The sequence below is a fragment of the Pogona vitticeps genome, chromosome 13 (assembly GCF_051106095.1).
Source record: "Pogona vitticeps strain Pit_001003342236 chromosome 13, PviZW2.1, whole genome shotgun sequence".
NCBI classification, from domain to species: domain Eukaryota; kingdom Metazoa; phylum Chordata; class Lepidosauria; order Squamata; family Agamidae; genus Pogona; species Pogona vitticeps.
Genome location: NC_135795.1, coordinates 5,276,330 through 5,419,557, shown reverse-complemented (window position 1 = coordinate 5,419,557; position 143,228 = coordinate 5,276,330). Strand labels below are relative to the sequence as shown.

Genomic DNA, 143,228 nt, shown 5'->3' with positions numbered 1-143,228 from the left:
TTGCAAAAAGATGTAAATGTAAGGGAGAGTTTGGAGGACTGTAGATGATAACGAGGGTGCTGGGATTGAATAAGACTATCAATGTACAGTTACCGGACTGCCTATGGCAGGGAAGGCTGGCCTGTGCTTATACCTGACTGATGAATGAAAGCTGGGAAGAGGGCTAGCGAGACCTGCACGGACTCCTGCAGCGACTGGTAGCAGATCTGGCGCGACTTGGTGGCTTCCCCAGAGATGCTCTCCACAATGTCTTCCAACACGCTCAGTGTCTGATGGATAAGCACCTTCGCTGCAAAACCAGGAGTGAACATTCAGACAAGCAAACCGCCTCTAGGGCACCAGAAGTGAAATTCAGAAGTGAAAGAAACAGAGGTGGACGACGAAGCTCCCAAAGTGTTTGCCACGAGAGACTGGCTAATGCCCCACATAGAAGATAAAGAAAGGTTCTCGTGACTCTAAAACAACCAGTTAGACGTCAAATTTGCCCAGTGATTTACAGCAGGACCCCTGTATCCACAGGATCAGCATCTATGATTTCACTTATCCATGATCTGAAAATATTAAAAATATTAAAAGGAAAAAAAAACTGGAAATACATATTTTCACGAGGTATTTACAAGAGCTGGCCTTCATCAGCCGGATGAAGTCTTCAATAAGCAGCGAATTGGCTACCTGGAAATTTATACTGTTTGAACATCTGGGTTTTTTTTTTTTTTTTGGTCTTGGAAAAGTTAATTATTTAGTCTACCTTTACCAGTTCTGTGGTTACAACCTCGTGAGCAGCCGCTTGGCAGTCGCTAGAGAGACTGAAGGCCTCTCTGTTGGGGAGACTTACTATCGTCCTGCTGTATCTTCCTCTGGGGCAAGATGGCATTGGATTTCAGGCTGCGGTAATCCCTGGTGAGGGCGGCGATTAGGCTGGCGTGGTTAGTCGAGCGCATGGCCCACTGTTGTTCACTCTCGGGCAAATTTGGCCACGGCAGCAGCAGGATATTGGAGAGGGCTCTGCACACGAGTATCTGAGCCTGCAGAGAACAAGACAGACCAAGCAAACTAAACACTCCAGTGCAAAATTAAGAAAAAAAAAGGACCAAGGAAGCTCAACCACCACAACAAGACAGCTTTGTAAGCTGGTAGAACAACGCCATCATCATACAGTTTGGGTGGATTTGCCTTCCCACCTGGGGAACGTGTGCCCTGCAGATTCCGTTCAACTACCATTATCCCTGCTCATCAAGCAGGTGGACTGGGACCCATGGGAGTTGGAGTCCGTCACCCCCTAAAAGGGCTCGATTTTCCCGACGCTGATAGAAGACGTACCAACCAGCAGGGCCAAAGTGCTTTGGACAGAAGTGTTAGCGTTGCTGCACTTAGTGGAAGGTTGCATCAAATCTAACCAGCAACTACGACCCACGTGGAGGAATACAGGCTGCCCCACGAAGGTAAAAGGAGAAAGGTGGGCAGTTTCCCTAGCAGGAAAGGCCTTCTCCCAAACAATTTAATCTAGTGAATATGACCTTCGTGTCTCTGAGCCGAGGTGGGAGAAACAGCGGGGGCGACGGGGGTGGGAAGTGCAGGCATTAAGGGTCAGGCAGAGGAAGAACTCCGCTTCCTCTCTGCCCAAGAAATCCACCCCAACCTCTTCCTTTGACCTCCACTCGCTAGCCACCTACGTTCTGGCACATACATCATTTTGCTACTGCTGAATTTGGTCAGATCCAGATCCTTAGGGCCTACAGGCTGTTTCAGATCAGGTCGACGAGACACAATACCCTTCTATATTCAGCTGGTTTAATTTAAAAGAACAACCAAAAACCCAAGATATTTTAAGTCAAGCATGGGGCTGCCATTCTGAATTGGGTTAGCAATAGAGATTATGAAACCAAGAAGGTTCAGTGAGCGGAAGGAGCGACTCCGTTTTAATCCATTTAGACCAATAATCTCGTACATGTGCCTTCAGTTTTCAAAAATATTAAAATGTTGGCAAAGTCACAAGCGGCACACACAGAAGCCGTGTTCCTTCGAGTGGAGCAATTTATCCCCCAGAATCACGGGATTTTATAGACGGGATGGATTTTACTCTGCGCTAAAGTCACTATTCTACTGGAAGAATAAATAAGAAGAGATTCTGAGGATTATTCTGTTCCTTATTGGCAGGGCGGCCATCAGCTCTGCAGGTATTTGTTCAAATGCATTAGAGCTCAACTGAGAAGAATATCTGGGTCTCTGAATTCATGGAGAAGCTGGCCCAAGGCCACACAGGCTGGTTTTACTCTCAGGAGACACAGTCAACTCTCAACCTATATCTAACTCACTGAGCTATCCAGCCAGCCTATACAATACTAGGAAACTACTACACAACTATACTGTAGGGAGAACGTCTGGCACCTTGGAAAGTTGACAGGACAAGATGCGGATTTTGGAATGGATCTCAAGTATAATCAAATCCGACCCACCACTCAGGCAGGAAATCCACATATGAACAGATGGCACTTTAACCTCTCCTTCTAACAAGTCCCGACACTTTCTAAGGTATTTACTGTCTTTCTATTCTCAAAACTATGGTCAACTAAGGGTACTGCTGCTCTTTCCTATCTGAACCAAGAGAAGGATAGGCTGCCGGCAGAAGTCATATTTTACCTTATCAGGAAGGCGTTGAGCAGAGGTGTCAGTGATGCGGTTGAACATCTTCTGCACGGCTGCGATGCTAATCAGAAAGACAGGCCGTACTGTGGTGGCTAAGGAGACAAGCAGGTGGCAAGCTGACAACAGGAGCTTCTCTTGTACCTGGGAGAAGTCGATAAAGACACCATCACCAAACAAGGAGGCATCAGTCCTTTGAGAAGGTACTCTACAAGGAACAGTTTGTTTATCTATTTTTGGCCAAAAACTAAAGATACAGTAGCACCATCTGCCGAGGATTGGTTCCAAGCACTCCCGTGGATACTAGCAAAAGCAGTCTCTCTAGCATGGTAAAAAGAACGAACAAACAAAACAAAAACAAAAAAGAGAAAAATATATTTTCACATGCATTACCAGAACAGGCCACTAGAGGGTGCGGGAGACCATACACTAACAAAAAAATACATAGCAGGTCTCTGGCTCCTCTTAGTGGCCAGTTTTGGTAATACATGTGAAAATATTTTTCCTGGATTTAAAAAAAAATTTAAAAAATATCTTCAGACCATGGATAAGTGAACCAGTGGATACTGATCCCTTGGATAAGGTGATCCTGCTGCATATAAAAATAAATAAGACAAAGTTGTTGTGGCACTTTAAAGATTATCTGCTATATTTTAATGTGAGCTTTTGTGGAAAAGTCCACTTCCTCAGACTTGTTTCTCTATTTTGTGACTGCCTTTAGTGCCCCATGGATTGGCGTCTGAAGAATATTATGCAACCTCGTTACTAATCAGTTGATAAGTCCTTTCTCCCTTCAGTTACGGGGAGGAGCAATTCTTGCTCATAACCTCTTCAATTCATGACAAGCGGAAGCCCCTGTGAACCAGAAGTCCTTAAACTCCAAGAAAACTGCACGCCAGCCACATATCCAAAGAGGAGAGGATGGTCCAAGAAGCTGGGTAGAGGATAAAGTCCATGGAGGTTCTTGGACTACAACTCCCAGAAATCCTAGCCAGCACAGCTAGTGGCAAAGGCTTCTGGGAGTTTGGTTCTGGGAACATTTAAGTACCCAAGGTTTGGAACCATGGTCCTACAAGAAACTGAGACTCTGGTTTCAGTTTTGATGGGTGGCCACTTGTCCTCTTTCTAAAGACAGTACTGTGACATTTGTTTGAAGATCGAGTAACAAATGACAGAACTTCATTTTCACTCAATCCAGGATGAATTTCCTTGAAGTTTTCCGCTACACGTGCCGAGCCGCAGAGCCGATGTGACCATCTGCTGGAGACAATACCAACCGGCTGCAAATGGATCAAAGCATGTCTGCCAAACAAGAAGTCATTTCAGGTCGTCGTTTTTGGTGCTGGGGGCAGATGCCTCTCAGACGTGACAATACCTTGGAGCTGATGAGTGGCGTAATCGCTTCCAGAGCGGTAGAGACCAGCGAGATGAATTGCTCTGGATTGTGTCGATGCACTTCGCCGTAGAACTGGGCGAGCCAGTGACAGTAGGCCTGCAGAGCTGCCAGGGACTGTGCATGCCTGGGGAAAGAAAGGTGAGACATAAGCAATGGGGTGTGCGTGTGTGTGTGTGCATACATGTGTGCAAGAGCCAGGCCATGGGAGGTGGAGAATAAGACTGATCATCCTTTCCCGAGATTAATATCTAAATCCTCGCCATTTAGTAACCAGAAAGGAAGAAGCCACGTCAAGAACAAGGACATAAGACTTGGACATGGGAATGATGACAGATCATCAGAGTCTGTGCTTCTTAACATTTGGCCTTTCAGACCTTTCAGAGTTCAGCTCCCAGAATCCCTGATCGCTGGCCATGCTGGCACGGTCTCCAGGGAGCCGAAGTCCAAAACATCTGGAGAAGCAAAGGTTGTGGACCACGGCTCTAGACTACTTTTCCTGCAACCTCCGGCTCCTGGACGGGAAAGTCAAGACACTCTTGCGCCTATAGCACAGGACTTCAGTGGATCTGTGAGGCCCACTTTCTGTCCACCCGGCGCTGCACATACAGCCAAAAACTGTCCCACATGCAGAGCACCTGGTAATAGCTAAACGTTCATTTCCCGTTTTGAAAATGTAGTATTTTTGAGGATTAAATGGAATTGGGGGGGGGGGAGGTAGAAATCTTCAAATCTCCCATCACAACAGTTTGGTAAAAGCACTCTAGCCAGCTCCTCCAATGCAGCGGAAGAAGCATTTCTCGTATTGATGGAGGAATCAGGTTCTACGTGAGCTCTTCTGTGATGTGTTGATCACCCAGCTTGGAAATGTTACTGCTTGTATTCCGGCTCCCAGAATTGTAGTTGGAAAAAAAGTAACATTTCCAAGCGGTAGTTCGTGGTGTCATACTCACACGTCGATAAGGTCAGGTTTCAGCACGGACGGCACCGCCGTCTCAATGTTGTAGAGCTTGATCTGGGATCCGTACAAAGTCACCTTGACCAGCCTATGGGGGAAGAGTCAGTCAGAGAAGAGAGGATAAGGATCATTCCGGAAGAGGATGAATTCTGAAGACACAGGGACCACTGCTAAAGCGAACAGCTTTAACATAAACCCGACTGCACAACGGAGACTCTCGTGCACAGATTTCTACTGATTTATAACTAAGCCAAGCCAACTCAAGATGTTTCGCTGCCTAAGGCAGAGCCCAGCCCCTCTGCCTCCGGTTAGGAAAGCACTCCTCAGATACCAGTTCCTGCTTTCATCTCATGCCACTGCGCAGGCTGGACTAAGCATCCTTACATATTTTTGCTGCTGTTAATCCTGCTGGTTTTTAATGTTTTCAGACTTACAGTTATGAACTGGTGCTTTTTTAAAAGGAACGTTAATGTTTTAAGCCGAGGTCTAAATCGGCTTCCTGGATCTAGCCACGGCCTCTGCCTGTACGCCTGCTGCCCAGCTCATATAGGCGGGCACATGGGGCAGAGGCCGTGGGCTCAGCTCCCAGAAGGGAAGCCAGGGCCTGCTGCCTTGGAGGATGGGAACGACAACCGTGGCAGAGGAGGTGGCGATGGCAGCAGTGGCAGGAGGAGAGGCCACGGGGCCTAGTGGGGAGGGAGTAGGAGAGCATCCTGTTTCACCCAAGCAAAATGAAGCACCGAGGGGCAAAACGGGATCCCTGGACCGAGTCGTGAACCGAACCAAAAACCAGCCCGGTCCGTTGGTTTTTCCTGGTTCGCTATTTGGTTCGTGCCCATCTCTACTCGATACCACGCAGAAAGGCAGCGGCAAGGGTTAGGGCAGGGACAGCCGCTGCTAGCCGCAGAAGAGCCTCCTGGTCCCACAACAGACTTGCGCGGCAGGAGCGTTAGGCTGCTCACCTCTCCACGACAGTCAGAGCATCGCTGAATCGAGCTGCAAACATGTCCCCGGTGAAGTATTCGGCTAACCGTCCGACCGCCTGGAGCAAGGAGCTCAGGTCTCGTAAAGAGCAATGCAAGCGCCGGCAGTCGTTCTCTGCCGTGATGTTCAGCCGGTGACCTGAAAGGACAGTAGGGACAGCCCCAAATGACAAAACATAAAGGGAAAGACTGGAATGCAAAAGGGCTTCTGTAATAGCACTGTTTTAACACTGCTATAGTTAAAATAACGTGAACGGCTGGGTTTTCATTTCTCCGCTGCAAGCCCACTGAAAAGAGTTTAACACAAAACTTGTACGTAGCCGTCCTCTTGGAACACACAAAGCACTCAGATGGGAAATCTAATTAGGGCGCGAGCTGATCAGGAAATGAAACGTTTACTGTAATTATATTACATGCATTTGCTCTGCGCCGGCTGCCTTGTAGGTCACCGTTCCAGCGTGGATCGCCGGCAGACGGTTAAACGGGTCCAATTTAAGAAAGGGGCGCTGTGTTCAATGAGACGTGGCTGTTCTCATTTCAACTCATTTGCAGCTCCTCGCCCATCATCCCAAGGCTCAAACCAGGTCCAGAATCAAGAGGAGACTCTCTTTACGGCAAGGTATAAGAATAATTCAAACCCGTAGGGCTAAACGGGCTGAATCATACTGGTACCCACAACCTTGGCTATCAGAAACAAGTCAAGATGCTGCTAGAATGATCTGTGCATGCTTCCACCCCAGCCATCATTCATGGGCGCTTGTCCTTGGCTGCCCTGACCGGGCAGTCATTGTTACAAATCCTTGTTTCCAAGAGACAACGAGGTACAATTCAGCTGCACCTCACAGCAGCTTAGACTGTTGATTCTCCACCTCTGGACTTCAACGTCCAGAATCCCCGACCGCTGGCCAGGCTGGCTGCGGCTTTTGGGAGTTAATGTCCAAAATATCCGGAGGACCAAATGCCGAGAACCACTAGCCTAAGTAGCCTGTTCGGCTTCATACAGGGCAACCAGCTATGCTAATAGCTTGATGTGCAAGTAGGGTCCATTTGGAAGGAGAGGTGTGGTGGATAAAACCCAGATGGAAATTACATCTTACTTTAAAGACCCCCTAAGAAAGCATATTTGAAGAGAGAGCTTGTAGCTGTTGTAGTGAGAGCATTATGCTCCCTACACCATCATTTCTTTCAGAGTCACATGCCCAACAGCAGGCCTGTGATTCATTCTAGCTCAAAAACGGGAGCCGAAACTAACTGAAGGACACATGGGATCAAGATGGCATTCTAACAATGCTGCGAACAGCACAGGCGGCTAAGATTTCAGTCGCACCTTACCTGTCCCTGAGGTGACTACAAACTGTTGGAGTCCCAGATATACATCCAGATTTTCTTGGAGAACTGGAAACTGTGGAGGGGGGGGGGAACAGAAGAGAACACCAATGACAAAGGCTTCTTCCACAGTGCAAACGTAAGGGCCTGTTCGGACGTTGCCCAAGCTTGGTTTCTTTAACTTCTGTTGCTTCCTGGCTTCCTAGACTTTGGATGCAGAACTAATGAGGCAACCCCATTGGCTAAAAAACAAATAAAGCAACCAACCCCCCCCTTCCCGCAAACAAACAATTCTATTTTATTATTTTTGTATGTTGTTAGCCGCCCAGAGAGTAGACTTCAGTCTAGATGGGTGGGATATAAAACAAACAAACAAACAAACAAACAAACAAACAAACAAACAAACAAATAAATAACAACAATACCAGGAGATGCTATGAGATCGGGATAGGCTTATTCACATTTTTCCCCATTGACCACATGATGCAAAATGAACTGGGAATCAGGAATCAGCGCAGAGTCCGCCTGTCCCTAAATCTGTAATTTTCCCCTCCGGTGCTGGGGCTTCTACTTTTTTTAAAAAACGGATCTATTCACATTAGCTCAAGCAGTGGGATCATTTGAACCGATGATGTCATATGGTGGCCAAGAGTGTGGGTGGGTCGGGTCCGCAATGACTTTTCAACCTCCAATGACTTTTTCTTTCTTTCTTTTAAAAAGTTTGGGGCCAGTGCTATTGCACTAGGGCACCTTTAAATCAGCAAACCCCCCTCCCCGCAAGATATAGGAAACGAGAGGAGGAAACGAGACAGGGAAATCATTAAGTAACCCTTGTGTGCAGTTATTAGTTAGTTGCCTTGCAACTATGCCTCCTGCAGGGCTACAAGATAGGCTGCAAACTAACAAGCTGCAAACAAGGCTATCCATCAATTTCCTCCTCTCTCCTTGTATGGACAGTAAATGGGAACAGACCAAGGGAAACCTGAATATTCTGGTGTGACTTCACAGTAAGTGAAATTTACATTTCTCTCACTGTGTAACTGCACCCTGAGTATGAGGGGTTAACAATGGTTCAATACTACAAATTAATGACAAAGACTAATTACAACAGCATACTATATAAAAGCAAGGTTTCCATGGGAACATGCCTCTCTGAATAATTGTGCTCAATCACTCATGGCTTAGAATGCTCTTATACAGAACACCAGTACTTGGGCATGGGTTTTGATGGCTGGCAATAATAGCTGCCACTGCTTTCTGCGTGCCTTTCAAGTGCTTCACAGAAGCCACTGAGATGATTTAAAGAGAAGTGATACCTTTTAAAGACAGGCTAGTGTTTCATGTACGCAACATAGAGAAGACACCACGCCTTTTCACCAAAAAGCTTCAGTCTGCCTTACACGCAATATTAAAATACAGCAAAACAATAAACAAAAGAGACCAACAACTTAAGAATATAAGAAGTAAACAAAAGAGCAGTGGCATCTCAGAGACTAACAAATTTATTTCAATGTGACCTTCCATGGATTACCTTTCACTCCCGGAGACATAACACGCATGTGTCTGAGGAAGTGGACTGCTCGCCATGAAAATGAATCAGACTATATAATAATATATTAATAACCTCTGAACTGCAATGCTGGAAGGGACCCTATAGATCATCAAGTCCACCATCCCCTCTTGAGGAGGCACAATGGGGAATTGAACACTCAGCCTTTGGCTCCCCAGCCAGAGACCTCAGCCCCTGAGCAATCCAGCAGTTCTCATATCAACACTATTAGCACTGGCTATGGGGAAAAACAATGAGAAGCTCTGTTGGTGGGTCCTAGCAGAACTCGCTGGGTGAGGCAGCACTCCTGCAGTCAATTCTAGACCTCTGGCTGGGTCTACCCATTCTTTCTCCAGGGACCCAGAGTTAACCTAGACTGGGAGAAAATTAAAGCATAGCCAGATTCAGCCACAATGCCAAGCTGAAAAAAAAAACCTGAGTGTGCACGTGTGTATTGAGAGGGCAAGAAGAGGAGAAAGGTTAGAAGAGAGGTCTACAAAGGATAAAATGCAAAGAGAATTCCAAAGAGGGCACTGTCCTGTTTGAACATAAACTTTCCTATTTCCATACGCTCCACACTTGCTCTCTTCAAGTACGCACCAGAACGAGAGAGTTATTTTGAACAGCAACAGCCCGAATCCCTCCCAGCCAGGATGGGAAATGGTTCCTTAAGTTGCTCTTGAAAGAAGGGTGTACAGTGGACCCTCTACTTAAGGAATTAATCCGTATTGGAATGGTGGCTGCAAGTCGAAAAGTCTGTAAGTTGAATCTCCATTGACCTACAATGCACTGAAAACCGATTAATCCCATAACTGGCAGTTTTTATTCTATTTTTGTTCCATTTTGGTTTTTTTCTGGTCTGTAAGTCGATTCTCTGGCTGCAAGTCGAATCTAAATTTTGCAGCCAGAGAAGTCTGTAACTCGAAAAGTCTGTAAGTCGAGCCGTCTGTAAGTCAAGGGTCCACTGTATTGTTTACTAGGCAGCCTCCACGTGGCTGACAGAGCAATGTTCCCTCTGTATGACTCTGACACTGACGGAGAGCCAAGAGTACTTCTGCCACGAATGCCAATGAAATCCCGGGAACACTGCTCTCTCTCATTCTCTCTCTCTCTCTCTCTCTCTCTCTCACTCACACACACACACACACACACACACACACACACACAAACCTGTCATGGGTGAGCATGGATGATGCATTAAGGTCCACAACCCATTGCGCCATGACTGGAGAGGGGCAGGGATCCCAGTTTGGCACTTTAGGTACACAGCTGTTCCGCAGGTGCCCCGGCTTCCCAGCCCTGCCTCCTCCAGAGGCGCCCACCCAGAGATGGTGTGAAGCTGCCTCTAAATGGGTGCCCACCGGAGAAGCCGGGGCTGGGAAGCTGCACTGCTGCCTCTGAGTAGACACCCACCACAGATCCACCTGAAGCGCTGAAATGGCGCAAAGTGACAAAACACGGCTTGTGCCCATCTCTAGCCATGACCAATGCTCACCTCTAGAGGGAGAGCATTTAAGGGTAGGACAGAGATGATCAAGGAATACATGAGTTTGCTTCTCCCCAAGAAAACATCGCATTTGCACCGTTCAAGAAAACGAGGCATATATTGCCTCGGAAAGCTGTACATTCCTGAGGTTACACTACTTTTTGGGAAAAGATTTATACAGCATTATCTGTACGTTTGAAAAATGGGCATGGCACATGTATTTGAAAAATGTACATCAACACACTTTAGTCAACAGGAAAATGTATACCAAGAGTTAGATAGGTAAAAATAGGGACATTTTGAAAAATAAATTGGCACTAAACCATTCACATTTTTCCAAGCAGGAAGGAAGAAAATGAACGTGTAACCTAACAGGAAAGTGGGGTAAATAGGGAATGCTAACAGTATTTGGAGGAAAACAAGTTGACAGATTTTCACACTTCAAGATCAGAAAGAACGGTGCGTCTCACCCGTTGCTTCTCAATGTCTTCTGTGTCTCTGATATCCTGCAACCGGGCTGAGAACCCAACCACCTTGTTTTTCCCTTCTCATGATCCCCGGTGGGGCTGTAGAGGCTCTGTGGGACCGCTCTCACGAGCTACACCTTACATCACAAAGCAAAGTCTCTGAAGGAGCAAAGAAGTCGATCTCAAACTCTCAAAGACATGCAAAGTAAAACTCGAGGCACCCGCTGGCTTACCAGGGTAGAGAAGGCGTGGGTTGGCAGGAGCTCCATCACTTTGGCCACGACTTCCAAACTCTGGCGTAAGTACCGCTGCCATTCCGTCTGCTGCTGTACCAAAAGGAATACCTGGATTTTAACACTTTCACATCACACGACCGCAGGCGACAAAACAAGGAGACAGAATGCCGAGGTGGTAGAGCCGATTTACTCAACTCCATTTCGTGGGGAGAGATTTTTTTTTTTTTTTAAAAGAGTTCTTACTCTAAAGAAACAAAACACCAGTTCTTTAAAAAAAAAAATTAGCAAGTCTAGGAAAATGTTGCACATCTACCTTCTGCTAAGTTTCTGCTTTCAATGATTTCTCCCCCCCCAAAAAAAACAGAGGAATAAAAATGATTTCACCCACGTGCGGTCTAATCTGGCCCAGTCCATTTAACCACTTTGTTTTGCTTGCGAGAAAAACTTTAAACACCTGTATTTTGAGAATCTATTACAGAATCTGGCTCTTTCATGCTTTCCTAAAACTCCAAACTGAACATGGTTGGAGTTGTTAAAAAATATTGTGCCAGCATTTACCAAAGGATCTGGTGCTTAGCGTAGCAGCCACGCACGGACATTATACAGTGGTGCCTCGCAAGACGATGTTAATTCGTTCCACAAAAAATGCTGTCTTGTGAAAAAATCATCTTGCAAAACGTGGTTCCCCATTGGAATGCAATGAAATCTATTTAATGCGTTCCAATGGAAAAGTCGTCCATAGAAAACATCGTCCTGCGAAGCGCAACAGCGATCACAAAAACCAATTGTCTTGCGGATTAATCGTCTTCCGAGGCACCACTGTAATCTTAAAACCTTGCAGCACAGCAGAATATAATTAAGAGGACTACATCCAAAATCTGTTCGTTTGCAGTATTTCAGTTTCGTGACGGTTCTCTTGTTCCCACAGGAACTTCAAAGCTGCACCGTAGTACAAAATTCTGCAGTGTGGTTTTCCAGAGCTACAGAAGACCAGGGACCGGCCACTGAACTGGCCTCAAGGGGTCATTTCCCATTTCATTAGGTCTCTGTAGGTCTCACCTGTTCCTCCAATTAGAAGTTTTCCAGAAAAGCCTTTTCTCCACTAAAACAAAATGTCAGGCAGAGCAAGAGAGGGGGAACACTTGTTTCCTAAAACTGTACCCCCAGAGGCTTCTGGAGGTGTGATTATTCTCTCTCTGTCTCTCTTTTTTTAAACCAATATTTTGAGCACAGAATCAGCTCTGGGGAAATACATACGACTCCCACCAAGTTCTAGACTGACATTCGCAACGATCAGTTCTCAAATCTGTAAGTTTCTGCTTCTTACATCGTCATCCAGTGTTTCATCGTCCAGTTCTTCCAGCTGGGCCTGGTTGTACCTGAACTGTATTCGATTCAACACCTCGGTCAGCAGGAGAACCAGAGCGTCTTCGTACCTGGGAAAAGGTGAATACAGAAATAAATCAAAACACAAGAGGAAAAATAGGAAAGAGGAGAACGAAACATCTAGTTTTAATTAAACTAGAATATGACCCAATCCACTTTGACCCACTAGTCTGTAGGTCATCTCTCAATTCAAACATCTGTTCTTAAGTAACAACTTGGGTCGCCGGCATCAGCCAACATGCCCCTCTGACAAATCTAGCCTTCTGGTTTCTTTCGAAAGACAAAACAAGATAGCAGTATGTATCCTCTTGGGTTTAATCTAGTTGCTTAGTTAGTGACAGAACTAATCATATTTACCCATGCTCTTCCCCAGTAATTGGCGGAGTGCCTTCTAATCTGGGAGTCTCATCTTCCAGCACTATCTCTAGTTTCTTTCTGGATTTTCTCATAATAAACTTGTGAAAATATTAAACATCCAGAAAAATTTTTCTCATTGCCTTTTTCTATGCAGAATTAACAATACTGTCACTGCTGTTGTCCATAAGTGACCGTGAAAGACCTTTTTCATGGATGTCATCTTAACACTACTGTTGATGCCCAGCAGCTGCCTTCTAAAACTTCTCAACATTTTGCCCCCATCACCAGTGGAAATATCAGTTTTCTTCTTTTAATGTGACCTTCCGGTGGGTATATTTTTAAAAATTACAGTCCTCTGAGGGTAGCCGTTGAGAAAGGGTAGTCAACAAACTTTGCTCACCCCATGCTAACAACTCTCTTGTTTTCCTGTACAGTCTTATTCCTTTTTATGGCAAAAAAAGGAATTTTTTGACCTATAAACCACAATTTGCTATTTGAATGCTATCTCAGTTTTTCTCTTTCTGTGTGTTTATAGAATACCCTTACTCCTAATGTGACTATCGTCTTGTCTGTTGTTATTTTAAACAATTCCTAAAAAATGTATTTTTTAAAGACATTCTTCTGGACTCCAATCTTCCTGCTCTTTTTACAATCCAATCGCATTATTAGATCACAAACTTTCAAATAAACAAGGCTTGTGTGCTTTTAACTTCCTTTTTCTTTAAATCACCCTTTAAAAAAAAAAGCTCTATAGAAATAACTTCTAAAATCATTTGCTGCTCCAGGATCAACATCACAGAGAGAGAACATACATTTGTTCTGGATTCGAAGTCCACCAGCCCTACCCAGCATAACAAATGATGAGAGGTGATGGGAGACGCAGCCCTGTCAAGCAGGGCATATTAAAATGGCCCTGTGACTGAGTTACAATGTGACGTCATTCAACAATGAATTTCATTTCTCAAGAGGAGCAAAGAGCTATTTAGGTAAAGGTAAAGGTTCCCCTTGACATTTAGTCCAGTTGTGTCCGACCCTAGGGCATGGTGCTCATCCCTGTTTCCAAGCCGTAGAGCCAGCGTTCCTCCTAAGACAGTTTCCGTGGTCATGTGGCCAGCGCACCTAGACACGGAACGTTGTGACCTTCCCACCGTGGTGGTACCTATTTATCCACTCGCATTTACATGCTTTCAAACTTGGTTGGCAGGAGCTGGGACAAAGCGACGGGAGCTCACTCCGTCGCATGGATTCGATCTTACCACTGCTGGTCTTCTGACCTTGCAGCACAGAGGCTTCTGCGGTTTAACCTGCAGCACCACCACATCTCTCAAACTGCTATTTAGCAACTGCAAATGCGGAAGTTAAACTATTTTCTCATGAGCCTTCCTAGTTGCTCAAAGAAAAACAAAAACGTAACACCCACAGAGTTCAGAGACTGACATCAACGGGCAGTGACATAGCAAGTTGCTGGGAGTACTTACTGTCCCCGTATTCTTTTCTTTCATAAGAGGGAGTAGTAAACAAAGCCAGAGAGACATTCACCTTCCTTTGCTCCCCTCCTCCGCTCAGTATAATAAAAAACAGACTGCTGCAAGGTGATCCTGTGGTTTTTCTGAATCTCCCTACACGTGAAAGACTCAACTTGAGCAACTATGTCCAAGGACCCACGAGATCAATGATTCCCCTCTCCATGCAACAAGGAGAGCAAAAGTGGAAATTCTGCACTCATATCTCAAGGAGTGCAGAAGGAGTCAAATGATCTGGGAGGTCAGGATCCGCCATCTGAATGGGACAATTTCTACTTTGTGCTTTTCTGAATAAAATAGGCTTACTCTAAAGTGGACGGGAAGTCTCAAACACTGTTCCTGTGGTGTAACCACACTTGCATGTAAACACCCGCTTTACAACATCCTGTTCACATGATTGCTGTAAGAGCTGCCTTTAAAAAGCTTCTCCCACAAAGAATGGCACAACTTTCTTTTTCTTTTACTCTCACAAATAGCAAAGTCAAGGTTTAGTTGGTGCACAGTGTATATTTCTGGCTCTGGAGTGACCGGGCAGAATGAATTAAGACTTCTATTTCCCACTATCCTGGATCTGGTCTGTGCAATCAGTAGAATGAGATGGCAGAAATGACGTTTAAGGCAGAATCGCCTTTAAAACACAAAATACCACCTAAAAATATGTCTGAAAGAACATTTGCAGTGCAGATAATAGACTAAGCTAAACTTGTCTTTCTAATAGGCATTTTTTTAGCTTGCTTGATTTAATTTATTTTAATGGTCTGGATCCAGTGGAATATTTTTATTGGCATCTGATGCTTCTGCCAGAATTGCCAATTAAGGTACACTTTAAACATCTGCTACAGAGGGCTGAGAAACCCTACAGACCATGTTATTCTATCTCTTTTTTTGGCACAATGATTACAGCACGAGGGGAAAGTGTCAGTTCTGCTAACCCTGCGTTGCGGCCAATCTGAGGATCATTCAAAAGCATGTCTACGTGCTGTCTAAATGGCCTGTATGTTAAGGATGTTGTCCTTTTCAGCTGAAATCCTAAAAATGTGGATGGACAGCGAAAACAAAGAGGATCACACTGCACGGCTGGCAAACTCATTTCAGTCTCTAAAGATTCACATGAGAACACCTGGTAGGAGAAAGTACACTTCACATGACCAAGGGATTTATCACTTCGTTACCTTATTGGCAAGCCATGTCGCTCACCTGTTGAGGACAGCTTCTTTATCTGCCAGACGACTCTTTATTTTGCTGGTCAAGTAGTCCAGGAAAAGAGTCCAGATGTCTAAGCAGGAGAAGTAACCTTCGTGGCTAGGCTGTTAATATAGGTGTGAATATCTCAAGTTATCAACACAAATTTAGTCACCGAGTTGTCATCATCATTTCACAACAAGCTTAAGCTTTCTTCTCCTTATCTGGCAAAATAACCCTTCCTCCAAATATACATCCAGTTTGCTCCCAGGGAGCTTGGCTATCTTTTTTTTTTACTCCCACCTCTTGCTGATTTTCCTTTGGCATTTGGTGCTGATCCGAAGAGGTTCAGTTCTAACAAACAGGAATCAGAGTTTTCTAACTGGACCGAGACACGCTTAAGTAACATAACCGAGCTGATAGGAGACTGCACGAAGCTGCATGGTGCAAGGATGGTGTAAACAAATTCTAATGGAGAGTCTGGACAGTCATTGAGAACAAGTGTGTTTTTGGATGCCCCAAATTAGAGGCATTTATCTTTGAAAGCCCACTGTGAGAGAACAAAAGTTAACAGGTTTTCGACAGGCAACAAGCTGGCCTTTGTGGGAAGCAACATGCCAGATTACAAAGGCCCTTGGTCTTCTTAACCCCCCCTCCCAACACTCTTATGACCTTATTCAAAGGCGCATCTTATTTTTGAAATGTATTTGCCCCTCAATGGCCAAGCAGCATTGCCTAAGGGATGCTGGCAAACATCCACCATGTCTATCATCTCAACCTCTCACAACCTGACATGGTCTAACAAGACACGTCTCCCGGACCTGACCTGTCTTTAGAGGCTGAGCCAGTGATAATCTGAGAGACACTGCATTTCTGTTGGTGACACCTCACTTTCAGAACTGCCTCTTCAGAAAGTCTCATATGATGCCCTTCCTGGGACTTGTTTTAAAAACCCTTACGCTTCTCTCTTGATTCACAGATGTTATATTCCTGTCTGGCCCTAGTTTTTGTCTGGCTCCATTTCTACCTTGTTTTAACCTCTTATTTCTTATGACTCCGTATTTTAACATCTTAACATGAAATAACTTTAAATTTGGTCTGTTTTAATTATTGTTTTTATAATATAATAACATCACAACAGATAGTCCTGCCCGCATTGCCAGCTTTTAGCCTAGTTTATTTGGTCCTACATTTCTCCCTCTGCCATGGAGGTAAAAAATACAGACACAGAATGAGGCAAGCAAAGACATCACAATGGCCCAATTATATCCCTCTCTCCTCCTCCTCCTCACCAATTCTCTTTGAAAAAATCTGAGAGATTCCATGCAACTCAAACACTATGTCTTGCATTTCAAATATTGGCTGGCTGAGAGAAGAAGATACTAGGCTATGCACTGGGCAGGTTTAAAGAACTTTGTAAAAAAACGCTGTCAGGTGATCTTATTTGCTCTGTACTTTCTCTTCTGCTTGCAGCAAAACAGCTACTGAAAGGCTTTGTTCTTAGCCAAGACCTCTGTGTTGCCCGAGACAATATGTAACTTCCAGAGCTGCCTGATTCCTAAAATGAGCACAGGACTTTCAGTGGCAGCCGCTAGAAAATGCAACTTTCAAACAATAAATGCAAGCCTAGGATCCTCATATGGAAGCTCTGAAGCAAAGGCTTACAGGAGATACACACCTTTACGCACTGCAGTTAATAATTAAACATTTTTTTTCAGTTTAAGGAAAAGTTGAATTCTAGCACCGTACCTGATGGAAAGTGTACTTGAACAGCAGCGCAAGGAATTCAACCACAGGGAACTGGGAATAGGATTCAATCCTCCTCAAGTGGACGCTTACAAAGAGGCGCAGAAAATCAGTAAACTTCTCTATATAACTGCAATGGACAAATGAGAGAAAGTCCAAGTCAATGTATGTGGATATTTTCAAAATCATTAGAGAAATACTGAAGCCCGTTTAGCCTCTCTCATGAAACAGTAAATGTGAAAGTCAACTGAAGCCCCACAACCGTCACCTACATAGCGGCCAACCCTTCGTTCCACCGTTACCTAAAACACAGCAGAAACAGACTCGTCAAACGTGGCTGCAACTCCTTAAAATATCTCCTAAGAGCCTCCCCTTCTGAGTGTCTTCCCAAAGAGGCTTTGTACTCCCGTCCCCATTAGAAGGCTGACCTGTCTCACCGTCAGACCTCATTTTGAAAACCTGGTTGTTGGAAACGTAGGTAACACAAACAGAATTCTGATTCCTTTATCCTAGCCTTTGTAACGTAAGCATCTCTGAAAGCAAGAGACTTATTTATTTATTTATTTATTTATTTAACTTATATGCCGCCCACACTACCCGAAGGTCTCTGGGCGGCTTACAGCATTTAAAATACAATAAAAAGGCAAAATAAAAGGGCAAAATAATTAAAATGCAATTAAAATATATATTTTAAAAATTGCCATCAGGTAAGCTCACATTCGACTGAGGTTTTAAACCAATCACTCATGGTTTTGTTAGCTATGATGTCCCAGCTACTGATGCCAACATTTGCTGAAGCACCACCTGCTTCTACTGCGTAGGAAACAAGACGATGCTTCTTGTGGTGGTGGTGGTGGTATGGAAGAACGAGCAGATAGGACTTTGCTAACTGAAGGAGGAAAGGGCAGAACAGATACCCACAAAGGTCTGCCCATGGGAGGGAGCATTAAGAGGTCTGCTTGTATCCCAATTCTCAGCTCTGAATCTCATGTTCGGTTCTGCTAATGCAACATCGACAAAGCAGTTGCTACAGCAACGGACCAGTCTTAGCAGACATTTTACACAACATCCCCTCTCTCCCTTGTAGTAGGGAGAAGTAACAGAAGGGAAGCGAGCAAGGAAGGAAGATCATACCCGGGGCAAGACATCAAGAGAGATGAGTGAAATGCATGACTGGGGAGCAGGCAAAAGGTTCACTGTCCTCAAGCCGAAGAAAATGTCACCGAGGAGTGCGCTAGCTTACTTTAAAAACCATGTCAGCCTTTCAGGACATACACCCCCCCCAAAAAACAAACTTTACTGTCAGAGAGTGCTGATGGATCCCTTGAATCCTGACCCCACAGAAGAATGAGCAATAATATGACACACAAAACATTGCTGTGCCTTACAACATATTGTGCATCTGCCACTGTTTAAAAATATTCAAGAGATCTCCTACAGAGCCACAGTTTCTCTCTTTGCTTTCTTTCCTTGTGAAACGACTCAGACAAAAGCCACTTCGAAGGTTTCTTAGTACATTTTTTGAGGGAAAACAGATTAGCTGAGAATCTATCCTTTTCCCCCTAAAATAAGACCTAACCTGAAAATGAGCCCTAGTATGATTTTTCAGGAGGCTCGTAATATAAGCCCTACCCGAAAAATAAGCCCCAGTGAAGTGAAACCCCACCCTCCACTCTTGTGCAGCAGCCAGAAGAAGGTGACAGGACTGTATATGAATAAACATGAAAAAAAATAAAACATCCCCTAAAAATAAGCCTTAATATGTTTTTTTGGAGCAAAAATTAACATAAGACCCTGTCTTATTTTCGGGGAAACAGGGTAGTCCACACTTTAAACCCCCTTCCACATTTTTTAAAAAAGATAATCCAATTTTGAAAAATAATGAAAGACAGGATTTGCTTGGAATCCATTTGCATAGGCGGACAGTACGTAATTCAAAATAGAACAAGCCCTCTCAGGTGTCTCAAACGGTTCAAGGCACATTTTAAAGAACACTGCAGTTTCCTAGTTGCAGCCTTCCTCACCTAATGCCCACCAGCTACTCCCTATCCCCATGGCTGGGGATGATGGGATCTGTAGTCCAACGTATCTCGAAGGCACGCGATTCGGAAAGTGTGCCTGGTGCATTTCATCTGTACCCAATATTCCTTTCCCTCCAGTCTTCTACCCACGTGACACAGTGTGCTAACTAGAAAGGGAAACACTCCTTTACCTCCAGGTGGGGCTCTTTTGACTGCCTTTGCCAAACGAAGGCAAACTCAGATCTCGTACAACCTCTTGACCTGCAGTCAAACTGTAATGAATGGGGAGGAAAAAGAGACACACGCCTACAGCATCGCACCTACTTTGCAAAGTCAGCTTCCCGCAGCCAACATACCTGCTCACACCTACCTCCCCACCTTTTCTTCTTCACCACAGGACTCTGAAAAATGGTGATTAGACACAGCACAAATAATAAGAAACCAATAACGACAACCCTGCAGTTAGCACAAAAGGTGGAGCATCGCAAAGCTGCTGGTGAGGTCTTCCTTACCTCTCGTCCAGTTCCTCCAGCCGACTCTTCACTGTATGGGCGTTGTTCTCCTTGGTGATCTTCTGCAGGAGGTAGAAGGTCTGCTGGAACATCCTCAGCAAGTACTCCTCAAACTCCACAGGCACACAGTTCTTTGACATCAGTTCGTTGATGCAAGACATGGCAAGAACCCCTAGCTGGCCACGCTCTTGATTCAAGACAGAGTTCTGGCTGCTGCCGTTGATGGAGGACATCTTCCTGGCTCGGGTGTCGCAGCCAAAGCGTGCAAAGTGAAAGACGGTGGTCAGGAGGGACGGGGTGATGCTTGTTGACAAAGGGATCCAGCTGAAGAGATGGGCGAGGCACTCCAGCGCCAAGGAACAGATGTACTCGCTCTCCGTATCCAGAACGGGGATTGGCTGGTTCAGTACCTTGACTGCACTGGGGCTCTGCAACAGGCTACTTAAGAGGTCACCTAGGGAAGGAAAGAGAACCCATCAGCCCACAATGCGCACAGATCACATAACTAAGCTCGCCTGATTGCAAAGTTTGTTGTAATGCTCAAGCAACTGTCCACGAAGCAGAACGTCCTGCGGCTTGGTGAGGTTCATTCCAAGAATAAGGTGTGTGTGGGGGGTGCACTCTTGAGAAGACACACTTTAGGGGTGTGTGGATGAGCAATCCTGCAAGACATGAGGTGGTTGAAAGTCTTTGGATCCATTTCTTCTTCTTCTTTTTTTAAAGAACTTTTAAACGGCAAAAGGGAGCTGATGTATCAAGTAGCTAGGCAACGCAGCTTCTTCTGCGTGCTTCCAAAACGCAGTCAGAAAATGCAGCCACTGCAAATGACCCTATTTAATGGTTCAGCATTTATTGATTTGATTTCTATATTCTCCACCTGACCAAGGGCCACTCTGGGTGGCTCACAACAATAATAACAACATTAGCGGCCTGTCTTTCTGATGTTTAATAGACTGTGCAAAAGACGACGACTTTTTGGGTTTCTTCAGTTTCGGCTGCTGTTTTGGTACCGAGGGAGATTTTGGTACCGGTGATTTCAGGTGTCGAACCACCAGACTTAGTCTTGGCAGGCAGTTTCGCCTTGGATTTGTACTTTACTGAGAAGGCCACAGAAGCGTCCGGAGACGGTAACAGAGGTGGTGGCATCTGTACGGATTCCACATTCGGTGAAGGGCGAAGAGAACATTCCCACAAGTAAGAACAGAGTGCTGTCTTAATTTAAGGGCCAGTTTAGTAAAAGTCTTGCAAATAGGGCAAAAAACCTCACCATTTGAGATCCTTACTACAACAGTTAAGGTGACTCAAATTTCCATGACCACTCGCAGAAAGGTCCAGTATTTAGAGACAATGGCTTGAGTGAAGTCCACAGAGTCTGTTTCAAGCCGAAGCAGCTTTCGAACAGGGGGGCAACCTCCTTCTCAGCTTGCGTTCCTAACTACTGCCTTTACTAGGCCTCGCTCTCTGGCTGTGTTTGTACGGTTTACAGTGGATTGCTTCTAAGCACACACAACGGAGGAGGTTGGGTTGTGGTTCCCAACCATCTCAGCTGTCAAAATGTTTGGGGAGCAGAATGAAATTTAATGGCCCAGTCTTGCAGGACATACTGCCCCAATGAAGCCTTTTCTGGATATAAATTCTGGAAGTCACTTACCTTGTTTTCCTTTGAAAGCTAAGCTGGGATTTAATTGGCTACACAGGGAAAGTCTTGTCGAGCCAAAACCATTTACTAAAACCCTGGACGGAATTTGTTCAGCAAAATTAAGTCTTCTGGTATGTCAGCTATATCTCATGCTTCGTGGACTGAACTTAATGTGTCCTTTAATTAAAACAGCGCCGCAGATGTCAGACAGAAACACTTTGCATGTAATTTACAGCCTGCCCTGGCTTTTAAGTGTTAGGCATCTTGTATGCTAAAGAGATAGGGAGTCTTCCTAAATGGTTCAGGACTGTTCCAGCAGATATAAATTACTAGAGTTCGGCATGCGCTCCTTTGCATCATGAACATCCTGCCTGCCAGGATAAGATGAATTAATGCATGTTATTAGAAGGTGAATTCAGACACAACTGGTGCAGTCCAACTGCATCTGCGATGCGGTTTCTTGCCAAGTGGCTGAGATAGATGTCAAAGGAATCTCAGGCCACAAAGCAGGAGTCAATAACAAGGTGCCAGCTCAGCTGGCATCTCTCCTTTGGAAAACAGAGCACGGCTGGCATGTTATGGGCACCTTCTGTGTGATCCTTGGGCACAAAAAAGAGTTGGCCTTCCTGCAGTTCCCATAGAGCTGAAGTGTCCTTTCCCCGTATGTCCACCCCTTTGTGTTTCTTCCTTATAAAACTGAGGTCTAGTTTATCAGCGAAACACACAGCTCACCAAAACTTTTTTTGGCATAAACGGCATAATGCATAAGTGCATTATAAACAAAACAAACAAACAAACAAGCATGATTCAAGCCTTACCACTTTCTCCTGAGGTTGGAGACGGTGGCGGAGTGGCAGCAGTAACACTGTATTTATCCCAGATGCTTTCCAAAATACCTATGAAGGAAGAAGAAAAGCCTTAGCAATGGCAGACAAGTTGCTACCCACCCCTACACCTTAAAACATGTTCTACAGTCTTTCCAACTTTGGGTCCCCAGAGGTGAGACTGAAACCATCACTCATGGAGGTAACAAGTATTATATAGGAATGGGCCGGCCTGTTTTTGTCTAGAGGAAGACTGTTAGAATGCTTTAGTTGTAGATGCTTGTTCTTAACCCAGATGTTCTGATTAATTATAGACAAGTCTTATGTTTATCATTTCCAATCAAAGCATGCAAGAAGTTGGTGGCAGTGGCCCTTCAGACACTCCTGGATGACACGAGTCATCTGAACCCATGATATCCGGGCCTTTGGCCAAGATAAAGAATGCAGACTCTTTGGGTTGCCTACACCAGAGAACAAAGAGGGTACGGGACCTTTTGTTGGTGCCAGAAGCTGGCCAAGAGATGCTTGCTTAAACCTTCAAAGCCCTCAACAGCTAGCTTGGGACCTGGCTATCTAAGGGATCACCTGCTTAGTTATGAACTTGTTCAGATGTTAAGATTTTTGGGAGAGGCCTTCTTTAGAATACCACTAGCTGCAGAGACCCCGTGTGACGGGTATGCGAGAGGACTTTCTCCCATGTATCCTCCAGATCGCGAAGCCCACTCCTTTCAAAGCTGTGAACAGTTTTCACTCTTGCTGCTTTTAGGAAGGGTGTGAAACTGTATCATTTAAACTGGAGATTAATCCTGTCTTTATGTGCTGAAATTATTTTAATTCTTTCGAGATGCATTGATTCAAGTGTCTGCCATGGTCTTGTTTTATTTGGTTTTAATGGATACACGTTTGACTCTATTTTTACAGCTCTTTTTATTATGTTTTGCGATTGCAAGCTGCTTTAGTCATGGGAAGGCAGAGTAATGTATATATGTAATTAACAACAGCAACAGTATAAAACCCGGGCTGTCATTCTCTGCTGTTCCCGCTCACCTGTGAGGAGCCCAAGGACAGTTTGAACCTGGTCAAGAAGCAGCTTCCTCAGCTCTTCTTTCCGAGCAATGCTGAGGTCCTCCCGTGGGCAGGCCAGTTCTTCGGATGTTGTCTTCAGCATGATCAACCCAAGAGGTGTCGTCACCGGGGACTGGATCAACTGTTGAAAGAACTAGGCATAAGTACTACCCAGCTAACAGTTTTTCCAATTTGAAAAGAAACGAGAAGTCCTAAAAACGATGTGTTGATTTTAACTCAGCCAGGTCTCTGAACAGGGTTACAAGATGGAACTGGCAGAGCAGAATATACTGCAGTAACAGCAGGGCAATGTATAGCCAGGATGTTGAACGGCTCAGAGATAGCAAAAAAGAGCATCATAAAGAAATAATCACCCAGAGATACATAAAGTACAGCCTTCAAAGGTAAGCCTGTATTATTTTCTAACTGTAATGCAGATTCTCTACATTAGAGGTAGGATGCTGAGACAGAGCGAGAGGCAGTGGCATTTCTCATATGAATTCATAATGGAATGGAAATTTGAGCTAAAGCACTAGCCTGTGTTCTTCACCAAGCGACACTACTATCTACCCACTTGCATTACTGAAGACGGTAGATTTGTACACTTTCAGGACAGGAACTGATTCTTTCCATGGTTGTTTGTTTTCTCTAATAAAATTCAAATAGCATCTAACACATAGCATTAGGTATCCTGAACAGCTGTCTTTAGAGTCCATATACTAAGATCTCACTTGGGGTTCCTTCTCGGGTGTTCACCCTTAAGATCAGCGAGGCTAGCTTGCCGCAGATACAGGGCCTCTTCAGTGGTGGTTCCAAAGGTTTGGAACTCAGTTCTAACATGACTTTCCCCTTCCAATGTAACATTATAGAGTACAGGTCTTGAAGAATTTCCAGCTCAAGATGCCTTCAACTGATAGATTACTTAAGTTAGTAGATATGTTTTTTAAAAATAAATTCACATATCTGTTTTAATCTGATAGCCTTTAAATTGGACACTGCTTCTCTCTCCCTCTATTTTTGCATCTCCTATGGAGGACGTAGTACTTAAAAGCAGGTGAAAAGCACCTGAAATCAACACATTAGACTCCTCTTCTCCATATTAAAAAAAAACATTTGATTGAGACACATTCACAAAATCCAGCTTCACTAAAGGATCTTCTAGGAACCATCGTACCTGTAAAATATTGGTAAAGAAATCATGGTAGAACATCGGCCAGTCTTGCCGACCAATATCCACAATGACTTTGCAAAGCTTGTTCCTGATGAAGTAGGGCAGAGTTTTGTGGTGAGCCAAAAGAAGCTTGGGCAGGCAGCTGCGAATCTCCATTTTATCTTGAGACGGGACCCCCAGCCACATTTTGTTAATCAGGTTCTGAAAAAAGAGACATCACAGGGTATCAACCTTGGGGTCTCTAAAGAGTGGACTTCTTTATGCTCAAGGCTACAGCTAAAGGCTGACAAGAAAAGATAATAAACTGAGAGGTAAAGATACCAACGACAGTCTAGAAAAACGTTCCATTATTTGGGCATTTGCCAGAGAGAAAGGTTACTTGGCAACCATGAAATACTGACTCAGAATTGAAGAGGAACCGTTTTTAATCCGCAGAGAATCATAACCTTGTAAAAGTAAACATTGTGCTCAAGATATGAAATGAGATCCTACTAGTTCGCGGAACAAAAAAATCAGCAAATTTGCGGTTAATTGGATGTTACAAAATCTACTGACCCATCTTTGTAAAAAGGGTGCAGCTGTTACACTAGCACCATGCAAACCGCCACTAGGACTGCTATTAGGTACTCAGAATTAAATCAGACAAGGGGAGCAAATTTAGAATATTTTTCTAAATAAAAAGAAACCACATTTAAAAAAAACGCCACCACCAACACATGGGAAGCAACTGATCTCTCTAAGTAGTGATAGGTATAAAACAGAAAAAGCTGATCTACCCGATTTTGCAACTCTTACCACAAATTCAGACACCCATAAAAAGAAGAAAGAGTGACTCTTCCTCATGAAAGCCTTTCTGTATTATCAGACCCAAATCTATGACTGCGACTACAATTTTCTGTGTTCTCAATCGTACACGAGCCACTGTTGGAGACAACAGTGTAAGGTATTTAATTGTGCAGGGCAGCAAACCCAAACAGGAATGTTTTGAATGGTTCTTCCCAGAACTCAAGTCATAATGACGTTTTTAGCAAGCATCTCCTAATCTGCAGGAAATATATAAAAAAATAAAAATAAAATCCTTCTTCAGTGGAAGGAACACAAATTTGTCTTTGTCTGAAATCAACCCATCCAAAAAAGAGCAAAACAGATTGAACAAGGTTGACAGAGGGACGGCTGTGGGAGACAGCAGGGGGCTCCAGAACCAAACACGGGTGAAGGTTGTAGCATCGCATAGTGATCTGGGCAGAACCCTGCTCCTTCGACACGCCGAAAAGAGGAGGAAACAATTCCCAGGAAGGTCGTCTGTAGCAGAAGTCCCCAACCTTGGGCCCCCAGATGTTCTTGGACTTCAACTCCCAGAAATACTGGCCAGCAGAGGTGGTGGTGAAGGCTTCGGGGAGTTGTAGTCCAAGAACATCTGGAGGCCCAAGGTTGGGGGCCACTGGCTCTATACAGCACAAGCCAGCTTGTGGAATTTTGAGAGCTCGTAATGGCAAGGAGTAGGTTCTCCACCTCAGGTTCAGAACCCGGGCACCAAAAGGACGGATTTAAAAGAAAAAGCCACCTTGGTCTGTCTCAGCGTGTATAACGATATATTGAAAACCAAAAGGATTGTGGCACCTCGAAGACCAGAAGGCTCACAATCCCTGAAACCTCACAGAGAAATAAATCTGCTGGTTTTTAACAGGTCATGGTACGTTTGCTTTCCATTTTCTTCCTTTTTTTCTTTTTTCGGATTATACAAATGTGTGTGCATACGGGTAATCCTCTGTGTTCTCCCTGGAGTGGGAAAAGGTCTCAGCCCCGGCTTTCAGGGAATTCCTGCCCCAGTGAAACAGAACATCCAGAAGAGGCGTGTTTTCAGTGTGTTTGCTCTTGCCTGGTACCTCACCTCAAACACTGTCAAACTGTACATCATCACATAGTCATTTCTTGTGCTTGACAGGAAGTAGAGGCAGAATCTCCAGGCGCCGATCTGCTGAGCGAAGTTATTCAGGAGCTCCTCTGGGGGGGAAAAATGTTCATCAAAAATATGTGTTAAAACTGTTAACAGTAGAGAACATCAAGCAATTCAACGGCATCTCATAAATTTACTTCCAGATCTTGAACAGAATGGGCTTTCGCACAGATTCAAACATAATCAGTGCTTCTTGTGCAAAGAAACCAGTGTTGTACCCAGAATAAAAGCAGACCACAGGTGGTTATACAGAAATGCTTTTTTTTCTCTTTGTTTTCCAGCTAACTAACTTTACACCCCATTATACCCATGGAACTCAAAGTGAACATAATAAACAAACTACAATCTGTTAACAGGATGAAATACAAATACCTACAACATGTTTGCAACACAAATTCATTCCTGGATTGCTTTAGCTTAAAATGGGCAACATAAGCCCATCATCTGCTTATTTCCCATGTTAATACTGGCTCAGGGCCATTCCTGGATATTCTTCAGTCACTCCCACTTGGGAGAGACAATTTGTTCAACTAAAAAAACAAAAAAACAAACTTGCAGCTCCCACATGACTCCAGGAGGGCCGATTTCCTTTTTTTTTTTTAAAGAAATGGATTAAGTTCTGCTTTAGCTAAGAGCAACATTTGGCCCAGGTTGTGTAAAGGAGAAGCCAACTTCTACTTTACACCGTCTCCAACCATTGCTCCATCTATCTCAACACTATCAAATCCCGCCTGGCAGCAGCTCTCCAGATTTGCAGGATGAGGTCTTTCACAGCCTGACCTGGAAAGACCAAGGAGGTATTCTGAAAGAATCTGGCTTCAGAATAGAGCTAAGAAAGAGGAAATTCAGGCAACGGCAGATGTGACTACATGCAAGTTTGCTTCAAGCACTTATCGAGCAAGGAGGAGTGGGTTGAATATTAGGAAGGCATGGATGGAGGGGAATGCTCATTCTCATTGCTTACCTCCTTTCAGAGCCACTGGCCAGTGATGTGGACACCAAGGCCAGTGGCACCCCCTGCCACCCACTCCATCCTGAAGTCCACGCACAAGATCCCATGAAAAAATGAAGAAGAGAAGGAGTATCACCCCCCCACCCAAAGAAAGGAAAGGTTTACACGTTCAGAAAAAAGAAACGTGAAGAGGGACAAGAGATGCTGTCATTTATCTTCCTACCATGGACCAAGGGATTCCCCGCTTGATTTTGGTGCCCTGGAGCAAAGCTCCAGTCACTCCACCCTGGTTTACAGCCCTGCCTCCTACCATTTCAGCCTCATTTCTCATAATCTGGGGGAAAAGACTACGGGAGGAGCTATGTTGCCAGCCTGCACACGTTTCCATCTCGCTCTTGAAAAGAAAACAAACAAAAAACATAACAAGCCCAACTTCACTCAGTGGAGAACAAGCTGTGTGTAAAGAGAAGGATCTCGCATCCCCTCTCACTTGACTCTTAAATCAGAAGTGGGAAGGTTTTAACCCTCTCGGATTTACTTAGCATTTTTGCTACAACCCCGAGACATTCCCGAGCTACAGCCAAGCACAACACTGTGGTGACAAGGAGGAGTTAGGTACAACCCACTGGTTAGTCAAGTGCAGTCAATTATGAACTGGTTAAGCTCGTGGAGCCAATTAATTGCCTCTGCTCATGAACCAACACACCTAGAGAGACTGCCTATACAAATCTGCATATGAGTTGTTTGTTATGTGTTATCAAGTCGGAACTGACTGATAGTGACCCTAATAGGGCTTTCAAGGTATGTAAGATACTTAAGGCGTGACTTTACCAGTTCCACCCCCCCTTCCAGTGAGTTTGCATGGCTGAGCGGGGATTCGAACTCATTCCTCCTCAGTCCTAGTCCATTACTCTATCCACTTCATCACAATGCTATCACAAATGAGTTACTATAGAGGAAAAATTCAAAATTAAATAAAAGCAAAAATGCTTTCTAAAAAAAAAAAGCAGAGAGAATTATAGTGGTTCACTTGACGTCAAGTCTGATCACCCTTAGAGCTACTGGATGTCTAAAGATAATGGCTGGATAGCTAATCCATGCTTCCTGGCACAGAGAGATTCTTTTGAAACAGTTTGCTGGGAGCTTATTCTGGAATTCAGATTATTCCTGCATTCAAATGGATGTGAGGCAGTGAGTGGGAGAAAGAAAGAATTTCATAAACAGGGAGGACTGCAGTCTCACAGAAAACTATGTAATTCATCGAATCTTTCTCCATTCCATCTCTGCTATGAAAATATATATTGTGCTTTCGCATGCAAGAAGAGAAACAAGGCGCAGGGACTCTCCAACAAACCTGCCATGGAAGACAATCTGTCTTGGTCTTATCCTTTTGCTTACAGAAAGTATCAATTCCTTTGGGGTTAGTTTGTTAATCAACAGCACAAACTACCGCAGAGGAGATGCATTCGCTTAAGCAGGAGGGCTTCTATACAATCCTTGTACAGAAAAGCCTATATCAAAACCCTAGAAAAAGATATGACTATTTTGCTTATTCAAATATAAGGGGCCACCATTCATAAGGGGATACTTTAGATGCAAGCTTGACTGTCCAGCTCGGATCTGAAGTGTTGCCCCCCCCCCGAATAAAAACACCTGAGATACTATAGAAATATGCAATTAACTGCTCTGGTTGTAGTCAGTGGATTTTATGAATGCAACAAAATGCGAAGTTACTGTATATATATACAACAAGACACAATTCAAACTATGAAATGTCTTTTGAGTATTTATAATAAACAAACAAACAAATCTGGAGAAACTGAAACCGTAAATGAGTTTACCAATCTCTCGCTTCCTTTCGTTAGTAGTGCAATTGTGGAAAAACTCTGTCATTAGGCTCTCCAAAGCTCGCAGGGAGGCCTCTTCCGATGCCTGTTAAAGATGTTCAAGAGAAAATGTTAGATCTGAGCAAATTGAGTGTCTGCGGTTTACGAAATCTGCCCTCATTTTTCACCAGTACCTTACACTTGCCTCCTGTACTGAATGCCCACTTTTATCTTCATTCTCATTTCTCCTCCCTCCTGTCTTCTTTCGCCCTTGTTTTGCCCCATTTTACCGTCTTTAACCTTGTGAGCAAAACTATGCAGAACAGATCTGTTCACATCTACACGCCAAGGCCTTTGCTCAGATATGGAACATTTGGAGGCACATCATGCAGAACCTTCGGCCAAACCAAGGTTCAGTTAAGACCCATACTTGGAACTCGGCATTTATACATCAAGACAGAGCATAACTGAGTACAAGAGGGCAGCAGAATTGGGCATAAGATAATGGAGAGAAAGGAAGACCCTCTTCCTATTGAAAGCTTATTTTATTAACTATTATGAATAAAACAAAGCAACTGGAAGTATTGGGCAAGCTGTAAGGACTTGCTTTTTCAAATGGCACGCACACAGAAGTTTTAAATCCAATGTTAGTCTCAATTACATTAGACCCATGAGTAGAGATGGGCACGAATCGTGATTCGGAGGTTCGTGCTGCTGGTTCCCTTCCTCTGCCTCCACGGTTGGATCCCCCATTCACCAGTTGGCACATGCTCCTCTCCTCCTCCTCTTTGGCTGTTCAACCAGTCTCCAGCAGGAGCATGGGCTTCCCTGTCCTGCTTCCTTGGTTGATCGCCCACTCAGACAAGGAGGCAGGACAGGCAAACCTACGCTCCTACCGGGGACTGGTTGAAGAGCTGAAGAGGCGGAGAAAAAGAGCGTGCTCCAACTAGTGAGTCATTGGCCAGAGAGATGGGGGAAGTGAACCATATGTACTGGTACGAACCTCCAAAGTGAAGTTCATGCCCATCTCTATCCAGGAGACCCTGTTTTGGCTGTAAGAGACCAACATGGTTGCCCCATGGAAACTTCTATAGTGGGGCTATGTTACGATTCACTAAAAAGTCTTGTTCATTTCAATAGGTCTTCTCCAGGTGGTGCTTAAATTGGGTTTAACCCACCAAGCTTCAACAGTGATTCGTTTTTTCAACATTAAACAAGAAAAGCAATCAGGTAGTCAGTGTACAATAACATTAGAACTACGACCGGTAACTCTATGAGAGCTTTCTGCCTGAAACACATCACTTACTCGCTTACAAAATGCAAGACTAAAGGGTTGGCTACATCACAGTCCCATTTCCTCAGTTTCCGCCGGATAGAATAAAGTATAGTAGAAAGCTAGCATGCATTGAGCAGTTCAACTGAAATCAGAAATTTCTTTAGGGGAGATGAATTTAAGCTGGCTTACACTTTGCAACCTGTATCTTAGCAACAGAATATTGCCTTTTCATTTTCTCTATGGGGCTTAAAATAGAGTGCACATTCTATAAGGATGACTGTTCAGAGGTCATTCCACTCATTATACAGAATCGAAGACCGTCAGAGCAATTTAACATTTACGTGTTAACATTATAAGGACGGGTGATTATTATTATTTGACCACTTCTCCCGACTAATACAAATACTGCACTCTGAAGTTGAGCTATCATACTTTTCCTTCTCCTAATTTTATTTTTTTTACATTATTATCTCTTCATATTTTTGAGAAGGTTGGTGTTTTAAATTCTTTCCTGGTATTCAGACTAAGCGTAACCAAGACCAGCCATTCTTTATCATTTTTTCCTGGTACACAGACTTGCATTCCAGTGCAAACAATAGACTGCACGCAAAAAGCAAAGGTGGGCTTGTCAGCTCTGCTTTAATGTTTTTTAAAAAAAACACCCAGCTCTACCTGCCCAGAGCCAGTCTAGGTTCAGAACTGAGCAGTCTGCTGGAAGACACCATTAGCGGATTTATACCCTCCGTGTGGAATTCTCCTCCCTCATATTAGACGGGTTTTAGCAATTCTTTTTAAGTACACATTAAAGACACACCTATATCCAAAAGCCTCTTTGGTCTAGTTTAGTTTGCCATTATGCATGGGGATTTTTTGCACTACAAATCCCATCATTTTCCATTCTGGCAGTTCTAACTCAAAGACACATACATGTAGTTCGCCTGGGAGAAGGACCTCCAATGGAAGGCTCTCAGGCTTCGAGCGATCTAGCTCTACCAAGAATGTGCGAAACTTTGCCAACAGAATGGATTGTCAAACATTTAGAAAAGATGTGTGTATTACATGCCGTCAAGTTGGAACCAACATATAGCAACACTAATAGGGAAGTGAGATGTGTATTTAACAAGGGGTCTTTTACCAGTTCCACCCCCCGCCCACATACTGAGTTTCTATGGCCAACCAGAGAGTTGAATCCAGTTCTCCTGAGCCCTAGTCCATCAGTCTATCCACCGAATTGGATACATTAGAAATGACAGGCGTCCATAATTCACAGGTGAAAAGGGGGTCTTTGGAAGAGGAAATTAGGAGGCTATGCAATTTATCCCCTGCATATCTGCATTCAGCACTTATACTGTATATGTTTTCATTCCCAACCCTCAAACACTGTGAAGATCTAATCACACCTGCATTGTGGTATGTATATGTGCGTTTAATATTCAGCTACAGCTGAGTATTTCTTCAGCTTGTAAACCATTTACGTACACTGAAAACATGAGGTGAGAGTGCCATATAACACCACTATATTTTGTTCCAGCATTCTCCCATCTGGTGCCCTCCAAAACACACTCTTTCCATTAATTCTTGTAATTCAACAAAGTGGGCCCCAGCCAGCTTTTAAGGACTTAAATAAATAAAACACCATTTTTTGTCTGTATTTCAAAATCTACTCCTCATCTCTAGTAATACCCTTTATTGGCATTCTTCCCCACTGGGACTAGTGAATTCAAGCTCAAGCAGTATTTGGGAAGTGGATATGTTTAAAAGCTGTCCTCTAATGATTTCCCATGTTAACTCAACCTCGCTGCCTCCAATTAGTAGTTCAGAACAGGATATTGATTGGAACAACAGCTATGGTGTAAATATAGTAAACCTGGCCTGAGGCTTAAAACCACAGACGTTGTTAATGCCAAGGGAAATAAACATTATTTGCTGCTGCTCGAATGCACGTACATATGGAGATATGAGAGCCAGCATAGTGCAGTGGACAGGGTGGCAGATTAGGACTCAGGAGACCTGTGTTCAAATCCCTTCTCAACCATGGAAACTCACTGTGTGTGTGGGGGGGCAATGGTAAACTACTCGTTAGATATACTGTGTACCCTGAAAACCACACTAAGGTTGCCAAAAGCCAGAAGCAACACAATCAGAATGGGAAAGGTACCTGCTCCTTGGTGGAGTTCAGAACCCTGAACTCGTGAACACTCTTTTATTATATCAGAACAGTTCTCCAAATGGAACAGTCTAAGGTCCCATCGACACTAGTTTTAAAAATGTGAAATAAAAAGTATATATCACTATTCAACCCTCTCAACACAGATTAAAATCACACCTCTTCATTTCATTCAATTCATGCTTGCAAAAGTGCCTGAAAAATTCTCTGAATACTGTATTACAGTGGTCTCCAACCTTGGGCCTCCAGATGTTCTTGGACTACGGCTCCCAGAAGCCTTCACCACTGCCTCAGCTGGCCAGGATTTCTGGGAGTTGAAGTCCAAGAACACCTGGAGGCCCAAGGTTGGGGACCACTGCTGTATTAGATACGTTTCTGAATACAGTGGACCCTCTACTTAAGGAATTAATCCGTATTGGAATGGTGGCTGCAAGTCGAAAAGTCTGTAAGTCGAATCTCCATTGACCTACAATGCACTGAAAACCGATTAATCCCATAACCAGTGGTTTTTATTCTATTTTTATTCCATTTTGTTTTTTTTCTGGTCTGTAAGTCGATTCTCTGGCTGCAAGTCGAATCTAAATTTTGCAGCCAGAGAAGTCTGTAAGTCGAAAAGTCTGTAAGTCGAGCCGTCTGTAAGTCGAGGGTCCACTGTACCTTCAAAGATCTCAGCAAGAAGAATTCTCTTCTTTCTGGGCTCAGTAAAGTATAACAATTTCTAATAACTTGACCACCATCTGTTTAACTATTGCTGGCCTGAAAATAAACCCTTAACTTTTCCTTTGGTGCTTTTAGAATCCTGGCTTCTATTCACATGTTCCTCATGTTTTGTTCCAATTTCTTACGAATAATGCAAAGCTTTTACTGATAGGTCCACTTGATGTCTTATCTCTGACATTTTTAAACCTCTCAAGGATTTGTACCAGGAAAATGCCATTATATATGTAACATATCCTCTCTTATAGCCCCATGGCAGAGCCTGCAAACATTACTTTTTCATAAGACAGCTCCCTGTATCTACAGCCAGCACCGATAGTGATAGGGTAGATAAAAATTAATGATTAAGAAAAACAATTTAAATCATGATTTAAGTAAAATAATCCAATTTTTAAATTTAAATCGTTTTTTAAAAATCCAATTAAAAAAAATTTAAATTAAATCCGTTCTGGCGAGTGGATCTGCTGTCTGGGGGATTCCAGGAGCAGTTGTCCAGAAAGGTAACTTTTCCAAGCTCTGATTCACATTACCATCACGCTGTCTTAAGTGTAGTAAGTAACTCTCAGAAGTAGAGACGTTGGGGTATTCGTATACAAATATGAATATCCCCCCACAGCTGCAATTAATAAGGGTCTGGCCCCCTCGGCCCGGACCGTCCACTCGCGCATCCAGCGGGCGGCCCCTCTCTTCCTTCCAATCGCTCCTGAGCGCCACTCGGCTAGCCACTCAGCAGCCTTGCAGGGAGACTTGTCCTCCTTCCTTCGGTCAGGAGTGGCTAGCTGACTGGGAAGAGAACAGCCCTTGGGTGTCATTGGAAGGATGAGTGGGAGTGCCACCAGCAGATGTGTAAGTGGATGGTCTGGCCGGACCCTCGTTAACTCCCGCTGCGCAGGGACTTTTGAATTCGTATACGAAAACCCCCATCTCTACGCGGAAGTTATAGAAACTCAGAACTCTAAGACGCTTTCCAGACCCATATGGCAACACCAACTTGCAGTGAGTTTAATTTACTTTATTTGGACAAGGTAATCATTAACATCATAATCTAAACACGATTCTCCACCTCGTCTTGCTATAATCCTTCCCAGATCGTGAAATGAGTTTGACACCTGTTTTCAACACAGGGTGGCTCACAACTATTTAGTTGCCAGAGGGACTCTGCAGTGTAGGAAATCTCTCACACACATTCTCTGTTGTTGAAAACCCTCACAGAGAAAGAAGCACTTGTCCAAATCCACGATTCTAGCCATTATACTTCTCAAGTTCTCACCTTAAACCATGTCGACAGATAACAGGGAATTCCGTAAGCTTTAGAAACCTCTCAGCCACATCTTAACTTGGCTTGAACTTAAACAAAAAGTTCTGAATAAATTAGTAATCTAAAAAAATAATGGTGACCGAACTGTGAAGCAAATAAAGATGAGAACATGTATGGAAGACTTGCATTTTTGTTTCCAACCACAAACACAAGAATCCATTTTGTAAGCAACAAAATGATTCTTTTCAAAGAGAGAAACAGGATTCTTAATAGCAAAGATGAAGTTCCACCTTGCAAAATAAAACATGGTTTGAATATCTAAAAACAAACAAAACAAAAAACCAGTCACTCTTCTACAAACTCTGTTATCATATTCTGTATTATGGCCAAGAAACAGGACTAAGGAAGAACTTCTGCTTGTGCCTTTAAAGCTGTTTGCAGAAGAGTGCTACTCTACACCCAGGTCAAATCTAGCCCTTACTCTAACAGGAAACTCTTTTAGATTCCTCAATTAAGATACTGTTTACTTCTTGAAAAGAAAGAAGGGAATGAACTTATTACCAAAAGCTAAGAAGAAAATACTCTGTCTTTCTGCAGAAAAATAACAAAACAATATATATACACACATATATATATAAAGCGGGCCTTACATATTGAAAAAATAAAATGGCCTTCACTCACTGTCACAGCATGATCAAATTCACTGAAAGACAAACTTGCACGTTCAGGGTGCCACAACTGAGAGGGTCCTATCTCTAGGTACTACTTGTCTCATTATTACTGATGGGGCTGGGAGAAAAGACCTGTAGAAGGATTGCCACAGATTTTAAAGCAAGGAAGAGGTTCATTCAGAACAAAGCCATGGAAGAGGAAATAGTGGAGACAAAAACCCTTACAACTTATTGCGTTTATATCTTGCTTTTCCTCCATGATGGGACCTGGGGTAACAAACGTAAGAGCGGGTATATTCCCCGTTCACACAACTGAACTGCCCTGTGTGCATACTCCTAAGATATCCGAGTCTTCAGACAAGGCTTAAGTAAAATAATTAGAAGCATAGGCAAGATGTAAACTCCCCCTATTAAAGAAGTGTTTGATTGTATTTTAGAAGATTCGGGAACTCAGTTCCTCATACAGGGACACAAGCAGATTGCATCTAATTAGCTGTGAGGCCAATGTTTTGACAAGTCCTCAGATGTTCTGGGTCAAATTCTCAATTGACAAAAGCAGTAGAGAATGCAAACTGAACTCATCTCTCCTCTGGGGTTTCTTATCGTTGTTGGAACAATGTTCTTCATGTTGCTCCTTGGTAAATACACTGCAGTGAAAAGCAGACTATTCAGTCGGGAAACTGAGTACAAAACAAGGATCAAGGAGATCCTTCAGCACCATCACCCCCCTGATCTACACCTCGCTACTTGATACATCTCCAATCACAGCTACCTTTCTGTGCTAATAGGAAGTGGTGTGGAACTTAAAAATGAAAGTAAGAAACATATTATCTAAAGAAAGTTGAGTTTACACAGGCACTGCCAAAAACAAAGGAACGAAAATAAAATTTTACATGAAGCTTGTATTAAATTCGTTGGGCGAAAAGGAGGATGGAGAAGTCCAGCATGGGGGGTGGGTGGGTTGGGGAAAGAAGGACAGGCAGCAGTGATCTTGTCAGTGTGTTACAGTAAACCTGTAATTTGGAAGACCGGTCATGCACAGCCCACGATATGTTGCACGGTGTTTGATCAGTCTGGAGTCTACTTCCTCCACAAGTTTCACCACCTATATACTTAGAATATACTTAAGGCAGCAGCCATTGCCACTGTGAGAAACATAGGAAAAATTCTCAACACCCACCTGGAAACTTAAGGAAAACTAAGACGCAAGTGGCCAAAGACTGACCGAGGCCAGTGTTCTGTTTATGCAATGGCTAACCAGATAACTTCAGGATCGCCACAGGTATGACACGAAGGTTTAGCACTCTCTTACTCAGTGACACACAAATTCTGACTGGCTGCAGCATGCTGGTCAGCTGTCACACTTGTTATGGTCTTGCCATCCCCAGGACAAATTTTATGCGTGTCATGACACATTTTCAAGCCTTCATGTGCCTTGGGAAAGGGAAGCTCCCACTCTTCCACACAGCTCTGAACAAGAAAGCCAAATGGGAAGTCTTCTGCTAACTCTCTGAGTAGAAGGGTGTCACCCTCTTCTCCCGAGTACCCCCAAGGGTAAGACTAGATTGTAAAGAGTTCACATCTCTCTGCAAGATCAAGATAACAGAGATTAACCAGCACGTATTTTAACCTGCTGGATTTGCCAGGTTAAAATACGTGCTTTCCAAATTGGGTGCATTCGCTGACTCTTGATTTTAACTAACATTTACAGAGAAAGAACATGTGAGAAGTAATTCTGGTAGAACACATAATCTGATGCGTGTCCCATTGGCCCTCCTCTTCCAAGAAGCAGACAGAAGAGAGGTCCCCTGGCAATAATTCCATGGGTTTCAGCCTACTTTAATAACTCATGACAGCTTTTATTAAAGGCATAGAGTCAGCTCCTAATGCCCCTTTCCTCGCATTCTTAGGGGGCTGGGTTTCCGGCAGTAACCTCCTGAACACAAATGCAAGAGTGATACCTTTTATTGGACCACGAAAACCTCCTGGGCATAGCTAGTCTGGCTGGGGCCCCCCATTGACTTCACTTGGGTCCCCCAAAGTCCAGGGCCAGAGAAACGGATGGGAAGTATGAGTCCCAATCAGGGGACGCAGTACTTTTAGGAAGGGGTTGGTTGGTAAAGGTGTGTGATGGGAACTAGGCACCATGGCACTGCTCCTCCTGGAGCCCCTTCAATGCATTTGTTGCCACTTGCGTCTCCAGGCTCTGTGGCTCTTGTCAAGTGACATCAAAGCTGGGGTGAGCCTGAGTCAGCTGGGGGGCTATGGTGCCAGAGCCTCTGGTCCCCGACCTCTTGCCCATCACAACAAGCTGGGTGGGAGGAGGTGGCTCCCCTTGTCCTCTCTCCGTTTACACCTCTGCAGAGGTCTGGAAAACGGGGTCCCAGGCATCCCCCTCCTTCATCTGATGTAGTTGATGACAACCTTGAGCTCTGCAAACATCGTGCCCTCCACCAGCTACCCCGTATCAGGTGGTGACCATTCCTCTCTCTGCTTGCAAAGGGGCCGAGAGATTCTCTCTATCCCAGGGATCCCTGGTCTTGTGGGGTGAGGCCAGATGGCCCACTGGGGGCACTCAAGGTGAGCGCCTCACATCTTAGCAATTTGCTAAGTTAAGAAATCTAACTTACGTATACAAAAAGAACCAACTGGATCTAGCCACTACATGAAAGAATATCATTACTTTCATGTAAATAAACCTGGTCAAGAGCTGCAGTCAACTCCTAAGAACATTCTTGTTGCCCCCTGGTTTAGAGAAGGTTAGCTGGTGAGGAGAAAAGAAAGAGGTCTTGATGCTTAGAGCTTATGGAATGATCTAAGGCCCCCTCACCGACCCTTTTAAATAGGCTTTAAGAAAACAGTATGAATTAAGCAGGTATTTTAAGCTGAGGCCTTACCTCATTGCTTCTTTTTAATGTCTTGATAACCGTTCCATTATTTTGCAGCATTTCGTACTGTTTTAGGATTCTGTTTTAATTTCAGATTGCTATTTGCTTAAGTTGATTTGACATCTGCTTAGAAAGGTGCGGCATACAGAATGTTAGTACAAGTTTTAAAAAGGCAGGCAAACAGAGAGAGCCTGAAAAATTCCTAGCAAGGTAGAGTGTTTAGAAGCCTCCTGGGCGCTGGCAGAGGAGAACCAGAGAGCTCCATCCGTCCACCAGAAGCTTTCTGTATTTCTAAGGCAATCCTTCTTTGGCTGGTTTGTCTCCATGCAAGAAGCAGAGAAAGGACAGAGCACTTTCCACAGCCCACTCGCTCACCTGCATGCAATTTGTGTCACCTACATGTTCCTGACAAGAAACGACACAATGCCGAAATACAGATTTCAGCACCAAGCTGAAATAAAACTGATTGAATCTTTAAGCACAGAGACTGAAGCATGAAAGAGAAACCCAGACACCATCAATTCAAATAGGACCTTAGCCACTGCCCCCCTAGGTAGGCCATCATCCTTTCTTCCTGTATCTGCAAGAGCAGGATAACAATAATGCTAACCCATCTACAGCATTAAGATGAAGCGAGACAACAGACAAGTGGTTCTGACTCTATTCTGACATGAAATTCAGAATATGAGCCTTGTGTGTGTGTGTTTAGTCGTGTCCGACTCTTCGTGACCCCATGGACCAGAGCACGCCAGGCCCTCCTATCTTCCACTGCCTCCCGGAGTTGGGTCAAATTCATGTTGGTTGCTTCGCAGACACTGTCCAGCCATATGAGCCGTGGCAAATCATTATTTCTAAGGCTACATTTATAAAAATGCTTCAATGGTGAAACACTGGGGGGGGGGGATGACAGTAAACCCCTTCCACATCACCTGCACCTCCAGCAATAAATCATAGATATGAAGAATATGTTGGGAATATGTTGCTTGTGCTATCATCAAGGTCGTACAGTTCCCTACGCAGATGTTCAAGGAGCTCCATGATCTTTCCCAACCTGAGAGGTGAGTGGCTTGGAGTGGAGAATCTCTCTGCAGTTTGTGCTATGCAGCTATTTAGCAAAGCGATGGAGAGGACTCTCCCTTTTCTGTCCCCAGAGGCTCAGTCCTGGCAATGCCCTTCCAGAAGCAGATCAATAAGGCACATGGGGCGAGAGGAAGGTGGCGGATGCTTTTCAGCTAGCTTGTATGTTCCATGCCAAAGTGCCTAACTTGGCACAACAGCAAGGGGCTGTCCTGAGTGCACTGCTTTTCAGCTGCACACTGTTGAGATTAGTGACCTGGTTCTGTCTGTTGAGACCAGAACAGAGTCCAATTTATCACCAACTTTGGGTTAGCCAGCCAACATTCATGAACTCTTTTTGTGGATCATCAATACACGGTCTGGAAAAGCAACCTCCTACGGCCACAGAAGAGGGTTCTAACTTCATCAGATCAATTCTCAAGCCACTCCTTCTCTCTTAGAGAATTAAGGCAATGAGAAAGAATGTTCCTGCTGCCCCGTCACTTACAGAAAATAACCAATACAGTATTCTGTTTTCCTGAAAATAAGCCTGAGTATGATTTTTCAGGATGCTCGTAATATAAGCCCTACCGAAAAAATAAGCCCCAGTGAAGTGAAACCCCGCCCTCCACCCTTGTGCAGCAACCAGAAGAGGATGACATGAATGTAAAATAAAAATTAAGCCCCAATGCTTTTTTTTTTTGAGGAAAAATTAATATAAGACCCTGTCTTATTTTCGGAGAAACATGGTCATTCAAGTCTGTATGACTCAATTTGCTCAAAGGGAACAGTAAATTTAGTAGCAATGAACAATTTTGGGTATCGTTGTTATGTGAGATAATGCAACAATTAAGTCTTCATTCATGTATATGTGTACACATTAATGGGGGGAGTGGTATGTGTAGGAAAGCTCATGGAACAATTTCAAGAAAGCAGCAAAACACAGTAGTCTAAGGCACCATCGGTGGCCTAGAGGCACCTAAATATCTGAAGACATATCTTAAGAATGTGAAGTATTTCTTCAGAATCTCCAAAGTACTGTATAAGTCTTTGGCTGACACATAACAGCATCATTTCCTGCCTAGCCTCTCCAGCAGTTCTCAGGACCACATCCACGATACCGTTAGTGCTACCTGAAAGAGTTTTTTTATTGCCATGCTGGGATAAAAATCACAATATCTCCAAAGAAAACATGTTTTCTAGGGAGCAATGTTATAGTTCCCATTGATTTCTTATGTCACAAGCAGCCTATGGCATCTGGACTCAGCTGACTGTGTAGCTATGTGGAAGGAAATGATTTCTAAACAGTTTTCAATTTTTTAAAGCGTCTGTTTTAACTGCACATTGCTCTGGCAGTCTTGGCAGTCAAAAAAACCCCAATTAAGACTTTCAATAAATAATTTTAAAAAATACATTAAAACAAATACATACTATAGCAATGCAAACTTACGGATCAATAAACTTGCGTGAGAGGATATTTTGTAACCACTTCACGGACGAAATGTACCTATTCTGACAGAAACCAAACTGTGACAAGTGCTTCCCAGGGGAACTTCCGTCAGGGCCACGTGAAAGCACTGTAATGGCAGCTCAAACCATACTTCATAGTACGTACTAAATCTCACAACTGACGTCATCTGGCCTAAAAGATACACTCTCCAAGAAATGCAGATTGAGTGGAACCCATTTATACTGTGGGTCACTAGGAGACCACTCCCAACAATCTGGGGATCCCCACATGACCAAGTCATCTGAAAAGGTATATGATGTAGAGCAAAGTCCCTATATAACAAGGCTATGCTCTCTGCTAATATTAAACGCTAATGAAATGTTGTAACTCTAATATAAACTGATTGTGGAAAAGACTGTATTTTGTTACACCTCCAGAAAAACATGACATTTCTTGGCACAAGTTCATGAACTTCAGACTTTCTACTCTCCAAAGATTTTTCCTATGCCTGACATGGAATCTCCATGAAGAATTCTGCGAGATAACGCAAATTTTTCTCAAAGTTTGGAAGGGGCCCCAGGATGTTTTCTTGAAAATTGTGGAGTTTCTCAAAAATTCAGAACTGAAAAGCTCTATAGGAAGTCTTCTGATGCCCTAAGTATATTAAGAGCTCATTCCTAAAAGGACAGCCAAGTCAGTGTAATATCTCTAATTTTCTGAGTTGGAAGGAAACGGAATATGTCATGGAGCACACATTCCCACTATCTTTTCACTTTGAATTTACAATTTAAAAATTTAAATGAATTTACCATTCACGTTCTGGACCATACTGTACTATTATTTGCATTGCTGTCATCATCCACAGTACTGCAGCCCTGGTCATTTTTTTGAAGATGAAATAAGATAACATGTTTAAATCTAGAGTTAGGATGTAGTTTGTGATTACACCCTAGTAAGCAAACGATGGCTTCCTTTTAAATCAGAATTGCAAATCATTGTCTTATCTGACAGATAACATTTGCTTGCTTCTCTAATGGAAAAAGCATGTTAGGCTGTTGCATGTGAAGCAATTGTCTTTCTCCAACCATGGCCCAAGAGAACTGTTTTCCTTGTTAGTTATCCCTAATCTTAAGAGTCAGCATTCTTGGCTTGAAACTACTGTCCAAAATACTGTCATTCTCAGAGGTAAAGCACAACCATTTTTTCCCCTTGTCCACGTCTCTCTCAAGATATACAAAGGAGATTCAGAGAGAGACTAATTCTAAAATAACAGGCACAAACCAAACCATCTACTGGCTACCTGCCATGGCAAGAGATGGGCACATTTTGTGATTATGTTCATATGAGACACCACACATTTATTCCTGAGAGATCACAGTTCAGTGATAAATTCAAGAACATGCACAACAGTCTGGATTTTTAGTTTGACAGAAAATGCAAGCCCCCACCATTGCTTTCACATTTGCTGATAATTTGAGCAGTTCTCAGATTTGCAGATTGACCATTACTTTGTGTTGATGACATCTAAAACTTATCACTAGGTAGGACCACTAGCTGAAACCACAAAAAGCAAATTTAAATTAACACTCTTTTCCAAGTACCTAGGATTCACTCAAATAGGGCAGTTTTAATACTTTCAGCAAGCTCTATCCAGTCACCCAAGTGTTCAGTGGGAATAAGGTGTTTGTAGGATGGTCCCTTAAAAGTAGACCCCATTGTCACACTGTTGATCAACTTGAATTTGGGATTTAATGCTGCAGTAAACAGCCAAACCATTCAAGCTCTTCCATCCACATTTGCTGAGAACTAAAGCCATTGTCATGCTTCCACTGGATCCTGCTTTTTCCTCCTGAACTGGTGATTTCCTGTTCCTTCTGTGCATTCCAACAATCTATTCTAGGAAAACTTATGGAGTAGGTTTTTGTGCCATGGAGGGCCACAGTGGGAAGCAAAGGCAAAGAAAATCCCAATTGTGCTAGTGCTGGATTCAGAACTACTCCCTGGGTCATGGCCTTAGTATTCTGTGAAAACACTAAAACATTTTATTTTTATTTATTTATTTATCCAATGGTCAAGTGAATCTGCAGCCCTGTAATTGTACATGCACAGGTATTCTCTTAAGGGCTGCTTCTCTCTCTTTCTACCTACGATGTCAGCAGATCTGCAGGGTCGATGAGCGCCTTTAACTGTAATGCTTACTGGCATCCAGGGTTCTTTGGTAGCAAAAGACGGGTCTCTGGAATCATTCCTTTGACAATGAACTCAGTGCAGGTACATTCTGCTGCTGCAAACGGAGCTCTGAGATCATAACTTGGAAGGCCATGTTAATAACACACAATCCACCCCACCGCAGGCTGCTGTACGGCAACAGCTAAGGACCTAAAGGCTTCCTAAGAAAGACTTAGGCAAGCCTTAGTCCTATCCCCTAAAATCAATCCCATAAAGATAAAAGAACAATGGCTTTTTCTACAAAGCTCTTCTTAGCTGACTAAGATGAAGCCTTTTGAAAGCACAAAAGCATGATTATTATTAAACAATTACTAGTGCCCCACGTTGCATCTTATCACCTGCGAACACCTAGGAGGCCAACCTAAGGCTAGATTTTCCAACTTACCATGGTGTTTTCCCGAAGCGTCTTGGGCTCTTCACCTCTTGGGATCCTTTTTTTCCCCCCACTCTCCTTTCTCTCAGCTCATGTCATGGTCAAAGCGGCAGTTCCCCAGGAGGACCTTCTTCCTCCATTGGGGCGAATGAAAATAAAACAAAAACCCCACCCCTAAATCCACCCCTACCCAGCTTTTGGCTTCAGAAATTCATCAAGGCAGCAAACTGCTAGGGGAGGATATATATATTTTTTCTTTAAAGGGAAACCTCTTTCTACCTATATATATATTTTAAAAAATACATAAGATACCTCAAAATTGCTATTTTTTTTAAAAAATGGAAAATTCCTCGGCCAGCCTCTGTGGGGACCTTCCAGGGCAAGAGGGGCCTACTATGGGGTGGGTGGGGGAGGCAGGGTGGGGGGGCCGGTCCTGGGGGGGGGAGTCTTTGGGAGGGGGTTAAGAAGAGGGAAGGAGAAGGAAGGCGAACCCTCTCAGGGAGGGGTAAAAAAGGGGCCGAGGGGGGTCCTCCTGGGGGGATGTGTGGGTGCGAGTGGGGGGGGCGGGGAGCCTACCTCAGGGAGGGTGGGTGGGGGGGCCTCACAATGGAGTTGGAAGAGGGGGGGCAACCCCGGTGCCTGTTGAGGGGAGAGGTTGGGCCTTAATGCTGCCCCCACCACCCCCGACTAGCCGCCGTCCCCACAGCTCTCGGGCCCCTCCACAGTCACCCGGAGACGCGCATCCTCCTCCCTCTCTTTTTTTTCCCCCTTCTTCCTCTCAGGCGTGGGGGGAGGGGAGGGGAAGCCAGCGCCGCCCCGCCCACAGCCCCCTCTGCGCCCCGCCCACTTAGACAACACTCCTTCAATCCCTCCCCCTCCTCTCTCTCTTTCCCTTCCTTCCGCCTCTCCTACCGGAAACGGCCGCGAAAGCCAATCGTTTCCAGCCCCCGCCGGGCCCGCGGCCCGCCCAGAGGAGGGCGCGGCGCGAGCTAAGCCACGCCCCCTCTCGAGGGGGAGAGGAAGAAAGAAAGAGGGGAACGGTTCGTTCTTTTTTCAAAGGTTAACCCCTCTCTTGCCGGGGCGTCTCGGTGAGCATGCGCAGCAAGCCCTGCAGGCTTCCCTCCGTTAAAATAAGCCGTTTTGCAGGGGGAGGGTCCTCCAGTGAGCATGCGCAGCAGGCTCCTCCTGATTTTCGCCTCACTTATAAGAGGGAAAAGAAAAAAAAAAACAAGGGGCGGGCTTTTTGTCATTTACACTCTTGGGCTCTCTTTTCCCGCCAAGAGATTCTGAGGGATTCCAGGTTTTTTTTTTTTAAATTAATTGAATGTGTTAAAATAAAAGACAGACTTGGTTTGGGTTGAGGTGGGTTAGCCTGCCCTTTGGGCTGTGCCACTTTAGGTTAAGGGGAGGGAGTACATGAGGAAAAGCAGAAAGAAATAAGGAAGTAGGCGAGAGGGCAAGGGCCTGGTCCATGATAACTTAGTGTTTTTATCCGGAGGAAATTTATTTGAGTATTGTGGGAAAGCACCGGGACGTTTCTGAGCCTCCTTTGCTCCCCCCCCTCTTACGGGTTCAAGTGGTACAGTCCAGATAAAAGTTTTTTTATAGCAGGGAAAGACAGAGAAGATGAGTAAAGATAGGAGGAAGCGGGGGCAGCATCCTCTGGCAGGGATATTAAAGCCCTACTACTACTACTTCTGCTACTACTACAAGTAACTACTACTCGTAACAACTACTGCTGCTATTAGTAATAGTGTAGTAGTAGTAGTACACTACTAGTAGTAGCAGCAGTAGTTGTTACTGGTAGTAGTTACTTGTAGTATTAGCAGAAGCATCAGCATACTGTTCAGGTGATGGTGCTTTAAGGAGTCCCACAGACAAGACCAGCAGCAACCTGATGCAAATTGGGAAATATTCCTTTGAACATAAAGAAGTGTGTTTGTATTTATTGCGTTACTGTACGTGTATGTTACTCGTATTGGCCTCTAATCTCGAGCAATTTGAATTCTCAGGTCATCGTTTTAAAGGAAAAATGTACAGCATAGCCAGTAAAAATCACATAATTGACAGCCGATGCATTGCTGTCCCAGGCAATTTAAATCATAACTTAGAATGGTTTTTAATTAGGGGAGAGAAGTGGCAGGCACAGCACCCTCACCTGGCTGCTTGAGGATCCCTGATTTCCAACAGTTGTTTTTTAAACTGAGGCTTACACCTGGTCACTACGTTTTTCTGGCCATTTTCATTACCTAAAAGTGCCCCAAAGCGGTGCCTTGCTGGTTGCTTGGGGACACTGTGGGAAATTAAAATGGCAGCTCTCAGCCAACACTGCTCTAAAGCTGCCAACAACCCGAGGGAGTCCATTAATGTCAAAACCAGGAGAATCATCATCATAATCTTAGAATTGCAGAGCTGGAAGGGACCCTGTGAATCATCAAGTCCACTCAAGGAGACACAGCGGGGAACCGAACTCCCCTAAACCACTGAGCTATCCAGCTTTGCCCAGCGTTCCCCAAACCTGGAACTTGTCCTGAGAAGCAGCTGAAAAGATGTTTATGAACCACTAACCAGCTTCATCGCAATAAATCTGTGTTGTTTAAATTCTGGTTTTGTCCAGCATAACCACTACCACCCGTGCAAGATGTATAGCAAAAGCGAAAAGCAAAGAGTTGTGTCACCTTAAAGATTAACAGATGTCATTCACTGCAGACTTTGATAGATCGTATTGAAATTAAATCTGTTACATTTTTGAGCTGCCACAAGCCTCCATTTTTGCTGTACTGTATTTCCCGAAGCAGAGTAATCCAGCTACCCTGCTAAAAGCAATTCCAACATACAGTATTTTTGGTAGAGATCGAGAGACACCGTGTGGCCATCTCCTGAATTGGCATGTTCTCTTTGCAGCAACTGATATGCAGAATAGAAAGACGAGAGACATGGAGGACTTCTAGCAGGGATGGGGACTCAATTTGCAGGACTCCTGGTCAAGTCAAACTTAATTTGCACCAGCCAGGTATTTTTTCAATGGCTCAACTCGAGACTCAGAACCCACCAACCTCTCCCTTTTTTTTCTGGCGGAAAAAGCTTATTTTTAGTAGGGACTCAGATTTGGGGCTTGGTACCAAAGACTCTTGAGAGTCCCCTGGACTGCAAAGAAAACAAACCTCTCCATTCTGAAGGAAATCAACCCTGAGTGCACTCTGGAAGGACAGATCCTGAAGCTGAGGCTCCAATACTTTGGCCATCTCATAGAGAAGAGAAGACTCCCCGGAAAAGACCCTGATGCTGGGAAAGTATGAGGGCAAGAGGACTGTTTTGCAAATTGCTATAGCGATTGCAAAAAGTCATCGTCATGTGGATTTGTGGTTTAGCAGGGCCGTCATTTAGTAAGGAATCACTGTAAAAGTAAAGCTTCCCCTTGTGTCTGACTCTGCTGCGCGGTGCTCGTCCCTGTCTCAAAGCCATAGAGCCAGCGTTTGTCTGTACCCCTTCCCACCGAAGGGGTACCTATTTATCTACTTACATTTACATGCTTTTGAACTGCTAGGTTGGCAGGAGCTGGGACAAGCGATGGGAGCTCACTCTGTCGCATGGATTCGATCTTATGACGGCTGGTCTTCCGACCTTGCAGCACAGAGGCTCCTGCGGTTTAACCCGTAGCGCCACCACGTCCCTCGCTATGTAGGATAGAATTTGCTAAAATAGTATTCACTTTAATCTGCATATTTCAGAATCCATGGAGGAGGGTTTGGAAACGATCACCATGGAAATGGGGGTCTCACTTTATTTTAATCTAATTGGTAGTTATATTTCCATCATGCCTTTCTCCCGATGAGTTCAAGGTGATCCACCCGACTCTTCTTTTCTCCATGTTCTCACAACAGTCTTGTGAGGTAGGTCAGTTTCTGAGGGAAAACGACTAGCGATTGTGAATTCCACAGCCCATTAGAATGAGGATCTCCCCGTTTCAATCCAGCATGCTAAATGCTACCTCACAGTAAGTAAGTGCCTGAATTTACTATTTCTGGGCCTGAAGGTGCATGGATAAAAATGGAAGCATTTTGAACTCTTCTCGTAAACCAATTAGAAAACAAAAAAACCAACAAAAGCTAGAATATAAATAGCTGCAAAACAGCAGTGGATCTGATAGAAGGATCTTTCTATTTTAGAGCATTGCTGCTGCACCTTGGCATCAAGCCTTCAGAAAGTTACTTCTTTTAGACTTCAATTTGCAGGCTTTCCCCAAAGAGTCGCTCTCGGGATTGACTGTGAACTGTGGTCTGGAAAAAATAATGTATTTGAGCTCTGACTGGAAACAGACTTTTAGCAGATCAAAGGATTGTTAATTGTCTTCTGTGTTCTTGTCTACTTGAAGTGAAGGACGTTCTGTCCTGTGTCATAGGTAACCACTTAAATGTCTCTTTCCCCCCCCCCTCCCCGGCTGTTCCTGGGCTATATAATTAATCCATCATGACCCAGGATTGTTTCTGTATGCACCTCTGTCTAACGGTCAGGACTAGCACAACACAGAACTCACAGCATCAGCAATGTACAAGACAACACACGTTATCTTTTCCACCTTTCTTACTTCATCATGGGCAAGAAGAGACATCTTCCACGGCACCCGAGGAGAGTAGCTGACGTGGGGGACACCCCCTGTTTCCCACAACCTCTCTGACCCTCCTATTTCCCCAGCATCTGCGGTCTAGGAAGGATGCTTCATTCTGCCTCCCGTTAGGACTGGCACTTTTAAAGGATTCCGTACAGAGGACACTTTGATCCAGGGAAGAATCCAATGATAATGTATAGATCAGATTAGATTAGGCATCCTTCAGTCTCGGGAGACTATGGTAATGTGTTCTGAATAGAGGACTTGGAACAGTGTCTAGTGTAGCTGAGAAGGCCAATTTGAGAATGACTATCCCTTCCACACTGAAGACAAATACAATCCAGCTCCCTGATTTTGCTGGTTTCGGGTCTGCCTCTTTGCCTCAGCCTGCTGGACAAGGATCTCTCCAAATTGGGAGAGGCCGTGATGCAAAGTCTGTCTCCAGGCTGAATACTCAGATGTCAGGGTTTCCCATCTGTTGAGGTCCATTCCTAAAGCCTTCAGATCCCGCTTGCAGATGTCCTTGTATCACAGCTGTGGTCTCCCTCTGGGGCAATTTCCCTGCACTTAATTTTCCATTCAGGTACTGTATTTAGCAGTGGGGCCAGAGGCTGGGAGTTCAGTTCCCCACTGTGCCTGCTTGATAGGGGCTGGACTTCCTGATCCATAGCGTCCTTTCCAGCTCAGCGGCTCTAAGATTATATCTCTTTTCTGTAGCTTATTTTTAGTCAGCTAATATTTATTTACTCAGTGAAGAACTAATGTTATAAATCCCCTGGAACAGACATCTAAAAATCTTTCAGACTGTTTTTTTTGGGGGGGGGGATTGATAACTTTCAGGAAAATTGGACATATTAGAGGAACATTTTGCGCAAAGATGAACATGATAAAAGACAAAAATGGGAAGGACCTAACAGAAGCAGAAGACGTCAAGACGAGGTGGCAAGAATACACAGAGAAATTATATCAGAAAGATTTGGATATCCCGGACAACCCAGACAATGTAGTTGCTGACCTTGAGCCAGACATCCTGGAGAGCGAAGTCAAGTGGGCCTTAGAAAGCCTGGCTAACAACAAGGCCAGTGGAGGTGATGGCATTCCAGTTGAACTATTTAAAATCTTGAAAGATGATGCTGTTAAGGTGCTACATTCAATATGCCAGCAAGTTTGGAAAACTCAACAGTGGCCAGAGGATTGGAAAAGATCAGTCTACATCCCAATCCCAAAGAAAGGCAGTGCCAAAGAATGCTCCAACTACCGTACAATTGCACTCATTTCGCACGCTAGCAAGGTTATGCTCAAAATCCTCCAAGGTAGGCTTCAGCAGTATGTGGACCGAGAACTCCCAGAAGTACAAGCTGGATTCCGAAGAGGCAGAGGAACTCGAGACCAAATTGCTAACTTGCGCTGGATTATGGAGAAAGCCAGAGAGTTCCAGAAAAATATCTACTTCTGCTTCATTGACTATGCAAAAGCCTTTGACTGTGTGGACCACAGCAAACTATGGCAAGTTCTTAAAGAAATGGGAGTGCCTGACCACTTTATCTGTCTCCTGAGAAACCTATATGTGGGACAGGAAGCAACAGTTAGAACTGGTCATGGAACAACTGAGTGGTTCAAAATTGGGAAAGGAGTACGGCAAGGCTGTATATTGTCCCCCAGCTTATTTAACTTATATGCAGAATACATCATGCGGAAGGCTGGACTGGAAGAAACCCAAGCCGGAATTAAGATTGCCGGAAGAAATATCAACAACCTCCGATATGCAGATGATACCACTCTGATGGCAGAAAGTGAGGAGGAATTAAAGAACCTTGTAATGAGAGTGAAAGAGGAGAGTGCAAAAAACGGTCTGAAACTCAACATCAAAAAAACTAAGATCATGGCCACTGGTCCCATCACCTCCTGGGAAATAGAAGGGGAAGATATGGAGGCAGTGTCAAATTTTATCTTCCTGGGCTCCATGATCACTGCAGATGGAGACAGCAGCCCTGAAATTAAAAGGCGCCTTCTTCTTGGGAGGAAAGCGATGACAAATCTTGACAGCATCTTGAAAAGCAGAGACATCACCTTGCCAACAAAAGTCCGAATAGTCAAAGCTATGGTTTTTCCTGTCATGATGTATGGAAGTGAGAGCTGGACCATAAAGAAAGCAGACCGCCGAAGAATTGATGCCTTTGAATTGTGGTGCTGGAGGAGGCTCTTGAGAATCCCCTGGACTGCAAGGAGAACAAACCTATCAGTTCTAAAGGAAATCAACCCTGAATGCTCACTTGAAGGACAGATCCTGAAGCTGAGGCTCCAGTACTTTGGCCATCTCATGAGAAGAAAAGAGTCCTTGGAAAAAACCTTGATGTTAGGAAGGTGTGATGGCAAGAGGAGAAGGGGACGACCGAGGATGAGATGGCTGGACAGTGTCTGCGAAGCAACCAACATGAACCTGACACAACTCCGGGAGGCAGTAGAAGACAGGAGGGCCTGGCGTGCTCTGGTCCATGGGGTCACGAAGAGTCGGACACGACTAAACGACTAAACACATTGATAACTTTTGAAGAACTTGGAAGAGTTACTTTTTTTGGACAACAATCCCTCTCCCATGAGTGTGAAAGATTTTTAGATGTGTGTTCCAGACGATTTATAACATTAGCTCATGGATGGATGGATGGATGGATGAATGGATGGATGGATGGATGGATGGATGGATGGATGGATGGATGGATGGATGGATGGATGGATGGATGGATGGATGGATATCAGTTAGCTAAAAATGAGCTTCCAGGTTTGACTCAGCTGGACCGGAGATCTTTAAGCGACAGCCACCTATGCTAGGACTTTTTAAGAAAAAGACACAGTGGGTCCTTTTGCTCTACAGATGATTTTTCTCTTTTAGAGCTTCTGGGGAATTGTAAAGCTTTTTTTAAAAAAATAATTTCATTCAAATCTCATGAAGAAAACTCTAGTGGTGCCCATTTGATTCCGCAGCGAGCCTGTCAAGAAGAGAGGAAGGGTTGTCTTAAGAGAAAACAGCTCAGAAGATCAAAGTGGGCCATTCGGACTTGACAGTTAAAGATCTTTTAGGCATGGAAAGGGGGTCTCTCTCTCTCTCTCTCTCTCTCTGAACTTATAAGAAGCCTTGTCATCAGAAGCACTAACGGTTCTGCTTGGAGGAGCACGGCTGTTAAATCAAAGGCCTCTGCATTGTTTTAGAAACAGGGTAGATCTGTCTGTCAGATGTAGGACGCCCTTTCAAAGGGTTTCAAGCCAAGCCTGGGAACCACATTTCTTTGCTATTTTTAACATAGCACCAGATCGAAGTGTCGAGCTTCGCAATGCTGGGCTACAGAGTCTTCCTCTTTGTTCTCTTGATCTCCCTGTTGTTTTTTGAATTCGGGTCAGACTCCCAGTGGCCAAGGCAGGGCTGGACTGAGACCTTTAGAGGCCACAAGCACTGAAAAGATGATGGTGCCCCCTACGAATATAGGACTGCAAAGAGAACGAATAAAGAAGCGCGAAAGCTCATAAAACTGGACATCTCACTGGAAAGCAAAAGAACAAATCTTAGACTGAGCTGTTTCGGCCACGTCATGCGATCAGCATCACTGGAGAGGAAGGTGTTCTGCTCGGAAGGGTTGGCGGTAGAAGACGATGAGGATGCCCAAGAACACCTTTGTCGGATGTAATCAAAGCAGACACCAGCCAAAATAGAAAGCGGCCGAAAGAAGCTGTACAAGATCGGAAATCATGGAGAGAGCTGGCTCGTGAAATGGCCAAGGGTCAGATACGACAGAATGGAGAATTCGATTCGATTCGACAAAAATAGGCCCCACAGCTTAAAAAAATAATCATACAATGCATACATTATATGCATTAATATACGGTAATTTAACTGTATAGCATGTGGCAAAAAAAGAACCACATATCGTATGCTAAGTCATAAGTGCAATAAAATTACCAGCTTCCAGCCAAATCTTACACTTTCACACTTTGAATCATGAAGATGTATTTTGTCAGAATCTGTAAACTTGAAAGCTGAAACAAGAGCTTAGAACTCCTTTGGGGGCGTTTTTAACCTTGGCTGTTATTTCTTTGGCTTGCACCTATAGCCTGGAGGCCGTGACTCTGAAAGACTACCAGCCTTTTTTTATCCTTATCCAACAGCAGTATTTCCAACAGCTTTTGTGACCCTGGTTGCTTTGATAGGTTGCCACCACCTCCTTTATAGACCCGTCCAGCCCTTGAGGCTTTCCTCCAGATGTCACAGGTTCCTAAGGTCCATCCTGGAGTCATTCAGAGCAGGGGATTCAGTATGGTAGCGCCCGCAATGGATAACACTCTCTCCTCCTGTATTTGCCACATCTGGCTATGGGTGATGGGAGTTGAAACCTCAACACATCTGGAAGGGAGCCCACTTTACAAAAGCTGTCTTAACCAAAAGGTCAGGGGCTGGGAACCTACCGCCTTCAGATGTTTTGAATTCCCAGGAGCCTCATCCAGCATGGGGATTATGGGAGTTGTGGTCCTAACCCTCTGATGCCTCTTTGGGCCTGTCCAGACTGATTGTTTTAGGTTCAGAATGAATTGGGGTGCAAAGGATCTGTTGAGGTTGAGTGGGGAGAGGCGTGATGTGCCATTTGGCTACCCCTTGTAGTTCAGTCAACTGTGACAAACACAGGATTCTGCCTCCCCCCCCCCCAAGGTCTGTGGGGCTCTTAGGGAGATGGTCAACCATCAGTGCAAAAGGTCCCTTTGCAATGTTAATTTGAAGCTTCTTTCTTCAGGCTTTTACCTGTAATTGCTTCCTGTTCCAGTTTACTAATGGCCTGCTCCTCAGTTGGATTAATGGATTAATATCATTACTACCGATATGAATGAATTATTAAAGGATCGTCCCTCAGTTGGTTCAGTTCCCGTTTTTTAGCACAAAGTGGCTGCTGTATAAATTGTTATTTGTCAAAGGAGCCCTGGCTCACATCTTCATTTGTGGACAAAAAAGTGCACGGACTAAGCGAGTTTTCTTCTCTTCCCCAATGGCGTTGCCCTTGCAAAGGTGTATTCTGACCAAATGGATTTCCCAAGCTCCAAGGGGGTATTTTTTGGTGTTTTTCTCCATCGTTATCGCCTGTCTCAGCATCTTGTTCTGGTTTCTGTACTTTAAACGAAGCCACCATGCCATTAAATTAATTCTGCCGGCCTCCTCAAATGCCTAAGAAGGAAGACAAGTACAGAGACTCGCAGAGGAGAATAGCCACAAGGTCCCCAGACAGTCCACCCCTTTCTCATTAACTGGCCTTTAAAGCTGCTGCCACCCGCACGGATTTTGCTAAGTGGCCTTAAGCTTACAGGGTGTGGGAAGGGAGGGATCGATCTCAAATGACAGGGTGTGAAACAGGTTGACGCGGAGCCAAAAGCCGATGTACAAAACCAGACGCCCAGCTATTAAATTCGTGCAATTGTTCCGAGACTCTGACCGCAAAGCTAATGGGTGTTTATTGAGTTCTGTATTGTATTTACACTGAAGTAGGGAGGGGGAAGAGCGGGCTCTTCTGCGGACACCTGGCGTGGAATTACCAGCGCTCTCCACTTTCCCAGCACGGCTGTGGTTATCGGAGGAATGACTCTGCGTGTGCTTGTTTGATACCATCAACGCATGGCGGTTCTTAACGTCCCCAGGGTGGAGAGCGACACTGCTTCCAGCTCCCTGGCTACTAACAAGTGCTTGGAGCCTTTAGGATTGCCATCTATTGCTTCCTGGAACTCATTAGGGGAATCCCAAGGGCCCTGCTTTGTTGACTCTCTTGCTCTCTCTCTCTCTCTCTCTCTTACCAACTGGAGTTTGCTCTTTCCTCTTGTGCCCCATTAGCCAAGACATTTTTTTTTTCATTTTTTAGGATAGACATTTGTCTTGCCTGCAGCCTGGGCTAGCCCTGGAGACGAGAGTTTAGAAAAGTTACTTCGGCATTAACTCACAGAAACATCCCCTCTGTTGGAGTTTTTGCAGTCTCGCATGCTGCCTTTAGCAGGTTTGGTTGGGAGGGACCTTCTGGGCTGGGATGACTGTCATTCTATCCAGCACTGACCAATAGTTTCTCTCCTACTGCTGAATTCAAGGAGAGTGCTGTGTCTCCACTCTGTGTTTTCCCCCCTTCTCTTAAGTCTGTTGAGGTCTGTTGCTGAAAGTAGTCATGTTTGTCAGCACTGGGGAATTCTGACTTCCCTGGATCTGTTCAAATTAATTGATCACACAGGAAGAGGAGGAAATTAGCTAAACTGCCTTGTGTGCAGCTTGTTAACATAAGGGCCCTGCAGGAAGCACAGTTACAGATGAACTATTTAATAATCAGTAAAGAAGGGTCACAGGGCAATTTCCTCATCCCATTTCCTCTTTTTCTTTCTTTCTTTCTTTCTTTCTTTCTTTCTTTCTTTCTTTCTTTCTTTCTTTCTTTCTTCCTTCCTTCCTTCCTTCCTTCCTTCCTTCCTTCCTTCCTTCCTTCCTTCCTTCCTTCCTTCCTTCCTTTCTTTCTTTCTTTCTTTCTTTCTTTCTTTCTTTCTTTCTTTCTTTCTTTCTTTCTTTCTTTCTTTCTTTCTTTCTTTCTTTCTTCCTTCCTTTCTTCCTTTCTTCCTTTCTTTCTTTCTTTCTTTCTTTCTTTCTGATGTCTATGCATCCTAGAGCAACAGCGTTAATACCAAGCTGGTTAAAAAAAAAAAAAAGGAGAGGGGCATATTTTGCCTTGTAGGGAATAGTGGAAAGTGAAGGATGATAGTCTTCTGCATTGATTCAAGCGATCACACGGTCTGAACCGATGTGAATAGATCTGATGGTAAAAAAAAAGTAGGAGCCCTAGCAGTGGAGGCAAAAATATGGCTGTGGGATGGGGAAGTCTGGGCCGAATCGCGTTTGCTTTTATGGCACGTGGTGAATGGAAAAATATGCGAACCAGCCTGTCCCAGTCCTATAGCATCTCCCACCTTCTTTGCCAAAGTGGTTGCATCCTTAGTAAACACCATGCACTGAGCGGCATAGATCACCAAGTCACCCTCTTTCACAGGATGGTAAGAGGTAGTTCTGTTTAAAATACATCAATGCTTGGAAAATCTTCATTTCTACATTTGAGTTGTGTGCAGGTGTAAAAGTACAGAGTTAAACCAAGACTCGGGAGGCCTGGTTCAAATCCCCAGTCAGACATGGGAATTAATTGGGACGTGGCAATGATAAATCATTGCTTCACATATAGAAAATCGTATTGGAGTTGTCATGGGTGCGAAAGGACTTTGTAGCACAGAATTACCACCACATAGGAATTAGCAAGTGCAAATTGCATATACGGATTTCTCAGACCCTTTCCCCAGAGTGATGTGGGAGGTTGTGTCAGGTTTCTTTCTTCCTCCTCTCTCCCCTCCTTTCCATCTCCTGAACCCCCGAAGTGAATCACAAAGCAAGGGTCCCACCTCCCCATGCATCCGGTGTGAGCAAATGGGTTGTCCTCAAGCCTATCATGCACGCTGGGAATAGCAATTCTCACTCCCACTGAATTCAGCGAGGTTCATGTGTCAAAGCTCTTAATATTCTTAATATGGCCTTTGTCATTTTTAGTGCTAGAGACGGAGAAAACATTTGATGGATTTTGTTGGAGGAACCCATCTTTCTACATTTTTTAAAAAATGTGCAAAGCAACGTTAACAACAATACTTTATCATTGACTCATTATAATTGTAATGTAACTTAGTTACACCTGAGCTTTCTCAAAGACCGTGTCTCCTTTTATGAGCCTGCTCAAGTGTTAAGATACTCAGGAGAGGCCTTTTGCTCAGTCCCATCATCTTCACGGGTGCGTTTGGTGGGGACACATGGGAGAGAGTGGCTTCTCTGCCACTGCTCCCAGACTTTGGAACTCCCTCCCACTGGAGGCTAGCCTGTTGGCTGTCCTTCCGCAAGCAGGTGAAGACTTTTATCTTCAGGCAGACTTTCCTCTAAATGACCGGCTGCTTGAGTGGGTTTTTAAAAATACATCAGTGTCTCTTGCTGCTTTGAATGTGTTTTTGGTGTTGCTTTTGTTAACCCTTTTTTTTAGTGTGATAATAGTTTGATCCTTTTTAGTATCCTTTGGTATACTGTTTTTAGCTTTAAAATTTTGTCTTTTAACTCTGTGCGCTGCCTTGAGTCCTTGTTAAGGAGAAAGGCGGAGGTAGAACTATTTTAATTAAATAAATTATTTTTGGGGGGTGTGTGTGGGAAGAGACAGATTTTATTTTCCTGGGCTCCATGATCACTGCAGATGGAGACAGCAGCCACGAAATTAAAAGACGCCTGCTTCTTGGGAGGAAAGCAATGACAAATCTTGACAGCATCTTAAAAAGCAGAGACATCACCTTGCCAACAAAAGTCCGAATGGTGAAAGCTATGGTTTTTCCTATCGTGATGTATGGAAGTTAGAGCTGGACCATAAAGAAAGCAGACCGCCGAAGAATTGATGCCTTTGAATTGTGGTGCTGGAGGAGGCTCTTGAGAATCCCCTGGACTGCAAGGAGAACAAACCTATAAATTCTAAAGGAAATCAACCCTGAGTGCTCATTGGAAGGACAGATCCTGAAGCTGAGGCTCCAATCCTTTGGCCATCTCATGAGAAGAGAGGACTCCCTGGAAAAGACCTTAATGTTGGGAAAGTGCGAAGGCAAGAGGAGAAGGGGACGACAGAGGATGAGATGGCTGGACACTGTCTGCGAAGCAACCAACATGAATCTGACCCAACTCCGGGAGGCAGTGGAAGACAGGAGGGCCTGGCGTGCTCTGGTCCATGGGTCACAAAGAGTCGGACACGACTAAATGAACAAACGTGGGAAGAATCGGACACCCATAACTTGCAATTAGCAGCGAGTTCATTTCTAGCTTCTGTAGCAATTCCTGACGCAAAGGTGCCCAACCATATGCCACTGAAGTCCTTTGGATGCTGAAAGCCGATCAAGTAGGAGAACCATCAATAGAATTTTTCCAGCACCAGAGTCCAAGAAAGTCCATTCCAATCGCATTTGTTCGGAGATGACCCTCATCGGCCCGCTGCGCAGGGCGATTTTGATTTTGGAACCCGTCCCGTGGTTTCAGGGGAAAAAACAATTCCACTCGTGGAGAGTTTGTTTTGTTCTCTATGCTCTGGAGAATAGCGGCTGAGAACATGGAGGCCTTGCACTAATGGGGGGGAGACTCTCGGAGCCGGGGAGGGCAGGAGTGCCTGCGGAGAAAGCGGTCTAAGTGCTCGGATGTGAACGCCGGGGCCAAAAGGACAGCTTTCGCCTTGATTGCCTTTAAGAAACGTCAAGAAAACTGGGTTCCGCTGAAAAGGAATCAGAGTTGCTTCTTCTTGCTGTTAGTGATTTATAAGATGTACATTCGGGGCAGCCCCAAACATTTCCCCGCCTCAGGTAAAGCAGCCGCTGGCATCTCCCATCCAGGGTAATGAAGGAATTTTGGTGGCAGTTCAAAAACTCTGCACTAGGTCTATAGTCACAGTTTGGAAAAGTTAGTTTTCTAAACGGAAATCCCCAAAATGCATCAGTCAGTCTGGCCACTGTAATTTTTCCATGCTCTAGCTATAAACAACTTGAGACCAGTGGTAAGAGTTTTGAATTGCTGCTAGCACTCCTTTTTGTTACACAGCAGGACAGAGACTCATAGAGGAGAATAGTTACAAGTTCTCAAGATAGTCCACCCCTTACTCATTAACTGGCCCTTAAGGTCTCAGGGACGTGGTGGCACTGCGGGTTAAACCTCAGAAGCCTCTGTGCTGCAAGGTCGGAAGACCAGCCGTCGTAAGATCGAATCCAGGCGAGGGAGGGAGCTCCCCTCGCTTGTCCCGGCTCCTGCCAACCCAGCAGTTCGAAAGCATGTAAAAAGGCAAGTAGATAAATAGGGACCACCTCGGTGGGAAGGTCACGGCGTTCCGTGTCTAGTTGCGCTGGCCACGTGACCACGGAAACTGTCTTTGGACGAACGCTGGCTCTATGGCTTGGAAACGGGGATGAGCACCGTGCCCTAGAGTTGAACACAACTAGACTATATGTCAAGGGGAACCTTTACCTTTACCTAAGGTTTCGGTAGCTCACTCTGAAATTTGTAGGAGAAAGAATTAAAAAAATGTTTTGCTACTTACAGTTGTGAAGATATCAACAGCAAACAAAGAAGGTGACTTCAACAGACTAAAGAGAAGGGAAGGAGCACCCAGCAGGGAGACGGGTCTTTCTTTGAATCAGAGGCTGGAAGGGATGATTGTTTTATCGAGCACTAACCAATCACCTCAGCCCAAAAAAAGGCCCTCCCATTTAAAAAAAAAAGATGACAGGCAGCATGCGAGGTTGCAGTAAACCTCCAACAAGAACTGGTTACGTGAGAGAATCTCTGATCCAGATGTTTCTGGAGAAAGAGGAACTGTTGTTTGAGCAACACTCAAGAAAGCTGAATGGGGGATTTTGTGGGAAACAGAGCCCCCCCCCCCAAATTATTTTCTATACTCTGAATTTATCCCAGGCAGAAACTGGGAAAAAAAAGAAAAGAAAACAATAACAAAGAGGAAGCGATAGAACGGGAACGATTGTTTAAAAACACACCAAACAGGGCAAAAAATTTAGTACTTGTTCCGTAAAGTCCTAAGGATCAAGCTATATAGATAATATGTAATTAGAAGCTAGTATTCCTTATGTGCTAAGTCTGATTTTCCTAGCACAAGTGTTCTCACCATCCTGTCTTGGAAATTAGCTTGGCTGGTTTTGTGATTGGTCATAAAGAGGTAAACATGGGCTTCATTTGCAGGTCTGAATGCTTAGGCATGATGTTCTGCGGATAGGCCACCAGCTTTAACAACATGCTAGTTGTATTGTCTCAACTGAGTTTTATTTTCCTTGAAATTAAAGGGGGCAGGCCGTGGAGTGAAATGCAAAATATACAACTCAGTTCTGGCCAGAATAATAATCATGCGCCTTCAAGTCAGTCCCGAATTACGGGAGACCCTTTTCAGGTTTTTCTAAGTACTGTAGAAGGTACTCAGAAGTGGTTTCGTGTTTTCTTCTTCTGGAGGCATCTCAGGAAAAGGAAACATTTTCAGGCTGTATTTTTGCAGGAGAAGAATGATGGCGGGAGGGGGAATAGCATTTCCGTAGCCCTGCCGGTGGTCTCCTGACCTACACGGGCTTCCCTCCAGAGCAGCGACATCCAGTCGAGGTCCCGTGGGACTGTGCAAATGTTCTTTGTGAACGGCATGCAGAAAGCTTCCTCCTGGCCCCCATAAATTAACAAGCGATTGATTTTTCCCATTAGCAAGGGCAGGGCTGGGCTGGGGAGATGCATTTTGAATGGAGACACATTAAATAATTCAAGAGGTAAAATGACAAAGCCCACACTTGGGGGGGGGGGTGGCAGAGGAAAGAACGGTTTTCGAACTCTCCTCCAAGTAGAGCGTCTTGTCCAAGGTCATACAGAGTCCCCGTCTCTCCCTGTTGGGCTGCAGGCTGAAATGGCCAAGCGGTCAAGGCTGGGATTCAAAACGGGTCTAGCAACAAGTGAAAAGTTACATTTTTCGTTCCATAAGATGCACCTTTCCATAAGACGCACCAATTTTTTAGGAGAAGAAAACAGGAAAATATAATCTGTTTTCTTCACTGCATAAGACGCACAGACTTTCCACCCCCCTGTTTTGTGGGGGGAAAGTGCGTCTTATGGTGCGAAAAATACGGTAGCTGTTTTAGTCCACTGGCTTTATCAGGTAACATGCTGAGGAATTCTGTGTAACTCTAAGTCTTTTGTACTGTGGGTTCTGTGTATTCTTAAGGGTACCCATTCCTGTACCGCTCTAGCTGGCTGGATAAGTCAGTGGTTTAGGCATCTAAACTGTGCAGCTTGCCCAAGGCTACACAGGCTGGTTTTTCTCCCAAAGTTCCCAAGGCACCCCCAAAAGAAGGGAAGGGTTAAGCCACTTCTGAGTATTCTCTATCTGGAAAACCCTTAAAAGGGTTATCATAAGTCAGAATGAACTTGATGGCAGGTGATTATTATTTTTTGTACCACTCAATTGTAGGCGGAGCAGCTATGCTATCTGGGAGATCCCAGGAACTGCCATAAAGAAAGAAAGTGACTTTTCAAACTAGGCTAAACTGAATTTTTTTTTCATTATCTGGAGAAGCCCAGGTTCTGGGCTGGGGTGACCGTAAATGACACTCAGCACCAACCAGTCATTCCTTCCTGCCTCTGAATCCAAAGAGATCTTCTCATGGAATGTAGTTGTGAAGCCCAGAAACAATTGTTTATTGGTTATCATGATATACATCACCTCTGATTTGCTCATGATATGTGGCTCTCCACTTCCCTGCTTGATCCTCACAACAACAACCCTATAAGGTAGTCAGGCTAAGAGTGTGGCTCCAACACTTTCCGGTTGCATTTTGGTGCCACGCCTCTTCCATCAAGGCTATTGGGGACAAGAATTATTAACAGAAGGCTTCTTATTTGTAACTAGTTCCTTTCAGTAGAAGTCACAGAGGAGAATAGTTCACATTCCCCAGATAGTCCACTTCTTTCTCATTAACTGGCACTTACAGTCTCCGCAACTCACTCTGAAACATTCGTAGTAGAAAGAATTAAAAAAAAACATTCCATTACTTACAGCTGTGAATAGATCAACAGCAAACTAACACCTACTTCAGCAAACTAAAGAGAGGGAAAGGAACAAACCACCCAGCAGAGAGGCGGGGCTGTCTTTGAATTCAGAGGTCGGAAGGAGTGATTGGTTAGTGATGGATAGATTGACAGTCACCCCAGCACAGAAAAATCCCCCCCCAGGCATGCAAACGGCAGCATGCGAGTTTGTAAAAACTCCAACAGTTTTCAGTTCTATCAGGAGCAGATATTTATGAAACCAATGGGGTCCTAAATTTGCATTTGAGACACAACTGTGTTAAAGAGCTCTTACAGAAGAGATATCTCATAAAAATATAGTGTTGCTAGGAAAACCTATCCGCACCTCCAATTACTGTAAAGATTGCTAATGGACTCGAGGGGAATGGAGGAGAGGGGACAGGTGATGGCATCATCTTTCCTGCCAAGAAAAACTCCCAGAAATCCTGGCCAACATAGCTACCCTGTTTCTCCAAAAATAAGACCTAACCTGAAAATAAGCCCTAGTAGGATTTTTCAGGATGCTCGTCATATAAGCCCTACCCCTAAAATAAGCCTTAGTTAAATGAAACCCCACCCTCCACTCTTGTGCAGCAACCAGAAGAAGATGACATGACTGTGTTTGAATAAACGTGGATTGTTGTACATGAAAAAAAATATAAAACATCCCCTGAAAATAAGCCTTAATGCATTTTTGGAGCAAAAATTAATATAAAACCCTGTCTTATGAAAACATGGTAGTAGTGAAGGCTTCTGGGAGTTGTAGTCTAAGAACATCTGGAGACCAAAGTATGGGAACCACTGATAACAGATCAAGCTGAATGTTTTAATTTAGTCTCTCCTATCCCTTGTTGCATTACTTTTTTGCAGGGAAGGTTTAAAATGTGCACACGAAGAAGGAAATACCCCAAACTTTGATTCCCCTCTGGAACGATGGAGGATAATGAAATAGAATACTGTACTAGTATAACTAAGTTGGAAGGGGCCAAGAAGGCCATCCAGTCCAACCCCCAGGCTCAAGACAGGAATCCAAATCAAATCAGATCTGACAGATGGCGGTCCAGTTTTCTCCTGGATGCCTCCAGTGCTGGAGCGCTCGCCACCTCCCTCTGAGGCCATGGGTTCTAATTGTTGTATTGCTCTAGCAGTTAAGAAGTTTTTTCTGTATCCAGCTTCTTGAAAGTCTTTCATCTTGCACCCAGAGATTTCTGCCTCTACTTTTCTGCAGGATCTATTATTAACCTGTTCCTGCTGCATGTTAGTTTTTAGACCCAATCCCTGTTGGTTGTGAACATTTATCACATTCACAATAATAACAACTGCATGTCGTCAAGGCAATTCTAACTTAGAGCAACCCTTTCTGGAGTTTTCTAGGTAGAGAATACACAGAAGTAATTTACCATTCCTTTCTTATAGGGACTATGCAGCTCGCCCATGGCCACACCGGCTGATTCTACCCTTAGGAGGCACAGCGTGGAATTGAACAGCCGGCTTCCGACTCTGCCGCCAGCATAAATTGGCTGGATAGCTCAGTGATTTAGGTATCCAGACGTTTGGAGCTTGAAGTTGGGAGCCAGAAGTTGGGAGTTTGATTCCCCCGCTGTGCCTTCTGTGAGAAGGGCCAGCCTGGGTGGCTTTGGGCAAGCTGCGAAGTTCCAGAGCTAGCTCCAGGAGAAGGGAAGAGGAAACCGCTTCTGAACATTCTCTACCTGGAAAACCCTGAAAAGGGTCACCATAAATCAGAATTGACGGGTTGACCCATGATTAATAGGCTGCATCTGTAGATAAAAAGACCATATTAGGTGCTCGGGATGACCGGTCCTTGCCATAGACTAGGCAGTAGTCCAACCAGCCTAGAACCAAAAGAATACGGAATAAATATGACACACAAGAAAGTATTGAATGAACCAGAACTGAAGTCTGTCCCTTTTTTGGGGGGGGGCTAGAAATCACCATGTCCTCCATCCAGGATGGCTACTAGCCAGATCACCAAGCACTGGCCATGAAAGCTGGAGGATTCTGGGAGCTTTTTATCCTTAAAGTAATGGTCTGGAGTTCTGTGTTCACGCAAATTCAAGGAAAAGAAGGAACTAGAACAGGGAAAGGGGATATTTCACTGTTGATCCCTTGTTATCGATGCCAATGGAGAACTGATGCAGCTTCTGACTCCCTTAAGAGAGGAAAACTTAATCTGATGATATGCCAGCCTATAGAAACCCCTGAACCAGCATGGACAGTGGGAGTGAGGAGTTCTAGCCCTAAACATCTGGAGAGCCAAAAATTCTCCACACCTGGCTTAGGTTTTCTTTGGTGACCTTAACTCTGCTTGGTACCTTTAAGAGCACACCTTTGGGGTGGGATGGATGGCTTCAGGTTTTTGGAGAAGGACTGTGGCTCAGTGGGAGAACTGGTCAAGGAGCGGACTTACAACACAAAGAAGAACATTTTTATTATTTATTTATTTATTTATTTATTTATTTATTTATTTATTTATTTATTTATTTATTTATTTATTTATTGTATTTATACCCCGCCTATCTAGTCATGCTTTATACATGATAATACCCTTGGTCTGTCCACTCTGACTGCAGCTGGTCTTTCACAATTTCAGGTGGCATAGTCTTCTAGCCCTACATGGAGATCCCTGGTTTTCTTTGGTAGTCTTCTATCCAAGCATTACTAACTACATCTTAAATATCTCCGGTCCCCAAAGACAAAATTAACTGTTTTCCTGTAAGGTAGGCTGGTGAGGAGTTAGTATAAAATCGTTTCTTGAGTTTGTAGCTTTTACATTGCATTTTGGAGTGGGGGAGAGAATTAACGATGGCTTTTGATCCCAGGGATGTGGTGGCGCAAAGGGACGTGGGGCCCTGCGGGCTAAACCACAGAAGCCTGTGCTGCAGGGTCAGAAGACCTGCAGTCGTAAGATCGAATCCACGCGACGGAGTGAGCGCCCGTCGCTTGTCCCAGCTCCTGCCAACCTAGCGGTTCGAAAGCATGCAAATGCAAGTAGATAAATAGGGACCACTTCGGTGGGACGGTAACAGCGTTCCGTGTCTAAGTCGCACTGGCCATGTGACCACGGAAGATTGTCTTCAGACAAAAAGCTGGCTCTATGGCTTGGAAACGGGGATGAGCACCACCCCCTAGAGTTGAACACGACTGGACAAAAATTGTCAAGGGGAACCTTTACCTTTACCTTACCTTTGATCCCAGAATCCTCCTTCAATGGCCCAGGGACCATGTTCACCTGGGGTGGTTAGTGGTGGTTTTCCAAACACTGGATCCCAAAAACCAGCATTCCCAAGCTTGGCCTGCAACAAAAGCCATTTATTGTGACCGGCGTCTGACACAGAAGCTATTAACAGATGATGTTGTTGCTCCTGCTTTATTGCCCAGGCGGGTGGGCGGGCATCTCCCACTAAATGCCTGCAGGCTTGTCTTTTGTCAGAGGGACAGGAACGTGGCAGAGGAAAATGGCAAAAGAGATGCCAAGGGTTGAGTCCCCCCTTCCTACGGAAAATGGTCTTGCATGGAGAGGATTTCTGGGCTGCTGTCCAATCTGGGCCCATAAGCTGGAGAGGTTCGGTCTCTGAGAGGCAGCGTGGACTGACAGGGCCAGAGCGCTGGCAGTGGAAGAGTTAACCCTCCCGCCTCTCTCTCCGCGTGAATCTTGAGCTATTAATACCCGCCGTGCTTTATCTGTCAGAGAGAGAGAGAGCTGGCTGCTCTGTCAATGAGACCAGCCCTCGTAGATGTGGGTCTCTTCTGCCAGAGGTCCAGAGGTTTGCCGTGCCAGGGCAAAGCCGAGCGGGCTGGCGCTTGGCCGGTCTGGGCTGCTGCTCTCTGGGACTCCAGTCGGGCACGGAGGAATCCTTTCTCTCTCTCTCTGGCGCTCTGTCTCTCCTTCACTCTCATTCACGTGCACCTGTTTGCGTGTCCATACCCACCTGCGCCCACCGCTCATCCTCCTCTTCCCCGGTGCCCTCCCTGTCTGTGCGCCAGAAGGACAACCCCAGCCCCGGAGAGAGCTGAGGAGGAAACTTTCTTCAGGGCAAAGTTGTCCTCTGGACCGGCTTGGACAGCTGGGCAGCGAAGCCTGGCTTGGCGAACCTTCCCCTGGGGCTTCACTGCGAACCCTCCAAAAAAAGAGAGAGCATTTTCCAGTGGGGAGCTGTGCATCGAACACTCTCGCTTCTCTCAGACGGAGGACCGGGATGTGGTGATGGGTGAGTGTGGCCGGGCTTCGGGGGCAGTTTTGGCACCGCCTGCATCTCCGCCGAAGGGACCTCAGGCTCTTCGTCGCATGGACCAGCCGAGGGACCGCTGAGGTCCATCTCCACTGTGAGAGAGCTTGCCTTCAAGATTGACCAGCTAGGAGGAAAACACAGAGGCCTCCTCTCTGGCTGCAAAAAGGGGAAAGGAAACTTCTTGGAGGTCTGCAGTGACTCTTGAGGAACAGGGACTCCCGAGGAAGGGCTGGCAGAAAGGCTGAGGGAGCTCCTCAAGATAAAACAGACAGGGCAAAGCCCACAAGGAAGGGAGAGGGGTTCGGTTACGGTCCCAGCTGTAAGGGATCCCAAGAAGGTGCAAAGCAAACAAGGCGATAACTTTTCCTAGCTCAGGACTGCTGTCCCCGCCATCCCTGAGCAACACCCCCTTCCTCTCTTCAGCGCTGGCCGTTCCCCGGTCATCTCCCAGCATGGCCAGAGAAGCAGCGGGCTCTGCGTGCCGGAAGCAGAGGTGGGGAACCAGAGAGGAGGCCGACTTGTGAGATGTTGCCTCTCAGCTGCTCAGGCAGGACAGCTGAGTGGGGTCGTGCGTTGCTCCAGGGAAGATGCGAATAACGGCCGCAACCGCCGAGGGTGGCCCGGTCAGGTGCAACCCCTTCCTTCCCGCCTCGAGGACATGGATTCTTTCTGCTTTGCCTGCTTCCAAAAAGAGGAGCTTCAGCCTCTGCAACTGAACAGGTGGGTCGACGCCTTTCCAGTTGGGTCTCCCGTCCGCCCCTTAGGATCTGGAGAAGGATGGAGTGCTCCGCACCATGAGATCGGAGCTGGGATTAGGCCTGGAGCTTCCCGATGTGCATTTTGGGCCAGAAACCCCATTGTTCCTGGCCACGATGGGCCGGGGGCGATGCTGGTGGTGGTGGTCGTGGTGGTGGGCCTGAGAGGATCTGAAGCTCAGAACCTCTCGAGGTGCTCAAGGTTTGGGGGAACCTCCTCCAGGCGGCGGTTCCTCCATAGGCAGGGACGCGCCAGGGTTCAAAGCAGATTAGAAACGCATGACGCTTCCCTGCATGACATTTGAACCCGTATCCAAAATGTGTGGTGGGCGGCTTGAGCCAGGAAGGGATGAAAGAGAGGGTCTCTGCACATGCTCAGGTGCCTTGTTCCTCTTCTTTTTCAAGACCATCCACTGTAAATCAGCCTTAGGACAAAGATTCGGGTTGGAACGAATCCTTTTCTATCCGGACAAGGGCTAGGAAGCATATTAGAAATAGCTCACTGTCTTAGGGAGACCAAACCCAGCCCTGTCTGCTTTGGACTGGCTGGGTTTCCCAGCATTTTCAGATCATCTATGACCCAACGTCCATTTACATGGAAGTGGGAAGGATTGAACCTGGGACCTCCGTATGCAAAACAGACACTCTCCCGCTGTGCTGTAGCCCCTCCAGATAGTCCTGGTTCTGCCTTTCGCCTTCATGGGCTGGGGGTTTCAAGGTTAACCAACTGGAACCTAGAGGTTCTGCCTGCCAGAGGCTACAGGAAGCCGTCCAACCATGGTGTCCTGTTCTTTCCAAAATTTTCTTCTTGTCCCATCTTCAGTGGTACCGGAGGAGAGTCCTGCTCGCTCCTGGTGCCAGCTGCAGGATCTATGGGGTCCCTGGGTAGGGCGCCTCCTGAAAAAGCACCAGACAAAGAATCCCTTTATGCCCCTTGTGGGTAGATGCGTGAAGCTACATGGTAGTGATTGAGAGGCTCTGTCCTTTTAACCTAGTATTGCACACCCAGGCTGGCAGCAACATTCTTGAGTCTGCTGCAGGCGTCTTCTCCTCCACCTGTTACCTGGCCAGTTCACTGGAGATGATGGGAATTAAACCCGAAACCATGTGAAGCATGTTCTTCACCACCGGGCTAGGAGCCCTTCTCCTCTGTGCAAAGAGAATACAGCAGCTGTTATGAGGTGGCAGGCCTTCTGTACTGGATAGTTCTGAATTTTTTGGTTTAATTCCCCAGATTAGTCCACCTATATTCTTCTCATCAACTGGCACTTACAGTCTCAGTAGCTCATGCTGAGACATTAAGAGTAGAAAGAATGAAAAGGTTCAATTTATGTACAGTGAACGGATTGCAGCAAGCTAATAAACGTGACTGCTTTGAGCAACAGGCCTCTACAGACCGTCTGCTTTCAACAGACAACAGAGAGAGAGAGAGAGAGAGAAAGAAACAGAGCAGAGAGGTAGGGCTTTCTCCAAATCAGGGGAAGGAGGGGAAAACTGGTTAGTGTTGGGTAGATTGACAGCCCCTCCCGCCCAGAAAAGCCCCTCCCAATCAAACAAACTGCAGGCAGCCTCCGAGGTTGCAAAACAAACAGATTTTTAAAATCAACATTTTGTGGGTTTAGGGAGCCAGCCAACCCCTGCTTTTAATATCCAAAGAAGAAGACTCTATTAATCTAGAACATGATCTCCAGGTAAAAGTCCAGGGTGTACTTCTTTCTCTAAATTGGTAAATTTGTCAAAAGAACAGCTCAAAAGAGCATCTCCTTCTTTGACCTTCCAGATGTTCTGGACTTCAAGTCCCAGAAACCGTAGCTGGCATTCTTGAAACTGAAATTCAAAACATCTGGAGGGCCAGAACTTAAGAAGAACTGATGTAGCAGACTTGGGGGAGTCGGAGGAGCAAAGATGTTTCGATGAGCAGGAATCATCACGGCATCTCCCAGCCCTGCTAGGCTTTCTGCTTCTCTTTGGGCTTAACTGCAGTCTGCGTCCTGGCCACAGATCGGTGTATCTGTGTGTGAAATTTCCCAGCCACAGTACATTCTTGCCAGTTCCTGCCCAATGTAATGCATTTTCAATGTGAAAACATGTTCAGGTGTTTTGGCCTTTGGATGGATGATTAAGACATATTAGCTGTGCCGAAGAGGTGATGGCTTGTCGTGATGGCTGTGTTCTTAGATTCGCTTTGTAAACCGTCAGGCTAAGCACGTGTGCCCCAAAATGTACGGCTGCATCACTGAGTTTTGAGACATAAAAAAAGTTCATCATGGTCCATTTCTGTACCCAGCGGCTGCAGTCTGATTTTGCTCCCTTCTCTGGGAAATCGCTTCTTGCTTTTAATTCATCACCAGAAGATCACATAAAATCATTCTTAGAAGGGCAAGTTCTTGAACCAGGCAGGCTTGCTGGGTGAATTCTAGGAGCTTGGAGCCCCCAAAATAGTTAACATACCTAAGCTCTGATCCATGTGGGAGCTCATCTTTAGAAATTGCAGGCTGACACAATACACAACCACAACATGGGAGGAGTGTTACCACCTGAGAAAGCTAAACAACCTTGTCCCCGTGTTTTTAACAGAAATGGAACTGATTCTCGTTTTGCTAGCAGGAAAGTCAAGTATTAGGTTGGGTTGGGGGTGCCAAGTGACCGGCTCCTCTGATCACTGGGCTGCTCTTAAAGCAGAGGAGCAAGGCTGGTTAGGAAACATGGCAACCTGACCAGTGCCCACAGAAGGGAAAACAGCAGCGGCAGCAGCAAAGAAGAGATTCAAGTTATAGCTGCACTATCCTCATCGCCTGAGCTAAAAACGGGAGTGTGAACCGTTCTTGAAAGTCACTTCAGAGACGTGTTGGCATTAAACCACACTGACTTTTAGCAACAGGGCCGGGAGGGGAAGAAGCCTTAGTCTGAGCAATGTGTGTCGGTGGCAGCGGGAGGGGGGAGAAGATCAGGATACTGCTGGCTGTTTTCTGATGGTCCTTTTCTTGCCTCCAAGCAGTTGGGGTTCTTGCAAAGAATTCTGGGTTTTGGCCTGATTTTTTTTTTCCAAGGCATTTTTTTTAATGAGCTTAGGCAAGATTATAGACCCAGAATCCTTTAACACAATTTACTGGTGCCTTAACTGTGAAGAGATTCTCATCGCACCCCTTTGCTGTGTAAATTTAACACACAGCCAGACAGCTTTTTTTGTGTTTTTAAAGGGGGCCGCTTCGTGGCAAAGTGCCGTCCCTCCTTGTCTATCCGGTTTGAAATGCTCACATTCCACTTCATCCGTTGTCCCTGTGGATTCATCACTGCCTATACGGACAGTCTTTGCTGTTCCCATTGAACCTGATGCCTGCTGATTTCTGTGATTTCACTTGCTAACTGTGTTTGGGCAACTTTGGGGTCCCCTAATCTCCAGGGATGTTGGCATGTCTTTGGTATCAGGTCTCAAGTCCCAAGTCTTTTGACCCAAGTCCCAAAATTTCCAAAGAGGTCCTGTTGCTGGACCAAAAATCTCTTGCATGGCTTCTGATCAACAGAAAATGGCTAATGTATCCAACAGTGTCCCAAGAGATCCACAATGCGTTGTATTTCACCCTTGGATCGCACCCTTAATTTCAGTGGCAAATGTAGCGATAAAGATAGACCATCCTGGTTCAAAATTGCTCATTGACTTTTGTATTCTTCCTGCGCCTTTAACGGCACCTCACTGATGCTAGCAGCTGGAAATGTTGCTCTCCTTACCGCGGGGGACACTACTTTTCTAATTTTGCATTGATACACTTCAATTAATATTTTCAAATTGTACGCCGATCTGTGCCCCATCTTTTGGTGATGTGTAAGTTGCTCTTTTGGCTTTTTGTACCACCCTGTCGCGCTACGTGTCTGTCTTGGTTCGAAGGCTTAAGAGGCGGCAGCTTTGTTGAAGCTGTTTATGTCCCGGGGTGGTGAGCCCCAGATGCAAGTCCTCTGTGGGACCTTTATGCCCGTTAATATGAGTTCTGTGGTAGAAGAGAAGGGGCTGCAGGCCAGGACATGGCCAGAGTATAGCACAACTTCTGAATATTGAGAAGCGTTCTGGGGTCAGTCCTCAGCATTTCCAGCAAAAGTATACAAGAAAGTTTGGGAAAGGTACTTGCTTTTTGTGATAACTTCCTTTAATCCGTAGCTGGGCTGGGGGATTGTGGGAGCTGTACGTCAACGAAGTTACTTTTGCTAGATCTGAATGTTGGGAGTCTACGATGTTTTCCATCCCAAAAAGATGCAGCCAGCAACTGTCCCGGACAGGGAGACAAGAGGGAGCAGAAATGAGGAGGGAAAGGCTTTTGGGTTTCAGCAGGCTAGGATCCGGGATCCGGGGAATGCCGAGAGGTCCAAAAACACAACCGAAACTAGTTCTTCACGCCATGACGAGCTCAACCGTGCTGTTCAACTCTTTCTCCAAGTTGTCGTGATGGCTGCTGACTCGGATGGCTTCAAAACAAGATTAGACAGATTTGTAGACGATTACACTCTTGAGCTTAGCCTGGTGGCCATATCTGACCTCAAAGATCAGGGGCAGGGTGGCCTTCGAGCGGCGTTTGCCGAGGCGAATGGGAGGGCGTGCTTGTGGGGCCGTCCTGCTCAGGGGCTTCTGACGGGCAACCCGTTGGCCTCGGTGGCAGCTGAAAAGCTGGGCTAGGAAGGTGTTTGTTCTAACCCCATCAGGGCTCTTTGGAGGTCCCGATGAAGAGTATAGTCTGGCTGAAAACATCAGGTAGGAAAAAGAACCCTCCAGCAGGGGAGGTTATAGGGCAAAACGAAATAAAATAAAAACGGAGGCTAAGTGAGGCTCAGGAAGACAGTAGAAGAAACAGAAAGCAGCCATTCGAAAGGGGGAGAAGAAGACCGAAGAAAAAGGAGAAGAGGCCAAAAGGAAATGAGACTGTAGAGTTCTGAATTTCTGGTGAAATTCTCCTTAGGCTTCCCAGTAGAAATACAGAGACTGACAAAGGAGAATAGCTTCAAGTTCTCCAGAGTAGTCCACCCCTTTCCTCATTACCTGACACTTAAAGTCTCAGTAATTCACATTTTTTTGCATTTTTTTAAATTTAAAAACCTACTACTACAGAAAAAAACCTATATAAAATACAAAATTCACATTTGTAATAGAAAAAGTAAAATAAATTTTTTTTGCACCCCTGGACTCCTTACTCGCAGGGGTCCAGGTGTGGGGAAGCCGGGCGCTCCTCGGCCACAGCCCCTCCCAGGAGCAACACAATGACCCACTGCTTCTGTCCAGAAGTCTAAGAGGAACAATGGCTGGTTCTCCCCAAAGGTCCAAAAGATGGGGGGGCCGAGGAGCTCTTCCCCAGCCTCCAGCCAGCCTTCTTGAGCCTGACTCTAAGGACACTCTTTCTCCTCTTCCTTCTTTATCCCAGCCTCCTCCCACTCTGCCCCACCTGTGATTTCTCCTTTCCCTCTGGGTTCCCTGCCCCACTTTCTGCGTCCCCGGCTGCCACGGTGCCGGACGTCCTCCAGGGGCAGACAGCCGGCTAGGGATGACAACAGAGGCACCCTCCCTTACACCGCCCCCAGCTATCCCCACCAGTGAGGGGTTTTAGTCTGGAAGAGGACTGAGCCATTCGCACCCTTTGTGGATGGGTCTCAGGAACATCTTGGGGGGGGGGGTTGGCCCTAAGAGAGAGAAAAGTGGTGCACAGGGTAGAACGGGCCGTGGGGCTTCACGTTTGCAGGAGCCGCTGAGAGACTGTAGCTTCCGCAGGAAGGAGAGAGCAACCCCAGCGATCTCCTCGGTCTCCAATCCACGTGGCCACCCCTGTAATTGGCGTGAAACCCTACCGGTTCTGCTTGTGCTCCAAGGCCTCGGAGACTATGCCGTGGGTGGCTGCAGGTAGAGGTCGGCTTCTCCCTCTACGGGTTCGGCATTTCCAGGGAGGTCCCCCTTTTTGGAATGGCTTGGCTTCTCTTGGCCACCTTGCACCCGCCCTTTCCCGCCCCCTTATTTGGAGCCCCGGGATGCTTGCCTGACCCAGCAGGCCAGCCGGCGATGACGGCATTCTTGCGCTCCTGAGCATATGCTGAAACAAGCTGTTGCAGGCGATTCCCAGATCGCTGGCCAATGCAACAGCAGGGCTGCGCCGGGAGCACACAGTTCTTCCATTCTGTTTCCTTCCTGATATAGTTTTCCTCCCCCCCTTGTTTAGCACCCCCCAGAGATCAATAATTTTCATTAACACCCATAAAAACAATCATCATCAAATGCGCAAAGAACTTATTGACCCAAAGACTACCTTTTCTCATTGCCCGATGCAAGATGCTAGCCCTCATGACTGCAGGCAAGATGAAGCATCTTTTTCTGTTAAAAAAATTAAAATAAATAGGAAGACCTTCGGGAGCGCTGGGCTGCTGTCTTTGATCGTCTGTGGTCTCAAAGTCAGACCCATCTTTCCTTGCTCTTCCTTCCTCCCCCCACAAAAATGTCAACACCCTACATCATCTATGAGAATGAAACCAGGGACCTCTGGGGTGGGGTGAGCACTCCAGGGCTGGAGGCATTGCATAGAAAATAGGAAAAAAAGCAAATCAGATCTGCTTTGATTTGGATTCCCGTCTTGAGCAAGGGGTTGGGCTTGATGACCTCAAAGGCCCCTTCCAACCCCATGATTCTAGGGTTCTGCGATTCCTTGTCTGGGAAGGAAGGAGAGGCTGCATTTTTTTGGTCTCTGTGCTGTAGATTGGAGCTTTAGATTCATCTCAATGTCCTTCTTTTACTGTACTTTCTGTGTCAGCCTGGACCGACCGGGTCCGTTAAGGATAACTGGATGGGAAATGAATCACGGCTATGTCAAAATTGGGCACTTTTCATGATTGGGTTTGGCAGAGGCGGAAAGTCTTCTCCTTCGCTGATTTTCAGGGATCGCACTGAAAGGCAACCGATGTGTTTGGACAGAGCAGGCTCACCAGTGGGACCATTCCAGAAAGCATGGCTGTCGAGCCTCGTACCATTACAGGACCTCCATGATGCCCTCCCAGAAGGGAAATATTAAACTCTCTACCCAGCATGGCAATGCCACGACACTCATTACGTGGTCCCTGATGGTGACCTTCCCACTGGAGGTGGAACGCATGGCTCCAGAGCGGCAGCAGAGATGGAGAAATGGTGGTTGTGAATCATCAGACTTAGAAACCAAGAAAGAGGCTCTGGGGATGATTGTGGAAGCTTCCTGCAATCTCCTCTAACCCAGAAACAGAGCCTCCGTTAGATTTAGAGCATACGTTTAGGTCCAGCTGCCATATTGCAGGTACCCAGTAAGACAACGAGGGAAGCTGAACACAACAGCACCATGGAGAGCTCAGAGTGATCAACCTATTCCAGGAGAAACTGGCCAGAAGAAATTTATGTACGATTGCTGAAGTTCTTTCTTGGGATCAGTGCGATGCCAGGACCAAACAAGGCTTGCATTTTTGTTTTTTGTTTTTTTTCTAGTCGTAGCGCTCTCCCAAGTCATGAAAGCATGTGTTTGCCATAGCTCTAGCTTTTCCTCACCTCCGTATCTTGCGCTTGGCATGCTTTGTTTTGTGATTGGTTGTCAGAAGCTAACCGTGCTCTTAAAGGGCAAGTTTTGCCATGGAGGTGTGTGTGTGTATTTCAGGAAATGCTGCCCCCATGAGAAGAAAAGTAGTGAAATAATTTTGGGGAATACACAATCCCTTTAATGTTTAGTTCTCCCGGATCCCATGTTTTCTAGAAAGAAATAAGCCTTAAGATGGGGTGGGGAATCCCCCCAGGAGTAGCACCCAAGACAGCGGATGATGACACATCTTTTCAGGCAGGCTTTTAACAAGCATGATTCTGTCCCTGAATACCATTTTAAAGATAAGATCGTTTTCAATGTTTGCCTGCTTTTAATTATCCAATTGGCTTTAAACTTATGTATAGTTTATCTTTTAAGGTTTAACTTATTTTGTTTTTAATTCTATCATTTTAATAATGTGAGCCGCCTTGGATCCCCTTATCGGGAGAAAGGCAGTCTATAAATAAAACAAGTAAAACAAAATAAAAATCTAGTTTTCTTAAGTTTTCCAGAAAGGGACATTTCTTTTCATATAATGCCATTGTTTGCTGGAATCCCAGCTTTTGAATCCTTCATGGAAGGAAGGAAGGGAGGGAGGAAGAAAGATATACGTTCCCTAAGGCTTAGTTACTAGCGAGAAGATTATTAAACTTAATATAAGCTGATATTCCTTTAAGTTCCTTCCTTTGACCTTGCTCTCCTCTAGATGGTAGCCCTCAAAAACTTTTATAAAGTTGGATTTGCTTCTTAGACCTACTCTTGTCTCTTGTCAGCCACTTCTTCTGGCTCTTCCCAAGCTTTTGCGGGGTGCACTGCTGGGGTCGGCGTGCTTGGCCCATGGACGGTGGAGCGCTCAAAGATGGATGTGGGGGTTCCACACCGCCAGAGCTAGATTGAGGGGGTCGTTCATGCTGCTTTATGCTCTAGAGCAGTGGTCCCCAACCTTGGGCCTCCAGATGTTCTTGGACTACAACTCCCAGAAGCCTTCACTGCCAACTCTGCTGGCTAGAATTTCTGGGAGTTGAAGTCCAAGAACATCTGGAGGCCCAAGGTTGAGGACCACTGCTCTAAAGAGCCAGAGGTGGTTCAAGCATCGCCCTCCAGATAATGCTGAGCTGAAAACCTGATAATTCCTCACCATCCATCAGGCTGTTAGGACTTACAAGAGTCTAACAACATCAGGAGAGTTGGACTTTGTCGACTCAAAGTAGGCTTTCTGACCTTCTAGGTTCAAGGGTCTCCCTCTCCATGGTGGTATGAGGGCATGAGGTCTCCTCAACGGGTACCCCTGGTTTCTCAGCATCATAATCTATTCTCAAATCACTGCTCAACCCTGGGGTCAAGGTTGCTTGCACCCTGATCAGCGGCCCTGCATGATTCGAGGCATCTGGCTGATTTTTAGAGTTTTAGTCCTGACCCCCAAGGTTGAACATGACTTTTTTTTTTTTTAAGCTTCAATTCCTCACCCAAAGAAATGGAAACAAGCCATCTGTCTCATTGCATTATCTGTGCAAACGGACGAGATAAAGATTATAAAGTACATTTGAAATTGAAAGAATGGTATAAATTAATTATTAATTGATATTGTTATACTTTCCCCTTCTTGGCCCACACCGGCTATTGATCCAAAGAAAGCAGAGCGAGATGTTTCAATCCATAATGGTGCCGATTTCTTCTAACCCCACCTTCCCTCTCCCCCATTATTTTGTGGAGAATGGGATCATCAAGGTGACCCCTGTTAATATAGGGTTGTTCTCTTCCGAGAAAGGTAACGGTCGTTATGGTCTAGATCTCATCACGGGTGGGGGTGGGGTGGGGGTGTCACCCAGTTTCCCATCGGTCTCATTTGAGATAGCAAGAAGAAGCTCGTGTCATTCAATGCCCATCTACGCCAGTGGTGGGCCAAACGTAGCCTTCCAGATGTGTGCAGGCCATTAAAAACGTTATTAGAGGTCAGCAAGGTGCAAGCAGTAGCCAAAACAGAGATAAGTGAGGTTTATAGCTGATATGGAGAGGTAGTTCCCACAACTCTATATCTGAAGCTTATAAGCCTTATAAGCTTTAACCAAGGCTCAACTGTAAATAAGGTTTTCAGGCAGAGATCCCACAGGTGAAGGGCCTTTTGCACATGACTGGGCTGTCTGTAAGTGGCTTCCCCTTTGCATAAACACCAAGCCAGTCTCCTTCTTCAGACGCTGATGTTCTTTAGGGCTGGGAAGTAGCCCTGCTTCTTGCTCTTGATGTAAAGCAGTGCTTTCGAACCTCTGGCCGTTTTCTCCAAGGGTGTGGGGTTATCCGGAGGTGGGTTGCAGCTTGACCTGTCCCTCCATGCTGTCTGACCCCAGGAAGCTTCACATTGGCTTCTGGATCGCCCAGAAAATCAGCAGCATCTCATTCCTGAGGACAACATGTGAGGACAAGGGGCCGTATGATGTCATTCTCTCCTTCCTCCTCCTCATCCAGTACCGCTTCCCCTAAGATTTGTCTCCCCAGATGAAGGATCCAGATTTGACAGCCCCATCAAGGAGTGTTCTCCTAGTGCAGAGATATGAAAAAGTTACTCATCTGGACTTTAGCTTCCAGATTCTGGGATTCTGGACATTGTAGTAAATGAATGAATGAATAAATGAATGAATGAATGAATGAATGAATGAATGAATGAATGAATGAATGAAGTGACACCCCCCATATCTTTGCACCAGTGCAAGCATGCCAGTGAACCTCAGGTTTCCTATGAAAAGCAAGGTAGATCTCATAAGACAAACATCTGTATGCATCTGCTCTAAAGGGTAGTATCTCCAGGCCACCAGCTGATGACCTTCATGGTCCAAAGTCTTTAACAGCCACCTCCAAGCAATATGCCTTGAGCTCTTACAGGCAAAGAAAACGAGCCAGTGGAACCAGCTCAAAACAAACCACAGCAATTTTACCTCCCCGCCTTTAGTCCTAATTAGCTGCTCGTCCTCTAACACTGCCCCTCCCTCTTCATGTCTTCATGGTGCTCTTCCATGACCTCAGATCATGGCGATGCCTTGTAGCTTTAAGGGGAGCTGATGGCAGTGAGTGAGTGGGTCGGAATATGTGCTTGATTCGAGCACCCCTTTCTTTAAAGAGCTAAAACCGGTGGTTTCCATGTTCAAGCAAGTGGCTGGCTTTTTCCCTTAACTTTCCCAAAGCGGTTAAGGGTTTTTGTATGTGTGAATCAGTTCATCGAATTGTTCTTGTGAGTTGTCTGGTTGGAAAAAAAAAAGACAGCAGGGGAGAAATTCACATTCCAGGCAAGAAACTTTGGAATGGGTTAGGAGATGGAGCTCTCTCACCAGCTTGTCTTCAAGAAATTCATCACAGATGCCGAACAGGATTGCTGAACATGGGAAGCGTTAGGCATGCCACTCTCATCGCTGGAAAAACTCATTTTTTTTTGGACTACAGAACCTAGACCTCACTCCTTAGCCAGGGGATAATGGATGTTGTAATTCCCCCCCAAAGTTTTTTTTTTGACATTCCAGTCTTTTCCCTTCTCCTACCAACAAATATCTGAGATTTTTCAGTTCTCTTCACAAGCATTTCTAAGGAGGCAGCCTTACACCACTTGTCCTTCCTCCTTGAGGGACAAGGACCGGCAATGTTCAACCAGACCGGCTCCCCTCCTTCCTTCCCCCGGGCAGGAATCCAATCGGTAGTGGGCAATGTGGCCGGCCTCGGCATGACTCCTGGCACTCTTAATGAAGCAAAAAAATGCACGCGCTATAAATAGGCCTCCCAGAGCATCCTGCCCCTGCGGTCTTTCCATCATTCCATCATCCCATCCCCTCCCATCCTCCACCACGGGGTAATAATTACATATCTCGCACCCTATACATTACCTGCTGACATCTCACTGCAGATGGGGCCTTCTCGGGCCCAAGAAAATCAGCAAGGGCAAATCTATCATCCTTCGAATCGTCACGTTGGATGGGGTCCCCAAGGGTAAATCTAGTCCAGCCCTATTGTCAACGCAGGAATCCACAGCTAATGCATCGCACACAGTGGTACGTCTAACCTCTATTTAGAAATGTCCAGCAAAGGAGCGTGCATCATTGTAAGATCATCATCATCATCATCATTGTCGTCGTCGTCATGATGTGCCATGAAGTCAATTCTGAGTGATGGCAACCCTTTTCAGGGCTTTCCAGGTAGAGAATACTCAGAAGTGGGTTGCCGTTCCTTTGGCAATCCTCGGACTGCGCAGCTTGCCCAAGGCTACGCAGGCTGGCTTTTCTGCTAGGAGGCCCCGTGGGGGAACCGAACTCCCAACGTCTGGCTCTGCAGCCAGAGACCTAAGCCACCGAGCTATCCGACCAGCTATCTTCTGAGGGAGGCCATCCAAATTTGAAAGAGCTCTTGGTGTCCGAGAGTTCCTTAGCTAGAAATCTTCTTTCTTGCAATTTGAGTGCATGGGTTCAGATTCCTGCTCTCTGGTGCAGCAGAAAACAAGCTCACTCCGCCTGCTTCCCCTTCAGATATCTGATGATGGCTATCATAACCCCCCTCTTTAACCACGTCCTACTGCTGTGCCATCAAATCAGAACTGACTTATAATAACTCTAATAGGGCTTTCAAAGTATGTGAGATATTTAAGGAGTGGGTTTTACCAGCTCCAATCCCCCTAGTCAGTTTCCATGACTGAGTGGGGATTTGAGCCTTGTTCTCCAGAATCCTTTCCCTAGAATCTTCTTATTCTCATGCATTCCTTCCTGCTAGCTTGCTGGATAGCTCAGTGGTTGAGGAGCCAGAGATTGGGAGTTTGATTCCCCCAATGGGCCTTCTGTGAGTAGAGCCAGCCTGGGTAGCCTTGGGCCAGCTGCACCGTCTCAGAACTGCCCCCAGAAGAAGGGTAAACCACTTCTGAGTTTGCTCTACCTGGAAAACCTTGAAAAGGGGTTGCCATCACTCAGAATTGACTTGATGGCACATTATTATTATTCTTAATATTCCTGCTGTTTTCCAACCCCCTTCCTCTCTACTGCAAGGTTAATTGCCAGCGGCTTGGGGCAAAAAGTATATGGACCCAGTCTGCAGAGTTGGGAAAAGTTATTTTTCTGAAATATAGCTTTTACTGTTTTAAACTACTTTTCTGAACGACAACTCCCTAGAACAGGAGATTCTGGAAGCAAGAGACCCTCCAAAACTACCTCTATATGCGTATCTGTGTGCATACATATGGGGATACTGTATATGTACAACACGCAAGGGTGCAGGCAGCAAAATTGTCTTGTGTATCCTCTCACCTATTTTCTGTTCGGTCTCCCAGCTAACCCTCAACGTTTCATAGCTCCCAAGTGTTGTCTAAGAGTGTATTAGTTATTTGAAGGGTGTGTGCCTCCGTTTAAGCTTTTGTTGTGTGCCGTTGCCTCTGGGACATGGCGACCCTATGAACAATAGCTCCCCCAAATGCCCTCTCCTCAACTGCCCTGCTAAACTCTTGTAAACTCAAGCTTGTGGTTTCCTTTAGGGAGCCAGACCCTCTCATATTTGATCTTCCTCTTTTCCTCCTGCCGTCTACCTTTCCTAGCATGATGGTCTTTTCCAGAGAATCTTGCATCTTCATGATGTGCCCAAAGGAGGACAACCTCAGACTCAAAATTTTTGCCACCCGAGATAGTGGCTCAAGAATCCACTTGTTTGTCTTCCCAGAAGCGCCTCGCATCTGCAAAGATCTCCTCCAGCACCACATTTCAAATGAACCCGTTTTCTTCCTGTCCGCTTTCTTCACTGTCCAGCTTTCCCACCCCAACGTGGCGATTGGAAGAGAGTGGATGATCTTTACGCTTTTAAAAAAAGATTTGTTTGTTCGTTAGAAAACCTGGGGGTTCCCACAAGGCCTCTGAAACGTCCTCGTTTCCCAGTCAACCTTCTTAAAGCTCCATTTTTCCAGCACCGAACCCAAGTTCATTATGACAGGGAGTGATAATAAAAGACAGCTACCCACAGAGAACATACTCTCAGCGAGAAATCCGGGACTCTTCGGTGGGTTGATGTCCTTCACCTGCTACGCGACCATTCATCAAAGCTTGCGTGAGAACAAAACCTTACCCATGAAATCTTCCAAATAGAAATCTGAGGGTCCGGATGCCTGGTGCAACCCTAGCCTGCCCAGTTGCGGCTGCTTCTCAGTTTTTCTGCTCTCTCCCTTCCCACCCAACCCTGTTGAACAAGCAGCTGTCCCATCCTTTTCAAGCAAGCTCCCCGTCTTAATTTAAAGGAAACGCTCACGTAAATGTAACCCTAGAACCTGTTTTCTATGAGAAAACAGCAGCAGCAGCAGCGAAGGCAAGAGTTCCCCTGAGCATAGGCAGAGTAAATGTTTATCGCACACGCAAAGCGATTCCTGGGACTCCAGGTCGCTCGCAAAAAAAGTAAAATTAAAACATGGAGCAAGTTCAAACAAAAACAGGGGGACATTTCAGTTTAAAACATGTACCAGTCAAAGAAAACACGACTCAACTCAGTCCATTGTATCCAGGGTTATATCCCAAATGCCAGCTTGAATAAACGGGCTTTGCCAGAGAATGGGATCTAGTACAGCTAACAGAGAAATATTTGGTTTCCCTCATAGGTTAGGGATTAGGATTTGATGTTTCTGCTGACAAAGAGTCTATATCCCGGCTGAACTTCATGGCCTGACTTTTCTTCAAATCTCTGAAGTGCGGTGTTGCAAGTTCCATCCCCACATGGAACTAATTATCTTTTATCAATGAAAGTATAACTCAGTTACATTTCAAAACTTATGTAGTAAGTAGTTATAAAACTGCTTTTTCTCTATAAAGTGTTCTTTTATTTTTGTTGTTTAGTTGTTTAGTCGTGTCCGACTCTTTGTGACCCCATGGACCACAGCACGCCAGGCCCTCCTGTCTTCCACTGCCTCCCGGAGTTGGGTCAAATCCATGTTGGTCACTTCGGTGACAACGTCCAACCATCTCGTCCTCTGTCGTCCCCTTCTCTCCTCTTGCCTTCACACTTTCCCAACATCAGGGTCTTTTCCAGGGAGTCTCCTCTTCTCATGAGATGGCCCAAGTATTGAAGCCTCAGCTTCAGGATCTGTCCTTCCAGGGAGCACTCAGGGTTGATTTCTTTTAGAATGGATAGGTTTGTTCTCCTTGCAGTCCAGGGGATTCTCAAGAGCCTCCTCCAGCACCACAATTCAAAAGCATCAATTCTTCGGCGGTCAGCCTTCTTTATGGTCCAGCTCTCACTTCCATTCATCATTGCTGGAAAAACCATAGCTTTGACTATGTGGACCTTTGTCGGCCAGATGATATCTCTGCTTTTTAAGATGCTATCGAGGTTTGTCATCGCTTTCCTCCCAAGAAGCAGGCGTCTTTTAATTTCGTGGCTGCTGTCACCATCTGCAGTGATTATGGAGCCCAAGAAAGTAAAATCTGTCACTGCCTCCATATCTTCCCCTTCTATTTGCCAGCAGGTGATGGGACCAGTGGAAGGAACTGAATTTACCAGTAGAGGGAACCAAATTGAAGTACTAATTTGTATTTTTCTGGGATGCTTCAATATACAACACAATGTACTAATAAGGTACCACATATACCAAGCCGATGAATGATAATGGCAACCCAGATGCCATTCCATGAGAATCCACTTTCATGTGCCCAGGTAACTGTTACCTGTAATCATGGAAAAAGAGTTAGGGAGTATGCCTGTCTCTGCCATTCAGCCCCAGCTAGAATGGGCCTCATGCTAGGAGCTGATATAGGTTTCTGGAGATGCTGTCTGTAGCTGGAAGGCACAGGTCTTCTGATCTCACGACATGCCCATGGAGTCAACATAACACCTTCCTGCTTCATCCAGGGTGCTGTCTCTTGATCACATGATAACAGGACAGAAGCGGGCTTTGATAGCCTAATAAACAGACATCTGTTGCATCTTAGCTGCTGGAGGTTCCCAGTTCTTTCTGGAGAGAGTAGCCGGCGTTCAGATCTCTTTATCTAATCCTTAGATTGGGGATTACAAGAGTTCTAATGGGCCAGTTTAAGTCCTCTGAGATCAACCCCATTTTGCCAGGTTAATCACTGTCAGTGGCACAGTTAGTTGGCCTGGCCGGAATAGGCAGGGTTATACGATGAAGCCACCGTGTCCTTTTCCCCCAGGAGGTGTGTGTGTGACCCTGGCCAAGGGATCGGAGCGCGTTGACCGTGTGTAATGCCCTGAACGGCTGCCTCCAACCTGATTCCACCCTTCCGTGTCCAGGACTCTGATTTGGGCTGGCCGGTCTGCCACGCCTTTGAAAAAAACTCTGACCACCAAAGGTTGCAGGCGGATCATCTCTCTTGGAGCGTAGGACCGCAGCTGTTAAAATGTACAGCTTGGGATCTTTACAAGAAGGGAGGAGTCCACACTCTTGGTCTATTTCAGGATGATAAAATGATACTTGCCATCTTGGTTTCCTCCTGCGCTGTATTTGCTAATACGTTTTGGAACGAATAATCAGGGCTGGAGCCGAGGAAGCAGCTGCCGACGGGATGGGAAGTGTCAGAAAAATGTGTTCTCTCATGGAATCAGATCACATGCCAACTATCCTATCTCAACTCTGCCCCTATGTACGCTTAGAGCTTGTTTGAGGTTCTGGAGGAGCTGGTGCTTCTAAACACGAGCACGCATGGGGCTGTGCCATCAGCATCATGTTTCATTATTTATTTAACTCTTTTGTTAGTGACACGTTACATCCTTCCTCTTCTTCAATGGGTTTGTAGAATCATAGGGGCATCAGTGGTTTAAGTGTCTCGCTGCAGAACCAGAGGTTGGGAGTTTGATTCCTACAAGTAGAGCCAGCCTGGGTGGCCTTGGGCAAGCTGCACAGTCCCAGGGCACCCCAGAAGAAGGGAATGATCAGCCATTTCTGTGTATTCTCTACCGGGAGAAAAGAGTGGCCATAAGTCAGAATTGACGTCACGGCACATTCTTCTTATTATTGTATAAGGCCATCAAGTCCAATCGCCTGCTCAATGCAGGAATCCAGGTTAAAGTATATCTGACAGATGGTTGTCTAACTTTCTCTTGAATGACTCCTCTGTTGTAATGCTGACCACCTCCCAAGGTAACTGGTACCGTTGTCATACTGTCATACAGTTTTTCCTGATATTCAGCCAAAATCTGTCTTCCTGTAATTTGAGTTCATTTTTACCTGCCTTGTACTCTGAAATGACTCCAGACAGATCCGGCTTCTCCTCTATAGGACGAGCTTTCAAGTATTTGAAAAGTGCATCTCCCCTTAGGCTTCTTTTCTCAAGGCAGCCTAAGATGGCGTTTCATGGTTTATTGAGGACTAGAACCTTAATCTCTCAAGCACCATCCAGCATGCCAATGGCCACACCACACTGCCTCTCAGATCAGTGCTGGCATCTTGCAAGCATATGGGGATGCAATGGCCCAAAACAGAAACGTCTGGAAGTCCACCTCCGGTTATGAAAAATAGGTATTTCTGGTTTTAAATCATGCTGAAGCATCCTCGATTCTGACTTAACGGCAACCTTTTCCAGAGTTTTCGAGGCAGAGCAGACACAGAAGCGGTTTGTCATTCCCTTCTTCTGGGACTGGACCCCAATGAGCCCTAAAATGTTAAGGGATTCAGCTTTCGATCCTTCCTCAAAAGACGGGCATGCTGATACACGTGGTTGGATTTCAGTTTTTTGGAGAACTCTCTGGAATAAAGTAAAACTTCCAAGCCTTTCCTTCCAAAACAGCCTGGCTGGGAGGATTATGCCTACTTTTTTTCCCCAGGAAGGCAGAAAATGCACTAGAGGGCGTTTGATCTCTAAATTCTGCCGTAGGAGCGTTCTGTTTTTAAATATTTTTCCGGATGGTGGATGTGATTATATTGCCCCAGCTGGCCCTTTTCATCCCTCTTTGAAGGCCTCCAACTGAGGTTCTTACATTCATTAATCCAGAAGAACAGTCAGGGTATCCTACCTCGTGATTTTTTGCTTCTTTTTGGAAAATTAGGGCGGTGTAGTGATTACTGCCCTGGGACAGCAACCCGAATTCAGTGGACTTTACATGGTTGAATGAAGAAATCAGAGTCACATTTTTAAAGCACCGAAAATTCTGGGTCTGGGGAACTGGTCAGATTCGTTTTGTCTTGTATACCATTCTCTTCTTGGTTTACCATCAAGTTCTCTCCCTTCCAAACAGGAATTGATTTGCAAATATTAGACAACTGTTATTTCAAAATAAACTGAAATTACATCTAGCCAATTTGTAACAGAATCTTGAACAAGAACGCTCTCAAATGCTACTAATCAGAACTCTTTTGTTGTTGTTTAGTCATTAAGTCATGTCTGACTCTGCGTGACCCCATAGACCAGAGCGCGCCAGGCCCTCCTGTCTTCCACTGCATCCTGGAGTTGGGTCAAATTTATGTCGGTTGCTTCGATGACACTGTCCAACCATCTCCTCCTCTGTCGTCTCCTTCTCCTCTTGCCTTCACCCTTTCTTTTCCAAGGAGTCTTCTCTTCTCATGAGATGGCCAAAGTCTTGGAGCCTCAGCTTCAGGATCTGTCCTTCCAGTGAGCACTCAGGGTTGATTTCCTTCAGAATGGATAGGTTTGTCCTCTTTGCATTCCAGGGGACTCTCAAGAGCCTCCTCCAGCACCACAATTCAAAAGCATCCATTCTTCAACGGTCAGCCTTCTTTATGGTCCAGCTCTCACTTCCATACATCGCTACTGGAAAAACCATAGCTTTGACTATGTTCTTGGGCATGGCAAGATGTGCCCAAATTGCTTGTGGGATTTGACCCCTTAGATGCCCAAATAAGTTGGTTGGCTTTGAGTACCTGGACTTGGAGAGTCATTTCACATTCTGATCAGGCAGCCAAATTTCCAGGAATGGCCTGCAGGTGGAGGTCTTGGCCAAGACCTTTGAACAAGAGAGGACAGGGACTGAATCTTCCCTATAAGAGGAAGAAGAGGCCAACAGGAACACAAAATGGAGGCTGAGTGGAAGGAAGGGCAGGAGAGGAGAGCAAGAGGTGTTTCCCCCCCCCCCCCCAGGAAATGGACGGTCTGCAAATCTTGGGTCTATGGCCTGCCTGTGGATCATCTCCCTCTGCCCCAAAGAGCAGCTGATACGGAAGAATTTCGCCAGGCTGTACTTCTTGGCATCTCAAGTGGTATTGGAGAAAAACGCACACCAAATTTTAACCCTCTTAGGAACTGGAAAAACAACACCTGGAAATCCCTATGGGGAAATGTGAAATCTCAGTAGCCAAGAGGAACATCAGCCCGATTAAAAGTGTGCTGCTTGTATACCTCCCCATAGCACTTAAAGCACTCTTTGAGTGATGTATCATTTAATTATATAGGCTACATATTGCCCCCCACCCCCAGCAAGCTGGGTACTCAGCTTGGAAGGATGGAAGGCTGAGTGAATCTTAAGCCGACTTCCTGCATCTGATGGGACTGAAAACAGGTCATGAACAGAGTTTCAGCCGCAGTACTGCAGTTTAGCCAGTGCACCACAAGGCTCCTGATTAAGAAATTCGGTGATAGGACCTCTAACTCTCCAAACCTTAAGGGCTCAACAAGATGGTGTATCTGTCAAGTCTCCTTTAAGAGGTCTCCTTCCTTCAGAAGGAGAAACTGCAGTCTCAGGATGTAAGAAAATAATCCTTTATTTCGGTTTCAATTTGCCCAACATGTTTCAACCTGAATTTATGCCCTTAATTTAAATATATATATTTAAAGGGTGGAGGAGTGACAACATATTAGCATCTTTACTTTTTATACATTGCAATATATATCCAGTAAGCATCTACAATTTGATATTTTCTTCCAATGTCGGACAATTTTAAATTAAAATAAAGAATTTATTTTTCTTATATCCCGAGACTGCAGTTTCTTCTTATGAGTCAGATTTGTTGGATGTTCCAGTTCCTTTTGTTATAATAAATAATATTATGCTCTCTGTTGGATCAATGGAACCGTTTTGACATTTTTGTAACAGGCCTTCTGCCAGGAGCTGGAACGGCCACCCGAGTCTAACCACTTACAAACGATAATAGAATTTTAGAGTGGAAAGAGACCTTGAAATCTATTCCAGGGGTTCTCAAACGTTGTTGGCCTTAATGCTCAGAATTCCTGAACGCAGAAAAGGGTTCTGGATTTGAATGTCACACAACTAGAGGGTTCTGGATTTGAATCCCACACATCTAGAGGGTTCTGGATTTGAATCCCACACATCTAGAGGGTTCTGGATTCGAAGCTCACATATCTAGAGGGTTCTGGATTTGAATCTTACACATCAAGAACCACTGACTTAGTCTAGGTTGCTCCTCCGTGCAGAGTCTTGGAACTGCATTGCACTGAACAACGAAAATTTGGGTTGGGTGTTTGCTTTCTGGAACAAGGAAACCTCAGGTTCCTCATCAAAATATTTGTCATTGAAAGAATCCATAGTCTAGGTTTAAAAAATTCCTTTTGGTTTCCTGGATCTGATGGAAGAGATGTCTTGTTTTTCCTTCTGTTTCTTAGCATTGATCATTACAATTGTGCTCCATAGCCCCTAATGCAGAGCTGCTGGATTCTATCTATTTCTGTCTATTGTTCTATTTCCGTCATGTTTTTACTTTTACCTCTCATCTGTCATTAAGAGTTTGAAGAATTTCCTTAGTCATCCATCAAAGCTTTTCTTTTATTTTGATTACTGGAGCAGTCTTTACGCATTCCGCCCCATAACTGTTTTGACATAACTGGGCAAGATGTTCTTGTATTGCATTGTCTTCGACTTTTGACGGGGTGGTCTTAACTTTCTTGTTCAGATCTGTGAGTAACTAATATTTATTGCCTTGTTGATAAGTTGTCCACATCAGATATTTTTGTTGTTGTTTAGTCCTTAAGTTGTGTCCGACTCTTCATGACCCCATAGTCGAGAGCACGCCAGTCCCTCCTGTCTTCCACTGCCTCCCGGAGTTGTGTCAAATTCATGTTGGTGGCTTCTGTGACACTGTCCAACCATCTCGTCCTCGGTCGTCCCCTTCTCCTCTTGCCTTCACCCTTTCCCAACATCAGGGTCTTTTCCAGGGAGTCTCCTCTTCTCATGAGATGGCCAAACTACTGGAGCCTCAGCTTCAGGATCTGTCCTTCCAGTGAGCACTCGGGGTTGATTTCCTTCAGAATGGATAGGTTTGTTCTCCTTGCAGTCCAGGGGACTCTCAAGACTCTCCTCCAGCACCACAGTTCAAAAGCATCAATTCTTTGGCGATCAGCCTTCTTTATGGTCCAGCTCTCACGTCCACACATCGCTACTGAAAAAAGCCATAGCTTTGATTATGCGGATCTTTGTCGGCAAGGTGATGTCTCTGCTTTTTAAGATGCTGTCTAGATTTGTCATCGCAGCAGATCTTTGAGGGGCATTAATCATCCCAAGCTCATAGATCTTCAATTTAGTTTGTTTAATAACGGCTTCATCGCTGCCTCCTGGGAAAGGTGCAAGCACCATGATGTCCTTCAAAGGGGCATTGACCACTTATGGTGCCCAGTCCTTCAACCCAGCCTTGGGAGACTTCCACAGCCAAGATGGGGAAAGGTTGAGGGGATGTGTGACACATACAAGAGGTTGGGAAAGTTGCTTTTTAAAAAGAATGGGACTCCCTAAATCCTGGCACAAGCGTGTCTACTCGTCATGCTGGTCTATGATCCTAGTAGGTGTTGTCCATAAAAGTTCTGGTTTCGTAAGTCTGGTGAGGTCTCAGATCTTCAGACAGTTTGTCCTCATACTCAGACAAAGTAATCAGCAAATTATTTTGTCTGAAACACAACTCGTCTGTACTCTTGCTTCATCCATGCCACGTTGTGTCCAAAAACTGTGATGTTTAATGGGAAACAGATGCAAGCAACTTGAAGAAAATTATTGATTCACTGAGAACGTGTGTTGATTTACTTGGAAACAGCCTGCCTGCCTGCCTGCCTGGGACTTCAAAAGCACTTTCTGCTAGGAAGCTGAGCGTTAACATAAAATGTGAAAATGCATAACATAAAAATGTAAAAATGCATTTGTACAATTTAAATCTCTCAATAGAGGTAATTGTACTGACGAAATAATTACAGCTCAGAATCGCGTTCAGAAACATTTTTTTATTGCCTGGATGGGCCTTTAAAGGAAGGGAAGGAAAATATTCTTTCAGAAATTGATCAGGGGAAAGATAATGCACTAGTTGCGGGACATCATCATGACACTCTTTATTCATGGACCTCTTCAACTTGTCATTGTATTTATAAGTACAAAAGGAACGGGACAAGCCTTTTTTCTGTGTTCAATGGATGTAAACAAGTTACAAAAGGAAATATTTGGGCCTTTCTAAAATAAAGGTTTGATGAGTACCACGGACAGCTCCCGTTGTGCAAAGACGTGTGTCTTTTTCATTTCCTGTGAGTATCTGAGCAAGGGACCAGCCACCTCTGTCAGCGGAAGTTGGGAAAAGCACCGTTGGGGATGATAGGTCCCAGAGTGTGGTGGCAATGCTGGCTAGGGGATTATGGGAGTATTTGTTTGTTTTAAAAGAGTACATTTCCCAAACTTGGAATGTGAGGCTAACTACAGACGAGGCTCAGAAGAAAGTCTTGCTGGTTCAGTGATGTGTTTAGGATGGAAATTGAAAAGCTGTTTTTAAAACGGTAGTTAGGTTCTGTGAGGGTACCAAGGGTGTCACAAATAGTTGCTTACCATTACACAGTAGTTAATTTTTTTATTTTTTTGCTTGGGGAAGTCTTTGCTTTCCCATGATTTCAATAGGCACAATTGCCAAGATAAAAGCAATATTAATATATATATATATATATAGCGGGACCACTGGCTATGGATGTTTTGAACCAAGGAAGCAATTTCACACAACACCAGGCCTCTGGTTAATTTAGCTCCAGCCAGAGCTTGGAGAAGTTCCTTTTGGAGACTACAACTCCCATTGTCCCCCCAGTCAATACAGCCATTGGCCGTGCAGGCTGGGGGATTATGGAACACCGTCGTCTAAAAAAGAGAGGATCCCCCCCAAAGATCTGTTCAAGTCTTTTGAGTCTTTTTTTTAAATTAGGAAAGGCAACATTCATCTGGGGAGAATGGTTTGAGGCCCGCCTGCTGGCAGTGGGAGGGGCCAGACCGCCAGATGTGGGTGGGGCCAGAACTTCTCCGCCCATTTTATTTCCTTCTATCTCAACTCACCGCCACCCTGTCCTTCTTTTTCACTCTCTGGTCTCTCCCACACGCTTCATTCAGACAGAGCTCGATTCCGTGCATACGGATTCCTTTCACATCCATGCAGAGTCACCCAGCAATATTTTCCAAGCTGATTGTTTCGTTTCGTTCCCCCAGGGCCAGCTGGTGTGCCAGCTGTGCCCATTTCCTGAGAGCTCCGATGCTTGACTTACATCCTGCTTGGTTTGCTGTAATGTGGGGTTGCCCTTGAAGACAGTTCAAAAAACCCTATAAAGCTTGGATCCAGACTGTCTGAAGGGCCATATCTCACCATATGGGCCTTCCTACTTCCTAAGATCTTCAAATGAGACTTTTTTTCTCAATTCCTTTGCCCTCACAGGCATGTTGGGTGAGGATTTTCTCTGTGGTTGCTCCCAAGGTGTGGAATGCTCTCCCTTGAGAGGTTAGGTAGACCCCCCTCCACCCTTGCCCATTGGTAACACTTAGACTTGCCTTTAAGACAGGCTTTTACGAGCTTGTCTTGTAATAAAGATAGCCAGCCAGATAGCTCAGTGGTCTAGGTCTCTGGCTGCAGAGCCAGAGGTAGGGAGTTTGATTCCTCACTGTTCCTGCTGGGAGAAGAGCCAGCCTGGGTAGCTTTGGGCCAGCTACACCAGTGGTCCCCAACCTTGGGCCTCCAGATGTTCTTGGACTTCAACTCCCAGAAATCCTGGCCAGCAGAGGTGGTGGCGAAGGCTTCTGGGAGATGTAGTTCAACAACATCTGGAGGCCCAATGTTGAGGACCACTGAGCTACACAGTCCCATAGTGCCCCCTAGTGGAAGGGAATGGGAAACCACTTCTGAGTATTCTCTACCTTGAAAACCGTGAAATAGGTCACCGTAAGTTAGAACTGACTTGACAGCACACGATGATGATGATGAATAAATATATTGGACGAAACAAAGTCTCTTCTGGATACCGAGCATAATTGCTTTAAAGTCCATTTTTATCCTTTGAAATGTTTAGATGACCATTCTTAAACCTTTGGGGTTTTTTTCCAACCTCAAAATGTATTGAGTTCCTAGTCCAACATGTTTGAATTATTTGTAAGCCACCCAGAGAAAGCTGGCATAGAAATGCAGTGGATTAGAATGAATCAATCAATGATAAATAATGGTGAGATTTGGGGACCTGCTGGGTAGGAGAGTCATTGTGACTTATCTCTTTGGCGAGTGGGAACCCTTGGTGGGTGGTGGCAATCAGTGAGTGTTGAGGACACATAGATGCTGTTGGTGGTGAAAGAAAACCAGGAGGGAGGAACAAGTGGAATGGAGTGTGCTGGAAGAAGATATGGCTGGCTAGAACACTGGGTAAGATCATTTAATGTCACAGCCTAGCTGCTGAAGTTCTCCACACCTGTGAATGTTAGCAATTCAAACCCAAAGAGTATCTTCCCATTTCTTAGTTTGCAATAGTTTTCCAGATCTGCAACTCCAGAGTCAGATGGGGTCCTGGTGCCACCAGAAAATCCTGCAAGATTTTTTGGTTTTGTGTTTTTTTTTCTTGGAAAAAAAAGACTCTCCAAAGAGCATTTAAGCATACATATCTTTTTTCTAATCATGCACTATAAATATTATTTGTCTTACAAAGCTGCGAGAATCTTTAGCAGCTCTGAGTAACAGAAAAAAAATTTCTGAATGTAGCTATTAGTACTAAAAATAATTCCAAACCCCAAATCAAGCGGTTAGAAATGTTCCTGCACGTGGAAAGCATATGGCTTTATTGTTAGGCGGATGCTGCAAGCGGGGAAGGGAAGCAAAACAGAAATGTAATCTTCCTAGCAAAGAGATGTTTGGAGGAGACTATTTTCGGCTATGCAAAAGCTGTTATTCAGTGTTCACCTCTTCAGAAAAATCTGGGATGAGGCTCGAGCACGTGAGGCAGTTGCTTTGTGGCCCATTCTTCTTATCTACTTTTAAAAAGCAGGATAAGAGCCACTGAGAATGGCCCAACCCAGTGGCACTAAGTTATTTTTTTTAACCTTTCCATCCCACATCATTTTCTGGATCATAATCCCTTCTCTGGATCTGCCAGTGGACTTGACAGGCGAAAAAGAAACAGACAACAGCCTTCAGCCATTGACAAGGACGGGCTAGCTGGGAATGACTTCAACCGGGCAAATGATGGGGGCAATGGATTAAAATGCCCCCTTTCTCTGCCAACCCCACTTCCCCCAAGGTTGCTTCAAAGCCTAAGAAGAGTTATTATCCCCATGGATGGAGAGCCACTGCGGCAAAATGGATAGTGTGATGGATGAAGATTAAGGAGCCTGGGGTTCAAATCTCTGCTTGACCATGGAAAGTCACTGGTGGAACCTCTTAAAAACCTTTCATACCTTGAAAACCCTGAGAACTAATGTGATGGATAGATCGAAGGACTAGAACTTGGAGACCTGGGTTCGAATCTCTGCTTCACCATGGAAACTCATGGGCGGCCATGACAGAATCATTCATTACGTATCTTATGCACATTGAAAACCCTATTAGGGTCGCCACAAGTTGGAGGTGACTTGATGGCATAGACCAACTCCATGGAAGTCTGAGCGGAGAAGGAAATGACCCTTAGCTATGATATGAGTCGTGCCACTCTCCTCGTCTTCCCCTGAAACCCAGGTCATGGAGAATCCCAGAAACCGGCTTTGCTGCCACCTCATCCCTCACCCTGAGGAGGTGACCCTACCCTCTTTCTCAGAAACGGAGAACTTCTCGGAAGCTGCAACACGAGGAAGTCTGTCCCATATCCCACCCAAGCCAATCCTGGTTCACTGGGTCAAGATCCCTTCCCAGATGTTGGAGATCATGCCCAGGAGAGACTGGATCCCAGCCATGAAGGAAGCTGGTCTGTTGCCGAAGCAACCCCTGGATTTTCTTTCCAGCCAGCCTGGGAGAAAAAGCACCGCCTGGCGCTGTCCAAGGTCCTGAACCTGACACTGTAGCAGACGGCTCGGAAAACCAACAGTGTTTTGCCTATAGTGCACAGAATCCCACGCTCTCTTAGCTATCGTCCAAAGAAGGAGCTTTAAAAAGCCTGGTGGCAGAAGACGTGGCCTCTTGCAAAAGTTCCAGGTTCAATCCAAGTCGGGCAGAAGATGGGCACCTAAACCACCAGCACATTTCGAGCATAAAGTGCCGGCCATCAGTTGTGAGGGCTTTGGAGGAGCGATTTAAGACCGGGGGTCATGATGGCGAAATCTGTCCTGAACTTAGGAGATGGCTATGTCATGGGAAAGAGATAAAGGCCATCATCTGTGATCCCAAGAGGGCAGGATTTGGCCCTAAGGCTTGAGGTTCCCCACCAGATGTAGTAGTAGTAATAGTAATCATCACCACCATCGTCATCTTAGAACTGCCAAGGTGGAAATGCCCCTGCCTCCGGTTGTGCCCAAACCCGCCACTGCCTATAGCTCAGCCGGTCCGCCACTGCCAGCTGCTCCGGATCCTGGCCCGCCTCCTGTTGGGAGGCCCAGCCTCCTCCTCAGTTGTGGCTGCTGGGATAGTGATCCGGCGACTTATGGCTCATGTGCCCACGGAGAGGGTTCTGCGTGCCACCTGTGGCACACGTGCCATAGGTTTGCCTTCGCTGTTTTAGGGCACGTGATGCTCCTCAAAATGCTGGCCAGATAACTCGGTGAGTTGGAGTACCTGCTTGTAGAGCCAGAGGTTGATAGTTTGAGGCCTCAGCTGTGCCTTCCAGAAGAAGAGCCAGCCTGGGTAGCCTTGGGCAAGCTGCACAGTCCCAGGGAGCCCACCCTGAAGAAAGGAAATGGGAAACCACTTCTGAGTATTCCCTAGAAAACCACTCAAAGGGTCACCCTAAATCAGAACTGACTTGACGGCACACAATAATTATTTATTACATGCCTTAAATCTAAGACATTGACTCCGCACGCCTTATGTACAAATCAAAGAGTGGAAGTTTTGTGGCCACTGTCATGGCAACAGCAAATCCAACAGCCAATGTACTCGATCTGGTAGGTTCCAAGCAGAAATGGAAAAAAATCCTTACAATTCTGAAATCCCCAGCTATTTTTCTCCAGGGACATTCTGGGAATTGCATTTTTTTTAAAAAAAGAAATTTTAATTTATTTTAATTTATTGATTGGTTACAATTATATCCTCTCTTTCCTCCCGTGACCTCATGGCAGCATCTACATCTCCTTTCCTCCCCAGAATAACCATGTGAGGTAGGCCAAGCTGGTTGAAAGCGGCTGGCCTGGGGTCACTCCATGGGTTCTGTGGCTGAGTAAGGATTTGAACCCAGGGCATTTGAGTCCTAGTCCAACACTCTCACCATTACACCACACTGTCTTTTCAAAAGCTCTGTTCTAAGGGATCCAATGTAGCCCAGTAGGCCCCAAAATTATCCATCACTCATAGAGACCATTCTAGGCAAACTAATAATTGGTCTGATTTATCTATCTATCTATCTATCTATCTATCTATCTATCTATCTATCTATCTATCTATCTATCTATCTATCTATCTATCTATCTATCTATCTATCTATCTATCTATCTATCTATTCATTCATTCATTCATTCATTCATTCATTCATTCATTCATTCATTCATTCATTCATTCTATTTGTACCCTGCCTATCTGGTCAATACGACCACTCTAGGCGGCTTATAAGCAGAGTTTGGGAATGTTACTGTTGGAGTTATTGCAACCTCGCTTGCTGCCTCCAGTAGGTTTGGCTGGGAGGGAACTTTCAGGGCTGGGGTGACTGCCAACCATTCCAGCAGTAACCAATTGTTCCTTCCCTGCCTCTGATTTTGAAGAGAGTCAGGCCTCTCTGCTTTTGTGTCATTACCCCTCCTTTTTGGTCTAGTAGAAGTTAATATGCAGTTTGTTAGCAGTTAGAGTGAAGTTAGAACATAGTCTGCAGGAGTCTGTTGAGGCCTGAAAGCAGTCATTTTTATAAAGCATGCAATTTTTGGTCTGTTCAGAACTGTGAGTAAATGTAACCTTTTTATTCTTTCTCTTACCAATGTCTCAGAATGAGTTATTGAGACTGTAAGCGCCAGTTGATGAACAATAAGTGGTGGTCTGCCCTAGAGCAATTCGAAGCTAATTCTGCTCTCTATGTCTCTGCACTTCTGCTGCGCAGCTAGAGGAGTTTAGCCAAAATTCAAAGTTCTGGGTTTGTGGATAATGCATCTCTTTCTGCTTGTGTGGAGGCAGATGGAAGGTCATCTCCTTCTGTCAAACTGCCACATCCCAGCACATGTGCTTCCCATCGTGAAGCCCTCCTTTCTCTCTCTCTCTCTCAAGGCTTCCTCGCAGTTACTCATCACACCTGACCTAAAAAAGACAAGACGGGCGCTTTAAATAGAGAGATGTGAAGGAAGGGGGAGACAGGGAGCTTGAATGGTTTTGAATCACAGGGCGCTTGGTGAAGGCTGGCAACCACGAATAAGAATGATTATATAATGATAGTACTTATGTGTATGGTGCTTGGGAATGCTTCAGTGAAGGCTGGAGCTCAGTGGGAGAGCAGTGTGTGATTGTGTTCAGAAGGGGGCAGGATTAGACCCTGACCCCCCCCAGTTAAAAGGAGGAGGTGGCCTAAGGGGAAGGGGGTGGGACAAAGGGGAAGGGGGTGGGGCCAAAAACATCAGGGTGCGATTGACTTAAAACTCCGCTTGTCAGTTATGAAGCCTCCCGAGATGCAGGTCTCAGCCTCTTGGAATGGATGTTATGATTGCTGGACAGCTGTGGTGTCATGGGGGGGGGAATATGCAGCTCTTTGGAGGTGGGGGCCCCAGAAGGATGGAGAAGGATGGAGGAAGGAGGTTCCCTGACACATGAACTAATGGGAAGAACCTTGGCTGCTGAAGGAGACAGTAATGGGCTAGTCCTGGGAAAATGGCTTATTGACCCCCTGTGGTGGCACATATCTTGCTCAAGCTCCTGCAAAGCTGCTGATCTTTGGCAGTGTGTGTTATAGAGATTTTAATTTTTGGTTAAATTCCTTTAGCTTCACAGTTACAAGTACACAGATCCATGGGGGGGAATAGCTTCAAGTTCCTCAGATTGTCCACCCCTTTCTCATTAACTGACACAGTCGCGGTTGTTCACTCTGAGACAGTAGTCGTAGAAAGAATAAAAACTTTTCATCGACTTGTGAACAGATAACAGCAAACTCACAGACCACTGACTTCGACAGGCAAAAGAGAGGGGAAAAGAACACTCAGCCGAGAGCCGGGGCTGTCTTTGAATTCTGAGGATTCATTGGTTAGTACTTGATAGATTGACAGCCTGGAAAATTCCCATCCAGCCAAACAGACTCCAGGCTGCATGCGAGATTGTTAAAACTCCAAACATGTGTTGGGCAGGAGGGGGGGAAATGTCCTTTTCAATCAGGACAAATGGGGACATACCCCTATTTTCAAGCTGAACTGGGCTTCCAGGACCACACAAGCCATCTTGAATACAAGATGCATGCTCCCTGTACACCATGTTTTAAAGGGAAACTGCTGGACCTGGAGCCGCCACTGCTGAAGTTTGGTTCTTGCGATGAGGATAGTGGGAAGGGGTTGCAAAAAAAAAAAAAAAAAGTGTGGTGGAAGAGCTGTTTGTGGCCCATGTGTTATGTGTGGCTTACCAGGGAGTAGGGGGCCAAATAACCTGATCTGAGGAGGTTGCCTTCCAGAGAAGGTATTTATTGTGCAATCTCGGAGCGAAAAATGCAGGATTGTTACTAGGGTTCCAGACATTGCCATCTCCCTACTGCTTGTTTGGGTATCTCTGCTTTCCCCCAAAACACATCTCTTCCCTCTGCCCCGAAAATACTGGAAAGGGTGGGGGGAGTGAGGAAATAGCTGTGCATGCCTGTGGATGGGGGGCATCCAGGTATCCTGTCCTCAGTGACATTTCTGGAAGGGTAGCTCTGTCAGTTGGTTGCAGCGAAAACGTACCAAGAATTTCGTAACACTTTAAATTTATTTTATTTATTTATTTATTTTATTTATATCCCGCCTATCTAGTCGATTGACCACTCTAGGCAGCTTAAAGACTACTGTGTTTCCTCTGACATCTATTTTCCGGGACCATGCCCCCCACTCCCCCATCTTCAAATGCAGCGAAAAAACAGAATTACGATCCATGAGACGTTATGCCAAACAATTGTTGCTGTTTCACAAAAAAAAAAAAAAAAAAAAAGGTTTGTTGTTTTCTGGGGGGCGGGGGATGTATGTGAGAAGGTTGCGAAATTAGGTAAACATCGGAAAGGCTTCTTTCCCAGTTCCCACCTCTAATTGGGCCTACTGGGATCCAGACGAACTGGAGCGGCAGGTGTTGATTGCAACTCGGGTCTGGTCGTGTCTGTTTGTCAGCAGCAAAGTTACTTCGAAAACAATTGTTATAAAATGAATTTGTTACCTAACTGGTTGCTGGGTCCAGAAGCTAATCGTTTACTCTTAATACCGCAACACGTTTGTCTGTTTGTCTGGGTTTTTTTTTAAAGCGACCTGTTACTGGATTTCTGCTGGCGCTTTCTTTCTTTCCATACCTGTGTGCAGGGAAAACAAAAAATAAGAAGCTAAGCTAAAATGTGCAAAACAGGACATCAAAAATAATCCCCTCTCCCCACAAAAATGAGAAAAAGTAATTTAACTCATTGCAGGGGCAGAGTAAAAAAGCAATCAGTCCTCATATTATTGTGCAGAAGACGTGTTATTACGCCTTGCTGCTTACACTCCAAAAGGAACACACGGTAGATTTATTAACTATGCAACGAGTTATTTCCAAGCTCTGATCACAAAGTGTGCGAACGAAAATAACGCTGTCCAGCTTGTCTCTCCCTTTCCTTCCTCAGTGGGGATCGGAAAAATGCCTTGGCTCCCTCAGGGAAAGCTGACCAAGGCATTTGCAAGAGTCCCCCCCCCCGTCAGAGCTGAGCTCATTTTCCTGGCAAAGGGCTCCTGCCGTTTCTGCTACGCCAGAGTAAAAGGAAAGATTTTGCCCCCCCCCCAAAGACCTACCTCTCTGTATACAGAATTCTCCTCTCTTCTTCTGTTTCCTGCACACACAGACACACACACACGGACATAGACACACACATGGACACACACACACACACACACATGGACACACACGGACCCACACAAACACAGACATGGACACACACACACACACACACACACACACACGTACACGGTCACGTACATCTGGACCAGTGGTTTCCCATCTTGGGTAACCCAGGTGCTCTTGGACTGCAACTCCCAGAAGCCTTCACCACTAGCGGTGTTTTCTGGGAGTTGTAGTCCAAGATTACCCGGTGACCTAGGGCTGGGAACCATTGCTCCAGACAGTGTCGCTTTCCCTACCCCGGTGTCGGGGGTGCCTGACAGATGTTTTAGACTTAAAACCTCTATCTAGTAAAGACCTCCCTCCGTCAAAACAAGTACGGACCACGATATGCCCCCAAGAAGGGCATGAGCCACCTCTAGAATCCATACTTCCGACCATGGCAGATTTCCAGTGGCCAAGATGAAGACATATCAACCGAATGTGTGCTAGGCTTAGAGGTTGGGATTTTTTTACTCTTTTTGAACCGTAATTCCCAGAATCCTCCAGCCCTTGTGTCTCCTTGGCGTGCTGGCTCAATGATCCTGGGAGGCAACACGCCAAAAGAGTAACTTCCAGAAGCTCTAGACAGACCTCAAGCCTTCAAGCGGTTTGCTCATGTAGAGGCTATGCAAGCAACCGTAGCAACACAATCTGATGGTATCTTGCGCCGTCCCCTGCCGTATCCCGTCAGGATGATGCGTCTGAAGTGTGGAGAGGTCCAGGGGGCTCTGTCGGCCGAAGAACATTTTGCTCCCTGGGCAAAGGGCATTGGTTTACTCAGAAACGGCCACGATGCCCGAGTATGATTTTTGATCTCCCACTAGATGCGGCTGGGTGGACAAAATAACTGTGGCTTAGCATCATCCTCATATATCTTGACGATCTGGATGGCCTGTTCCGGGATGAGAAGATTTGGCTGGGATTTTGTACCTTGTCAAGATGATGGCCAAATATGAGATGGATCGACTCAACCAAGGAAAGCCACCGGGTTGAGTCAGCAGGAGTAGAAACCGGGCTGTTCATTTCATGTGCATGTCACTCTTTCAGAGGGTCAATGTACGTTAAAGGCGACTTGACAGCACATCACAATCAACATGCTGGGGCATCCGGTCAACATGCCTCTTGGGTTTCCCCCTCAACTCTAACCCTCCCCTCCCCAAGATTTAAGGGGGTGGTGAAAATTGAAATGTCGAGTCTCTGCACCCAAATTTGATTGTCCAGGCTGGGATTGAACCATGAAGCTGAGTGGAGGATGTTGGCTCAGTCAATGTCTCCAAGCCTCTCCCACTGCCCCAGCTTGTCTGGGGGATAATCCAAGGAGAAATGAAAACGTCATGCTGAGTATTCTACGCTTATTGGATCTACAGTGGTGCCTCGCTAGACAGTTACCCTGCATGACAGTTTTTTCGCTAGACATTGACTTTTTGCGATCGCTATAGCGACTCGCAAAACAGTGATTCCTATGGGGGAATTTCGCTGGACAATGTTTGGTCCCTGCTTCGCAAACCGATTTTCGCTAGATGACAATTTGCTTTTCGCTAGACAATGATTTCGCTAGACAGCGATTTCAGTGGAACGGATTATCATCGTCTAGCGAGGCACCACTGTAGTTTTTTGGCTCTTGCCACAGTGTATAGACAGAGCTGCACATTTGTCAATTTCAAATCTTATTCGACTATCTTCACTGAATATTTGCGCTGTGTTTAGGCTTATTGGAGAAAACCTGGGGCATACATGACCTTTAATAATAATAATAATAATAATAATAATAATAATAATAATAATCATAATCATAATCATAATCATAATCATAATCATAATCATAATTAGTTGTGCTCTGTTGTTCAAAATGTGTTTAGGTATTGATTTTATTACCGTTTTTAATGTAATATTTGTTTAATTCATTTTTAATATTTGTATACCCGCTGTTTTTAGCTTTTAAATACTGTCTTTTTAATGAGATAAGCGGCCTTGGGTTCTTTCTAAGGAGAAAGGTGGGATAAAAATATTTTAAACAAACAAACAAAAATAATTTTTTTAACAAAAATGCATCCTCGTGACATCAACTCCAAAAGGCAAAAAAACGAGGGCAGAACTTTAACAGGCATATAAGATGGAACAATAAACAAATTTTCTTAAATGGGTTTTGCATTCTAGCTTTGCATTCCGGCTTCTTCCAGACCTTTTTTTTCATAGTTCAAAAAAGGTAAGAATTTCTAGTCTGGGCTTGATGGCTTGAAATTAAGACTGATGAAACCCCACAGGGTGTGTGTGTGGCCGGGAGGGGGGGATGCATTTATAGACTTGAGGGTTGCTAGGATGGGGGGGGGGAACCCAACAGCTTTCTGCATGATAGACATACAGTAGATGCACCACCTCCCTCCCAGCCTCCGTGTTTATGCTCTCATGTCTCTTTAAGAGCTTTTTGGCTGCATTCCAGCAGCTTGAAAGGGAGCTAAGAAACCTATTGGGGGGGTTGCTGGACTGGGAAATGTGTGTGCGTGTACATATTGGGGGGGGCGGTGTGCAGGGCGGCCAGCTGGGTGTCTTTGTTGAGCAAGGATGGCCTTTCATGATTGAGGACAAACGGATCCCTTTTTTATTTTTTAAACGGTCTTTTAATAGCTTTTCAATCTGCGTCTACATATAAGCCTCCCCCTTTTTTTGCCGTGAAATCGATAGCAAATCCTCGGATTGATTCTTAATGGATTTTTCAGGCTCTGTGTGTTTATTTCCTAGGAAACTGGGCTTCTGTCGTTTGGGAAGAGTCTTGGGGAGTTTCAAGGCAGACGCGAGGCTCCGGTTTTTGAAAAGATGATTTGCAGATCATCCGTTTGAGCGACGCCTTAAACCTTGATCATGAAAAAGGAAAAAAAAAAAGCAAAAAGAAAGAAAAAGATAATTTCACCATTGCGGCGCGTGTACAAAAGGCTGCCTGAGATATTCTGGATATTGTCCTCGGAGGAAAGCGAAGCTTTCTCATCTCTGTCTCAAGATGAGAGGTTCAGGGTCCGCATGGTGAACTGCTTTCTTCACCTGCTGCCTTCCAGTTTTTGCCTAATATTAGGGCCGGCTGTGATTCTGTTCTTTAAAAAAAAGTAAAGGGGGGGGAATGCAATTTTCAGTGGCCAGAGGAAAGGGAAAAATGCAGGAGGGCAATGATAAAAATCATTTCTGTGGATATTCATCTTTTGTTGTTGTTTAATTGTGTCCGACTCTTCGTGACCCCATGGACCAGTGCACGTCAGGCCCTCCTGTCTTCCACTGCCTCCCGGAGTTGGGCCAAATTCATGTTGGTCGCTTCGATGACCCTGTCCAGCCATCTCGTCCTCTATCGTCCCCTTCTCCTCTTGCCTTCACACTTTCCCAACATCAGGGTCTTTTCCAGGGAGTCTTCTCTTCTCATGAGATGGCCAAAGGATTGGAGCCTCAGCTTCAGGATCTGTCCTTCCAGTCAGCACTCAGAGTTGATTTTCTTTAAACACGGCTGTTGCCTATGATGGCTCATGGGGCAGAAGGGGCACAGTAGCCCATGAAGTGGAGCCAGGCGGGCAGAAGAGGGTATACCTACCCATGTTACTAAGGAGGCAGGCAGGAGTCGGATGGGGCTGTGGGTAGGCACAGCTGAGGCAAATAGGTAGAACTGGACGAAAACCTCCCAGAATCCCCCAGAAAGCATGGTGGGAGTTGGAGCCCCAAAAGTCATTTTCCCCAGTTCTGGAAATCAACTGACCATAGAGCTGCATGCATGTGCATGCATACATATAGGTAAAGGTTCCCCTTGACAATTTTTGTCCAGTCGTGTTCAACTCTAGGGGGCGGTGCTCATCCCCGTTTCCAAGCCATAGAGCCAGCGTTTTGTCCGAAGACAATCTTCCGTGGTCACATGGCCAGTGCGACTTAGACACGGAATGCTGTTACCTTCCCACCGAGGTGGTCCCTATTTATCTACTCACATTTGCATGCTTTCGAACCGCTAGGTTGGCGGGAGCTGGGACAAGCGACGGGCGCTCCGTCGTGCGGATTCGATCTTACGACTGCTGGTCTTCTGACCCTGCAGCACAGGCTTCTGCGGTTTAGCCTGCAGCGCCACCACGTCCCATGTGCATACATATAGACACACATAAATGCACACACACACACACGTGCACACACACTGGGCCAGCCCTACCAGCAGGCAGAGAGATCCACTGGCCTTAGGCAGTGGATGCTCCTTCGGCTCTAATGAACCAGCCGCTGCTGGCATGAAGACGACCAACTTGAGATGGATCTGTGCCTCATTTTGGAGGGGTTGTTTCTCAACCTGGCATGGGGCAATTGAAAAAAAAATGCCACCCTGCCCATTGCATCTATACCAGTTTGGCCTTGGTTGGTGGGATCTTTTTTTGGCCCAAAGCCCACCTTGCCTTGTTGGGAACCGAGTTCAGAAGCTGCGCCCAAAGTGGTCCTTGCAGCTTCTTGCGCTACAGGTGAGGCAATGAGGCCGAATTGGAGAATCACATCCAGAATTCCCCAGAAAGCTTGATGGGAGCTAGAGTCCAAAAAAGTAACTTTTCTCTGCCAATGGGCTGGCCATGTTGCATGCACACACAAAACCCCATAACACATCCATTCCCCTCCACATGCTGGGCCAGTCCTATTAGGCAGAATAATATACAGACCTCAGGTAGCAGGTGCAGCCGGATGGATTGCTCAGCAAGTAAGGCGTCAGGCTGGAGATCTAGAAGCTGCGAGTTCGATTCCCCATTGCCCCCCCCCAGGAGAAGGGCCAGCCTGGGTGGCCTTGGCCAAGCTGCACTGTCCCACAGCGCCCCTAGTGGAAGGGAAGGGGAAACCACCTCTGAGTATGCTCTATCTGGAAAACGCTGGAAAGGATCACCGTTATGTCTGAACCAACTTGATAGGACATCATCATTATTAGCAGATGCTGCAAGGCGAGAATCAGGGGATAGAAGAGACCCCTTTTGCACCTCCTAGGCTAGTCTTCATAGGCTGCAGAAAATGTCACTTCACCACCAGGGCTAATTTCTGACCCAGTTGGCTTTTTAAAATGCATCTGCAGGGAAAGAAAAGGATCGTGTTGCTTTTTACTGCAGGCAGAAAAATGTCTCATTTTATCTGCTCATTTTGTAACCTGGTCGATGTGCTGATCTCAGCTGTCACCTAAAAATTGGACTGGGTTTCAGTTTGTGCTTTGAGTGGAGCCCGCTCACAAACATAAAGCCTTTTAAAAAAAATAACCCTATATAACCAAGATACTTCCATCACAGCTTGATCATGTGACTCCTGGGGACTACTGCTTCTTCCAATCCATGCTGGCTGGGGGATTATGGGAGTTGTAGTCCCCAGCAGTCACATTTCCAAAACTCAAGATTTAAATAACGAAAGTTTAAAGTCTACAGACAAGTCTAGGGAGGGGTTTAAGAGAAATATAGTCACCTGCAAAGATCATTCTTGTTTCTCAGACCCGCTGCCTGGCTCTGCTTTTCTCTCCTAGCCTCTCAACCCTTTCAGCCCAAACGATCACCTTCATTCCCATTTGCAAAGGTCCGAACTCATGCCCCCCCCCCCCAGTGCCACTCAGAAAAAGCATTCACAGGGATGATCAGAGAGTTCTTACCTCTTTATTCATTAAGCAGGGACTTTATATGAAGATTTCAGGGCGATGTCCAACGGTAAGCCAATGTACAACAGATGAAATAAAAGTACATCGTTTATCGGATCGACATAGCAAATAGTAATACTGAGCTAAAACCACAAAGGTTTGCAAAATACACACACAGGCAAATCTTTAATGTGTGCCTGACAAGTCAGCTCAGAGTGTTATGTTGATCCTTTCCGGGGTTTCCTAGGTAAGGAACACTCACAAGGGGTCTCCCATTCCTTTCTTCTGGAGGCAGCTTTGAGACAGTGCAGTTGGCCCAAGGCTACACAGGCTGACTTTCCACCCAGCTGGGGAATCGAACCTCTAATCTTTGACTCCACTGTCAGGTTCCCAACACACTGCCCTTACTCATTCTTATTTGTGTGTGTGTGTGTTAAATTTCTATCCTACCTTTTTCCCTAAAGAGTTCAGGCAAGGACTTGGCCCTCCTTTCCGCCATATCTCCCAAACAGCCCTGCGAGGTAGGTCAGGTTGAGAGAGAGAGTGGATGGCCTGCGGTCACCCAGTGAGTTTCACGGTTGAATGGAAACTTGAACTCCGGTCTCTTGAAACCTGGCCCTGCATTCTAACCAGGAGGCCCCCTGCCCTGCCTGGCTTCCGGCTGCCTTCACAGGTGGGAAAACACACCTGAATGGGTGAAGCCCAGCCGTCTGGAAATGGGCGCCCTCTAGAGGTTTAGGGAAAACAAGGATTCTGCCCCATCTCGGCCAGGGATGATGGGCGTTGTAGTCCAAAACTTGGGGAAGGCGTCGGGGTGGGGGCCTTGCGCGCGGGCCTGGAGGAGGAGGAGGGGACTTCATTCCTAGGAGCAGAGGAGCCGTAAGATGAAGAAGAAGCAGGAGGAGAGGAGGGGGGGAAATCCTGTGCGCGATCGGGCTTGACCTAGAAAAAAAAGGACGGAAGGGAAGAAGGAAGGGTGGAAAGAGGAAGCGGGTGAGAGGATCAGCGGCGGAAATCGGATCCACTTTAGGACCCGGCAAGGCGAGGAGTCCGGGCGAGAAGGCAGGCTGGCGATACCTCCCACCCCCCCACCCCCACCCCCCCCAAGGAGGGAAGGGAAGAGAAGAGCCGGCGGTCGGCGTCCTTCGCCAGGGTGGCAGAGAGCTTGCGAGCGAGCTGGCGAGCGAGCGGGGAAGGGAGGATTCACACGTTACGCGCGCCCAGGACAAAAGGGGTGGGGCGCGCGCGCACCCACGCACGCACCCGCGCATCCTCCCTCTCTTCCCCCCCCCCCCCGCTTGGATGACTTCCTCGCCCCTGGCTGGGCGGGCGATCTTCCCTGCTCGGTCCTTCTGGCTCCCCGCCGCCTGGCCCGGAGCGCGCACGGGGGCGCGCGCGGGGCGGCCGGTGGGCTGGCTGGCTGCCGGTCGCGCTCCTGGCCGGCCAGGATGACTCCGTGTTCCCCGGGCAGGAACCGGCGGAGCCTGCGGCGAGCATGGAGAGGCTGAAGCCCGGCTGCGGCTGCCATCATCCTCTTCCTTCTCCTCCTCTTCCTCCTCATCGCCGCCGTCGCTGTCCCCTGAGCCGGCGGCTGGGGGTGGCCCTGCATCGTCGCGGCGGCTGTTGCTGCTGTCTCGCCTCGGGAGCGCTCGGGCAGGGGCGCCTGGCCCCGGGCGGCGGCGGCGGCGGCCAGCAGCAGGATCCGAACCGGGGGCCCTCCTAGGAGCCTCGCGCTCCGCCTTGGCAACCTAGCTGGGGGGGGCGGCGGAAGGGGAGACCCCCCCTGCGCCCTAGAAACGAGCCCCGAGCGGCGGAGAGAAAGGAGCACGTGAGGACACGACCGCCTTCGAGGCAGGTGCGTCTGGACGGGAGGTTGCGGGAGGGCGGCGATCCCGCATCGATCTCGCTCTCTTGCCGTGCATGGATGCATCCCTTCTCTCTCACACACACACACGCACGCACACACATGCACGATCAGGTCTTCATTCACACGAGAGCCGCTTGACACCACGGGGGCCTGAGTCAGGTATGCCGGCTCGCACGTTCAGCCGGGGCACCCGATCGCCCTCCGAGGTCAGGGCAGACGGTGCATCGGGGTGTGTGTGTGTGTTGGGGGGGGGGGTGTCCCGCCCTTCCTTTCGCCAGGTTGGGGTGGCGGCGGAGGGCGTGGAGGCGACGGGGCCGAGAGACACCCCCCCCGCCCTCCGCTTCGCCCCACCAACCAAGGTGAGATGCACTTAGGAGGCTGGGGATGGGCCGGATCCTGGGGTGGGGGGGGAAGGGAGCAGGATCGGGTCCACGCGCCTCTGGGGATGGGCGCGCTCGCCCTGGGTGCGTCTCCTTCCGTAGATGCAGTGGTTTTATCATGGGGGGGGGCCGCAAGGGGGGGAAGGGGCTTGCTTGTAATTAGAGCCCCCCCTCCCGACGATTGCAAGAGGGGACGTCTGCGGGCTAAGGGAGGTGTGGGGGGGGGGATTGCGGGAAAAGCCGGGGAAAGGGGGGGGTCCGAGCGGGCGGGGGGGGGGTCTCCTTTGGTCGCCCGGAACACAAAGCGCAGCTCGAACAAAGGACCCTCTCCCCTCCCCCTCCCCCCGCCCCTTTTCCACCTGCAGCAAAGGAGGAGGCGATGCCACCGTTGCAAAACCCGAGGAGCGAGATGGCCAAGGTGGGGGGGGGGGAGGGGCAGGAGGGGGGGGGCGGGAGGCGGACAGAGAGAGAGAGACGCCGGGCTGGTCTACCTAGCCCCTCAAGGTCAACCTGGACTTGTGTCCCCCCCCCCTTATTTCTGCGCTCCCTGCATTCTTCAAGCTCTATTTGGGGAGGGGGGGCTGAGGATGATCCCGACATAAGCTCTCCTTCCCCGCCCCCCCCCAAGGAAGACCAGCTAGCCTCTTTCTAGGACGAGATCCGCCTTCCTTAAATCCCTCGACACACACACACACGCACCCCCCCCCTTGCAGGTACAGCCCTCCTGGGTCAATGGACCCCCCCTTCCCAATTCCTGGGCCTCCCTCACAGGCCAGCCCCCCCAAGCCCCTACCCCAACAGACGCCCCCCCCACCCCCCCAGGTTGGCAGGGAGACGTATGACGGCCCGGACACACACGGCTTTGTCTGGCAGGTGCCCCCCCCCCACGCCTCGCCTGCCTGCCGGAGGAGAGGGAGGGAGGGGGTCTGGCGGGGAGGGGACGAGCCTCCCCCGTCTCTTGTTTTTATCAATGGGCTGTAGCGGAACCTTCCCACCCCCCATCCCCACCCACCCCCGTGCCAGCGCCCGGTTTCATCACACCGGCTTGGGGATCGGAGCCGTGGAAGAGATGCGGATCCCCGTCGGCCTCGCGGATGCGGGTGCGCACGTGTGCACGCATGTCAGGTCTTGGTTTCCTGCTCCAACCTTTTTTGGCCAAAGCGATCGCTTCCCCCCCCCCGAGGGGCAGAACCCCAGCCGGGGAGGATTTCACCCTGGGATAACAATAAGGGGGACCCTCGACCCCCCCTACATCGTAGCGGTGGGCGCACCTTCCCTATTTACACTTTGTGCCCCAGAAGCACAGCCTGGAAAAAAAGGGGGGGGGAGTTAGCAGAAAAAGATGAAGAGAAATCCCCCCCAGGGGTTAAAATTCCCCTTTTGGTCACCTCCAGGTTGTTTAAATGTGCTAAGAGCCCTTGACTGCAGGGTTTTTTTTATCATGATTCTTGAAAAGCAGGCTGTGTGGTGTAGTGGGTGGAATGCTAGATGAGGAGAGATCTGGGTTTCATCTCCCAATCTCTGGCTCCAGAGTTGAAGAGGAAAAGGTCTCCATGCTGCTCCCTGACAGGAATGTGATACTCTCTTTACACATTATTATTATTATTATTATTATTATTATTATTATTATTATTATTATTATTATTATTATTATTATTATTATTATTATTGCACCTTATGGCTGTCTTTCAGAACCCTGGTGAGTTTGGTGAATTATTAAGAATTCTCTGCTCCAGGTTAACGATGTGTACCAGAGCATTCAAGCAGAGAACTCTTAGGTTCCTCATCAAATTACGGACCCCCCCCCCCCCGGATTCTGTAGAAGGGGAGCCGAGATGTTGAAAATGATTCCAAAGTACTGTCACTGTGTAATGCAGTTTCTTGCAAAGTGGAAAGTTTGGTGGAAAAACCGAATGGGTGGTTTTGTTGCAAAGGTTCGTTTGGCATCTATGGAAGAGACGGTGCCATCTCATAGAGAGCTACAGGTGTGTGTGTGTGAGGGGGAATGGATGTGGAGGGTGGGAGCTGGTGTAATACATACCACTTTGTCCCCTAAAAAACATGTGTGACCTATTAGGAGAAGTTTAGCTGGGATCTCCCCATATCAAATCGCTGTCTTCCCAGTTCAATTGAAATGGTTTTTGAATGGAAGCTCAGCAATTCACAGAACTGTCTTGCTTTTTGCTTTGGGTTTCCTGCCCCTTGTCGGCACCTTGAATTCCACTACTTAGCACATGTGGCAGAAAGCTGTAGAGTGTAGGTTCTTAACCTATGGGTCACGGACCCTTAGAGGGCTGGGATGTCCTCACAGGGGGTCCACAAAGGCTTGAAGAAATGTTACGATCTTTTGCAGTTCAAATAGAAAGGATGGAGGAATGAAAGAAAACAAGCAAGGAAAGGAAACGTAGAACAAAGTCTTAATTTCCCACGCTTGTTTGTGTAAAACTTGGCTTTTCTAAACTGCAGTTTGATAGTAAATAGCTGTTTGATATTTCTGCACATGGCGAGAACGTGTGAGTGAATAACGCTGAGTGGCTGACAGACAGCACGTGGCATTTCTTGCTACTGCGCAGTCAGAAGCCGCGGGAAGGGAGAGTCGGAGTCAGTCAGTGTCAGTGTGAACGAATGTTCGCACGGATTTTGTGATCGTGTTTCTTCTTCTATATCTGCTAATCAAACCGTTCGGTCATTGTCGGGTAAAGTGACTTTTCAATATGATCCCAGTGAACTTCGTAACAATACGTTTTGGCTGAGCCTCAGAATGGATCGCTGGCTGGATTTGAAATGTAAAAGAACTGATGCCGTTGACGAGCCTGCATCCTGTTGAAAGCAAAATTAAGTTTCTTCCAGTCCTCTTAAAAAGTGTCACTGTTATAGCAAGGATTATCTGTCGATGAGGCCCTTCACGAGAAACTTTAAATAAACGCTTGATGCACTTTTAGGGGTTTTAACTCTTGAATTAAGTCTTGGTGGTTTGTGGGAACAAAAGATACTTAAAGAGGGTTTGTGGTAAAGAAAAGGTTAAGAACCTCTGCTGTTGAGCATTTTCCCCTTCTGGAGAGTTTGATACATCTCTGAGGATCTAGAGATATTAGCCATACATCATCAACTTTTACTGCTTCTCCCTCTGAGATTTTTTTTTTTTACTGTTTTCCCCTCAAAGGCTGCTTGTGAACCCTGGCCTGTAAATTATTATGATGATTTTCATTTCCCTAATAGCGTTATTCTGTTTGAAGACACTCATCTTTTTTTTTCATTTATTTATTTTGGTGCAATGCTGGATGAGGAGCTTCTTTGACGCCAAATAAATAGCCTTTCTGTGTTCTCTCTGCCTTTCCCAATGGGGAGATGTCTCTTATCCTCTGTTTGTCCAACCTTTCCCAATGGGGTGGCCTGCAGAGATAACAGACTACCGCACCCATCACCCACACTTCGCTAGCGTGATGGTCTGGGAAGAATGGGAGTTGTAGTCCAGCACCGTTGGGGAAAATCCGGTGCAATGTTTGCCCCCAGAAGCATTATAATGCACACAATGGCCTCTTCATGAACCGCCCAATCTCTCCCTCCCTGTCTGTCCGTCTCTCTCTAATAATAATAATAAGAATTGTGCACGATCAAGTCAGTTCTGACTTATGGTGAGGACTTTCCAGGTAGAGAATACAGTGGTGCCTCGCTAGACAGTTACCCCGCATGACAGTTTTTTCGCTAGACATTGACTTTTTGCAATCGCTATAGCGATTCGCAAAACAGTGATTCCTATGGGGGAATTTTGCTGGACAATGTTTCGTCCCTGCTTCGCAAACCGATTTTCGCTAGACGACAATTTTGACAGCTCCCTCCACGCTCGCAAAATGGGTGTTTTGGGGACCTAAGCTTCGCAAGACAGTGATTTAAACAGCTGATAAGCAGTTCGCAAAGCGGCTTTCCTATGGCCGATCTTCGCTAGATGACGATTCTTCCCCATTGGAACACATTAAACAGGTTTCAATGCATTCCAATGGGGAAATGCTTTTCGCTAGACAATGATTTTGCTAAACAGCGATTTCAGTGGAACGGATTATCATCGTCTAGCGAGGCACCACTGTACTGTAAAGTAGTTTAGTCATCCTTCCTTCTCTGGGTGTCCTGGGACTTGCCCAAGGCCACACAGGCTGTGAAGCCTTGGGCAAGCTGCGCCATCTCAGAAGACTCTGGAAGGAGGAGTGTTATACTACTTTTGAGTAGCTTACACCCAGAGGAGTCTGGAAAGGGTTGCTCTAAGTTAGAATCGACTTGATGGCATGTCATTATTATGTTCCTAGGCAATCTCCATGCAGTCTCCCACCTGAGAGGTGACCCACCTGGGTTCTGCTAAGCTGTGACAGACAGTGGAGTGAGGTTATTATTCCCCCCCCCCCTAAGCCTGTTGGAAAAATCTAGTAGAACTGATTCAATATGCTTATGTGTGTTTTTGTAACCGTGGACTGTGCCCTAGAAGTGAGTCCGAATCAGATTTTTGGCAGCTGGTCCAGTTGGAAAGGTTGAAAGCCGCACCACCTCCCTTTCGTGTCACCTTTGAGCTGTCGTTGACTGTTGAGTGGAAGCCCCCAATTCCCAGCATCCGAATCACAAAAGTCCCAGGGATGGGGGTCTTGAGTCACAGGATTTGCTGTCAGGTTGGACTTACTGTATTTTTCCATGTATAAGACTATACTTTTGTCTAAAATCTTTAGACTAAAAATTGTGGGTCGTCTTGTACACGGAAGTAAGCTGAGGGGAGAACAAAAACAAGTGGAGGGGAAAGCAGGGATCAAAGCGATCCTGCAGCGCTTTGATCCCTTTCCTCCTACACTTGCTAAGCTCCATTTAGATTTCTTAATTTTGGATTAGAAAAGGGGGGCGTCTTATACAGGATAGCTCGACTTAGACTCAGTTCTGTTTTCCCCCCTACCCCAGTGGCTCAGACTCAGCTCACAACTCCGAACTCACTTCTGGGGGAAAAGCTTATTTTCGGTAGGGACTTGAGACTCAAGACTTTGGACCAAAGAGTGGGACTTGGATTTGGGACTTGGACCCAAAGACTTGCCAACGTAATGGGAAACTAAGAGGAAGCCTTGATGGGTGTCAGGTTTATCAGGTCAACAGCCTCCTGTTCTCTGAGATTTCCTGGCCCCCCCAAAAAAGGAAGATCAGAAGATTTCTCCCTGGTGGCATCGAAAAGCAGGCTGTTGTGATGTCACAGATGGAAGGTCCTTTTGTGATGCCAAGGGACTGTGCCTAAGATAACTATTTCAACAGCGTTTGTGGGACATCACAATAAATAGTTGCAATGCTCCCTCCCTCTCCCTCTCTCTTTATCTCTCTGTGCACGTGCATGCATGCTTGTATAATAAAAGAGTTCAATTGGAAAATTGAAGAGGGAAAAGAAAAAAAAACACACCAAGGGACAAAAGACTAATGGGTTTTTTTTTCAGTATGAGCGTTCATGGCTCAAAATCCACTTTCCTGTAGCACATTGCGGGCATGAAAGCTCATGAATCACATCAGCAGTTCCCCGCTCTTTATTATTATTATTATTATTTAGAATATTTTTACCCTGCCTTTTCTCCTTAAAAGGACCCCGGGTGGCTTCCAACACTTAAAAGACAACATTTAAAAGCTAAAAATGGTAAGCATACAAATATTTTAAAGAGAATTAAACAATATTATATTAAAAGGGGTGAATAAAATCAAAATTTAAAAGACGTGTAGAAAGAACAGAGCGCAACAATCCATTTCTAAAACCCAGCTCAGGTCATCCGTCACTCAGGAAAAGCCTGCCTGAAGAGAAAAGGCCTGTTTGTGGAAGGACAGCCAGGATGGGGGCCAGGCTGGCCTCAAGTGGGAGGGAGTTCCAGAGTCTGGTGACAGCCATAGAGAAGGGCCTCTCCTGTGTACCCACCAAGCGTACCTGTGAGGGTGACAGGACTGAGAGGATGATCTTAAAGCTGAGGTGGGCTCATAGAGGGGTCTTTGCCTTGCTCAATATGATACAAATAACCCTCCTGCCTGAACACACCAGCTCCTTTTTCCAGCACTCCTCTCTGTCTTGACCATGTTGTGTGTTGTCGTCGTGTCAAGGCGGCACACAGGCCAGTACTTTCACACTGAGCCAGGAAAGCCCTGGCCAGAGATGAGCACTCAGCTTTTAAAATCACCTCCCCAGAAGATTCCTCCCTCTTCCTCCCTGTCTGGAAATCCAGGGAAGCAGAGCAATTCCCTAGAATGTCATTCCATGTCTTGAGCCCCGGCCATGCCAGTGTACGGACACAATGGGAGATTGCCTCAGGTTGCTTATAAACCCACTCCTTATTTAGTGAGAGATGTGGTGGCGCTGTGGGCTAAACCGGAGAAGCCTGTGCTGCAGGGTCAGAAGACCAGCAGTCGTAAGATCGAATCCAGGCGAGGGAGTGAGCGCCCGTCGCTTGTCCCAGCTCCCGCCAACCTAGCGGTTCGAAAGCATGCAAATGCAAGTGGATAAATAGGGACCACTTCGGTGGGAAGGTAACAGCATTCTGTGTCTAAGTCGCACTGGCCATGTGACCACGGAAGATTGTCTTCGGACAAAACGCTGGCTCTATGGCTTGGAAACGGGGATGAGCACCGCCCCCTAGAGTCGAACACGACTGGACAAAAATTGTCAAGGGGAACCTTTACCTTTACCTTATTTAGTGAAGCCCCTAAGTACCAGGAAACACTGAGGGTTAGGGTCTACAGATACTCTGTGTAAATAAGAATCCAGATTAAGGTCCTTCAGGAAGCACTCGGGTTGCTCAAAATATACCCTGAAGTCCATTTCCTTGCTTCAGACAATGTTATCCCATACTAGTATGAACTAACTGGATTTTTTAAAAACTGATTTCCTAGACCTTAAAAAACTCCCCATTGCCCCCAGACTACAGTGGGGTGTGCACATCTGCATGATGGGGCCTCCGCTGCTTTAAAAAGAAAGTTAAAAACGATGATCACGACAGCGAAGATGCAGCAGTTGCTAGATACAGACAGCACCCCAAATCATTTGTCAGTGTAAATGGAAACTACTACCAAGTAACTAGAAAGATATGGAGACTGGGAAGGGCAGCTGTGAAGGAGTTAGAAGAGATCCTAAAGAGGTACGAGGGGATGAAGACTAGGGTCATCTATGCTATGGGAATCCCGATTGTGCGTTGCGTTGATCTCCACCATCCCGCCTTGTTTGCTTAAAAGGATGGTGGTTCTGCATGGATAGCTCAGTGGTTTCGGCATCTGACTATGGAGCCAGAGGTTGGGGGTTCGGTTCCTCAGTGGGCTTCCTTGACAGGGGCTGGACTCGATTAACCATAGGGTCCCTTCCTGCTTTGAAGTTCCAAGATGGTTCTCAGCTGATTTGCTCTTCTGGAGCAAAGGAAAGCAAAGAAGAACTAATGGGGAATGATACAAGCATCCTGTTTGGAGGAAACTGGAAATGAAGCCCAGGTTTGACGGTAGACGGGCTGTCATGGCCTCTGCCAATGAAACATCTTGGGAGCTTCCCCCCTGAGGAGGCCCCGTGCGATTCGTTAAAGAAATCACAGAATTGTTGGCATTCTGAAGGCTCCTTGGGCAGGGAGCCATGGCTCACCATCCTGGACAGCGGCTCGCCAAAAAGCCTTTATTTATTTATAAATCAAAACAATGACCACAACATGTATTGATCCAGAGATCAGAGGGACCTTCTCTCCAGGAAGCATCTCTCCGCCTGCAGTCTGTGACCCAGACAGGGCTGTGTAGCACAACTTTTCCTGCACAGAGCTGGCCCTACCATTAGACAAAGCGAGACAGCCTCCACAGGCAACGCAGGAACATGGTTTGGGTAGTCGCTGCCCCCCCTTTCAGCTATTTCTCCTGAGCTTTAGCCATTCTTCATCGTAAGTCACACAGCCCGGTAGGGTAGCCCGTCTGAAAGTCAGGATCCGTTGGCTTCTACCCATGGAGGGGGTGCCATTTCCCCTCTTGTGCCGATTCTTGTTTACTAAGAAGGAGGGAAGTGAGAAGCTGTCGGTTGCATTCCTGTTGTGTTGCCCTCCAACCCACCTACCTCCTCGTCCCCTCCTTTGTTCGTAGCCTGCTGTGACAGTTTGCATTTTCTGCCCACATGCCGATTTGTCCACATTTTCTTGTGTACTGTTGTATGCCTTTTGCCTACTGCCTAAAGCATATGTGCGTGTTTTCCAGCCATGCCCGCTTGGAATCATTTGCATTTTTTAAAATAGTGCTATGCCTCTTTTATATCTCTAAAACATACCGCACCCCTCACAAATGTGTGAATTTCTGAGGGAAAATGCATTTTTGTCTCTCAACAGCTCTCAGTTGGTGTGAAACGGATACTTACATCAAAAAACATCTTAATGCTGTTGAGGAATTCTTTCCTTGCTCACAAGTAATTCTGAGACATGTATAATTCTTGATATCATCGTCCAGGGCAGTACTCTTACAAAGACTCTGGAAAAGCCTTAAGGGCGGAGAACGTGGCGTTGAAGGCCTAGTTTCCACGATCACTTTTAGCGTTATCTAAACATTGTGGTTCTCTAGATGTAACGCACAGCCCAGATCTTCACCGCTTTGAGAGTGTTCCCCCTTGCAACATTGCGCCCGTCCTACTTTCTTCCTGTATCATCTTCATGATTGACTTAATTGGGCTTCCCCCAGCTTCTTTGCAGGGCTAAATTTTACACCTGCGAAAAAAAGGGGGGGGAATATGTATTTTTCCCCCCAGATGTGCTGGTGGAAAACAATTTTTGTTTTGGAAAGCTATTTTATGATTTATTGTTTGCCGGACACCCTCCTTTCCTCCAATGAGCGCAAGGTGATCTACCTTCCTAGCTCTCCACCTCACATCTTCTAGGAAGACCTCAATCCTGTGCGGTAGGGTTGGAATGTCACTGCTTGAAGTCACCCAGTGGGATTCTTGCCTTAGCAGGGAACCTGGAATCACTCAAATCTCAGCCCAACGCTTCTGACCCATTGGTTTGGAATTTTAGGTCCCCGGACTTCAGATCCCAGAAATCCTGGCCAGCACAGCTGGTGGTGAATACTTCTGGGAGTTTTAGCCCAAGAACATCTGGGGACCCAACATTGGGAACCACTGCCCTAGCCACTAGGCCAGTTCCCCTCTTATGAAGAGGTAATATCTGTCCATTGCTTCACAACCCAGATTCCAGTTCCCAGCCACAGCACTGCTAGGACAGAAAGGCACTGCTAGAATTGACAGGACTTGAGCACCATAGCATCCGGATCACACCAGAGTTAGCTGATTTTGGAAGCAAGGGAGAGTTGGGCTTGGTTAATACTTATTATATTTTATTAATTTAAAATATTTTTTAACTCACTTTTCTCCTTAAAAACAACTCCGTGGCTTACAACAATCAAAAGACAGTATTTATGTTAGCAACAATGAGTAATGTATATAATACTACAAGGGTCAATGGACGTAATACCAAAGAACATAAGCAACACCAAAGCACATTCAATGCAGTAAGGGACATTAATCCATTGGGAAAAAAAACCACTCGGCAGCCATTCATTCAAGGAAGTCTTGCCTGAAGGTCTTTGTTTGCTTGTGGAAGGAGAACAAGGATGGGGCCAGGCTGGCCTCTTGTGGGAAGGAGTTCCAAAGTTTGGGAGCAACCACAGTGAAGGTCCTTCTCCTATGTCCCCACCAGACACACCTGTGAAGGTGTCGGGACCAAGAGAAAGATCATCCCCTGATGATCTTAACACTTGAGCTGGCTCACGGAAGCAGAGCCTAAACTAGTACTTTTGTCTCCCACCCACTCCACCGCGAAGCATGGTCATAATGCCCCAAGAAAAATGGGGAAAAGGAGAAAAGAAGGATGAAGTGCATGCTCTCAGGAAAAGGAAAGTACCGTATTTTTCCATGTATAAGACTATACTTTTGTCTAAAGTCTTTAGACTAAAAATTGTCTTATATACAGAAGTAAGCTGAGGAGAAAACAAAAACAAGTGGAGGGGAAAGCAGGGATCAAAGCGATTCTGCAGCACTTTGATCCCTTTCCCCCTACACTTGCTAAGCCCCACTTAGATTTCTTCATTTTGGATTAGAAAAGTGGGGGCGTCTTATACATGAGAATGTCTTATACACGGAAAAAATACGATAAATGTGGCTACAAAATGCTGCTTTTTCTTTTCTTCCCAGTAGATTCAGCACTCAGTTTTGGAGCCCTTCAATTTTTGTGTTCAGGGGCAAAGCGCCAGTTGTCCCACCCTAGTTGCAGCCCTGGATTGGAGCCCAACAAGAAAAGTCGGACTCAAACCCAAATCTGTAGAGTTTGACCCCTTACAGAAGGACTCTAAGGGGTTGTTCTTTAAAATTTATTTACCTGACCCATTGGCTTCTCAGATCTTTGTTGCTGGTTTTTTTTAAAAGAAATCGCCTGTGGTTCTTCCTGAGAGTTATAGTTCTTTGGGAGGTGCATTCTATAGCGCCTGATGGGCAATGCAACGATGACTCTTAGGAAACTTTACAGCAGATTCCTTTTTTTAAAAAAATAGACAATATGGTTAAGGATTAAGGGATACAGGAGGTCAGCCCTAGAAGCATGTCCTCAGACAGCAAGAACAGAAATTTGATCCACAGTGCTTGGTGAGATAGTTCTCTGGACATCTCCTCTGGAACAGTATTGGTGACAGCATCACATTCAACAGGGATCTGAGTGACTTTAGCCACAAAGCGCCATGCAAACATGTCCTCGCAGGCCTATGAGGGTTGCATCTAAATCCAGTAATGCGTTCAACCATACGGAAAAGTCCTGTTTAGTGACAACTCCATGGGGTGGCTGCTTATCACCAGAACGGAAGATGCCCATCCCTGAAAAAAGGGGGACAGAAGAGGACCCCGATTTGCAAAAAAGTGCAAAAATGTTAGTTCATATGCACAGGTATAAAGTTAGAAATCATTTTTTGCCATTTAAATAGAATTACAATGAGTCTCGCTCAGGTGCGGAAGGCAGCGAACAGGTGACTTCTGTACCTGCTGAGTCTGTGGTCCAGGTGCTGTATTCGGTGCATGGATGACTTCAAGGTCCCTCATCCTCCTTCGTAAGGTTCTTGATCTTGGGGTCAAATGGGAGGGTTCTCCTTAAGCAGCTGCCTTTGAAACAAGGGTCGTCCTGGGGCAGTCTTTCGCTTGGGAGACTGACCTTCCTTAAAAAAAGAGAATTTATCCAGTCTTCGGTCGTAAGATCTCCTCCAGAGGTTCTCCACCCTGTGCCCCCGCCTGCCGAGAATCTCCCCCCCCCCCGCCGGTCAATGGCAGATAGTGACGGCTCAAGACACTTCGTAGTTTACAGTGTTCTGGGTGCGGAATTTGCTCTTCAGGAGAAATTCACCCGGAGCCTCTGCGGTTACTGTTGAAGACTCCCGGTGAAGCCTCTCTTTTTGGAGAACAGTTCTCAGGCTTTTAAATGGCGGCTATTTTTATCTCTGCTGCTGGGTGGTTAGGCTTCTGTTTTCGGATTAATGTTGCTTCTCATTTGTTGTTTTTCATCCTGAGATGATTCTGCTATTTTTGGCTGGTGTTGTCAACTGCCCGGAACGTAAGAGTTTCCGTGTGACATCGAAATAAAGGATCATGACGCCCAGAAACGAACCCAGGATGGCAAACCCGTCTCGAACTAGTTGCTGTGAATATTGGCTCGTGAATCTTGACATTTTGGGGGAGTTATTTAATGGTCAAGTCCACTCGTCCACTTGAGCACATGTCATTATTCTTGTTATTATACGTATTTGGATGTCACATAAAGCTGTCCCTTCCTACACCAGGAATCTGATCCGCCCGATCACATGAACAGAGAAGCAAATTGGGATGGAATGGACTTCAGGCATCATGAAGGTACCCAAATGATGGTACCCAAAGCAGGACTTCATTAATAAATTGTCAGGGACAGCAGGTGTGAAACCTAAATTGTGATGTGTCGCCATCCTTGTCTTTTTCCAGAAAAACTGAGAATCATGAACCACAATGAAGCAAGAGAAAAGCCGACCTGGGTAGCCTTGTGCTAGCTGCATGGCTAGAAGAAATCGGAACCTGGATGAGCAGTGGTGTAGTGGAACCAGGGCTCACAGGGTTGAAGCTCAAAGACTCTTTGATTAGCAGGGACTGTGGCGTCGCTTGCCATCCCCTCCCATGCTTCCCTCCTCTGTCTCAACCAGAATACTTTTCAGTAACTGGGAAAGAATGGATATTCCCAAGGACAACATATTGTTGCAATACTGTGACATGCAAGGTATTTGAATGTGGTGTGGTCTGGAATGGGCAATTTAGAGCCATTGACTTTACAAAAGCATGCCTCCTTCATTCTTGATATGCACCTATCCCATGGCCTGCTTGTTTGGAGTCTCCTTAGGGGGCTGAGGATTGTTGTGAAGAGTCCTTGGGCTTGCAGATTTGCCACTCCATCACTGTGGGTGAGTGATGGACTCATAAGGGACATCTGGAATCTAGTAAGGGAGTATAGAGGGGTGCTTTGATGGAAGGTCTGGGGTGTTGTTTTACTCTAACAGCAGCTCGTGAGAAGGAGACCGCTGTGGTTGTCATAGGGTGGCCCTACATAATATTAATCTTAGAACTGCCGAGCTGGAAGGGACCCTATGGATCATCCAGTCCAGCCCCATGTCAAGGAGGCACAAGTCGGGAATTGAACTCCCAACCTCTGGCTCCACAGCCAGAGACCTCAACCCCGGAGCATGAGAAAGGGGACAATGCTGAACTTGGAGATTCTCAGAGAGATTCTCAAAGCAGTCCAGGGAGATGGTGAACAGGGGGTGGCACTCCGGGTAGAAGGTGGTTAAAACCGGACCACCAAGACAAGGCAGAGGGAAGAGAAAATCTGGGCAGAACTGAGGGATCAAGACCATTGGAAGAATCCCCAGGCCGTTGTTTCCAGCAAGCTGGAGAGATGGATCTTGTATCTCTGAGAGCTGAAGGCATCCGCCGTGCCACGCCTGGCGGCTCATGGACCCAAAGGATGGAGAGAGGCGGCTGCCCTTCTTCTCTCCACTGGTGGCTCCTAAGGATCCCAGTAAGTGATCTGGAAATAAGCGCTAGGTGACCATCGGTCCTTTTCGCAGACATGCAGGCAGGGCACATTCTTGTCCGAATGACAGCTGAACTGAGGCGAAAGCCCTAGCTGATTTCTCTGGAAGACGAGACTGTTGTTTCAGACAAGCACAGATTTTCTTGCAGTGACATGGGGAGTGCCTGATCCCTGGGCCCAATCCACCAACTGAGAAGCACCATTCACTCGTACAGCCCCTGTTAGAATAAAGGGGGTGCAGCACACTATTTGGGCAGGAAGGCGAACCGGTGGATTGTGCCCTTGGCGGGTTTTGAAGTCCCATAAAGATCCCAGAGCATTATGGGATCATGGCTGTAGTTACTATTATGAGGAGGTTGCATAGGAATAATTTGGAGCATGGAAAAATATTCTTTCTTTGGACTAGATCCCAGATCTTCTTCACCAAACTGCCAGTGAGGGTGCCGGCTGGGGAATGCTGGGAGTTGTAGTCCAAAGCAGTAATGTCTCACTTTTGGAGTTCCGGAGAGGAAAAGCAGGATATAATATCACACACGCACAGAGAGAGAAAGAGAGAGAGAGAGAGAGATGAGAGGAGCCCATAATAGGACTAGGGTTGTAATCTTAGGTGTGCTTACCTGGGAGTAAGACCCATTTAACGCACTGCCACATCTGTTTGAACAAGCATGCATATGGTTGAGCTGGCTGGCTGTCAGCCAGTTAAAGACCTTATAGTTAATCACACTTTTAAGCTGATTAATCAGAGAGTTTCTCCATTAAAGTTATATCAATATTCATATTGTTGTTTCCAAACTCCCAGTGCTGGTGTCTACTGAAGCAGATGAACATGTGGTTATGTCTTCAATATTTTATTTTATTTTCACATTCCTTGTTAAGAGTAATTAATACGGTCTTGGAAAACAAGGAAGTGGTGCCATTCATTCGTAGCCCCACCGATTAGAATTGCCTTTAATTCGTAGCCCCACCAATTAGAATTGGGTAATCCATGACAGCAGAGTGGATTATTCTAATGATTAAATCGATGAAAGTGGGGGTTCTGTTGTATTTGCTTAATGGGGACTGCATATCGGCCCAAGTTTACATCAAAAAAGTCCACAGAAAGCACCCGTTTGTGAACAGAGAGCTTTAGGTTACTCCGTTTGTGCCACATCAGCCGCCTAAAAAGTGCGAGTTTTTTTACAGTTAGACAAGTCGGGAGCTGTCAAGGAAAGACCCATCTCTTCTGCTTTATTGGAACTTCTTTTCCTGGTCACCTTGGGCGATGCGTCTTTGGCGCAGGCGATCAAGCAAAGTAAGGGTGCCGATCCAAAAATCTGCCTCCAATGTTGGGAGCAGTGGTGGGGAAAACCTAAAGTGAATTTTTTTTTGGTAGGGGCAGTTCTTGTGTGGAGGTGGTAACCCTCAATCTGTGGCAAACGTCTTTACACTGCTGGGCCATTTCTTGGGCTGGTCCTGGTGGCGGAGCAAGGAGAAGGCGGCTCGGGGTTGGGAAGCAGGACCAGGGATCCAGTCTTGAGCAGTGCCAGTTTAATCTGGCCGCTTCTACTTTGTCTCTCCTTTTCTGATGCCCCAGCATAGGAGAAGGCCCTTCCAATAAAAGTTTTGCCACAGGATGGAGAATATTTGGAACATGGGTGAGTTCCAAAGTCTGTTGCTGCTCCCAGACTTTGGAACTCCCTGCCACTGGAAGCCCATCTTTGCTGTCCATCCGCAAGCAGGCAAAACCCCCTTTCTCTTCAGGCAGGCTTTCCCTGAATGACTGGCTGCCGAAGTGGGGTGCGTTACATGTATTGCTCTACTTTACGGCTTTGCATGTGTTTTTGGTGTTGCATTATGGTTTTTAGTACGGTATTTCTTTGACCCTTTTAAAAAGTATTTTTATACTCGTTGTGGTTAGCTTTAAATACTGTCTTTTAATGATGTATGACGCCTTGGGTACTTTTAAGGAGAAAGGTGGGGTAAAATTTTTATAAAATAAATAAAGGTGGCTAATGGATTCTAGGAGGTTGAATTCTGAAAATTTTCCACATGCTGGCTCTTTGCAATTGTATTATCCCCAAAAAAGAGAGAAGTGGGCGGGGTCCCAAGCATTTCTTGGAAAGCCACCTTCTTTGGACTACACTTGCCAGAATCCACTGACTCAGGATTCTGGAAGTTGTGGTCCAAGGAAATCACCTTCGCAGGCTCTGGCTATGAGCAGAATGACAGTTTTATCCTGGAGAAAAGGCCAGAGAACAGAGAGGGGCTTTTAAAAATGAGAAAGTTATAGTTAAAAAGGGAGGGGAGGGGAAAGTGATGCCGTAATTAATATAAATAAATGATAATAAATTGTCACAAACAGATGGTGTTTGGGGTGAGGGGAGAATCCTGAGCGGGCTTGAGAAGAAAAGGAGAGTGTGCTGCCAACAAAGCAACATGATTTATCCTTCAAGAGAGAAAGAAAAAAACACAGAATTCCTTTTTTTTCTCCTCCGAGGATACTGGAGAGACATTATGGAGTTTTTCCTCCCTTCTCCTCCTCTTTCTTTTTCCAAAGTTGTTCTGCGTACTCTGGAAAGGGGCTGCCCAGGAGAAAACGACCCACCCTGTGCGCCCTTCGAGCGAGTGGATCTACTTGAGAGGAAATCCAAAAAGGATTTCATCGGCTCCCGAGAGCCATCCTCCCATGAGGGGTGGGGTGTGGGTGGGGGGGAGACGGTCGGGTCCCCTCCGTCTGTTCCTTGGCTTTTCAGAAGATGCCTTTCAAAGAGAACCATTAAGGGATAACTGGTAACCCTGGTAACCACTGGGTGAAAGGGGAAGGGTTGCTATGGCGGAAAGGATGAGGCAAAGAAGTCTCTGGGAGGCTGGCAGTCAGCATCTTTCCCAGAATCGAAGGCAAGGCGGTACAGTATTTCGTGGGTATAGACAGCTCGAACTGCAAAATTCACGCACTACGATTTTGGGTTGTGGAGTGAGAGATACATTTGATTTGAAGGAGGAAATAGGTGTTTATGGACAGATGGGTCTTCCCCAAACTCGGGTACATCCTTCCCAAATAGGAAAAACCATGTGAACCAAGCCTTGAGCCTAGTATAGTAGGACCCCCTTATCTACGGAATCAATATCCGCTGTTTCACTCATCCGCTAGATAAAAATACCACCCCACCCCCAAAATGTATCTGTTTATATGTATTCTGAGGGTGCATAAAGAAGGCTGACCGCCGAAGAATTGACGCTTTTGAATTGTGGTGCTGGAGGAGACTCTTGAGAGTCCCCTGGACTTGCAAGGAGAAGAAACCTATCCATTTTGAAGGAAATCAATCCTGAGTGCTCACTGGAAGGACAGATCCTGAAGCTGAGGCTCCAATACGTTGGCCGTCTCATGAGAAGAGAAGACTCCCTGGAAAAGACCCTGATGTTGGGAGAGTGTGAAGGCAAGAGGAGAAGGGGACGACAGAGGACGAGATGGATGGACAGGGTCATCGAAGCAACCAACGTGAATTTGACCAAACTGTGGGAGGCAGTGGAAGACAGGAGGGCTCTGGTCCATGGGGTCACGAAGAGTCGGACACGACTTAACGACTAAACAACATTTGCCAGAACTGGCCACTAGAACCCATTCAATGTATAGCTTTCAATCCTTCTGTGTTTGTCAGCATCCATGGGGTGGTGGTAGTGGGAACCGATCCCTCGTGGATACTGTGGTCCTACGATATTTGAAATGGCAGCTTCACTGGCTTCTGAAGCTTAGGCTTGGCAGATGGAGGCAAGAAAGGGAGTGAAACCCACCACATTCTGTCAGGTAGACCCTGTAGGTTGGGTGGAGGAGACCCAGAAATACAGAACCATTGTGTGATTGTTTATATGCATAACTCTGTATACAGACAAACCTTTTGAGAGCATGACTGTCGTTGGAATCAGGGGCAGGCCAGACCTGAGTGCCTGTAGGATTCCCCCTTAAGTTGTAGTGGTTGTTTCCTCGAAATCCAAGATCCCCCCTGGACTGGTGCAAAAGCCGTCCCCTTTGAATTCAAATTCTCAGAATGCAGAATTTTGTTCTGAATGCAAAGATAAGAACAAAAAGCAGGGTTCTTCCATACAAAAGACGCGCTCTTGGTTACACCAAGCTTTCGTAGTCTCTGCCGTACAACTCACAACGAGAAGACGAAGGCATTTGTTTCACTGCAGGGGTTAAAATAGTTAGGACTTAGAAATCCATCCAGATTAAATAGAACTGCTGGATAGCTCAGTGGGATGAGGTACCTGGATGTGGAGCCAGAGGTTGGGAGTTCGATTCCCGCACGGTGCCTCCTGGACAGGGGCTGGACTTGATGACCCCATGGGGTCTCTTCCAGCTTTGCAGTTCTAAGCGGATGATGCTGATGAGCAGCAGATCATTGTGTGAGCAGCAAAAATGAACAGGAGGTCTGAGCATTAATTGTTTTTTTTTAAAGGACCCATCAGTGGTCCCCAACCTTGGTCCTCCAGATGTTCTTGGACTTCAATTCCCAGAACTCCTGGCCAGCAGAGGTGGTGGTGAAGGCTTCTGGGAGTTGTAGTCCAAGAACATCTGGAGGCCCAAGGTTGGGGACCACTGGACTATGTGACTCCTAATCTTTAAGGCGACACTGAACTAGACTGACCTTCAAATAGAGAATGGTCTTCAAATTGAGCACATGCCCACCCGAACCTGGATCTTGGAGCAGGACAGAAAGAAAGCTCGTGTTCTCAGGTTAGAAGCAAGACTGGGTGTGTGTGGCTGCTTGGCCCTCCAAAGGACAGCATCATCCTGCAGCCCATGGAGGGGAATGTGCGCCTTTAGAACCCCGGACTCGGGAGCTGCTGCTTTTGCTGCCGTAGCAACGGGGTTGCTATGATTCAGTAATTATGAGCGGTTGATTCTTTTCTTTTTAAAAAAAATCTTCCCGCACTCCTCAGTTAATTGACCGCAGCCTCCTCTCCTCTTTCTTCCTCGATGTGGTCTCCTCTGAAATGAAAACGTCTGTCCTTGAAAAACCCACTTCCTTGGTTTTTCAGGAGCCCTAAATATTTTATTACTGTCGAGGCCAATCGTCATCATAATTCTCACTGTCGTCGCCACCACCATATCTGCAGGATCATTATCTGCTGATTCTCTTATCCACTGGCTGAAAATACTAAATAAAAAAACCCAGAAATGCCTTTATATATATTTCCAGGGTGTATTTATGAGCACTGGCCACTAGGGGAGCCAGAGACCATGCAATGTACAATGGTCGGTACTGTACGTACTTCCTTTTTTGGCCTCAGTCCGGGGCGAAGCTTGGCACCCCTCTCCCATGGGTCTTGCAGTCCCGCTGTATTTTCATATACCAGGGTTGGGCAGTACCCCCCCCCCGCCAAAGCCATTTTTGTGCTCGGCCATGGTGCCCTCAAAAAGCAATTTGGTGGCAACTGCAGTATCGAATACAACCACGGATTCAACCCAGGAAGACCCTATTTGAAGCAAGCACACAATCTTGTTTTAAATAACGTGTCGTGGTTCGCCCCGAATTTCAGCAGCCGGCGTGAAAAGCACAGTGGAAAGCAAGCCCCATGCGTGCTTGGAATGGGGTCATCAATGGCATGTTTGGCTGCTGAACTAGGGTAGTAGGGCAGTAGCCGTGGGGCAGCCCGTGGTGGATCCTAGATGGGTAAGGTTGGCCCCTGCACCCAACAACGTTGCCTGTTTTCCTTTACGTTGTCTTCCTGTCGTGGCCTTATCGTTGTCATACTGTGGAAAGCCGTCTCAGGCGGCAAGAGAGTAAAGACTAAGGTCAGAGCAGAGGTAAAACTTGAACTGGGGGCCTCCTGGTTCACCGCTCTGCCCTGACTATGAACCACACTCTTGGGGAAATACCTTGATGGTCCCTCAGCGCAGTGAAGGCTGGTGGCCCCCGATGCCGGTAAGGTCATGAATCCACTCCGGGTTTCCATCCTGACTTCACAGGAGCTGTCTAAGGTGCTGAATCGTCCCCACCCCATGGGTTTATCATCTCAGGTAGCTCTTGCAAAACCTGGACTAAAACCTGGCATGGATTCACTTGCTCCGCTGGCATCGGAGGCACCCGTTCCGACGGCCTCAACGGAGCGCTAGTCTCCGAAGAGCGGCAGGCGTGATTGGAAGCAGAGGCCGCTCCAGGTGTTTTGCTGTCCAAAGGCAAGGGCCAAAGGACCCGTCCCCTTCTCCACTCTACACACAGATCTTCAGCTGAATCACACCAGTTCTGTTGATAGGACAGTGCCCTCCATGCCGCTAGGCTGGCGTAAAGGGCACGGGATGTTCTGTACGACTCCCAGGGCTTTGTCCCCCAGTAGAAGAGAAAGGCAGGGGTGCTCACTTGCAATGGCTAGGCGTCTACCATTGATGGGGCCGCCCCATTCTCATTTCATCTCCCTGCCCCCTGCTGCCTAATGACAGGGCCGGCTCAAGAAGACGAGAGGCTTTCCGTGCCTTCGCAGAGCGGCACCTTGAGCGGCTGGCTTTAACGAAGAGGGAGGCCGAGCCCCAGTGCCGACAGGACGAGATTCTCCCAGAACCAAAAGCCGGAGCCAGCTTCGGCCCCTGGAATGTCTTGATGGGAACTTTGCCCAGTGGGTCACAGAAGCCGACGCTTTCCAGAGAGCGCTCGAGGAAGACCGACGATGCCCTTGCACAAAACGCCGTGCGGGCTGGCTGCAACGAAGGGCCGGTGAGAGGAATCTCCTCTGTGCACGCCCAGAGAGACTCTTTCCTTTTCTTAGTTCCCCCAAGATGTTCCGGTGGAGGAAAGCCTCTGTGAGGCCAGGGCCCATTTAAACAGGGATGGAGGAACTCATGAATGGCCCACGTAGAGGGGAAAACGTCACTGCCAAATTCTGGGGTCTCCGACTGAGACCGTTACAGGCTGTCATCCGAACTCTCTGCCCCACGTGACAAGACGTAAAGCAGCAAGGATGAACAGCTTACAGCTCACCCCTTAGGAACTGCATTGTCTCCCCCCACTTTTCTAGGGGAACGCCATCTCTTCTGCTTCCGCACCTCCGGAGAGCTAGACTCTGGGCTAAGCTTAGAAGGCCTTTGTTCTTTGTAAACAGCACAAGCTCCTTTGTTCTGGGTCACGGCGGTGACTAATGAATTCAGGGTCACTCTTGGGCCACTTGGCTGGGTTTCGCCACCACTCAGCGCCGGCGGCCAGCCTGCGTTCCAAAAGGGAGCGACCGGGAACGGCCGTACCAGCTGCCGCTTCTGTACCTTTTTTTCAGTGATCTTTCGAGGCTGGCGGTTGAAAGATGTGCTTGGAATCCTTGGCTAGATAAATAGGATGTTTCTCTTTTACAAAACAGGCAGGCTCCCTGCACATCCAGGATGGGCAATCTGCATTCGAACCCAGGCATTGCTCCTGGCTCACCCGGCACATCCTGGTCTCCGTTGTAAAGTTTTGAAGTTTTGGTTAAATTCCTGAAATACAGGGCAGAAATGCTGGGTTTTACAGAACAGAATAGCTCCAAGGTTCCCCAGAGTAGACCACCCCTTTCTCATTAACGGGCACATACAGTCTCAGTAATTCACTCTGAGACGTCACTCGGAAAAAGAAGAAAAGGTTTCATTACTTACTATTGAACGGCTCGATGGCAAAGCTGACAAACAAGACGGACCGAACATGTCCAGCAGACTTCAGAAGACTCTAGAGAGGGAAAAGTGGCTGAGCAGAGAGGCGGGGCTCTAGAGTCAGGGAAGGAATGATTGGTTGCTGCTGGATAGATTGACATTTGCCCCAGCCTAGATAGGTCCCTCCCAGCCAAACCTGCTGAAGTCATCTTGCAAGGTTGCAAAAACCACAGCAGTGTAGCAGGACCAAGTTTAGTCAAAAGCGCAGCAATGCCCCAGGCACCAAAATGTGTTGTTAGAGGTGTGCTTCTACCATGTTTCATGTAATCGAATGGGAACATGGTGTCTTGTGGGTTCAATCTGTTTTTCTTCCAAAGCGTATCGTTTTTGGCCTTCCTTGCTTGCTCAAGCCCAGGATCTGACATCCCCAGCATCTCTGGCAGGGGAAGGTTTCTGCCATCATTTTGCATTGATCCGTTTCCGGGGAGACGCCAAGGGCTTGCCCGGGTGCAAAGGACACCTGCATCCCTTCCAGTTCCCCTCCTTGGAGAAACACAGCGGTTTGGGAATTGTGCCTTCTCCCAGGCAAGACGGGAACTGCCTCTAACCCGAGGGAGACGTAGCGACTGCCTATAAATACCTGCCACAGACTTCGAGCCGGAAAGGAGGGGGCGTAGGCTCGTTTTAGTCAATGAGAAGCGGTGAAACGCCGCATTTTTAAGTCCCCGCTGGAGGCAGGGAGGTGGAACAATGAATTGGCAGCACGAGCCACAGAATCCTGGGCTCACCCTCCTGGATGGGCAATCCACGGGGGTGGGATCAGGAAGGAGGCAAGGGTTCATCGGCAAGGTGACCCATGCCCCCAAAGGCCCCGATAGGACAGGCAAAGCTGTGCCCTGTCTTGCTTTACATCATTTGCACAAGGGCAAGCTCCCTGGCACAAGCAAAAAGCGCTGCTCCCAAGACTCTGGAACTCTCTGCCACTGGAAGCCAAGCTGGCCCCCATCTTTGCTCTCCTTCCACAAGCAGGCAAAGACCTTTCTCTTCCGGCAGGCTTTCCCTGAGTGGAGAGTTTTTAATGGATTGTTGTACCCTTACTGTTTCGAACCGGTTTTCAGGGTGGAATTTGTTCCATCCTTTTAAGAATTTGTATACTTACTGTTTTTAACTTGAAACTTATTTTATGATGTAAGCCGCTTCCCCAGATAGTCTACTCCTTTCTCATGAACCGGCACCGAAAGTCTCAGTAACCCACTCTGAGACATTGGTAGGAGAAAGAATAAAGACATATCTTTACTTACAGTTGTGAACAGATAAACAGCAAACAAACAAACAAACTTTTTACAACAGAAAAAGAGAGAGGGAAAAGGACACTCAGCAGAGAGGCGGGACTCTCTTTGAATTCAGAGTCAGGAAGGAATGATTGGTTGATGCTGGGTAGATTGACAGTCACCCCAGCCCAGAAAAGCCACACCCAGTCTCTCAAACTACAGGTAGCCTGCGAGGTTGTAAAAACACCAACTTAGACTGGCAAGTCCTATCAAATCTGGCTGAAACGATGGATGCTGTGACTCATTACATCAGTAGGGCATTGGGTTGGGAAAGCGGGTTCAAGACACCACCCCGTCTACAGGTTGCCAGTTTTCCCAGTAGCTTTTACAAACCATTCCAAGCAGCCTGTTTTTCCTCCCTATCCTCCCAAGAAAAGCGGGGCCTGCTGGCTTCTGCCTGTCAATCTTCTCTCTACATAAAGGACAGAAGTGCACGTGGTTCTTTCAGTCCGTTGGCAATCCATGTATGGGAGAGAGAGAGAGAATTCTCTGCTGGGAGAGGCTTGGCCATGATGGAAAAAAAACCTACGTGGCGTCATATATGCAGCGTGATTAATTTAGATGGGAAAATGTAATGTATTATTTTAAGCGTGCCTGCTGCGGTCACTCTTGATTGAGGTCTCATAATAGCCCAAGCCATGCTAGCCTTGCAAATCAAACACCCACTTAAGTACTTCCAAGCAAATAGGCTCCTGGCCTCGTACCAGGAATTATTACGCAGTCATTTATAGCCATGCTTTCTGTGCGTCTGAGTTGCCTTATGCCAGCGTTCTCTCACGTGCCTGATCACATTTTCCCCTTGCTATATTTTTTTTCTTGTTCTTGATTCTCTATTAATCATCTTTATCACCATCGTCGTCGTCGTCGTCGCTGAATTGCCGAATAACCCAGTGGTTTCTGTAGGTCTCTGGCTCAGAGGTTGGGAGTTCGATTCCTCACGGCGCCTTCTAGACAGGGGCTGTCCTTGATGATCCGTAGGGCCCATTCATGCTCTGCAGTTATAAGATTCATTTATTATTGTCGCCGTCATCATCTTAGAACCGCAGAACTGGAAGGGACCCAATCTCTGGCTCTGCATCCAGAAGAAGGCAAGAAGGAAGACCACAAAGGGGAGAGAACTTATCTCACGGGGTCATTGTGAAGACAAAAGGCAATCAAGAGTAGAAAGTGCACAAAGAAGTTTTAGAAAGCCTTTTCGGTCATCACGATGAGCTAGAGTGGTGTTAAGTGCAGAATGAGCAACGATGGGCTCAAGTTACAGGAAGCCAGATTTCGATTGAATATCAGGAAAAACTTCCTAACTGTTAGAGCAGTAAGACGATGGAAGCAGTGATCTCAAGAGATGGTGAGTGCTCCGACATGGGAGGCGTTCAAGACAACCCCCTGGCAGATATCCTTTGATTCTGTATTCCTGCATCAAGCAGGGGGGTTGGACTTGATGGCCTTATAGGTTCCTTCCAACTTTGCTGTTCTATGATTCTAAGGAAACTGGTTTCCAAGCGCCAGGGGAAATCCATTTTAAGAGCCATAGAAGGAAAGGTAGGACTTCCAAAGCAGGCAAATAACACAGGGGGAACTGAAGTAGGGAATAGAAGACAGAACACATATATGAATTGCCCTATTGGGGAAAGTTTTTCAGTTTCTGTACGCTTGTCCAGGAGTCAATATGGTGTAGTGAACAAGGTGTTCGGCAAGGATTCAGGAGACTTGGGCATGAAAACTGACTGGAGAGTGGCAATGATATATAGTGGTGCTTCGCTTGACGACGTTAATTCGTTCCAGCAAAATCGCTGTAGAGCGAAAACATCGTCAAACAAAATTTAAAAAAAACCATTGAAACGCATTGAAAACAGTTCAATGCATTCCAATGGGCTGAATACCTGCTCGTCCAGCGAAGATCCTCCTTACGGTGGCCATTTTCTGGTGCCTGTTAAGCGAAAAAGCCTTCCTAAAAACAGCATTTTCTTCAGCCGCACGGCCATTTTGAAACCCGACGATCAGCTGTTTACTGATCGTTGTAGAGCAAAAATCGGTTCCCGAAGCAGGGAACCGATCATCGCAAAGCGGAAAAACCCAATTTAAACCATCGTTTTGCAATTGCAAAAACCTAATCGTACAGCGATTTCCTCGTTAAGCGAGGCAATAGTTAAGCGAGGCACCACTGTATGTATTTATTGCACTACTGCATAGATCATAGCATGGGGGGGGGGAACCAGTCAATGAAGCTAACATAAACATGGGAAAAAAACAGTTACAATTAATACAGAGAAGTTAAAACATGTTGAATATTCATACCTCTATGCTGGCTGGATATAAAGTTTGGGAGTTCGGTTCCCACTGTGTATCCTGAGAGAAGAGCCAGCCTGTGTAGCCTTGGGCCAGCTGCACAGCCTTAGTATGCCCCTCCCCCGAAAAAGTGGAAGGGGAAACCACTTTTGAGCACTCTGTACCTAGAAAAGTCAAGAAAGAGTCGCTATCCGTCATTCTTGACGACACCCAACTATCATGATGTGTCTCTCTAAAGTATAGACAAGACTTTGCTTATAAAACAAATTCAAATGGCAATGAAACAAACTTTTAGCAGATGACTCCGGGTGGATTTGATTAGACGCCAATCATACTCTTTATGTCTTGGAGTCTCCATGACGATTTGCAGAGAGGGAGTCCACAGACGTCTGGAGAAAGGGCGGCAGGGAATGCTCCTTGAAACATTTGGCATGCTTGAAAACTCTTGAGGAGGGCCGTCGTCAGCACTGCCCTTCGGTGGGTCATTCAGCGGCTCTCCGGGCATTCAGCACTCGTGATGGATAACCTACGTTACAACAGCTCTCAAAGACCTAATGATTTGATACAGAGCTTGGGAACTCGACGTTTGTTTGTAATGGCCAGAATCCCCCCCCCCCAACTGGGATTTTGGGAGTGTTGGTCTTAGAAAGCAAGTTCCTAGAGTATTATGTTTGATTTTCTCGTTTTAGTGTCCCAATAGCAGTCTTTCAGACTGACCCAGATTTGGAGTTTTCGCAGCGTCTTTGCTTCCATTTTGCTCCCAGCTGGACCCCCTTCATGCCACAATATGGAAACTGACACCGTTCCTTCTCCCCACCCCCATCTTTTCCTCCAGTGTCACCATGAGTGCTGGTTCTATTGAGCAAGAGCCTTTGCGCAAGCTGGCTTGCTGCGGAGTGCCCCTCATCACGGAGGACATGCAGTCGCTGGCCATCCGCACCCTCTCGGGCACGGACATCAACAAACATTACGACCTCATCCGGGAGCTGGGGAAGGGGACCTACGGCAAGGTGGACCTTGTCTCCCACAAGAGCACAGGTGAGCTCCGCAAGATCCCCCTCTGGGCGGAGGTCCAGGCCAGGCAGTGACGTCAACGCCAGGCGCCGCTGGACGACGGCAGGGCGCTCTACGTGGGGCACTTATCCTCACTTCTTGACGCATTTTAAACATAAAACATTTATTTCTTTTACTCTCTTGTACACTGACTGCTGCAAAATGTTTTATGTGGGGCAGTATGCAAATTCTATGGGGACGTGGTGGCGCTGCGGGTTAAACCGCAGAAGCCTCTGTGCTGCAAGGTCGGAAGACCAGCCGTTGTAAGATCGAATCCACGCGACGGAGGGAGCTCCCGTCGCTTTGTCCCGGCTCCTGCCAACCTAGCAGTTCGAAAGCATGTAAATGCAACTAGATAAATAGGTACCACCTCGGTGGGAAGGTCACGGCATTCCGTGTCTAGTCACGCTGGCCACGTGACCACGAAAGCTGTCTACGGACAAATGCCGGCTCTACGGCTTGGAGACGGGGATGAGCACTGCGCCCTAGAGTCGGACACGACTGGACTAAATGTCAAGGGAAACCTTATCTTTTTATGCAAATTCTATAAATATTACATCAGATAGATAGACAGAAAAGACCGATACTAATTCTTATATACTTTATTAGGGTCTCCAGAGACCTCCTGAGACTTCGTATTAAAGGTTTACAAAGGCTTGAGATAAAATGGAAAGATTTATTTGACCCTGAAAAAGAAGCATTTTATGGTGTAACAGAGGGACCGGGGTAAGGAGGTGTCCTTTATAATTTCTGCTATCTTGAATTTCAGCCCACCCTGACCCCATCACAGTGAATGGAGATAGGGTATCCTATCGTCTCCTCATCTAATGGATCTCAGCCTTGCCTGTTTTCATGGTGGCATAGAAATATTCCAGGCTGAATCTGGATAGAACGCCTATGAAAGCTTCCCCTCCTTTTTTTGTATTATCCAAAAAAGATAAATCAAATTGATCTCCTTCTTCCTTCTGCTACTCTCCCATTATCAGGTACCAAGATGGCGCTGAAATTTGTCAACAAGAACAAGACCAAGCTGAAGAACTTTCTGAGGGAGTTTAGCATCACCAACACACTGTCCTCCAGCCCGTTCATCATCAAGGTCTTCGACGTGGTCTTTGAGACCGAAGATTGCTATGTCTTTGCCCAAGAATATGCCCCGGGAGGGGATCTCTTTGACATCATCCCTGCACAGGTAAAGTAGACCCTGGTTTTCATGGCTCTTCGGCCACGGGCGTCCCTCATTCTTCGTGAGGAAAACAAGGGTCCTTGACCCGAATGACAATCGTTTGAACCTCGTTTCTTAGACTCTTTGCTCTTCAGGATGTCTCAAAATGAACGTAGTGCAGAATGGAGAAGATTCTGCCCACGGTGTCTTTCTTCTCAACTCGTCCTGTACACTGTGCGGTTAGGGGTTTTAAAATCGACCTCCCATTCGGAGCGATGCCAGGTTTATTCCAGGCCTCATAGCCACATAGAAAGCAATGGGGGTGGGGAGGAACTGCTGGGAACAGAAAAATTATCCCTCCCCCAGCAACAGACTTCTCGGGAAAGAGGTTTGGTGAACATCGCCTGCGTCAGGCCTTCCCTCTCTTGCTGGTCCCGGTTTCCCCAACACACAGCAGTTCAGTTTCGAAGAAGCCACAGAACAAATGACTATTAGAGTGTGATTTTCAGTCTGTATATGTGTGTTTGTGTGCATTTGTGTGTGGGTGTATCCAAAGGCATAGGTGGACATGTGGAGGTTTATAAAGAGATGTACAGCGGTGCCTTGCTTTACGATTGCCCCGCATTACGACAAATCTGCTTTATGACTATCTTTTTGCGATCGCAATTGCGATCGCAAAACAATGGTCTAAATGGGGGAATTTTGCTTTGCGATGATCGGTTCCCTGCTTCGGGAACCGATTCTTTGTAAAACGATGATTTTTCAACAGCTGATTGGCGGTTTCAAAATGGCCGCCGGGTAAATAAAATAGCTCCCCGCTGTGTTTAGGGATGGATTCCTCGGTATACAGGCAGCAAAAATGGTCGCCGTATGGAGGATCTTTGCTGGACAGTGAGTTTTAAGCCCATTGGAACGCATTGAAAGGTTTTCAGTGCGTTTCAATGGGCTTTTTATTTTCGCTTTACAATGTTTTCGCTTAACGACGATTTTCCTGGAACGGATTATCGCCGTTAAGCGCGGCACCACTGTATTATGTATCTGTAACATAGACCCAGTGGGGCTCTGGATCAGTATCAGCATTCTGGATATCATTTGCAGGTGATCCAGTGAGTATGTTTGTAGGCAGTGCCATTGCCTGAATGGATGCAACCCTTAAGGGCATAGCCAGGGAGGGCTGACATTATGACGGAGTGGGATAGATGTACCCAGCTGTATTACGCAAAACACGGTTTTGGATCCCAGGCTACAGTCTAGGGAGCAGAACAGCTCTAAAGAGGATGGATGTTGGACAGTCCCAAGGTGAGGTTCCACACAAAGTTAACTGGTTCAAAGAATGCTAAATATTTTTCAGACTGCTCTGTGAACGGCTGTGCTAGTCCCAAAGCTATCCTGTTCTTTGGAGCCAGACGGCTGTAGCGTTGAGGGTTGCTCTCTGAAAAAAGAGGGCAGGGCTCCAGTACGTTTCCCACAAGGGGCACTCATTGACATTGCCTCTTCACTGTTCGGAGAGCCTTGTGTTGCAGCGGTTAAACTGCAGTACTGCAGTAAAGACTCTGCTCGCAACCTGAGTTCAATCCTAGGCATTAAAGACATAGGAGCGCTACCTCTTTTTCTCACGCAACCATCCTCAAATTGTCCCCTTGGACATCAATAGGCTATGAAGAGATGAACTGATTTTGTTGGGATGTCATATTTGGCCTTGGGGCGTCCGTCCCGCCGACAATTCCTTGCTCACCCTCTCTCTCTCGGTTGGCAGGTGGGTCTCCCCGAGGACATGGTGAAGCGCTGTGTGCAGCAGTTAGGTCTCGCCTTGGATTACATGCACAGCAAAAACCTGGTGCATCGAGACATCAAGCCAGAAAATGTCCTCCTTTTCGACCGTGACTGCCGGCGGGTCAAGCTGGCGGACTTCGGCATGACACGGAAGGTGGGGTGCCGGGTGAAGCGCATCAGCGGGACCATCCCGTACACGGCGCCGGAGGTTTGCCAGGCTGGTCGGGCGGAAGGCTTTACCGTGGACACCAGTATCGATGTGTGGGCTTTTGGGGTGCTCATCTTCTGCGTGCTGACGGGGAACTTCCCTTGGGAGGCCGCCTCAGCCTCAGACACCTTCTTTGAGGAGTTTGTGAGGTGGCAGAAGGGGCGCCTGGCGGGCTTGCCCTCGCAGTGGCGACGCTTCACAGACCATGCGCTGCGCATGTTCCAGCGCCTGCTGGCCCTCGACCCGGAGAAACGCTGCCCCGTGAAGGAGGTTTTCTTCTTCATCAAATACGACCTGATGTCAGAAGTCCGTCGCCGCCCCTCTTACCGCTCCCGCAAGCACGCCGGGGACAAGCTCTCGGCTGGCCCTCACCGCCACGAGACGCCCAGCGCCTGTACCCCGACCCCGCTCAAAAGAACCATTCTGACGGAAGGCAGTGTCTCCCGACTCTCTGGCACAGAGTCCGGCCTCCCTTCTCCAGCGGGAGGGAGCAGAACTGACGGGCGTCAGGACAAAGGAAAGGGGCAAATGGTGTTGGCCACAGCCATTGAGATCTGCGTCTGAGGAGCGGGCACGCAGGGCGGGGGCCACCGTGCCTCCCCGCCTGCAGGGAACATGCCGGCATAGCAGTGTCCGCTCTGTACAGGGCTGTGTGTGGAAGGAATCCATTTTTTTTATCTCCCAGAGGGACTCGGATCCGTATCAAAGCAAAAAAAAAAATTAAAATAAAAAGATAAAAATGAAAAAATGGGGGAAAAGAAAAATAGTCAACAAATAAGGAACAAAAAGTAGGAAAGGTGGCCCTCATTTTGCTCAAGAGGACAATGGACGTGAACAGTCCTCTGTTGACCTCGCATGGCAGTAGAAGACCGCTTTCCTTACACGAAGACTGAGAAGCAAAAGCCAACCATGGAGGGGGTAGCCAGTGGGCTAGTGGCTGGAGGGGAGAGTGCAAGTGGGCCTGGGGGGGGTGGCTTGACGTTGAGGAACCATTGGATGCTTGGTGGGAGGGGGAAGGGGTTCCTTCAGCCATCAACTCCTTTCTTGCCAGTCAGAATTGGTTTTTAGATGGCTTCTGTTTTGAAGGGGAGGGAATGGGAACCCTTAAGGATTGACATGGTGGTAGCGGTGGGGTTGGGGAGATGACAGGACCCATGTGGGGCACAGCAACATCTTGGATCTGGGAGGTGGTTTTTTCCCTAGAGCTTGGTCACATTCTATAACCAAGATCTGGTTCCTTTGCGGGTTTGGTTGTGCCTGCTGGGAGAAACAGAATTGGTGCTGAGCCACGATGCTGGGGGCTTGTCCTACAGGTCAAATGGAGATGCACCCACCCCAGGCAATAAGCATGTTCTTGTTATTCAGCCTCAACTGGCTTTACTCTCTGCCCATCTTGGGTGTAAGTATCATGCGGTGCAGGCTATCCACCGTGCCCTGCTGTTTTCATGGATGTAGCTGACACAAACTCCTGTGAGGTGAGGCTGATGGCTTCAGTATGTCGGGAAAGGCCTCAGCAAGGGTTAGGAGGATTGATTCTTGAGCTGACCTCCTTTTCCCGATTTTGAGGTGGTCCCTCTTAGGGAGGGAGTCCACTTGGCTAAACTATTAGGGCATTCAGCCTAAACTCACGCTGGCTAGATCTTTTCCTAGGAAAGTACCAGATGCCTCACCCCACAAACACAGATTCTTACTGGCACTCTCCTGCCCCCAACGGAAGTAAAATGCAGACTTAGGGTGGTTTGGGGGAACCTGGAAAAATTACAGGGCTGCCAAGGAAGCAATCGGTGCCACCCATGTAGCAAGTGTTACGTCTGTGTGCGTGTCTGTGTGTGTCTAAATGGTGGTCAAGTTGAGTGCAACTCTTTGCTGTGTGGCCCTCACCCCTCAAGAGACAGACCTGCTTCTGCTTTTAGAGCTGAACAAGAGGAGGGCCGGGCATTGGGGCCTGAGGGCATGGAGGGGAACAGGCAAGCCATTTTGTGCGGGACTGCGCCGTCGCGAAAACTGGGCCCCTGTGTGGTGAGAGGCTGTCTCTGGGGAGGCGGGTTCTAGGTGCGAGCACCAACTTACTCCCATGAACCACTGGAAGGGCGAGGGACAGAGTCTCATGGGATTGCAGGTGAGGGAACCTCAAGGCTCTGCAGGGCCGAAGAGAATGAAGAGGCAAGGTCTGAGCAGATAGCGTGGCCACGTTACAACACTTTTAGTCTCCGACAGAACAAAGGCACTGCCCGAATCCTTCCTGACTACTTAGCTGTGGAGAGTGGGAGAGAGAGCAACTTAGAGCAACTAGGGAAACATAGCATCGGCTTCTGGGAAACAGATGCGAAGCCCACGGAGAGAGTCTCAGAGCAATATCTGCTGCCTCATGGAGACCCTCAAACGGTCCAAAGGGCTCATATCATACGACTTTTCAATCTGGGACACTTTTAATATCAGGCTTGGGGATCTGGGTCTCTTGCAGCAACGAGGCCAAATTTCATTGGCTAGGAGGGATCGGAGAAGGGTGATGCTCTAAAGGTCTCCCCCTCCTTATCCTGGTGTGGATAAAGGATAGATTCCCGCCACAGCACCCATGGGACACCAAGGTGCTGCTGGAGGGAAAATGACAACCTCAAAACATCGGCCTGGATAAAAAAAAAAACCCGTATGGTCCTGCATCACACGGTTGCGTGCCTCCTCTCGGAGCTGAAGCACAAGGCAACGAGGCTGCTGTCTAGACTACCTTGCAAATTAACGAGGGCTTGGAGTGGAGGGAGCACCTAGAAATGATACAGCCCCCCTCCTTTCACCAAGGGCTCAGACCAATATGGACCTCCCTTTGCCGTAGGTGCGTGGAGCTATGGAAAGGCCCTTCTCCTCAGAATCACTGGCACGGTGTCCTTTTAGCGCCACCGCTTGGAAGAAAGTTAATTTGAGGGTGGGGAGATGGGCATGGGCGAGAGGTCCTTCCTTAGGGCGTCAACGCGGGTGACGTCTTCTCCCCGTTTCTGTCCGCTCCGTCGTCCCAAGCTAAAGGGTTGAGTGGAGGAACCCAACTTGGTCCTTCATTCCTGTGGGCGACGCCCTCCGTTCTCCAAACCATTTTATAGGATCGCCTTGTGTGTCGCTGTGCGTGTTCGCCCTCCCCGAGACTCTCCTCTGCACAAAGGGCTATATCACGATATTTCTGAAACAACACAGCAGTTTACAAACAAACAAAAAAACACAACATGGCTGTCTACCCCCTCTTTCTTGCCCTGCCCTTTCCAACTTGAGGGGAAGTGTATGTGTGTGTGTGTGTGTTGGTGTGTTTATGTAAAAGGCAAGGGTGCGTTGTCAGAGTAGGCATCCCCAGGAATGGCACGTGCCTGCCGCAAACACTCTTGCCCAACATATTGACCCCCGATTGTCCATCAACTCCAGAATTATGGCAGCTTGCCATGACTGCCTAGAACACCGTCTTCTTTGCTGGACTTCGACGAAGCCTGAGGGACGCCCCCTACCTGCCTTTTCTACTGCCCTTCCGGCCTGCTTTCGACTGGGGGGGGGCACTTCAACGGTCTTAGCCTTCCTTGGCGTGGCCCTAAGCGATCCAAATCCCCCACCCATTTGTTGTGCCCCGAACCTGCTTGTTAATCTGTCTCTCTCGACACTCCACGCCGGAGTCTTTGGGAGGGGAGAAATGCAGATCTCTGACGCCCTCCTCTCTTGTTGTCACCCTGCCGCCTTGTGCGTACACGCGTGTGGAGGTTGGGATGGTAGCCGACGCTAGAATTTTTTTTAGAACTAGGCACTGCACCGATTCTAGATATTAGCCGCGACCTCTCCTTTTTGCCTTAGGACCTTTCGATCTTTTGTGCAATAATGTAGATAAGGATTAAGAACACCTTATAGACCTTGATTTCTGTTGTTTTTGAATATATATATATTTTTCCCCAATGTGGGTGTGGGGAGGAGGGAAATAGAAGGGGAAGAATGGGGGAAACAGAGGGTTTGGGGGATATTAGGTGGGCCTGAGTGGGGGTGGTTTCCCCATTAACTTTGTTCTTGTTCACGATTGTTTTCCCTTCTGTTGACTGTTCCGTCCTGGACCCCTTCTCCCAAATGTAAGAGGGTTTTGTTTTTTTCCCCCCTGTGTTAAACATAGGTTACCTCAGTTTCTGTCACTGTTAAGAAGAAGGGAAGCTTTTGAAAAAAAAATTAACAAAAAAAAACCCTCATAAAAATGGTAACAAATAATTTTTAAAATGCAAAAAAAAAAATTCTTGTGTGGAAGATGGATAACTTATGGAAGATAAGACGTTTCAGAAGCATTTAAAATGGCAATTTCCTGTTGTAGCATTGAGGCAGTGAAGCTTTTCCAAAGTGACGGTTGCGATAAGGCTGCTTTGGTTCAGGAGGGGGGAAAATGTTCTTTTCTAAAAGTTGAGACAGCGGGCCTGTGGAATACTGGGTCACTGGTGTCCTTAGGTCAGGAACTATAGCATCAAGGAGGGACCTGGCCAAGATGGGTTTCCGTCAGGAGCTGCTTTTGTTCCCTTGCTGTGACACCTGTTGCGTCTCCTACATGCCCAGAGGGAAGGTGAATGGCTTCACTCTTAGGGTGGATCCGCTCCATATTTTATTCTGAACTTTCCAAGCTGCCGAACGATAATCCCCAAAGAGGTGAAGCACCTTGGGTGGGTCCTGCAAAGTTCAGAATAAAAATGGGAGTGGATCGATCACCTGCCCTCCCACCCAAGTGAAATCAGGCTGGCCTCAACCTCCATGAAAGGCTTGTCCTGCTGAAGGGCTGGACAGAATCCACTTCTGTTCCTCACAGAAGCCAGCTTAGTCAAAACAGACTTCACCTTGATTCAATAATACAGTGGTGCCTCGCTAGACGATTGCCTCATGGGATGATCAACCCGCAAGACGATTGTTTTTTGCAATCACTATGGTGCCTCGCAAGACTTTTTTTTTCTATGACCATGCTTCACAAGACTTTTTAAAAAGACTGAGGCTTCACAAGACTTTAAGACCGATGCTTTGCAAGACTTTTTTTTTTTGAGACCGATGCATAAAACCTCGCAAGACGATTTTTTCACAAGATGACGATTTTCGCGGAACGCATTAAAATAGTCTTGCGAGGCACCACTGTACATCCGACTTCACCTTGCCTCATGGGAACACCACTCCTGTTGTGAGGCAAAATGGGGCATCTATTGAAGGTCACAGAGGTTGAGGGTGGGTGGGCATAGGAGAAGGAAACCTTCCAGCTTGCTCCGGACCTCTATGCTAGCCCACTCCTCCCTGGTCTGCTGCTGGGGAGGGGGGGGCTGTATTTCCTTGCCCGTGTGGAGGTCATGTTGACTGGCCAGTCCAGTAGGCTTCTGGATGTGGACTGAGGTGGGGGAGAGGTTCCATTCTGGCTTTCGCTCTAGACATCAATATATTGTGGGTTGGCCCTGCCTCCTTCTATCCCAGCAGTTCCCAATCTTAGGTCTCCAGATGTTCTTGGACTAAAACTCCCAGAAGCCTTCACCACTCACTGTGCTGGCCTGGAGTTCTGGGAGTTGTAGTCCAAGAACATCTGGGGTCCCAAAGTTGAGAACCACAGTCTTGAGTGGTCAACGCGGGGAATTGTCCCTCCATTCCTTACACCAATTCCCTTGCTTGAGAACAGCCCCTTTAGGAAAGCTTCACTGCATTACCTCTGTTGTGTTTGTGACTTAGCATTGTGAACTGGTGGGTTGTATATGCACTGTTCTTGTACTGTATTCCTGCAAGGAGAGAGAGGGGGTTTGTTACAAAGCCCCCGTCCGGTCAGACTGGCCACGTGGCCATGTGGGGAGAACAACTTCCACTCTTTCCTGGAGGAGAGAGAAAGGAAAAATAAAAATAAAAAGAATAAAAGTGGAGCAAAGAACAATCACCATCACACACACACACACACACACACACACACAAAAGAGCAGAACAAAATCTTTGTAAATATTCTGGGACTCTCTTGACTCGTGCAAAGGAGGTTTTTAAATGTTATTTAATTAATTCTATATTGCAGTCAATTGCTATAAAATAAAAAACAGGTGTAAAAATACATAGACCCATCTGTATGTGTCTTTCATAGTTTGGAGGTGGGGAAAGGCAGTAAAACGAATTAATAATGCGTGATGCAACTTTTAACTGTGGTAATCTGGCTACTGAGATGTCATGAGTAACACAATGAGTTTTTAAAAAATAAAATAAAATACAGTAGGGCCCCATTATCTGCAGGATCATTATCCGCTGATTCACTTATCCGCAGTCTGAAAATATTAAAAATAATGAAAGAAAAATCCCCCAAATATATATTTTAATGATGAATTTCCCAGAACTGGCCACTAGAGGGAGCCAGAGACCATGGTATGTATAATGTTCACTATTCATTCACTATGATCCACATTTTTCAGCATCCACGGAGGGCGGAGGAGTTTTGGAACCGATCCTCCACTCATACAAGGGGTTCTATTCTGATTTCTGGATGAGACACATAGTTTCCAGAACAATAACGAAGAAGGCATTCTCCTTCAGTTCCCCAGGTCACCTCGTAAGTGGGACATTCCACCTCCTACCAACCTTATCTGCCCCAGGGTATCCAGTTGTGACTATAAGTTTACTGGTAGTAATGTTGGGCATCCAATCTCCTCATCCCCTGGCCTTACTATAAATGACAAAGTCTGCAAATGTATAAATAGGGTGAGGCTCAGGTTGCAATATACAGAAGGCAGAGCGGTAGACATTGCCCCATCATTTGCATTCCTTTGCTAGCTCCTTTGACTTCTGCGAGTGGAATAGAAGAGGGTCCTTTTTTTCTTCGCTTGCTTCAGGTGGCAAAAACAGCTGGCCGTGCTGGAAACTTGAAGCACAAAAGGCGAGGCCTTGCCCAACTGCTATTCCCACAGCCTACCAGTTTGTTGATTCATCCCAGATATCATTACACAACGATCGGGAACAGGATATATGAAGTGCACTTGAAGCTAATGGCTTATTGAAACAAAACATTTGCTCTTATAAAAGTACTGTTTTTTCTCCCCTTGGAATCCAGATGATGCAAGACTGGTCCTATCTGACAGCATGGTTTATTTTGTTCCTGGGTTTGTTCCAGGGAAAGAGTTTAGTCCTATGGTGCTTTTACATGAAGTTTGTTGTCAAGTTGGAACACAAATATATATGCATGGTGATCATCATTATTTTAAACAGCTCCAGAGAAAAAGCTTCAGCAGCAAAGTGGGTTACTTGGAATTTCCTTCCTTCCTTCTCCTCATCCCTCCCCTCCCTCCTTCCTCCCTCCCTCCCTTCTCCTCATCCCTCTCCTTCCTTCCTTCCTTCCTTCCTTCCTTCCTTCCTTCCTTCCTTCCTTCCTTCCTTCCTTCCTTCCTTCCTTCCTTCCTTCCTTCCTTCCTCCCTCCCTCCCTCCCTCCCTCCCTCCCTCCCTCCTCATCCCTCCCTCCCTCCCTTCTCATCCCTCCCCTCCCTCCCTCCTTTCTCCCTTCTCCTCATCCCTCCCCTTCCTTCCTTCCTTCCTTCCTTCCTTCCTTCCTTCCTTCCTTCCTTCCTTCCTTCCTTCCTTCCTTCCTTCCTTCCTTCCTTCCTTCCTTCCCTCCCTCCCTCCCTCCTCCCTCCCTCCCTTCTCCTCATCCCTCCCCTCCCTCCCTCCTTCCTCCCTTCTCCTCATCCCTCTCCTTCCTTCCTTCCTTCCTTCCTTCCTTCCTTCCTTCCTTCCTTCCTTCCTTCCTTCCTTCCTTCCTTCCTTCCTTCCTTCCTTCCTTCCTTCCTTCCCTCCCTCCTCCCTCCCTCCCTTCTCCTCATCCCTCCCCTCCCTCCCTCCTTTCTCCCTTCTCCTCATCCCTCCCCTTCCTTCCTTCCTTCCTTCCTTCCTTCCTTCCTTCCTTCCTTCCCTCCCTCCTCCCTCCCTCCCTTCTCCTCATCCCTCCCCTCCCTCCCTCCTCCCTCCCTTCTCCTCATCCCTCCCCTTCCTTCCTTCCTTCCTTCCTTCCTTCCTTCCTTCCTTCCTTCCTTCCTTCCTTCCTTCCTTCCTTCCTTCCTTCCTTCCTTCCTTCCTTCCTTCCTTCCTTCCGGAGAAGGTTTCAAAGACCTGGCAGTGTTTCAGGTTTCAAACACTTTGGTCTCCAAGGGGCCATGACAGTGCCTGGGGTGACTGTCGGAATGGTGCTGGTGTTCATGCAGGAAATCTATTCCAGCGCTCAGCACCACACACAGCTTGCACAGAGAAAGCTTTGATGCGCACTCTGTAAAGCCTGGATCCTAGGGGATTCGGCAGCCACTGGCACGGTAAGAGAGCTTGCAGGCTGGTCTCTGACATGGCTCCTCTCCATGAATATGCATGGCGTGTTTTCCTTGATCCGGGCCCAGCCCTGCGGCAGCTGAGCCACTTCTACCCGGAGACTAGAGCAAGGGAGAGCATGGCTGGCGGTGGCCTTTGAGCGACACTGCAAAGAAACGGCAAGGAGGAATGTGACGGGACTGCCAGCTGGAACATGGACCCCATGCACTCTCTGGAGCAGTGATGCATCTGGGGGCAAAGAAGCCAAAGGAAAGCAGTGCTCAGATCACTGGGAGGGCAGTATATGTTGCCACCCCAAGGCTACTATATTTAAGGAAATTGTTAAGGAGCGGAAATCCATTCATTAAAGGTTCCCCTGTTCATATTGATCACAGGGGGAGAGCGAGGCTGGGCAAATGCCAGCATCTGTTCAAATATCACACCCAAGCGGGGCTTGTACTGGGAAACGCTCTTTCTGAAGGTATGCTGATGCAGGGGAATACAGAGTGGTTACATGCTTCCTACTTCTGTGAATGGAAGGATGATTGGGGGAGGGGGCTCTGCCTCCATTTGGAGGACCGTTCACTGGAAACATAGGGATGTTTTTTGGTAATAGCCAGTTGGTTTTTTAAAAAGACACCCATAGGAGGAAATATTAAATGCACGTCGAGGCCAAACAAGTGTTGGGTTCACCGCCCACATCCACGTGAGATTCCTAGAGAATATGAGCAAGAGGGTGGCCGTCACAGATGCTTTTCAGTGGCTCTGGACGTTGCTGAGTGTTTTTGTCACTGGCGAACTGCAGTGTGTGAGGGCAAATGCCTATGCTACCCTCTTGTTGTGTGCTGTCAAGTCAACGTTGACTTCTGGTGACCTCATGCATGAATGACCTCCACCGTGTCCTGTCCTCGACAGCCCTGCTCTGCTCTTGCAAACTCACGGCTGTGATTTCCTAAAGGAGTCAGTCCATCTCCTGTTTGCACTTCCTCTTTTCCTGCTGCCTTCCACCTTTCCCAGCATTATTGTCTTATCCGGAGAATCCTCTCTCTCTCAGAGAGAGTTCAGGCTGAATTTGCTCTCGGATCCATTCGCTTGTCTTTCTGGCAGTCCGGGGCATCCACAAACTTCTCCTCCAGCGACGCATTTCAAGCAATCCATTTTTCCCCCTCAATAGCTTTCTTTACTCTCCAACTCCCCCAACCTGTACATAATAACCAGAAAGGCAATACTGCTGCCTCAACCTTGAGGCCAGCTCTGATTGTGAAATTCTTGGCTCACTGCCTCTCTTGTAGCTGCTGCGCCTCATTAGTTCTCATCTGTGGGGTTCCTCATTAGAGACGCCGTTCCACGCCTGCTGTCGGAAGAGGCTTTCCCTCACGCCATCCTGAGATACAGCCGCCGAGACACCCCAGTAACAGGGTCAGAAGATGGACCCGGAGTGAATTCCAGCCACGTACGTAGCTGGACTGAGTTCAGTTCCTTAGTAATGATGGAAATGAGTGTGGATTTCATTAAGGGCCGATCTTATTAAAAGACGAAAGCAGCCCGGTCTGTCAGCCCAGGGAAGTGTCTGACAGCAGGTGCAATCATCTGCACCGTCTCTGACGGAGAGCCCAATTAGTACACCATTAAATCTACAGAGGTGGTGGAAACCGCCTGCAAAGCAGAAGGCAGGAGGCAGCAGCAGCGAAGGAGGCTCAAGGCTCCCTTAAAAGGACTTCATCTCGTTTTGCATCTTCTTCCTTTGTTCCCTCAATCTCTCTGTTGCACCCACATCACTTATCTTCTCCTCTTTGTATTTCCCCGGCTTCATTTATTTCAAGGCTCGAGCCTCTGATGATCCTATTGTGTGGCGTTTTCTGTGATGGATGGATGGACGGACGGAAAGGGCCTTTCTTCCCGTTGCTCTCCACAGCTCTGGCGAGAGGCGATAAGGGTTGGGTTTTGATGCCGTGTAATCCTCAGGCCTCCCTCCTGCTCATCTTCGCACCCGCCAAGGGCCTTCCCTTAACCACCACTGGCTGGCTGTTTAATGACCCTCAGCGTTAATCGCCGTGGTGAAGCGCCTGTGATACACACTCACTCACACATGCCTGCCCAGATCCCTTTGAAGCATCTTAGAAAATGCAGGGATCTCTCTGAGATTTTTCAGCTGGGCTCTG

The 143,228-nt window shown here is 46.6% G+C and overlaps 2 protein-coding genes across 5 annotated transcripts in view; one reads left to right on the top strand and one right to left on the bottom strand.

The window, feature by feature from the left end:
• XPO6 (exportin 6) overlaps positions 1-43,720 on the bottom strand; it is a 51,307-nt gene extending 7,587 nt beyond the window's left edge. The window contains exons 1-18 of one of the 2 annotated variants that reach the window (XM_072982871.2): positions 43,300-43,720; positions 29,218-29,308; positions 26,359-26,471; positions 24,471-24,668; positions 23,279-23,438; positions 22,226-22,303; positions 19,769-20,222; positions 17,239-17,365; positions 15,505-15,614; positions 12,369-12,477; positions 11,039-11,131; positions 7,310-7,379; positions 5,957-6,116; positions 4,990-5,082; positions 4,019-4,163; positions 2,641-2,787; positions 836-1,025; positions 134-289 (exon numbers count right to left, since the gene is read on the bottom strand). In XM_072982871.2, coding sequence (XP_072838972.2) covers positions 134-289; positions 836-1,025; positions 2,641-2,787; positions 4,019-4,163; positions 4,990-5,082; positions 5,957-6,116; positions 7,310-7,379; positions 11,039-11,131; positions 12,369-12,477; positions 15,505-15,614; positions 17,239-17,365; positions 19,769-20,222; positions 22,226-22,303; positions 23,279-23,438; positions 24,471-24,668; positions 26,359-26,471; positions 29,218-29,308; positions 43,300-43,302 — 2,497 coding nt within the window. In that variant the 5' untranslated portion in view covers positions 43,303-43,720. The remainder of the gene's footprint in view (positions 1-133; positions 290-835; positions 1,026-2,640; positions 2,788-4,018; positions 4,164-4,989; positions 5,083-5,956; positions 6,117-7,309; positions 7,380-11,038; positions 11,132-12,368; positions 12,478-15,504; positions 15,615-17,238; positions 17,366-19,768; positions 20,223-22,225; positions 22,304-23,278; positions 23,439-24,470; positions 24,669-26,358; positions 26,472-29,217; positions 29,309-43,299) is intronic. The other variant, XM_072982872.2, reaches the window with a different exon arrangement.
• Positions 43,721-65,416: 21,696 nt separating this feature from the next.
• SBK1 (SH3 domain binding kinase 1) lies at positions 65,417-138,838 on the top strand. Of its 3 annotated transcripts, none has more exons than XM_020815853.3 (4): positions 65,417-65,521; positions 129,419-129,621; positions 130,623-130,825; positions 132,555-138,838. In XM_020815853.3, the coding sequence occupies exons 1-4, from the start codon at positions 65,460-65,462 to the stop codon at positions 133,341-133,343; spliced, it is 1,257 nt and encodes a 418-aa protein (XP_020671512.2). In that variant the 5' UTR covers positions 65,417-65,459; the 3' UTR covers positions 133,344-138,838. The 3 variants fall into 3 exon arrangements, with proteins under 3 accessions (XP_020671512.2, XP_020671513.1, XP_078237626.1); XM_020815854.3 differs by lacking the exon at positions 65,417-65,521 and adding an exon at positions 103,148-103,892; XM_078381500.1 differs by lacking the exon at positions 65,417-65,521 and adding an exon at positions 103,974-104,063.
• Positions 138,839-143,228: the final 4,390 nt, after the last annotated feature.

Bases quoted from the DNA above. Each gene is read 5' to 3' on its own strand.
- SBK1 (XM_020815853.3), top strand. From the start codon at position 65,460: ATGGATTCTTTCTGCTTTGCCTGCTTCCAAAAAGAGGAGCTTCAGCCT. The intron at 129,622-130,622 runs GTGAGCTCCGCA...TCCCATTATCAG, and splicing joins TGTCTCCCACAAGAGCACAG to GTACCAAGATGGCGCTGAAA. The intron at 130,826-132,554 runs GTAAAGTAGACC...CTCGGTTGGCAG, and splicing joins TTGACATCATCCCTGCACAG to GTGGGTCTCCCCGAGGACAT.